The sequence below is a fragment of the Trichosurus vulpecula genome, chromosome 4 (genome assembly GCF_011100635.1).
Source record: "Trichosurus vulpecula isolate mTriVul1 chromosome 4, mTriVul1.pri, whole genome shotgun sequence".
Taxonomy (NCBI): domain Eukaryota; kingdom Metazoa; phylum Chordata; class Mammalia; order Diprotodontia; family Phalangeridae; genus Trichosurus; species Trichosurus vulpecula.
In genome coordinates this window covers 233,259,750-233,376,739 of record NC_050576.1, presented here as the reverse complement: position 1 = coordinate 233,376,739, position 116,990 = coordinate 233,259,750, and the positions used below count along the sequence as shown (strand labels likewise).

Genomic DNA, 116,990 nt, shown 5'->3' with positions numbered 1-116,990 from the left:
CTCCCATTTGCATCCTTCAATGTCCTCAGGATGACTTTGCAGGTTTGTTGGGTCTCTCGCCAGGTTTTCGTCAAACGTGTTTTTCTTCCCACTGTCTCTGAGGGCTTTAGGAGGTAGCAACCGACACTCCTCCTCTTGCAAGCTCTTGTTCCATGATATCTTGTAAACGCATTTAAATTCTAAATAATTATTGCCCTTGACTATGCTCTCTCCCTCTTTGGCAAGAAAGTCTGACGCTTGATGAGGTGACTTTTATGTTCCTCTCATCTTATTCTGACAATCAATTTTCATGGCTTAAACTTCTGTATAAAATTGTTATAATCCACATTGATGTCTTTTCTTCCATCCACTTCCATTTTTTGGCACCAAGAACTCATTTAAATAGTCAGCTTGGAACTGTTTTAAATGTATATCATATTTTTTCCCATTTTTTCTTTCTTTTTATTAACTTTGACCTTTGCTCAAACAAGTCAGCAATTGACTTTATACAAACAGCTGATTCAGAAATGAGGCTTACATTGATGAGTCATTTTCTATCTTAAAATGTAATCAATTTTATTTTTGGTGATATTATCTGGTGCTCACTGTGCCTTCTGATTCCTTTCCTGAAGAAAGGAAGTATTTCTATATGTGTATGTGTATGGATGTATATAGATAACATTGTATATGTGTGTACATATATACCATTTGTGTGTATATATACATATACATATCTATATATAGATGTATATATACATACATATGTGTCTATATATGTGTGTGTACAGACACACACAGAATATTAGGCAGCATAGAATGCTGCTCCTGGAGTCAAGAAGATTCATCTTCCTTAGTTCAAATCTGGATTCTAACTCTTACTAGCTGTGTGACCCTGGGTAAGTCACTTAACTCTGTTTGCTTCAATTTCTTCATCTGTAAAATGAGCTAGAGAAAGACAAAGGGAGTTTATTGGCACCCCAAGGCATCTAGCCACTTAAATGTGAGAATAAGATCATCCTAATTGGTAGACCTTTCAATAAGGAAGTGGTATTAGTGTCTCCTTTGCTATTCCCCATTACAAGCATTCTTTGGAGGTGGAATTAGCCTTTAGGTGATGGGAGCAGACTGCAGGAGATGAGATTATTCCTAAGGGGAGGAGCCCTCTCCTGGAGGCTAGTTGAGCACCTTACCCAAAAGGTTGAACAAGGTTAAAACAACATGGAGGTCACTCAGGCTGACTTTGTCCCAGTGGCAGAACTTTCCAATTTTTCCCCTCCAAACAACTTTAAAATAACACCTCAGATAAGACTTTGGAGCAGCAGAGCCAACAAAGCTTGAGATGAAGCATATTTTTTTGGCCTAAGGAAACTTATGAGGTCAGCAGAAGTCTGTGTTACTGGGGTGGATACCTGTCCAGAGTCCACATATGTGGCAGCAGTAAAGTAGCTGCAGCAGCAACAGCAGAAGGAACTTCAGAAGCTTCTCAGCCCAGAGACAATAAGGGGAGTGGACAACTGGCCAGAAAGAGATTACAGAGAACCATTTGCTGGCACTGAGTAGAGCTGATGTTGATTGGCAGTTCTATCGGCCATAAGCTGTCCTGGGTGGAAAGGAGCACTGGTGGTTGGTTACAGGGAGCAAGGACCCTGGTCACAGTTCCAAAGCAAAGAGAAAGGCTAGCCCTTGTGGCTACAGAGGACCAGGGGACCTCCTAAGTAAAGTCCAGAGCACAGACCAGGAGAGCACTGACCACAACTCTGCCAGGATCATAACACCTTGGAAGCACCCAAAACTTGTGGACCCCAGAACTAGCTCTAAAAACAGCAGCACAAAAAAGCCTGAAGCGTGGGATAGTGCCTTCACACCCCAATCCCAACTTTAACAAAAAGTTCAAAGTCAAGAAATAGGCTAGAAAAAAAATGAGTAAACAACAAAGAATTAAGTTGACTATAAAAAGCTACTATGGTGGCAGGAAGGATTGAGACATAATTATACTCAGAAGATAATAATGGGAAAATAGTGATTTAAAAAACCTCAAAGAAAAATGCTAATTCACGCCAAACTCAACAAGAATTCCTGGAAGAGTTAAACAGATAAGGGTGGTATACAAAAAAAAAATGGGAGAAGAAATGAGAGTGATGCAAACAAATTATAAAAGATAATTAACACCTGAGTAAAAAGCAAAAAAAAATATTGGAGCAAATAACACCTTAAACAACAGAATTGGCCAAATGGTTAAAAAAAAGGCATAAAAATCCACTGAAGAGAAGAATTTCTTAAGAAGTAGAATTGGACAAATGGAAAAAGAAATGCAAAATCTCAACAAAGAAAATAATTCATTAAACATTAGAACTGGGCAACTGGAAGCTAATAATTCCATAAGACATCAAGAAACAATAAAACAAAATCAAAAGAATGGGGGAAAAATAGGAGAAAAGGTGAAATATCTCATCAGAAAAACAACTGACCTGGAAGTTAGAACAATGAGAGATAATTTAAGAATTATTGGACTACCTGAAAGTCTAGACATTATATTTCAAAAAATTATAAGGGAAAGCTACCTGAGATCTTAGATCTAAAAAGTAAAATAGAAATTGAAAGAATCCACTCCTGAAAGAGATCCCTAAATGAAAACTCCCAGGAATATTATAGCCAAATTCTAGGGCTCCCAGTTCAAGGAGAAAATATTGAAAGTAGCTATAAAGAAACAATTCAGATATTATGGAGCCACAGTTAGGATCACACAAGATTTAGTGGCTTCCATGTTAAAGGAGCAGAGGGCTTGGAACATGATATTCCTGAAGGCAAAGGAGCTAGGATTACAACCAAGAATAACCTACCCAGAAAAACTGAGTATAATCTTTCAGGGGGGAAATGGATATTTAATTAAATAGAGGACTTTTAAGCATTTCTGATGAAAAGACCAGAGCTGCATAGAAAATTTGACATTCAAACAGAAGACTCAAAAGAAGCATAAAAAAGGTAAACAAGAAAGTAAACATTATGATGAGGTTAGGGAGCAATGTTTTTAGGGGTGCTCAAGATCCCAAAATACCAACACGCCAGGTCCTGCTTGAATGAATCTGACTCAAGCCTTCTCACAGCCAAAGAGAAACAAAGTTTATTACAGATTCTCCATAATGGGCTGTCTTAACAAATCTCACCATTTGTGATGCTCGTTTTCACAAGGAGGCCAGATTCCATCTGAGGTAGATGGAATCTGAGCACCTGCATGGAGGCAAGATGAAACTTATATACAGAAAGAGTGTGGGAGGGATCTAGGGTGGTCCTGGGGTGATGGGAGGAGGGGTTTAGGGAGAGTTTTGAGGAGGAGTCTAAGGAGGAGCTTGATGGGACTGGGGTGGTCAGACTCTAGGAACCAAAAGAATGGGATTAAGAGCAGGAAGTAGCTGAAGGCTACCTGGAGATAACAGACAACAGTTAGGGCTAGGCTAGTTTAAGGATAACATATTTAGACATAGATACTTTGATAGGACCAAGGGTGGAAACTAGCCAGACAATGGAGGGCTAGACTAGGTTAAGAGTAACCTAGCCTAGAGATTTGGGCCTAGCAATAATGAAAGGCTTATGGCCTCAGGCAAATGCCTCCTCTAGTGAGAAGAGTCAAGGGGAGTTCAAGGGGGGGTCCCACAGTCTAAACCCCATCAATAAGGAACTTGATAAAGTTAAACTATTTATATTCTTATATGGGAAGAAGATATATGTAACTCCTAAGAATTTTATCATTATTAGGGTAGTTAAAAGAAGTTTACATAGACAGAGGGCATGGGTGTGAGTCAATTATGTTGGAATGATGTCCAAAAAGAACATAGGCATAAGAAAGAGGGATGTACTAGGAGAAGGGGGCGGGGAGAGGCAGAACAGGGGAAATTTTCTCACATAAAAGAGGTATACAAGGAAGAACTTTTACAATGGAGAAGAAAATCTGAAGGGAGGCAATGCTTGAACCTCACTCTCATCAGAATTGGTTCTAAGAGGGCAGAATATATATACATACTCAGTAGGGTATAGAACTGTATCTTACCCAATAGAGAGATAGAAGGGGAAGGTGATAAGAGAAGGGGGTGGGGGAGATAATAAAATGAATGGTACATTAAAGGAGGCATTGGTTAGGAGCAATATACACCTTTGAGGAGGGACAGGATAAAAAGAGAGAGAGGAAGAAACAGAAGAAAATGGGATAAAGGGAAATACATAGTAATCATAGTTGTGAATGGGAAATGAGATGAGCTCTCCCATAAAGAGGAAGTAGATAGCAGACTGAATTAGAAACCAGAATCCAATAATATGCCATTTATAAGAGACACACACAGAGTTAAAATAAAGGACTGTAGTGTAATCTAATATGCTTCAGCTGAACTGATAAAAAAGGCAGAAGAAATCATAGTTTCAGACAAATCAAAAGCAAAAATAGTCCTAATTTAAAATGATAATCAGGGGAACTACATTTTGCTGAAAGGTACCATAGAGAATGAAGTAGTATCAAAAATGTCTACAGCAAAATTTTCTGATAAAGGCCTCATTTCTCAAATATATACTGAGTATAGAGCTAAGTCAAATTTATAAAAAAAAAATAAGAGCCATTCCCCAATTGATAAATGGTCAATAATTATAAACAAGCAGTTTTCAGAAAAAGGAAAAAAACAAAGCCATCTATAGTCATGTGAAAAAATGCTCTGTTACTATTGATTAGAAAAAAGCAAATTAAAACAACTCTGAGATGCCACCTCATACCTATTAGAAATGACAAACGTTGGCATAAATGAGAGAAAAATAGGTACACTAATGAATTGTTAGTGGAATTGCAAACTGGGTTTCTCATTTACTACCTGTATGACCTTAGGCAGGTCATTTTACTTCCATTTCTCTTAAGTGGGAAGACTGTACCTGAGGATTTCTAACATCTCTCCCAGTTCTCAATCTATGATTCTCAATGACCTTGCCCACCAGCACACAGATAGTTCTCGTCAGAGGCATAAGCTGAATCCAGGTCACCCTAATTCTAAAACTACTACATTCTGCCACTTCTCCAGTCATGTAACAAGTGATATTAGTAATAATAAGAACTGATAGGGATTTTATATGTATCATCCCATTTACTCATAGCCATCCTATCAGTGAAGGTACTACCAGTATTGTTGCCTTCACTTTACAAGTAGGGCACTTCAAAGCCTACACTTGTTTTGTTTTTATTTTGCCAGTCACACAAATATGAGAAAAGCAGGAATTTGGAACAAAGGATTGAAGTAGAAGGTGACTATGCCTTGCTCACCCGGCTTCTTTTTTTTTTTTTTAGTTTGCCTTCTCCTCCTTCATTTTCATGGTCCACTTAAAGGATCTGGGAGGGGGGAGAAGATTGAGGAAAACCACAGTGCTTCAGTCTCAGGCAAACTTTTGAGGGTTTTTTGGGAAGGCTGTGTCTGAAATGATCTGAGGATAAGCAGGTTGGCAAATTGTCAGGAATTAAAGGGAACTTTCTAACCCTAAGTCAGATAGCAGCTTGGAACAAATGCGTGGTCGCTGTTGGCAGGAGAAAGCACGTTCAAAGTAGGTTCAAATTTCATGTCTGAGGGCATTAATTATAAGCTAGCTGTTTGTCTTCCAAAAATGTTTGACTTCTGGAGACTAAGACTCAGAGCAGTGACAAGAGACAGATGTGTCTCCTTATGTAGAGAAAGAAACTGGGGACTTTTTCCTAGTCTGATGGCTGGTTGAATAAAGAGTTTCCCTTCCTCACTAAAGGCGCTGACCTTTCCTTTCCAGATTCTAAAGTAAAAGAGACGTCTCTTTTAGGGAAGCAGCATCTCAGCTGAGGCCCAGTAGGTGGCAGCAGCAAGAACAGCCAAGCAGAGACTTAGCACAAGCAGAAAGGATGCATAGTGAAGGGCAATGGGATGACGTCACCAGAAGATAGCCCTGGTCCTGCAGCATCAGATGTGTGTGCATTCCCTGTGCGTGTGTGACAGAAGTTGTAAATATTGACCTCTTTCTGATAGCCTGAGGTCAGCCAGGCCCATAAACCCTTAAACTGGAAGAGACAGAGGGAATGGACCTATCTTGTCATCACCAGAAATGGAAACTGAAGGAATACACAAGTGAGGAAGGAGGGACGGAAGCAGCAGGATGTAAATCAGGGCAGACTTTCTCTGTCTGCCCTGTCCTTGTCTACACTTCTCTAGATCTATGGGAAAGAAGTTAGCTGAAGCAAGAGGTTCCTTCCAGCAACAGGACCCCCAAAGTGTCCTGAGATGGCAGTTCACACCAGATCCTGACTCCACATCCCTTTCTGGGAAAGGGCCTTGTTGCAGAATTCCTGCGGCGTTACTGAGTCTTCACCTACTGGCCATCCTTGATGGATGCACGTCAACCATTGATCTCACACTGTATGCACTGCCTATGCTCCTTTGTCACTCACGGAGAAATTAAGTAAACTGAATTAGGCATTTCTGAAGAGGGATTTGTACTCTCTGAGTCTGGAAGAGACTGCTAAAGTACAGTTGAGCAGGAGATGGTTCATTGGACTTTTTTATTACTAGGATATATCCTTTTTATTGCTAAAAGTATGCCTGTCCATCAGTGTGGGCAGGAAGCATCGTTATACCATAGTCCCATGGCTAGGACTCCCCCAAATGAAACAAGTTCAAGGAAGAAATGAGATTTGCCAGAGAGCCAATTCTGATTGGGGAATGCCATAACGGTCCCCTCCCCCAGATCACAAGTCAGCATTGTCCTGCAGAGAAAGGTAGGCTTGGGGAAAAGGAGACGCAAACTTGAGTGAGCTGTATTCTGAGAGCTGTAAATACCTTGGCATTTCTCCAGTCATTCCACCAAGTCGGGTGGATCCTTATAACTGTCATGGTGAGGGAGAATACACTAGGTCCTCCTGCTTCCTCCTACTGGACAAGATCAGGATGGCAGCTATCAACGCCATCTGACAATTAAACATGTGACTGCCTACATGTGTCCTTCTCCATACATGTCCACTGGACATGTGTGTTCACTTTGCTATATATACAGTGCCCAAGTCACTCATTCTCTACATGTGTGCCCCCATCCATGACCCCAGTCATACATGTTCCTTACATGCGTGCTTTGGTCATACATATGTTTCCTATACATCCCCCTCCGTGAATATTCCCTAGACACATCCATGCTTCCCACTGATGGCATGTGTATTTGTCATCTAGGTCTATGGGGGAAACGTTCTATTGCTGCTTTTACTACTATGCTATGTCATTAAATGATTTTATTATGAATTATTCATCTTCTCTATCTAGTAAAAGTAGAAGCACCAGTGGATGTTGTTGAGCGTCCTTGAACAAGTCCTTCCCTCTGGAAAATGAAGGGATGGCTTCTGAAGTCCCCTCCATCTCGAGATCTCTGATCCTATGATTTGCCTATGTGCACCCCATAATAATTCAGTGCAAATTGTGTCCGATCACAGTCATAGGCTGTTAGAGTTGGCAGGGATTTTAGATCACCTGGTCCAATCTCTTGTTTTACAGATGAGGAAAGGGAAGCCCAAAGAATTGAGCTAATTTATCCTAAGTTCAAATGTTTGGTTTGTGGTAGTGAGAAAACCAGAATTGGGCCCTTCCTTCTCCTGGTCTAGCATTCTTTCCACTTTTCCACGTTGCCTCCCATATGGTTAGATGTATTCTGCAAAGATCTGGACTTCTTCAAAATCAAAAGCATTTCCCTTCAAAAGATATACATACAACCGATGTGACCCAAGCAGATTTGGACCTAGGCATCACATTCTACCTGCAAGGGCATTGGCCAAAAATGTCTAATTTGTCTTTACTGATAACCACTGCACTAGAGAATGGGTACATTAGTTCATAAGAAATGTACCACAGGACTGAAAATAAAATAAAATTGAACTTTTAAAAAAAGAAACACTTTAGAGGGAAGTTACTCACTTTTTGAAAGGAATAGGGGGAAAAGCTCCTCTGAGCAGAAATCACACTGTGGAAGAATTCTGTGCGGGAACATGTAACTGAAGCATTGTTTATTGACACTTTCAAAACGACTAAGTAACACGCCAACAATGGGCAAGTTAAACTCGGCACCCTATAGCACTGGCAGCAAGGTAGTGGAAAATGAAAGATGATTTCTCACAGACAGGAAATTATCCTGGAGTAAGAGAAATGGAATACGGGATCTTAGGACCAGTCTTTGTAACATTGTCATAAATGGAGGGAAGAGGCTCATGAAATCTCAAAGGTTGCAGTTACTTTGAGTTTTTCTAGGTAGTAAAGGGCCAGGCCAAAAGAGGAAATGCAAGATCTCCAGAAGCTCAGGTGGGCAGAAAAATGTGAGCAAAAGGAAGTAATGCATTTGCAGGAAAATGATCTCACTATTCCTAGAAGACTGTGGCTTCCAAGCTTTCAGGTATATGATTCTCAAGGGGGTAAAAAGGTCTAGAACATAAAATAATCTCTTTATTAAATATCAGTGCTGATCTTAACCCCAATGGTTTACCCATTTTTTGTCTAATATATTTTCTTGAAAGTAAAGCTGAGAACCAAACCTAGGAGGATTTAAAAAATTTAGCATTCAAACATCAAAGGCCAAAAGGATTATATGTTAAGTCTTATTTTATGATATAATAAAATGTAATAGGACACAGCATGACAGAGTGAATGGAGTACTGTCCTTGGAGTCCGGATGATCTGGATTCAAATGTAGTCTGACACAGCCCAGCTAGGCAAGTCCCTTGACCTCTCAGAGTCCCAGGCTACTTTTTAAAATTGTTAAAACAGGAGTTGATAATCTGCATTAGTGAGATTTTCCTAAATCTTTCTGGAAGTTCCCCGTGCCAATAAGATAATCATCTGGATAATAATAACGACAAGAACTGTGCCACAGTACACAGAATATTAAATATAAAAGACTATATTGGGTTCAGATCCTGCCTCTGAAACATGAAGACTCTGTGACCCTGAACACAACACTTAACTTCATTGGTAAAGGGAGTTTGTTTATCTTGGAGTTCCCTGCGATCAGTGAAATTACAGATAACGGCCCCTAGCCCTATTCCCTTATAAAATGATAAACATTTATTGTAGGGCATATAGCTCTTTCTTAGAATATGTTAATCCCCTTCAGTAAGGGGATTATATTTTTTTTCAAAATGAGATGTGTATAATGTTTTACAAATATAGCTCTACTGTCTTCAAAAAAGTCATTCAGATACATAGAGATAATACTTAGTAACTTTAAACAGTCAAATCCAGTAAATATCCAGGGTGGCAGGATTAACACCTTTAAGTCCCAGAGTTCTGTAAACTATTCTCGCAAGTGAAATGACTTCAGATATCCGCTGAGCATCTCCCTTTTTTGCTATGTTTATTTGCTGAAGAAATCAAAATGCCAAGTTAAACCCTAACCTGAGAGGAATGACTCATAACAAAGCTTTAGACCTTTTATTACATAATTGTTTATGAAAGGTGAATAGTAAAAAGCTTACACTTCAGGGTTCCCTCTAACAAGCAAAATGCTTATAAGGCCAAAATGTGGTGGGTTTTTTTTCCCTAGCAGTTCTAGAAACTGAGATTGGATTGGGAAAAGGAGTTATCCATCACCCTATCCATCATCAGAGCTTCTCTTGCTGGTCTAAGGGACATCACTTTTCACACATACTTGGTCCGTGCCTTTCTAACATTTCTACGGAATTTGCTGATGGTAATGCTCAGAAATCTTTTCTAGGATACTAGTGTAAACAAGCCCTGTTCCAAAGCCCATTGCAATGGGGCTCTCTCCTTCTTGTTGCTTGTGCTTCATTCCCAAAGAGAACCATGACTTCAAGAAGGTGATCCAGGACATGCAAGTGAATTGGATTTAAGTGAGGGAGGGCTGTGCAAAGTCATCAGCCTCACTCTCTCCTCCAGAGCTATTTGGGCTCAGTGGCAAGACAGAGAATGAATGAAGATGGCCCCGGATGCAGTGGGAGACCTTGGTTCTTTTAAGCTAAGTTCTTTCCTGGGTCTCAGTTTGACTGAGGCAAAGCCCATTTAGTGACCAAGGCTAGGTAAGAAATGAGGCAAAGAATAGCCTCTTTTACCTAGTTTAAAAAAAAAAAATTCACTCTGGGAGGGGAAGACACTCAGGGTTTCTGGCCAAAATAGAAGTAATTGCTATTTACACTCACTCTGAGCCATCGGGGCACAATAACGAAGCGAGGCTTGGGTTGGGACCTATTGTTGGCCAATCAATGAAACCAGAGTGATTTGACTTTAAGGCATGGTCCTTAAGGAAGAAATCTAGCCTATAAACCCAAAGATATGCCCTGCCCAGCATGAGGGAGGGGCAAGGCAGAGTTGTGAAGAGGCCAGAGCCTCAGTTCTCAACAAGTTCTCCTTTGGGGACTCTTTTAATCAGGAATATCCCCTTATGGGACTCGTCAAGCTCCAAGTCCTCTACAATCTAGCCTCTGGGGGGGCATTCCTGGCTTCCAGCTTTGAGAGAGAAGATGAACTAGGGCAATTCTACTTCACAGTGCTTGAAGGAAAAGACTCCAGAAACACATATCTCCAGATTGCTACTCTGGAGACTGGAGTCTTTCTGCATGCGTGAGATCTGGGATCCTCTCTTGGTTGAGCTGAGTTATCTCACTCCTAATGAGAGAGCTCCTTCACTCTGTATTGTCTGGTATATATTTCCCTATGTATACATTTCTCTGATTTGTTTTGCTATGATTTAAATAAATGGGCTTCTTCACTATTCTTAACACATCTATTGTCAAAAAGGAAGTCAAGCCTTGGATAGAGAGCTTGGGATTGTCTTTCCTCCAAAATAACAAAGTGATTAAAAGTCAGATAGAACTTGATCATCTCCTCTGGATGAACAATAGGAGAAGATCGAGATAATTCTAGCCCAATACCCGTTGGCCCCAACCTCCTGCTTCTCCTCCTGGCAAGAATGAAAGTCTCTCTTGTAGAAGGCTGAGGGGAGAAGGGGCTAGAGATGTCTCTTCTGCCTTCCTTTAAGCCACACAAGGAAAGGCTCTTTGCCACATTGGTGAGTCCCTCTCTACCTGCTTCTTTCTATCTGCAGTAGATTAATACAGCCCATTTCTAGAATATTTTTAATACCTTTCAGAAATCTCTTCCATTTCCACCAAAAAAGTATTTTGTGTGGGGTCTATAGGAGTCAGCAGGAAAAGGGTGACTTGCTGAACTCCTCCAATGATCCAAACCTTATTTTAACCAGGATTTTCAATCCTTCCACTACACCTTTTGTCAAAGCTGATGAGTAACAAATTTAAGTGTTTGTTTGCTCACTTTTCATTTTCTCCTGGCTCCATACTCTAGTGAAAGTGATAATGAGCCGTGAAAAAAAAATCCTAAAAAGCAAAAAGAGAGAAAAGCCAAGGACCAGGCAGTCTGCAAGTGGAGGGACAAAAGCTTGGGATTCTCAAGAATCCACCTTAAAGCACCGTGGAAGGTAATGTCATTACACCTGTAGCAGGCCATTTAGTGTTATAGTCAAGAAGACCTGAGTTCAGGCATCCTGCCTCCAGAACTTATTAGCTGTGTGACCCTAGCCAAAACCTCTCTGAGCCTCAGCTTCCCCATCTATAAAATGGGTTGTTCCAATAAGCTAATGGATGTAAAACACTTTGCAAACTTGAAAGCACCCCTATAAAAGTCAGTTCTTGATCCATGGAACCATCCTGGGTCTAAGCACTGGTCTGTTAGCTCTTTAGATTCAAAACCTCAGTAGTACGGGCAGTAGATGACTGTAATAAGGATCTGCAGGAGAGACAGAGACCGAGGGAGTGAACCCAGAAGATGGCTGAGCAAAGGTAGTGGTGCCAAGGGATGGGCTAGTGATGGGAGTTGGGAATAAGAATGTCTCCTCTTCCTGCTGGCTCAGTGCCTCAAGAAGCTAGAAAGAAGGAATGCCCCCCACCAGACAGAGCATCCATCTCAAGTTTTAGTTCTAAAAACTGGACCAATTTCTTTCCTTGCTCACGTTGTGAGTATTTCATCCCAGTAACTTTCACTTCTGGAACATCATCCTTTTCTTAAACATATTCCTAACATCTTTGTTAGGAGAAAAATCTGAATTTAGATATGATATCTCAGAGAGTTATCCTTCATAACTTCCTAGAGTCAGTCAGTCAACTAGCATTTATTAGGAAGGAAGGAAGGAACTGAGCATTTATTAAAAACCTACTCTGTGCCAGGCATTGTGCTAACACTTTGCAAATATTTCATTTGAGCCTCATGATGATGCTATGAGGTAGTTGCTATCATCCCCATTTTACAGATAGACTGAGGCTAAGTGACTTTGTCCTTGGTCACATAGGACAGGGGAAGAAGAGAATAAACTTTTCTATAGGACCAAATATGTGCCAGGCATCCACTTTGCAAATATTATCTTATTTGATCACAGATAGTAAGGATCTCAGGCTGAATTTCAACTCTGATCTTCCAGGCTCCAGGCCCTCTGCTATATCCATTGTGCTACCTAGCTGCCCCTATTACATACCTATTATGTGCTTAAGCACCTACTATGTGCTACAGACTGGGGAAGGTGTTTCTAAGATACTACAATTTCCTTCTAATGTGCTGTGATGTCACCGCTTCATAAATTTAATTTTACATTTTTAACTTCCAGAAGAAATGTAGACACTTCGTAGAAAGAAAAAAGACAAAAAAATACCTAAAGTTGAATGTCATGGGTGCTACCAGAAGGTGGCATTAGGTGGTGGCCATCTACATAACTCTCACATGTTTGTAGTACGACCGTGCGTCCCATCCCATCTAGCCATCCACCTTTTGCCCCTGCCTTGGGGACTTCATCCTTTGGGGCTCCTGCCTCTCTGCTCATCATCCCCCCAACTTCTCTTGAAGACACCCCCTTCTCTCCTCTGACACTGGCCTCTAATACTTCACACCTGGACTATTGCAATAGCTGCTGTTGGGGGGTGGAGGTGGGGGGGGGTGGAATCTCTCCTCCCTCTAGTCCTTGCTCCATTCTAAAGTGATTTTCCTAAAGCTCGGGTCTGACCATGTCACCACCACCCCAACTCAGGAAATTCCAGGGCTCTCTATGGCCTCCAGGATCAGACGCAAAATGCTCTGTTTGGCCTTCAAAGTCCTCCCTAACCTGCCCCTTCTTATTCTTACATTTTACTCCCTGATACCTTCTCTTCAATTCAGTGACACCAGCCTGCTGGCTATTCCTTACAGAAAACCTCCCATATCTTGGTTTGGGGCATTTTCTCTGGCTATCCCTCATTCCTGGAACGCTCCACACCTACTGACCTCCCTGGCTTACCTAGGTGCCTAGTAAATCCCACCTTCTACAGGAAGCCTTCCCCAGCTCCTCTCAATTCCAATGCCTTCCCTCTGTTAATTACCTCATATTTATCCTGTTTACAGCTTGTTTTGTATATATTTGTTTGTATGCTATCTCCTGCATTAGATTATAACCTCCTTGACAACACAGACTTGTGGGGGTTTTTTGGCCTCTTTTTGTATCACCAGCACTTGGCACAGTGCCTGGCACATTGTAGGTGCTTTTGTTGTCATTGTTCAGTTGTTTCAGTCATGACCCCTTTTGGGGTTTTCTTGGCAGAGATACTGGATACTATTTCCTTCTCCAGCTCATTTCATAGATAAGGAAACTGAGGCAGAGTTAAGTGACTTGCCCAGGGTCACACAGCTAGGAAATGTCTGAGGCCAGATTTGAAATCAAGAAGATGAATCTTCCTGACTTCAGGCCTGGCACACTATCCACTGTGCCACCTAGCTGCCCTGGGCATAAGAAGCCTCAGATAGTGCCCCTACCGCTTAGGAAGCAAAGCTCAAATTTAAAAGAAAGGAAAAAGGCCAACAAAGAAGGTCAAAAAAACAACAAAAAAGAATCTGACCGCAAACAGTTATTATGGTGGCAGGCAAGATCAAGCAATAAACTTGGAAGAGGACAACAAGGTTGAAACAGCTATGGGCAAAACCCCAAAGGAAAACAGGAAGTGGTCTCAAGACCAGAAAGAACTCATGGAAGAGCTCAAAAAGGAGTTTAAAAATCACATAACCGAGGTAAAAGAAAAATTGGGAAAATAAATGCAAGAGAACTACGAAAGCTGTCAACAGCTTAGAAAAAGAAAACAACTCCTTAAAAAGTAGAATTAGGCAAATGGAAAGTACAAAAGCTAATTGAGGAAAACAAAATTTTTTTTGGAGGGGGGAGGTGAGGCAATTGGGATTAAGTGACTTGCCCAAGGTCATACAGCTAGTAAGTGTCAAGTGTCTGAGGCAGGATTTGAACCCAGATCCTCCTGACTCCAAGGCCAGTGCTCTACTCACTACATCACCAAGCTGTCCTGAAAACAACATTTTAAAAGTTGGAATCAGGCAAGTGGACGCTAATGACTGTGAGACATCAAGAATCGATCAAACAAATTCAAAAGAACGAAAAAATGGAAGAAAAAATAAAATATCTCATGGGAAAAACAACTGACCTGGAAAATAAATCCAGGAGAGACAATATCAGAATCATTGGCCCACCTGAAAACCATAATCAAAAGGAGGACCTGGACAGCATCTTTCAAGAAATTATAAAGGAAAATTGCCCTGATATCCTGGAATCAGAAGGCAAAATATCATAGAAAGAACTACCAATCACTGCAGGAAAGAGATCCCAAGACAAAAACTCCAAGGAACATTACAGCCAAATTTCAGAAATATCAGGTCAAGGAAAAAATACTACATGTGGCCAGAAAGAAACAATTCAGATATCTGGGATCCACAATCAGTATTACACAGAACTTGGCAGCTGCAACATTAAAAGACTGGAGGTCATGGAACATGATATTCTGGAAAGCAAAGGAGCTAGGACTACAACCAAGAATTACTTACCTGGCAAAATTAAGCATAATACATAAAGGGAAAAAATGATTATTCAATGGAATAGATTTCAAGCTTTCATAAGGAGAAGAACAGAATTAAACTAAAATTTCAATCTCCAATATCAAGACCCAAGAGAAGCATAAACAGGTAAAAAGAGAAAAGAAAATATAAGGGATTTAATAGAACTAAACTGTTTACATCCCTTCTCGCTGTTTCTTTCATCATTACTTTTATCAAAAAGGCTCTCACCATTCCCATTTTTGTCTTCACCATTGTCATCAGTCATGTCCCCAACACTGTTGCAGGTAACATCATGGTTCTCATTGTCAATATTGCTGTCACGATTGTTGGAACTTCTGTCATCATCATCTTCATGATTGTCAGTATCCTTGCTGCCATCACCATAATGGATGTCACTATTAGTGTTATGACCCTTCTCATCTTGGCCATAACAATCAACAGCCCCTTTGGTGTTGTCATCATGGTTATCACCTTCACCATAATTGTCACTGCAGCTACTACCATTTTGATTATTCTTATCGTGGAATCGACGATTTTCTAGGATATCATCAGCATCCTTATATTGATTGTCATCACTGTCAGAGATGGTTTCATCATTGATTTCACCATCACTATCGTCACTGCCCTTGGCTTCACCTTCATCATCTTCAGCAGTCTGGGATGCAGATAGGAATGTGGAACGCACAAAGGAGTCTTTAACTTCTTCAAATTGTCCTTGGATAATTTGGGCTGGGAAAGGAAGCTCAAAGAATTCTTCATCAGAACTATCTTGATATTCACTGCTATTGGTGTCACTTGAACATGACACGGCCAGATCTTGGGCCAGAAGAAAGCTTCTTGATTTACTCTCTGTCTGCAGTTCTTCTTTCTCTCCCATTTCCAATGTGTGTTTGCTTCTTTCTACAGATTCTCCAGGTGTTAGCTTCAACATAGCTTCCAGGTTGAGAAAGTGGAGGCAACCACTATGTGTTCGTTTTTTTTTTTTTCCCAGGAACTGGACGTGGATGTACTGCTAGGAGGTTTCTTGGTCAGCAACACAGTTCTGGCTGGAACCTAGACTCTGAGCAGAGACCAACTGTTTACATCCCTACATGGAAAGATGATACTTCTAATTCTTAAAAAATGTATCAGTAAGACTACAACTGGAAGGAACATACATAGACAGAGGGTATGGGTATAAAGGAATGTGATAAAAAAATTTTAAGGGATAAGAAAGAGGAATACATTGGGTACAGAAGGAAGGGAGAGGTAGAATGGGGTAAATTATTTCATGTGAAGAGGCTTGAAAGAGTATTATAGTGGAGGAGAAGATGGGAGGTGGGGAAATGGGCATCGCTTGAACCTAACTCTCATTATTATTGGCTCAAAAGGGGAATAATACACACAATCAGTTGAAAATAGAAATCTATCTTACCCGACAGAGAAGGGGAAGAGATTCAGTAATGGGGGGTGGGATGGGGACTAACAGAAGAGAGGGCAGATCAGGGGAGGTGGTAGACAGAAGCAAAACACTGGTGAGGAGGGAAAGAGTGAAAGGAGAGAGAGGACAAACAGGAGAAAAATAGGATGGAGGGAAATACACAGTAATCATAACTGTGAATGTGAATGGGATGCACTCGCTCATAAAGTGGAAGTAGATAGCAGAGTGGATCAAAAAACATAATTCTATAATATGTTATTTACAAGAAGCAATGATGTTTACAAGAAACACACCTGAAGCAGAGAGACACACACACAGAGAGAAGGTAAGGGGCTGGTGCAGAATCTATTATACTTTAGCTGAAGTAAAAAATAAAAAGCAGGGGTAGCAATTCTGATCTCAGATAAAATAAAAGCAAAAATAGATCTAATTAAAAGAGATAAGGAAATTATATCTTGCTAAAAGGTACCATAGACAATGAAGCAATATTAATATTAAACATATATGCACCAAGTGGTATGGCATCCAAATTCTTAAAGGAGAAGTTAAATGAGTTATAGGAAGAAATAGACAGTAAAACTATACTAGTGGGAGCCCTCACCTGTCCCCTCAGAACTTGATAAATCCAACCAAAAATTAAACAAGAAAGAAACTAAGGAAGCAAATAGAATATTAGAAAAGTTAGATATGATAGACTTTGGAAAAAACTGAATGGGAACAGAAAGGAATATACCTTTTCTCAGCAGCACAAGCCACCTACACAAAAAAATTGACCATGCAATAAGGAATAAAAACCTCAAAATAAAATCAAATGTAGAAAGGCAGAAATATTCAATATATTCTTTTTGGATCATAATCCAATAAAAATTACATTTGACAAAGAGCAGTGGAAAGATAGATTAGATTAAAAATAGTATCACTAAAGAGAATGACAACAGTGAGACAACATACCGAAATTTATGGGATGCAGCCAAAGCAGTTCTTAGGGGAAAATTTATTTCTCTAAATTCTTACAACAACAAAATGGAAAAAGAACAGATCAATGAATTAGGCATGCAACTAAAAACAAACTAGAAGAAGAACAAATTAAAAATCTCCATCTGAGCACCAAATTGGAAATCCTGAAAAATCAAAAGTGAGATTAATAAAATTGAAAGTAAAAAAAAAAACTATTGAATAAATAAATAAATCTAAGAGCTGGTTTATGAAAAAACCAATAAGATAGATAAGCCATTGGTTAATTAGATTAAAAAAAAGAAAGAGGAAAACCAAATATCCAGTATCAAAAATGAAAAAGGTGAAACCACCACCAATGAAGAAGAAATTAAAGCAATCATTAGGAAATATTCACCCAATTATACATGCCAATAAATCTGACAATCTGAGCATAATTGATGAATATTTATTAAAATGTAAATTACCTAGATTAACAGGTCAGGAATATAGAATACCTAAATAACCCCATCTTAGAATAAGAAATTGAATAAACCAATAATGAACACCCTAAGAGAAGATCCCAGGGTCAGAAGGGTTCGCAAGTAAATGAATTTGTGACCTCTTGTCCCTTTCCTCTGGCATTTGTATCACCAACATCTCATTGAGAACCCTACAGATTCATTCTATGGGCTCTCCCTCTCCTTTGTGCTCTCTCATTCCTTTCTAGCTCAGCCAGACTATTCCTTGATCCTATCTTCCTCTTCCACTGTGTCCTCTGGAATTCCTTCTCTATTGTTCAATAACTGCCCTGCTTGCTATTACTGTTGATTTTCTGGCACCGATACTGCAGTGCTTGCCACTGTCCACTATTCTGGCCATTCCCTCTCATGTTCTCACAGGGCCAGAAGGAAGACTTGCTACACTCTTTGTCCTCACTCAAGGGCCTTTGGATTCTCAATGGGCCACCCTCACTCAACGACTTCTCCTTTAACATCCACACCTATTACATGGCTTAGTCCCAACCCTTGTTCTTCCCCTAATCAACTTCTATGACTTTCCTCCATCTCCCTCAATGACTTCAGCATCATACTTAGCCTTCCTTTCTACCCCAAAGGCCGCTGCCATCCCTCTCAGCAACTTCAGCAAACATACTGCTGGTCCATCGACTATCCTGGTCTCTCAGTTTCTCGGCCTCCATTCTGGGCAGCCTTTTCTTTGACCGGTGGGTGACTGATGTAATTGCTGTCACCCACCTCAACCTCTGAGGTGCTCCTGTTACACATTCCCAGGTATAGAGACAGCAATAAGTGATGGAGAAAGCCCCTCCATTTATCACTGCCATATCTCCATCCTGCCCATCACCCCTATTTGGGTAGATCTTTTCCCAACATAGAAGAGCTTGCTTAAGTGAAGTATATGCTTACCCTTTCTATTTACATGTCAGAATTTCTCTGAAGTAGATCATAGCTGCTTGTAACCTTTTAGCTGGCCCATTGAAAGTTAAACAGCCCACCTACCCCTCCCCTCCAGCTCCTTTGTAACTCTTACAAGTAACCTGCTTTAACAAAATGATAGCTTCTTCCTTGATCATCCTTATTTAGCACAGGCACTGGGCAAGCTGCACATCCTCCCCCCCCCCCCCAGGATAGCAGCCACCTCCCAAGGTTACTGAACATGTGGAATCCTTAGGCTAATTATGAAGAACTTTGCAGTTTAGGCAGCACTCCATTCCACCCCCCCCTTGCCCCATGCCTTCTGGACAAGAGCCACCTGAACCGTCCAAAAGACCAACCAGGAATTCAGAAGGATCGTCCATGAACTAGCTAAGTCATGTGTGTGCTGACCAACAAGTGAGGCCCATTCTTCAAGGCCAGGCTAAAGTGAAACTGCCTACATCAGAATTGGGGCTGGAGGAAGGATAGCTTAGTCTCAAACTGTCCTTTCCTGGAGGCCGCAGGCTCATGGATTCAGAAGGTCATCAGGGACCCTCTGATCCAACACCCTCATTCTACAGATACAGGCCCTGGCAGGTCCAGTGACACGGTCACAGACACACTGCTGATGGATGAAGAGCTCTCCGCTTGCCCTCCATAGATATGGCAGCTGGTGTGAAGATTCACCGTGCTCCTTTCCATCACCTTGGGACCAACCAGACGTCTTCAGCTTGAAATTGTAGGCTCCACTTTCTCTTTTTAGTGGTGCAATGGGAAGGCAATCAGGCTCTGTGGAGAGACTGCTGGATTTGGAGACAGAAGTCCTGGGTTCAAATTCCATCTCTGCCTGTAGGGACTACGTTTTTGCTTTCTTTATATCCCTGGCATTTAGCTCATTGCCTAACTCAGAGTAAGTAAAAAATGCTTGTTGACTGACTAGCCTTGGGTAAGTTACTTAACCTTCGTAAGACTAAGATTCCTCATCTATAAAAATTAAAGGGGTGGATTAGATGAATTCAAAGGTCCCTCTAGCTCTAAATATGGGATCATATGATAGATTTATAGAACATTTGGTGCTAAATGTTGAGGAGTGAACAAAAGAACCTGATCGCCTTGAATAAATACCTTGATCGGTATTTATTAAGTGCTTACTGTATGCTAAGCACTGTGGGAAAGAAGGTCTGGAGCCTCCGAGATTATTCCTTCAGTCTCAATTCCACAGGAGCTGATCCAAGCCTTTTCCCCTTCAACCCCTAACTTCACCATTGCCTGCCCAACAGATAGCTTCGCTTCCTAGTATCCTGGGAAGCCTGAAGTCACCTCAAAGGAGCTCCTTTATCTCCCCTCCTACAAGCCTCAGAATCACTCTGTGGTCACCAAAAAAATGAATTAATGAATGAGAACACATTCATTAAGTACCTACTATCTGCCAAGCATCGCATCTGAATTTGTAATTTCAAATACAAAACTGAGATTGTCTGTGCTTTCAAGGCATTTACCCTCCAGCGGGGAAGACAGCACATAGATGAAAGTAGAGGCCAGGAAGGGGTGTTTTGGTTTGGGAAGTCACAGGGCTGGTGAATGAAAGCACAGGAGAGCCTTTCCAGAAGATAAAAGAACAGAGAAGGCGGGAGAAGGACAACAGTCAGGGTGGAATATGAATTATATCTGGAGATTGCCAGGTAGAGTGGGCCCCGGGAGGCAGCAAGTGGCCTTGTGGACAGAGACCCAAGTTCATCGGCTGCCTAGGACACTTCACAGCTGCTGATCAAAGAGGCCAGGATCCACCACATGGTTATTACCAGGTACAGAATGTCTACATGGCTTCTAAGTGTGGCCAAGGTACTTCTGGGATACTTTGTCACAACGCTAAAGAACACCCTAAAAAATGAAAACTCTTCTCTCCATCTTCCCTATTCCTTCAAGTGGTTATCCGACCTCTCTTATCTGATTCTCAAAACAACCCTGGGAGGTAGGTGCTATTATGATCCCCATGTTACAGCTAAGGCAGCAAGGTTGCCTAGTGCACAGAGCACTGGGCTGGGAATCAGGAAGACTCCTCTTCCTGAGTTCAAATCCAGCCTCAGACTCTTACTAGCTGTGTGACCCTACACAAATCATTTAACCCTATTTGCCTCAGTTCCTCATCTGTCAAATGAGCTGGAGAAGGAAATGGCAAACCACTCCAGCTTGTCTGTCAGGAAAACCCCAATGGGGTCACGAAGAGGCAGACGTGACTGAACAACAATGACAAATTTTACAGTTGAAGAAACTGAGGCAGACGGAGGTTAAGTGACTTGTCCAAGTCACACAACTACTAAGTGTCTGAGGCTGGATTTGAACTCAGGACTTCCTGACTCAAGGCCCAATGTTCAATCCTTTGCACCACTGGCTGACTTTATTAAAGTCATATATACATAATCACCATTAAGTGACTTGAGCTCTCTGCAAGCCAAATGTTGCCACTGACAAGTGGGACTAGGAAAGACAATAAATGCGCTTTCAGAATAAAAACTGGCCAATGTAATTTGGGATCAGCAGGCCAGCTTATGTTTTGTTACACAGGATATCAAGCAGTTTTGGGGGTGGTTGCCCAAAGGCAGGAGGAAGACAAGATATGCTAATAATACACTCTTATAAATGAATATGCTAACACATAGGCCCTTATTTTCATGGATTAAAAGGATGAAAATCACTCACGAGTCATAATAATAAGCTCCTACTTCTATAGTCTCTTTAGGTTTCAAAGTACTTTATTCATAACGAATTTGAAGTAGGCCATGAAAGTACCAATACTCCCACTTTGCAGGAAGGAACTGAGGTTAAGTGAGATTAAGAACTACAGGTTCACACAGTTAGCTAGGTTTGGGGCCAGGATTTGAACCCAGATCTTGACTAATCCCAGAGTTCTTTTTACTCTGCCCTCCCTGGCTCTCTAAGAAGTGAAGAGCTTATACATAAATAGGCAAGTGATGGAGCCAAGATTTCTGGGACATCAACATGGAAGAGTAAAGTGTATGGAGATATTGATGTAAGATATTTGTTGGATGAGATTGGGCAAGCATCGATCACATGGTGGTGGCTGGTGACGGTTTAGTTTAGTTGGCACAGTGACAGTGAAAGCCTTTGGAAGCATCTGGAGAATCTGGCGAAACTATGTTCAAGACCTTCTCCAAGAGCTTCCAGCGTCTTGTATAACATCACTACAGAACTACAGATGGAAAGCTGATGAGTCCTATGGGTGTATATGTTTCAGGAGTAGTTCTTCAGCCTTACAAGTTTTTCCTCTCTATTTTCTTTTTTTTTTTAATTTAAATTTATTTATTTAACATATTTGGTTTTCAGCATTGATTTTCACAACAGTTTGAATTACAAATTTTCTCCCCATTTCTACCCTCCCCCCCACTCCAAGATGGCATATATTCTGGTTGCCCTGTTCCCCAGTCAGCCCTCCCCTCTATCACCCTCCTCCCCTCTCATCCCCTTTTCCCTTCCTTTCTTGTAGGGCAAGATAAATTTCTACACCCCATTGCCTGTGTATCTTATTTTTTAGTTGCATGCCAAAAACACTATTTTCTAATCTATATTCCATAATTATAATTCTATATACACTGTACCTACTGTTACACAGAAGCCAATGTCTTGTAGTAACAGGGAAGAAATCATTCATAAGTAGAACCTGAAAGTAAATCATCTAATTTAAGTCAATGGTTCAGTATTCATTAAAGCTAATAGTACTAACAAAAACTGACTTTCACTAGCACGTCTGAAATCTACCAGTCTTGAATTTGACAAAAGTCTAAAATCAATGCATGAGATTTTAAAATAAAAAATGATCACTTCTTATAATAGCATAACACTAGTTCATGAATTTTCTAGTTGATCTCTCCATATGGACATTAATTTGCTTCCCATCTTAACAAGCTTAATACAAAGGACACACAAATGCACTTACATAGATACACATATGAATGAATGAAAAAGCATTTAAGGCTACATAGTACTTTGCACCAGGTACCAAAGCTCTGGGGACACAAAAACAAAAAGCAAGGCAGATAAATGTATGCATGCGTGTGCGTGTGTGTGTGTGTATGAAAGGATGAATGGATGGCTACGCACATATACATGTATACACACATGTATATAAACATATATTGATGGATGGATGGATTAATGGATATACATACATATGTATATGTGTATAGAATATCCTTTCTTTCCCCTTATTGCTTCAAGTATAAAGTTGTCGTATCTCCCAGGGCCATTTACCTGGTCAAGGAGAAAGTAAGTCACTAGAGCATGACCTTAGGCTGACTGAGAAGCCAAAGAGAAGAAGACAAAGGTCAAATGCCAACAGCTCAGTCACCCAAGGACAGCTCTTTAAACCAGTCACTAATTTTAAGCAGGGCCCTTTGTTGCAAACTTTAGAACTCAATTATGAAATATCCATTTTTGTATGCATCTATCACAAAGGCCAACATATTCCATTTGAGAAACAACATATTTCAGAGCAGTATGTCATCAGAAGCAAATAACCAAATAGTTTATTTACTGCTTCAAATAAGAAACTATGAGCCCACCTTTACTTATGTCAACAACACACCATGAAGTGTTGAGGGGAGGACTCTCCCCGCTCTCCAGAGTAGCATCTTTGATGGAGGGTATATCAAGGGATAAGTAGGCACAAGGCAGCCTGGTACACACGACACAAATTTGGAGGGAACTGATATATGTCAAGAGAGCCAAGATCAGAGCAGACAAATGCCTGTTGAACTGGAGTTAAGTGCCTACTGGGGTCAAGGCACCATGCTAGGCAATACAAATAAGACAGAAGCTTGGAGACAACCTCCATTAAGCAATCAGATGAGATAATTATGGGATCATGGATTTAGCGGTACAAGGGAACTTAGAGGTCATCCAGCCCCATATTTTCATTTTGCAGCTGAGAAACCGAGATCCAGAGAGGATAAGCAGCAATTCTGATGCCAATCATCTAATTGTCATTATGCTGAAGATCATTATTGATCTTCAGCTGCTGTTGCTCCATTATGCTTGACTGTGACCCCATTTGGGGTTTTCTTGGCAGAGATGCTGGAGTGGTTTGCCATTTCCTTCTCCAGCTCATTTTACAGATGAGGAAACTAAGGTAAACAGGTTTAAGGGACTTGTCCAGGGTCACACAGCTAGTAAGTGTCTGAGGCTGGATTTGAACTCAAGTCTTCCTGACTACAGGCCTGGTGCCATTTAGCTGTCCATATAACTACATATAAAAAACAGGTTGACAGAGAATGGAATTTTCTCTTCATTGAATGATCTCTAAGAAACATCGTGGGTCCTAACCTTGTGAGACCTATTTCTATGCATAACTGTTGTCAACTTCCTCAAAGTGAGAGTGACAGAAACCTTGCAGTGAAACTTCCTGTTTGAACCCCTCTGTGTACTCGTGATCAGAGGAAGTTCTCAGACAGCTTAAAACCCTTCAGGCCACTTGGACAATGTGTGAGGGGAGGGAGGTGACTGTGATAAGGTATGAAAAATTGTCTATTCCCAATCCCCACAAAATCAGAGAACCTTAGAGGTAGAGAGGACTTCAGAGACCTTCTGGTTCACTCTATATTGAACAAGACTCTTCTCTAGCTCAGTTGTTTCAATCGCGTCTGACCCATTTGGGGTTTTCTTGCCAAAGATAGAGGAGTGGTTTACCATTTCCTCCTCAGCTCATTTACAGATGAGGAAACTGAGGCAAACAGGGTTAAGTGACTTACTTGTTCAGGGTCACACAGTTAATAAGTGTCTGAGGCCTTCCTTCTTCTCTAGACTATATGCAAAACAAGCAGTTATCTGAAGACATCTACTGAAGCGGAACCAAAGCCCTCTTCAAGCAATTTGTTCCACTTTGGGATGGCTCTAATTGTTAGAAAGGGTTTCCCCACTTTGAGGCTTAATCTGTAGCTCCTAGCCATTGCTTGTCATCCTGCTCTCTAGAGCCACACTGGACAAACTTAATTCCTCTTTGGAGCAATAGCTCTTCTTTACTTGGAGACCACTATCGTCTCCCCCATCAATCTTCCCCAGATAAAAATGTTGAGCAAGTTCTTTAAACAGACCCTCAGATGGTATGAACTCAAGGCCATCGATCATCCTGGTCATAAGAGAAGGATCTTTGGGCCCTCTCCAACTCATCAATGTTCTTCCCTAAAACATGGCCCCCCAAATTGAACCAAATGCTCTGGGAGTGCCCTAACTAGGGCAAAGAATAGTGGTATTGTCACCTCTCTCTTTCTGGACTCTGTGCCTACTAGTGCAGCTCAAGACAACACCAGACTTTTGGCCACCATATTACACTCACCGTGTACTCACAGTGAGCATGGTGTTCACCAAAAAACCCAGATCTTTTTTTTTCCCCCAAACTGCTATCTAGCTACACCTTTCCTACCTTATATTTGTGCGTTCTATTTTAAGTCTATGTATAAGAGTCTGTGTTTACCCCTATTAGGTTTTTCCAAAACTTCCTATAAAATTTCATCTTATTAGATTTGGCCTAATACGTCACCTGGAAATTTGATAAGTAAATCTAAGCCTTAAACCAAGTCATTGACAAAAAGGTCGACTAGTAGGGGGCAAAGTTGAGACCCCTCCATCCCCATGCCCAAACTGACATCAAAGCATTATGGGAACAATAAACCCTATGTGAACCCACCGAAATGAACCGTTATCTAGCCCACGGCTCTCCATCTTCTTCACAAGAACATGTTCAGTTAGATTCTTTGATAAAATCTAACTTGACTGTATCTACACCGTTCTGTAGATGGGCCAGTCTAGTAGCCCTGTCAAAAAAAGCATATTACTTTAGCCTGGCCTTGTTGAGCTGTAGCAGCTCTCTTTATGATTCTAGACAATCGCTCATCATCATTTTAGTCATATGTTCCAGGATTTTCCTAAGACTCAAAGTTAGCCTCACCGGCCTACAATTTGCCCACTCTGTCTCTTCCCTTTATTGAAAAATGAACACATTTGCTCTTTGCCATCCATGGTGTTGTATATACTTCTTCTATTAGCCCTGATTTTTCAAGATCAATGACAGTGACTCAGTAACCACATCCTCAAGAGTTTTCCGTAACTGATGATGTAGTTCAAACAGATTGGGTGAAAACTGAACATGGGCTGCTCTCGTGTACAAAAATATTTATAGTGGCTCTATGATGGTAAGGAATTAGAAATTGAGGGAATGCCCATCAATTAAGGGATGGCTAAACAAATTGTGGTATATGAAAGTTAATGGAATACTCTACAGGCAGAGTTCAGAAATACCTGGAAAGACTTACATAAACTGATGCAAAGTGAAGCGAGAAGAACCAGGAGAACACTGTACACAGTAACAGCAACATTGTGCCACAATCAACTATGATTGACTCACTTGGCTCTTCTCAGCAAATACAAGCATCCAAGACAATTCCAAAAGACTAATGGAAAATGTTCTCCACAGTCAGAGAAAGAGCTGATGGAGTCTGAATGCAGATCGAAGCATAATATTTTCACTTTTTTTCATAGCTTTTTCCTTTTGTTCTATTTCTTCTTTCACATGACTAATATGGAAATGTTTTACATGATTACACATATCTAACCTAAGAAGGGAAAGAATTTGGAACTCAAAATTTTATAAAAAGTGAATGTTAAAAATTGTCTTTACATGTAATTGGGAAAATTCAAATACAATTTAAAAGAAGGAAAAAAAAATAACTGTCCCTGGTAGCCTTGAGATACGGGACAAAAAAAAAATGACAAGAAGGAGGAGAGAGAGCTTGAAGAAAATGAAACTCTAACACATAGTTGAGCAGTCCTTCTGTTCCTAACACCTTTTCTTTTTTTTTTTTGTTTTGTTTTTTTCCTAACACCTTTTCTTACAGGTGAAAAGGGAATAGATTCCAAGTCCTTCAATTTTTAGGGGGCTCCCACCCCCAATAAAATTACTTTGCACTTGCTTTGTGTGGATTATGGATTATGTATTTACTTGTCTGAGTAGCTGTTGTCTACCTTCTCTGTACCCTCCCCCTCCCCTTCTCTAAAAAAGCTCTTTGAAGTCGAGATTGTCACATTCGGGCCTTTTTATGCTTTAACAGCTAACATAGCACCTATTCAATGTTAGATGCCTCAAGAGCTGAGTTCAATTGCATTTGGCTAACCCAAAAAGGAAAAGTCTGCCCTATCTTTAATCATTCCACTTTTGCCTGGTATCATGCTTTACACATAGTAGATGCTCAATAAATATTTGCTAAACAGAGATGAAGAAATTGCCTTATTTACTGGAGCAAACACTGCCTACTTTTATGCTTTGTTGTTCGGCTGTTTCAGTCATTTCTGTCTCTTTGTGCCCCCATTTGGTGTTTTCTTGGCAAAGATACTGCAGTGGTTTGCCATTTCCTTCTCCAGCTCATTTTACAGATGAGATCACTGAGGCAGACAGGGTTAGGGGATTTGTCCAGGGTCACACAGCTACTAGTAAGTGTCTGAGGTTGGATTTGAATTTAGGTCTTTCTTACCCCAGGCCCAGCAATCTATCTACTGTGACACCTAGCTGCTTAGGAAACCCAAAACATCAATCTAAGATATCCTCTGAATAAGTTAACAATCACAGAATGCTTTAAGATCCCTGATACAGTTTAAAAAGAAATAAATATGGGCCTGAGCTTAGAGGCCTGTATACCCAAAAACTGTTCCTTTTTATAGATACCCTGAGAATCAGCCCCAAATTCTATTATGGAATATAATTATCAATTCTCCTGATTTGTTTTTGTGATCAGGCCTGATCAACTGAAATATTACATATGACTTCACAAATCTCCATGGGGTGGAGTCTCCAGTAGGGAAGCAGGCCCAAAGAAAAGAATACCATGACCCAACAATGAGAATTCTTCATCACAACTTTGACTATTCCAGTATGGGATAACATAAATACTGGGCTAATAAGGGAATCCTGAGTGGCTCATTGAAGAGGCTCCATTTCTGCAGACAGTTGGGAGTGCAGTGGAAGGAAGTCTGGCTTTGGGGTCCAGAGACCCAAGCTCAACTGACAGCTTGGTCATTTCCTGGAGGACTCTGGCCTTCAATCTCCTCCTCAGTAAAATTAAGGACTTGGAGATGACCTCTAAGGTCCCTCCCAGCTCCAAATCTGATTCTGTGAAGGGCTGGTTTCAAATGTTTCACATATCAGTGAATCTTTTACACAATTTCCTGGAAGCCATTGGGTTTCTTGTGTCTCTGTGCATTTTACACATTCATTGCTTCTGCTCTAAGTACTTTATTTCACAAGCAGTATGGGAGTCAAGAGTCCACCCTAGTTTTGGGAATTAATTCTACAGGGCCCTTTAGACGAAATTAGATTTGGGAATTCTACAGGGGCCTGGAATCCATCATCTTAAATATGGTAATCCAAAAACTCCTTGTTAGAAATGAGTTACTCTCATGGACTGTTCTTTGCAATTAGGTTTCCCACTACTTTGTTTCATAGCTATTCCCAGTTGCCTGAAAATCTTTACTCCTTGATACACCTGCTAGGAGGAGCGTGTAAGCTGGAGAACAAACGTCAATTCCTGAATGGAGATTTTAGGTGAGCCCACAGATGGCCTGTCACTAATGGCACCAGAAGCAGTATGGACCGAGAAAGAAAGGAGTCCAGATGACCTGGGTTCAGGCCCTGCCTCTGATACATGCTAGTTATGTGAAGCTAGGAAAGTCACTTGACCTACCTCTCTGTGTCCTCAGGTCCTCTGACTATAAATTATAGAGGAAGTACAGGTCTGCATCAGGGAAAAGAGTTTCCACATGAGGGGCTCCTTGTATCATTTAAAGTATAAGCCAATCAATCCCAACAAGTATTTTAGTGCCTACTATGGGCTAGATGTTGTCCTAATCACTTGAAATACAAAGAAAGAACAAAAGCTGCCTCTGCCCTCAAGAAGCTCACTTTCTGGTGGGGGAAGCTATCTCTCTCTCTGCCTGTCTATTTACCTAGCCTCTATCCCCTATCTCCTGCTGCCATATACCCACCTCTCTCCTCCTCCCTCTCAAAATACAGAGTAAATGCAAGGTAGCCATAAGAGAGAAAGGCAGTAGCAGCTGAGAGGGCCCCCCAAACTCAACAGGCAGACATCATATTATCATCCCCCTCGGACGTATGAGGCACTGCACTGGTGTCTGAGGGGGTATTTGAACTCAGGTTTTCCTGACTCCAAGCATTAGCCAATTTGATGTCATTCTATACTTAGTGATGGTTTAATGGGTCTTATCTCTAACTGTGGAATGAAAGGCTTTGTCCTGAATGACTACAGCTGAAATGGATTCCAGAGGCTAGGGAGTCCAAGACCTCATCTGTATCCCAGGGAAGATCAATGACCTGCCTAAAGGCCTACAGGTAATATCAGAGGCAGGCTTTGAACCCTGGCCCTCTCCCTCTCCCTCTAAAACCACTGCCCTTCCTGACATGCCATTCTGATTCCTGACATTCGCTTAGAAAAAAAAAACAAAAATGAAAGGTCCAACTCTTCTGAAACACTCCAGACAGCGTTTGGTATTTCACAGTGGAAAGCTAGGCCTGGAAGCCCAAGGTCATTTCTACACAAGGCTCTTTGAGATCTTGTGCTCAAGTCCATGTGGAGAGCAAGAAGCCCCCATCACCATGAGATTCAAGCTGTGATTTGCTCCAAGAACTGCCTGGATGCTCATGTGGACCAATGTTTATATGATGCCTCTTGGCAAGATGATGTCTAATGACAGGGTGGGGCTTCTTCGGTAATATGTGGTTATTTGGATCCTGACTGTTTGGTCTTCACCCTAGAGAAATTTTAGTAAACAACTCCTTGGCCATCTATTGTTTTCTCCTCTTCAACTCAGATAAATGGTATGATGATGCTTTACTTAATGAGTTTCCAGGATGAAATTCCTTTAGAACAAAGTTCCTGTTTCTAAAAATCTTTTTTTAGAAAAGGAATTTTTCTAAATCATTCACAGTAGTTCTATACATCTATGGGAGAACATGAAAAAGATGTGTGTCCTTATCCAATTATGGCTAACTAGCGATGGCCTTACCCAAGGGCTGGGGGCTTTGAAATGTCTCCAGTCTCCCTCTTTCAACCCTCTTTTCCCTTCTGTGACCTGAACTCCAGGTGCCCAATGTCTTCCTATCTTCTTCATCCAAAAGATACGATCAGATATCAGTCATTAATAATAATAATTAGCATTTACATAGTACTTGGAGTTTTGCAAAGTGTTTTCCATGTTGTCTCACAACATCCCAGTGAGGGGGGTGATATTATCAACCCCACTGTACATATGAAGGACACCAGTAGTGTCTGAGACAGCATCTGAACTCGAGTTTTCCTGACTCCATGTCTTACCCAGTCTACACTTAGTAATGACTTAATGGGTCTCACGTGGAATGAAAGGCTTTGTCCCCAGTAACAGGAACTTCCCCGAAGACTCTACTCCCCTCTCAGCCTGGGCACCACTTTAACCCTGAGCCACAGCCCTCAAACCTTGAGTGCCTCCCCCTCCCTTCTGCCTCTGGCCTGATAGCCCAGAGAGGAATATGGAATATTTGATATTATTTGAGTTAGCAAATAATCATATTTTCAAATGAGATTGGTAAAGTGCTTAGCACAGGAGTTGGCAAACAGCATTTAATAACTGCTTGTTCCCTTCTCAAGTCCCTTTCTTTCTATAACTTTTCCCCCTCGCCCCATCCCAAGTCAGATGTCTTGGGAAAAGACTGTGCTTTCTACAGTATTCCTCTCTCCAGTAATTAAGTCTTTGATAAAGAATGATGTTATTGGACTTCACCTCTTTCCTTAAAAATGATACTATATTACCGTACTATGTTAGGTATCACATATAGATGACCCCAAAAGTCCTGATCCTTGCCGTTCTCTAGAAATCCGATCTTTGTCAGAAATCCAACTCTTGGACCCATCTAGAAATACGAGGTTGTGTGGGAGCAGCTCTGAAGCCTCTTTCATCTCTACGTCAATCATGAAGAGGCAGCTGGGGGGTCCAGTGGACAGAGCTCTGAGCTTCAATCAGGAGTCCAAATCCTGCCCAACAGGTTTATGAGCTGGATGACCCTGGGCAAGTCCCTGAATCTCTTGAGCTCTCAGTTTTTCCATGTGTACAAAAGGAAAGGTGGAGGCTGGATTTGGTGACTTCCAAGCTCCCGTTCAGTTCTAAACCTATAATCCTATAACTGAAGCATGTCAGGTTCTTCAACAACATCCCCCCATTCAAGTCTGTATTCACCTGGAGCTGGGGAAGGCAGGGCCATGGAGAGAGGAGGAGAATCTCTCAGGCCTGGGTCCAGCACCACTCACTGGGAAGGCTGAAGCATGAAACACCTTGGGAGGGAAAGAGTAGAAGAGAAAAATGATACAGGGAGAGGGGGAGGAAGGACAGAGGAAAGAGGGAAAGAAGAGAGGGGGGAGAGAAGAGGGGGAGGGAAGGGAGGCAGAGAGGAGACAGGAGAAGGGGAGAGAGGAAAGAAAAGAAGGAGAGAAGTTTGAGAAGGGGGGAGAAAAGCTAGAGAGAGGAGAGGAAAGAAGAGAAAGAAGAGGGAGAAAGGAAAGGTTTGAGAGGAGGGGAAGGACGAAAGAGGGGAGGGTAGGAAAGAAAAGAGAGGAGGGAGAGGGAGGGGAGAAAACAGGAGAGGGGATAGGGAGAGCAGGGAAGAGAAGAGGAAGAGAAGGGAGAAGATGAGAAAGGGGAGGGGAGCGGGAGAGGATAGGATGGGAGGGGAGGAGGGTAAGGAGAGAAGATGGGAAAAGGGAGGGGGAGAAGAAAAGACTGGAAAGGGGAGGGTGAGAGGAAGGACAGGTGAGGGAGAGGGGAGAGGAGTGGAGTGGGGAGAGAAGATGGGAAAGGGGAGGGGGAGAAGAAAAGACTGGAAAGGGGAGGGTGAGAGGAGGGAGAAGATGGGAAAGGGGAGGGGGAGAGGAGAGGGGTGGGGAGAAGAGATCCGGGACAGGGGAGGGGGAGAGGAGAAGAGGAGGAGGAAGAAGACAGGAAAGGCGAGGGGGAGAGGAGAGGGAAGGGGGAGCGGGAGAGAAGAGGGGAGAAGAAGGGAAGGGGGAGGGGGAGAGAAGAGGGGAGAAGAAGGGAAAGGGGAGGAGAAGATGGGAAAAGGGAGGGGGAGAGGAGGGAGAAGATGGGAACGGGGAAGGGTAGAGGAGAGGAAGGGGGAGAAGAGAGCCCCGACACCGGCGGGGTAGAGGTGGGGGAAGGGAGAGAAGGGGGTGGAGGAGCACCGAAAGTGAGAATGCAGAGGGAGGGAGGAGCGCGGAATCCCAGAGCTGAGGGAAAACCCGGCCGAGAGTACAGAAAGTGAAAGAGGCGGCAGCCGGAGAGCCCGGGGAAGACTCCCGACCCCCTCCTCCCCTCCCCCGCCCTTCTCTTTCCCGCGCCGCTCCCGCCAGCCGCCCTGCCCTCCCCTCCTGGGCCGGCCCCGCCCTTGGCTTCCCCTTCTTCGCTCCCTCCTTCCCGCCCCTCCGCCTCCGTTGGCGTCGCTGATTCGCCCGACGCCCGGGCCCGGTTGCCCAATGAGCGCGCGGCTCTGGCGCGGGGGGCGTGGCCTCGGCGCCGGGGCCCCTCAGATCGAGGCTGCCTCCCCCTCTCCGCCGGCAGGCAGCAGCAGCAGGAGCGGCAGCGGCGGCGGCGGCGGCGGCGGCAGCGGCATCAGCGGCGGCAGCGGGAGCCCCAGCCGGCGCAGCCGCAGCCGCACACACGGTTGGCCGCCGTTGCCGCGGCCCGGCCCCGCACGGGTTCTCTCAGCCGGAGCTGCAGGCGGAGGCGGGCGGCGGCGGCGAGGGCGGCAGCTGAAGCGGCCCTGGGAGGGGCGGCGCGGGGGTTGGGGCGGATCCCGCGGGGCTCGGGCGGGGAAACAGGCGCCGGCCCGGCCATGGCGGACAACGAGAAACTGGACAACCAACGGCTCAAGAATTTCAAGAACAAAGGCCGCGACCTGGAGGTGAGCGCGGCGCCGCCGGGCCCCAGGGGCGGGCGGCAGCGCGGGCCGGCGTGAGGGGAGCCTGGGGCGGGCGTGTGAGAGCGTGAGTGTGAGGTGAGTGTGCGAGTGTGAGTGCGCGTGCGCACCGCGGGCACCGGCCGCCCGGGCCCGGGCCGGGTCGGGGCCGCTCGGGCCGGGCCGGCGGCGAATGGCGCGGGGGGGCGGACCCGCTCGTGACGCCTCCGCTAACGCGCCTGGAAGCCGGGGCCTACGCCGCCGCCGCCGCCGCCGGAGGAGGCCCGGCCTAGGCCCCCTGCCCCGCCCCGAGCTGGCCGGCTGCAGCCGTCGTTGCCCGGCGCGAGGCAGCCGAGGGCGCCTCGTGGAGCGTGGGGCCGCAGCCGGGCCTCGGCCTCTCTGCCCCAGCCTTTCAGGCCCCTGCTCGCAACCCCCCGAGGGGCCGGAGCGGAGCTGTCAGCTGCCGGGCCCGCTCGTGAGAGCCGGGAGCGGAGCACGCCTCGGCCCGTACCAGGCCGCTCACGTACAACAGGTCCCGCTGAACTTGGGGCCGGGGCTCTGGAGGCCCTGCAGCGGCTTCGTGAGGCTCGCACGTTGTGGCTCCTGGAAGGAGCATGCTCGGCCTTCTCCCTTTAAAGAGGGGCCTCGGCCCCAGAGTCCGCCCGACTAACGACCTGTAGCTTTGCTTGGACCTCCCAGGGCTCTCCAGTTCTCCGTAGACCACCTCCTAGCGGGCCGGAGAGTGAGGGCCCAGGGAATCTGGTGCGGAGGTCGGCAGAAGCTTAATAAGAATCTTAAGTGTTTTTTAAAGGTCATTGGAAGAGGGAAAAATTCTTCCATTTAGGCCCCTTTTATTGTGACAAGTCATGATAGAGTAGATGCTCAATCTCCCTAACCAGAGTGTCTTAACACTATTCGAGTTATACATTACACAAATTTGAGAAACTCAAAATGACTTAAAGACATCTGGTAAGTGTGATTTTCCTGTATTGTAGATGGGAACTAGATATTTTTCTCTTCTTTTCATGAGACCACATGAAGTGATGCACCTGATGCCACCAAGCACCGTACTGTATCAAATTGACCTTTCATACAAAGTAGCTGTGACTTAGTCACTGAAGACCAGTAATAGACAGTGGATGGCAATCAAGGCCTTAGGGATGTCAGTATATATAGTCCAAGCAGGGATACTTGTCTCCCCACCCCAGTATTCATGCTTAGATGTATTTTGTGTACCACATATTACAAGTCTGTCCAATAAAGTCTTGACAGGTACCACAATAGTTTTTTTTTAAATAAAGTATAATTTATGGTTCTTCTAAGAAAAAACTTTGGGAAGTTATTTTTTTAAGGTTAAGTGACTGTTCTTATTAGTGGAAAAGCTACCCTGATCCCTCCATCACCTGTATTCCAGGAACTTAGAGAAGACATGTGTGGTATAGGAGGCATATAACTGAAATTTTTTCACCATTTCATTAGTAATGTGCAGTGAATGAAATCAAGGATCCTAAAGTGTTATTCTCATCTCTGAAGTTTGTGTGTTACACCTTGGCAAACTGCTTAGCCTGTAGTATTTTCATCTGTATGTGAGGTTGGAGGAACCTGACCCCTGCTTCTTGAATGCTGGGGAAGATAATGGGTTAATGTTAGGAGGATACCTTGTAATCCTCAGTGACATTTCATCACTTTCAAAATTCATCATTGGGGTTTGGGAGGACCCCCAGCCCCTAAGTGTGTAGTAAGATTCACAGTAGACTGCTTGGCTTCATTGTTTTTCTCTGTTACGTTACCTAAGTTACATTGAAGCCCTGGAAATGGACCAAAAAATACTTATTTTCCAATTATTAAAAGTTGAAGGACATTTTAAGTGCGACCTAACGATTTGTCTGAGATCATAGTTTTCAGTTTGAGTTACCGAGTAGTATCTATTGAGCTCCCCCGTCTCTTACCTTGGATTCCTAACACTCCTTCCTCTCTCCTTGTTCCCCCATTCAAAATAATTTCCAGGGAACTTCGGGTGACAGAAACAGAAAACAGGGCAACAAAGGAAGTGCAGGGTGTCCAGGCTTCTAGAACAATTTTCCTAGGAAAACATAGTTTAAACTGAAAGCTTACCTGATTTATGCTTTTAACGTATGGTAGAATTTTCTTGTAGGAATTCATTTAAAATGGGTTTTTTTATGTTTTTTTACTTAAGTAGTTCTGGAAATAGTAAAATTCGGATAAACTGAAAAACAAATAAATATGAAGCATGATAAAGTGGGGAAAGTGTTGATTCCACAAGATCTAGGTTGTAATCTAGCCTCTGATGCTCACTGGCTATGTCACCATGGGCAAGTCACTTCATCTTTCTGGGTCTTAGTTTCTTCATTTGTAAAAAGGGGATATCTCTAGTACTCACCTCACAAGGTTGTTGTAAGGCTTAAATGAGATCATGGATGTCAAGTATTTGCAGAATTTAAAGGGTTATATATGTATTGCTTATTCTCAAGCCTTAAATATGATTTGAAACTGATTGGGTTTCTTTTACAAAAGGCACAGCCTAAAATAACAACTTGCTCTAAATATAAAATAACAATGTAATATTTTCTATGATCTTCTAAAAATACTAGTGTTAAATTTTAAGTGTTTGCCCCCTAATTATGGCCATGACCACATAACATGAAAACACCTAGATAGGTTTGTTTTTTTTTTTAAGCTAAGGTGTCATGAATATTTGGAATCATCTGTGCACAAATCATGAAAAGGACCTAGAGCTTTTTAAACTGAGTTGATCAGATGTTTCATTGTATAGGCACAGTCTGGGTGGGTGTGACCTGTCACTAAATTCTGTTTAGAGTAATTGTTAAGCGGTTAGATCTTGTTAAATTTTAGAGACTAACATCTTTGTCACAAATCTTCAAACATATGGTCAGTACTTAAAATAGTTACTATATGTGATTATTTTTCATACAATAGATCAAGCATGTAACCACATAAAATATTTATACATCTTTAGTTAGAAAGTATGTCATCTGAGTATTGCTAATGTTTAATTCTAGTTGATAAAAAATATAGTTGAGAATTAACTTTCTGTTCTTCCCATGAATTAATCTTTTACTTTACCTGTAATTCATGTTAATACATGAGTTTCAGAACATAGTTACACTTATGAAACTTAGAAACTTAGAAACATGAAAATGTTACGCATTTTCCTTAAATTTTTAGAAACTAGTTTTTATGTGTACTAATCTCTTTTAATAAGTGCTCCAAAGTAGTGAGAAAAGGGGTATAGTGATAATTATAGGCTAAATGGTAAAATACTAAAACAACTTTCAGCCTTTTCTTTTTTAAAGCATTACTCACTGACATGGGCCTTAGTCTTAGTCATTTATTAAAAGTGAGAAAAGGTATAAGGTTACTGGGAACAATATTTTCATCTTGAAGAAAGGTTGGTGTATATTGTTTGTGCTTTCTACACACGAGGATATACAATTAGTTCACAATGCACATTTGCAGTTAAATATCACATAGTAGGGTAAAGACTGAACCTGTGATTTCAGTGATGCAGGGGGAACTAAGCCAATGCAAATCAGTACTTTCTGCAACTTTTTTGAAAGTTGGCCTGAGTCCTGGTGATTAGTGACTAAGTGACTAGTAGACAGCCGTGGGGCCAGTAGGTTTCAGAGGGGGGACTGAAAGCCCAAGCTTCTTCTGTTTATGGTTTTTCCACTAAGTGTTCATCCCTCCCTTTATTTCTGTGGTTCCAGTCAGATGAACTTGCCCTTTTTGTGATGATAATCTCTCCCGTCTTTAACAGGTTTTAACTTAGGTGGTAGCACATAGATGGGACTTGTGTCTACTTCCTGTAGGACTCAGGTGAAACCATCTAAGGAAGAGAGAGAGAATGCAGCTTCCTCTATTTATATGTGTAATATTTAGTGTTACTTGACCACACATGCATTTGTTTTGTTTCCAGACAATGTGTAAGCTTCTCTAGCATAAGCTCTAGTTTAATCTCCACACTACCTATTAAGTAAGATACTATGCATGTAAATGCAATGAACATTCTCTGCTAATATGTCTTAGGGATACTTTGTTTCATGTGAATTCCTGCTTTCTCTTTCTTCATCATTCACTTTTAGGACAAAATTAAGTCTCATGTCAGTTAGCCATCCTCTTGTGTCTTCATTTTGTTATACTTTGACTATCATTATAAGTGAATCCTTAAATTTTTGTTACTAAGCAGCCCAAAGCTATGTGAGCCTAATCTGGCCATCATTGTAATGAGGAAACAATCATTCTCTACCTCACTTTGCAGAATAGTAATTGACCAGTTAGTTACCTACTGATAGTTCTTAAACTTTGAAGCATTCCTTTTCTAGTTCCCTAAAGGAAGTTTTACTTAGATTTATTTGGCTTAATATTTGTACAGTGGAAATGTGTTATTATGTGCTCTTTGCCCATGTTCTTAAATCTTATGAGGGAGTTTTATCTATTTTACCCCAGGCTGACTTTGTTTGTGAGGGCTTCCTCACACTTGTAAGATGCTACTGCTCCAAGAAGTCAGCCACTGTGGCAGAGTTGCATTTTTATTTGTTCTTTTCATTGGGATCAGAAATGTAAATTTGGGTTTCACCTCTCCTCTTCATGTATTTTGTATGGGGAGGGGAAGGTTACAATTACAGTAGCTAGTGGTTTTAGAAACACAGTGGAAGCTTATAATGCTGGGGTTGAAAAATAGGATTAACACTTGTTAGAGTTTTGTAATACAGTCTGTAGTTGTATTTTCAAGGACGTTATTTTTATAACCTTACCTGAGATAATCATTGAATGTATATGACTATTAATAAAAGTGGACACTACACTATACTTAGAAAGTCACTGTAGCTATAGTATTTTTTGTGCTCACATTTCTGTTGAGAGAAGGGAATAAGCATTTATATAGCACTTACTCTGTGCCAGGCACTGTGATAAGCACTTTTCAAATAATACCTCATTTGATTCTCACCACAGTTCTGTGAGGTAGGTGCTGCTATTTTCAGTTAGGAAAACTGAGACAAAGTTTAAGTGACTTGCCCAGGATCACCAAGCTGATCACTTGATTCTGTGTCTGGCTTTCTAGCCACTGTACCATCTAACTGCCTTTAAATATATTGAATTTCAATTAAAAAAAAAAGCTTTAAATATATTGGATTTCATTCTCATTTTAAAAAAAGAAAGAAAGCTTTCAGGGTTCTCAGGTAGATGCAGTTCCTATATGTCCTTTCCTAAATTGCCCCCAACCCAAAAGTCTCCAGGTTAAAATTTCTAGAACCAAAGATTAAATTTGTTTTAATAGGTTATACTTTGCTTCAGTACTTTATAATTTCAAAACATGAGGATGATCTCAGATAATTTGAGTCAATATTGACTATCTGAGTTAGTGAAACCCTCATTTTTTTTTTTCAATCAAGCCCATTTGGTAGGCCCTTATCACTTTTCCCCTTGACTAGTGTAACAGCTGCCTGATCCAGGCTTTCCCCTCACGAGTCTATCCTCCATGTAGCTGCCAAATTAATATTCATAATATACACTAGTGTCTTTCTCTTCCCTCTGAAATAAAACTCTTGGCTTTTAAAGCCTTTTACATTTTGGCTCTAACATCCCTTCCCAGGCTGGTTGTTCATTTCTGTCCTTCGCGTACTGTAGCCAAACTGACCCACTTGATGTTTCACCAAGACAGAGGGGCATTTCCTGCTTCCATACCTTTTGCACAGGCTGTTTCCCAGTGCCTGGCATTCACTCCCTTCTCACCATTACCATTTAGAGTCCCTATCCTTTTTCAAAGCTTTGCTCAGGCCACCTCCTTCTAAAAGCTTGCACTGATCTTTCCAGCTCTTGGTGACCTTGCATTTTGTATCCATTTCGTATTGGCTATTTGGGTATGTGTTTTTTTTTTCTCTCAATGGATTGTAAGCTATTTGAGGGCCAAGATTGGTATCCCTAGTACCTTGCATGTGAAAAATAGATTTAGAGATGGGTGGGGTCCTTTAGGTCATGGGGTCTAACCCTCTCTTTTTATAGATGAGGAAACTAAGGCACATAGAGGGGAGATGACTTATCTAGGGTAACAGTAATTGGCAGAGCTAGGATTTGAATCCAGCTCCTCAGACTCTGAATCCAGCCTTTTCACTGGGCCACAATAGGTAGTTCATGAATACATGTCAGGTGTTTAATGACTAGACTAGTTTAATAATAGCCTCCTCCTTATCTAATCTCTCCCCTTCTCCATTCTGTCCTTCATTCACCAAGCTAATAGTCCTAAAGCACAAGTCTGCCTCTAACTTGAACCAGTCAGGATTATCGTACCCACCTTTTCTCAGTCCTCATCCCCCTCCCCTCTCCTGACCTTTGGCACCTTTGATCACTCTCCCTCTCCTAGTTCTCCTATTCGACTATTCCTTCCCAAATCTTCATATAGGTCATGCCCACCAGCCCTGGGCCCTCTTCTCATCCACTCCCATGGAGCCCATTGTCATCCCTGGGCAAATAGATGGTTTATCCAACCCTAGCCTCTCCTGACTAGACAGTCTCCCATCTCCAGCTGCCCCTTGGAACTCTGGAATTGTGGGTCCAGTAGACATCGTCAGCTTAACATGCTGGAATTGTGGGTCCAGTAGACATCGTCGGCTTAACATGTCTAAAACTGAAGCCTCCCTGCCACCACCCCCACCCCCCCCCCCACCCCCCCCCACCCCCCCCGCCCTGCCATCCCTCTTCCTGTCAGAGCTCACCCAGAATTGAACCATGACTGCTTTCCCCCTTCCATCTAATTTGTTGCCAGGTCCTGCTTTTCTCCTTTACTAGTATCTCATGTGCTGCCTTCTCTCCTTTGACTCTTAGATCCTGCTGTAGGCTCTCATCACCTCATGCCTAGAGTACTGCAGTAATCTTTTAATTGGTCTCCCTGCCTCCCAGGTCTCTATTCTCCAGTTCATCCTCCATTTAGCTATCAGAGTGATCGATATTCCTAAAACTCAGATGTGACCGGGTCACCTCCTTCTTCAGTGAACTCCTGAAGCTCACTATTATCTCCAGGAGCAAATATAAAATCCTCTATTGTGCTTGTAAAGCCCTTCCTTTCTAATCTTCTTACCTTTGCTTTTCTCCTCACACTCTGCATTCCAGTGACAGGGTCTTCTTGTTGTCCTTTGTGGAAGTCACTCCAGCATGCTGTCATCCAGCTCCGCATTTTCACCCGCCGACCCCTGTGTCCGGAACGCTCTCTTCCCTCGGCTCCACCTCCTGGTTTCCTGGCCTACTTCTGCAAGAAGCCTTTCCTCATCTCCCCTAGTGCTAGCACTTTCCTTCTTGATTTCCTCCACCTAAGGACTGGAATTTGTATTCCTAGCACCTGACTCAGAGCCTTATACATCATAAGCACTTAGTAAATGGTCATTGTATTGAGTTGAATGGGTTGCCTTTTCAGTAAACATTCAAAGATACAGAGTATGAGGACAGAATGCTACTTCAAAGCATTCTGAGGCTTAATCACTACCTTTTTAAAGGTGAGAGCTTTTCTTATCCACTATCCAACGGTCTGTGGGATGGTAGCTGACTGTATCCTAATTAATTCGGATGGTGTCTCATGCACAATGAGTATGTTGGTGGGATTGAATTAAACAGCTTCTAAGTTATTCCAGGTAGTGACATATTTTCCCTTTTTCTTCCTCTGCCTGAATTAAAAAATAAAAGCATTAAGTGTTTACTATGTGCCAGGCACTATGCTAAATGCTGGGGATACAGATAGAAATAGAAACCACCCCTGCCCTCAAGGAGCTTCTCTTCATAGCATACCTAGGGGAATGATGGCTAAAGAAGGCCTTTTGATCTGAGCAGTCTCAGGGCTGGTGAATAGCACCAACTAGGTCAATCTTTTGACATGCTCATTCTGAAAGCAGTGGTGGTGGTATTTTGATTGCTGTTCCCAGAGCAAGAGGAGGTGCCCACAGGGCAGTCCAGCAGAAAGATGGCCAGGGAGAAGCTAAGCCAAGTGTCAAGAGCAGGCTGGGTAGAATTGGGGTCTCACTTCTCAGGACAGCTTAGCTCCAGGGGTGGAGTTCCAAAGTAGGGCATTATGACAGCAGCGGTGGTAGGAGAGTGTGGCAAGAGGGGAGAAGGATATTTATTAATAATCATAGCTAGTATTTACATAGCACTTAAAGGTTTGAAATGCACTTTACAAATGTATCTCTTTTGATTCTCATAACCTGGGAGGGAGGTACATTATTATCCCCATTTTACAGAAGAGGAAATTGAGGCAAACAGTTTAAATGACTTGTCCAGTATCACAAAGCCAATAAGTGTCTGAGGCTGGATTTGAACTCAGGTCTTCCTGACTCCAGGTTCAGTGCTCTGTCCACTGTGCCACCCAGATGCCAAGGTGAAGCCTAGAGTTTCAGAGCTAAGTGCCTTAACTCCTACTAGGCTGGAGCATAAAACTTGAATAATATTCTAGTCCCAGTCCTACCCCCAAAATAGCAACTGTAGTCCTACATAAATATAAAAATTTCCATTATAGGAGTGCTTGCTGTGGGTTCACTAGTATTGTAGTGGAATGACATTAGGTTTGGAATCAGTACCTAGGTTCACATCCTAACTCTCCTGCTTCTTTGTTTATTTAAGCCAGTCACTTAACTCCTCTGGACCTCCATATCCTCAAATGTAAAACTAGACTGGCCCTAAGGTCTAATCTACCATCTTTTCAGTATCATCTCATCACTGATTCTTCTTCAAGCTCTGGTGGCCACCTGGCCACACCCTCCCTTCATTTCCCTCAGCTCGAGGTATAGGGCTGTCAGCAGTCCCAGATACATCCAGCCCTGTGGGATTGGGAGCTGGGGCTGGCTGCCCGGCTCAGAGTTGCTGAAATGCTAAACTTGAAGAGAAAGGCAGTCATAAATCTAAACTTTTAAATTACCTGCAGATAATCTTTGATTTTCTTCTAGTTAACTTTTGCTACTGGTTGTTGTAGCTTTGGGTAAGTTATTGTTATTTGAGATGCTCATCTCCATAGCCATTGTAGATCAGTAAACCTTCCTCGCCAATTCTCTCTACCCCCACACTCCCTCCATTCCAATTTGGAATCCCTGCTGGCCCATTTAGTGACCTCAGTCATGTCATTTGACCGAGATACTAATGGATATAATCATATTTGCCCCATCTACCCTACAGGAGTTTTGTGGAGCTACAGGGACGATGATGTGTGTGAAAATCTTTGTTGTTTAAGCAGTGTGCTGATCATGCCTGCTGCTTTCTGCCCTTGGCCCCAGTGATGCTTTTTTCCTTCTTGATAATAATCTTACAATCTAGTTAGCAAAACAAAGAAAACATAAATGAAACTGCTAGAAAAAATTCACTGGGCTGCTTAACCTCATATACAAAAATAAACAGCTTGCCTATCCACCAACTGTTACCCTCATGGCCAATTTTGTGCATTTGCAACAAAAGAGGATTTGCCTTAAGTTAGGGATATGTTTTGTGACCATGAGAACAGTTAGGAAGGAACTTGTTAATATGTAAAAATGCAGTAGTACGTTATAGAGTAAATCAGTGCTAGTGAAGGAAGTTATCAATGTAATGGAGTTAATCAGGGAAAGCTAGTATTAGAAAACACTGTGTTCTTTATGCTGTGTACCAAGGAAGAGAAGGGGTTCATAGATCACACTTTCATTCAGACATGCCTGGACATGCTTTCATCTCATTCAGCTTTCTTCCAACTAGTAGTGGATCGGTCACTAACCATTTATTAAGCATTTACTGTGTGCTAGGCATTAAATGTTAAAGCACTGGCCCTACAAAGAAAAGCAAAAACATTGTCCCGGCTTTCAAGCAGCCCGTGTTCTAATGGGGGAGACAAACAAGCGAAGAACCATGTAATTAGTGTGATAATATTTGTGAAACACTTAGCAAAGTGCCTAGTGCATAGTAGACATTATATAAATGTTTATTCCTTTCCCTTTCCTTCCCTAATCAAGATATACACAGAGTAGATGGAAGGGAGGGAGCATTGGGGAAGGCCACTTGAAGAAGGTGGGATTTGAGCAGAAGGTTTCCTGAAGAAATCAGGAAGGTGAGGTAAAGAGGGAGATCATTAGTCATGAGGAATAACCAGTGAGAGTGAAGATGGAGTGTTCTTTGGGAAGATCTGCAAGAAGGTGGATTGTAGAGTATGTGGAAGAGAGCAAAGTGTTAGCAGATAGGAAGGTGGGAAGGACCCAGTGAGATTTTATATAGAGAGTATTTTATGTTTGATCCTGGAGATATTAGGGAGCCATTAATTTATTGTTTATTGATTAAAGAAAGTCATTTTGGCAACTGACTGGAGGATGGACTTTGGGAGAATCTTATGGTAGGGAGACTAACCAGAAGGTTATTTCAGTATTCCAGGTATGAGATGACATGGGCCTACACCAGAGTGCTGAAAGTTTTAGATGTCTGTAAAATATGGGATGGATTTTAATTGAGTAGTAGAGCTATTTAAGAGAATGTTTGGAACTGGTGAGTGGATTATCTTCAGAGTGGGAAATATCCAATATGTGCTTAATAAATGTTTATTGATTGATTGAGTCAGTGACTGGCTTCTTCTACCCCAGCTCCCCTTCTTCTTCCACATCAGTCACAAGTAGAACATATATATGATATAAAGTAGGTGCTAAGAACTTTGTTACCAGCATTTCCCAGATAGTCAAAGAATGGTAAATGTTGGGAGGCTCTGAATAAGGAAGATGACAAAGAAAACATTGCCAGAGCTCAGTATCCAGAAAACTGCCTGGTACCTATTGGTCTGGTGGAAATTAACCACATCAAAGTATTATATCAGAAAGTAAGTATATAGAGTGTTAGTGTTGGTGACTTCATTTGATTGGAAACTTAGGGATTCTTCTATCTTGTATGAGAGGCAGCTGGGTGGCATCTTGGACAGAGCACTGGATCTAGAATTGTTCTTTGTTCTCAAAGAAGACCATGACATCAGGAAGGTGATTTAAGTGAGAGAGGGCTGTGCAAAGTCACCAGCCTCACTTTCTCCTCCAGAGCCTTCTGGGTCCCATAGCAAGATCAGGATGATTGGAGATGGCCCAGGATGCAGTGGGAGACCTTGGCCTTTTTAAGCTAAGGTCTTTCCCAGGTCTCAGTTTGACTGAGACAACATCCATTCAGTGATTAAGGTAAGAAATAAGGCAAAGAATAGCCTCTTTTATCTACTCCAAAAAAAAAAATCAATCTAGGAGGGGAAGACCCTTAGGGTTTCTGGCCAGATCCAAAACAGTTGCTTTTTATTTTCATTCTGAGCCATCTGGGCCCAAATAATGACCAGGTGGGACTTGGGCTTGGGCTTGGGCTTGGGCTAAGACCTATTGTTGGCCAACCAATGAGAACCAGAGTGATTTGGGTTTAAGGCATGGTGCTTAAGAAAGAAATCTAGTCTGTAAATCCCATGCTATCTTAAGGGATTCTGGTCAAAATTTATATTCCTTTGGGCAGAGAGCCCACAGGTAAGGGCATTATACCCTATATGGACCAGAATCTAGAAGTAAGAAGACCTGAATTCAAATCCTGTCCCAAACACTTATTAGATGAGGGTGATATTTTACACTTACCTCCAAGAGTTGTCTTAAGGCTCAAATGAGATAGTATTTATAAAGTACTTTACCGATCTTAAAGCAATACATGTGTATATACATATATGTATATAATACATAAAAACTTAGACATATACATTTTATAAATAAATTATGCTTTGTAGCATTCTTGTTCCGGAGTTAAACTGGCTGTCCTCTAATAGTGGTCCTTTTAATATGATCAAGAACATTTTAGAACTTTAAAGTTTTAAGGGGAATCTGTTGAGATCTGGTAGGGAGACTCTTTATAAAGGCCTCTTAGTCCATCCCCCCATCCCTCTTTTGTGGAAGATTTGAGTCTTGCCCAAGGCCACCCAGGGAAGTAGAAGGCAGAGCTGGGATGTGAGCACATATTGTATGTGAGCAAGCAGGCTTTGTCTTCCAATCCTAGCACAGTTCACTGTATCAGGCTGGTGATAATGGCTTGGGGCTGTGGGGGGTGCTGGTTAAGTCAATAACATGATTAGTTCACTATGAGACATAGTAAATTTAGGGGGAGTATTTTGAGCTCAACTCAAGTCTTTCCTGACTCCAAGCTCAGTTCCCTGTCCATCTCTGCCATACTGCCTTGATAACTACTTAAATTCAGAGTTCAAATTTGAATTGTGTATTCTAATGTTTTAGAAACACAAGTTGAAGTTAAGAAAATTATCTTCAAAAACTGTATAAAAATGTTTGCATTTTAGACTTCTGTAGTGGGATGGTTTTGAAAATAAACCTTTATAAGTAAAGGGAAAATAGCTTACTTAAAGAACTATAACTATATAGCAAAAGATGTGTTTTTAAAGATCTTAATATGAAGATGCTGGCCTGCCTTGGTAAAGGGAGCTCCCTCTCTGGGAATTCCCTATACTTGTGAAATCATAGGTCTAATTTCTTTCCCATAATAGGAAATTATTTTTACTGGGTTTCCTTTTTCCTGAAGCAGTGGTATTGTATTGTATATGAAAAAATAAAAACTTGATAATAACTTTGTAGATGAGGGGGTAGAGGATCACTTTTTTTGTTAATCATATATACAGTGAAATAGAACTATGGATTTTATATCATCTTCTTTCATCTCGACAGTTAAAACAGCCTCATGGCCACCCAACCTTCCTTGTGCTTCAGTAAATGACCCAGTAGTCAGCTCTCATCTAAGACTGTCTATCAAAGTTATTCAATAAGCATTTAGTCAAGTTCTATTTGCCTGGCACTCTGCTAAGCACTGGGGAGACCCAGAAAGGAAAAACCGTGGTCTCTGCCCTCAAGGAGCTCATATTGCAGTGGGAGAGACAACATGAAAACAACTGTAAGCTCTGTACCAAATACATAGAAGATAATGTCAGAAAGAAGGTTCTAGCTGTGGGACTTTTTAGGAAAGGCCTCCTACATGAGGTGGGATTTGAATTGAGTCTTGAAGGAAGCCCAGAGGCAGAAGTGAGGTGAGAGAAAGTTCTAGGCATTGGAATAGCCTTCAAAAAGGCCTGTATAGTTGGGAGATAGAGGAAGAGCAAAAAGTGAAGATTTGTGAGTTGGTAGAGTAAATGGAGGGGAATATAGTAAGAAGATTGGAAAGATAGAAAGGATTTTAAAAGCCAGAGGATTTTTTCTTTGATCCAAGAGGTGTAGTAGGGGAGCCACTGGAAGAAGGGGAGCAGGGGGCGGGGAGGGGATCAGATCTGCACTTTAGAAAAATCATTGTTAACTGAGCAGATGGATTGGAATGGTGAGAAGATAGGCTGTGGCAGTAGTTCAGATGTGAGGTGATGATGGTCTGCATATACACCGAGATGGTGGTATGTGAGTGGAATGAAGGGGGTGAATACAAGATAGGTTTCAAGGTAGGAATGACAAAACTTGGTTGCATTTAACATGTAGAAGGCATTCCCTATTTTGCTTGTCATTAAAATAGCTGCTGGAATTCACCCACTCTATTAAGTCTTTTTGAACAAATTAGGAGAAAACTAGTGACTTCTGCCACCCTATACCTTTCTTATTCTTTCCACCCAGTGTATTTATCCCCTTTCCTAGAATGAACACATACATTATTTCAGTGTTCCCATTCTTTGCTGGTATAAGGTCTAATTTTTTAACATCAGAAAGATTCGTGGATTCTCCCCCCTTATACTCTCCCTACATGATGATAGTAAATTGTTGGTATCCATTGTTTGAGAAAATATGTGACTGTAAAAACCTATTATGAACTTAGTGATACTTATAAATGTATTTATATTAATGACATTTACCTATATATATTTGCAAGATATTAATTGTCCAGTTTACTGAGGGTATGTTTGTTTCTTATAATGAAGTCACAATACAGATCAAGATAAACATTTCAGCGTTTAATGTACATAGGGATTGTTAGACCCCTTGCAATAACTTTGTGGTCCCCCAGCTCTTAAACCTGCAGTTTATTTAATGCTGCTTCATTTGTTTAAAAGTTGCACTTAATGTATTGTAATATTCCTAGTTTTCAGACTTTTATCTTCTGTAAAGTTAACCTGTGCTAGTCAGGTCACATGACCACCAGAAAAAATACTATTTGGTTTTGCAGATTCACTGACTGTAAAATAATTGTTCGGAACTCAGTGTCATCAGTCTCTTGGCACAGCATCATTAAAGGATTTGGGAGTTGAATGGAGCCTCAGCAGCCATCTAGTCCAACTCATATGTAACAGGGCTCCCTACTGTAACCAGCCTGACAAATGGTTGGCCAGTCCCTGACGGAAAACCTCCAACAAAGAGGAACCCATCGTTTCTTTCACTATCCCATTCTAGGTGTGGACAGCACTAACTGTTAAGTTGTTTTCCCTGACATTAGTTTAAGCCTGAATTATCTTCTCTTGAACTCTATTCATTGCTTTGGATGCAGCAGAGAAAGGCGAACCCTGACTGAAGAGAACAAGTAACCCCTCCTACATGTACTGGCCCTTTAAATACTTGGTGACAGCTGTCATGTCCCTCCTGAATCTTCTCTAGGATAAACATGCCCAGTTTCTCCAATCACTCATATGACATAGCCTCAAGGCCCTTCATTGCCTTCCTGTAGACACTATAGTTTAATCATTGTCTTTTTTAAACCATGGTGCCCAGAACTAAACACATTGCTCCAGGTGAGGTCTTTCAAATAGAACTATAAGACTATCACCTCCCTCTTCCTAGAATGCAAATTCCTGTTAATATTGCCCCAAAGGGCATTAACTTTTTTAGTTGTCGTGGCATACTGCTGAATCATTGAGAACACAATCTGTTGAACCCTCAGTCTTTTTCAGAGCTGCTATCTAACCATGCCTCTTCTACCTTACACTGGCAAAATTGATTCTTTTATAACCAAGTATAAGACTTTATATTTATCATTATTAATCTCGTCTTATTCAATTCATTCCAGTGCTGCAGAGATTGTTAAGGTCCTTTTTGGTCCTAACTCAGTTAACCATTATGCACCATCCTGAGCCATATTGGGTCACCTGCAGATTTGACGAGCCTTTCTATGAGCCTTTATCCCAGTTACTGATAAAAATATTAAATAGCACAGGGCCAAGTACAGATCCTTAGGGTACTCCTAGTGGAGACCTCATGCCATGTTGGCATTCAACTGTTAATACAGCCTTATCAAAAGAGTTTTATATTGAAAATAGCCAAGCTAGGTACTACAGAAACTAGCAGGTACAGCATAAAAGGAAGAATGTGTGGGCCTACTAATCCACAGGGGAATATATTTATATAGAAGGGCGATAATAATACTTATGGCCTCAAATGTGCAGAATATGGGCATTAAGAAAGAGGAGTTAGTGCAAGGAGAAATTCAACTCTGAGTCTTGGATTGTGCCTGGAAGTATATGGGGATGGCAGAAGAAGCTGAAAGCAAGTGTTCACTTCTTGGTTACTTAGCTTATAATTTTGTTCTTCAGAAGGTAGAAGAAGAAGAAGGCCATCGCTATTCTAGACCTGATCCTGAACAATGAGGAGAGGAAGTAGAAATGGGAACCTTGGGAAGAAGTTGACCAAGTCATCTTAGAGTTTGTGGTAATTGAGAACAGGAACACCATAGAGTAGAATAGAATGGAATAGAATAGAAAATAGAATAAAAGAAGGAAAAAAGATAATCTTTGAAGAAAACAGTTGAATTCAACTCATTTTTCATTTGATATTCTTTACCGAAATGACTCTTCTTTTAGACTATAGAACATGAATAGCCGATAGTGAGTTGATATCCAAGATAAGAAGGTGAATGTAAGAGACTACTTCAAGTCACTATGCCTAGAAATCTGGATCCAAGATACTGAAAATTTGTGGAGGTGATTGCAATGATGAAGCATGGGAGGGGTACAGTAAGAGTAAAAGTGAGTAAATGTTCTTCAAAAAGGAAAGAAAAGGAGACTTCAAACTATAGAACTCTGACTGCTGTTGGAGTTTTAGAATGAATTACTAATGGCATGGCTTATTTGGCAGCATTTAGAAAGGGAAGCATAGATTGCTGTGAAGCAAGGACTAGTCACACTGGGCTAACATTCTCTTTTTTGACATAATTACCAAACTAATAGATCACTGTTAACAAGTTTATCTACATTTCAGCAATATTTGACAAAATCTTCCTTTTAGGCAAAATGGAAAGATGTGGGTTGTGTGAAAGCAGTTAGAAAGAGTTGGACCTTGCTGAATGTGTTTAACTTTCAGGGGTCCATGAACTTGGAACTTTCAATATTTTAATAACTATAAACACAGTTGGATTTTTGTTGAGGGGAGGGGTGTGATCCTGTGTATTTTATGCATTTAAAAACATGTGAGACAGGGTCTGTAGTACTCCCAAACTGACAGCCCAAGGGGTCCAGGACACACAAAAAGGTCATTACCACAAGATTCTGTCGTTGGCCCTATTTTGCTCACCTTTTACAATTAGTACCTAAAAGGCATGGATACGTAAATGTCCATTTTAATTATAGATGGAATGCTTATCACATTTCAAATGAAATGGGATCAACAATCATTAGAAATCAACAATTTAAAAGGGAAGGAGAGAGACCACTAATCATAACTAGCATCTCCTAGTCAAGCACCATGATTCAAGTATACTCTTCTATGTAGGTATAGGGGTCAGAGGAGTCCAGGGTGGTTTTGGTGTTGTTGAGTATATTTTAACTCAGAGGTAGCTCAGTGTATGTCAGGGTGAAGGATAGCTAACATATAGATAGCCTAAAAAATGTGCTCCAACTATTAAAATGAAATATAAAGTTCTAGCCTTCCTTTTTTAAGTTTGAGAAAATTTCACTAAATTTTTTTGACACAACGCACATCTGAACAAAGCACATAAAATCCCTGAAAAATAGTTTACTGATTGTTAACAAAGAGAAATGTGTCTCTTAACTTTGATGACATGGTAGAAAGTCCTAGACTTGTGCAGTTGACCTTTTTCATAACTTAAACATTTCATGTGAAAGTGACCTGAAGGTTTTTAGCAGCCTACAAGCCCAGTGTAAGTTAAGTATGATATGGCAGCCCAAGAGCCAAAACTTCTGGGTCCAGAATTAGATAGATTATAGTGCCACTGTATTTTGCCTGGCTCAAACACATTTGGAATATTGTATTCCGTTCTAGAAACCACATTTGAAGAAAGACATTGATGAACTGAAGTGCATCAAGAGGAAGGTGATCAAGATAATTAGGGGACCTGAAACCATGAAAGTATTAAGCGAGTTTATTCTTGAAAAGGGAAACTTAGAGGGCACTTGATGGCTGTCTCTTGGAAAAGAGATTAGACCTTTTTGCTTGGGCCCTGAGCTTGAAGAAACATTTGCAAGTTACAGAGAGGCAAATTTTGGCTTGATCTAAAAAAAAGCCGCCTAACAATTACAGCCATTTCAAAGTGGACTGGACTGCTTTGGGAGGCAATAAATTCCTCATTATTAGAGGCCTTCAAGAAGAGACCAGATGGCTGCCTTTTGAGGAAAGTTGTAGAAGAGATTCCTCTTGAGTCTGCGATATACTGTATCTGAAGCCTGGTATGGACTGAAAGACGAGACTCTTGATAACTCCTGTAGTTGAGAAAACCTCACTGGTTCTCCAGGACTGACCTTTCTTGCCTCACTCAACAAACGGTTATTAGATGCTTACTCTGTGCCAGGCGCTGTGCCTGGGATGCAAAGACAAAAAGATGGAACAATCCCTACTCAAGGAACCAGGAGCCTGGTGAGGAGAGACAACATGGACATAGCTGAATTTATAGGATCATAGACCTCAGAGGCTGTCTCATCAACCCCCTTATTTTACCAGTGAGGAAACTGGGGCCTGATAAGGTCACATAGGGAGTAAGGTTCTGACCCAGGTCAGTCAATGAGAGTTTATGAAGTGTCTATTATGTGCCGGTCACTGTACTAAGCTTTGGGAATACAAAAATAACCAAAAGACAATCCCTGCCCTCAAGGAGCTTATCACAGATTTACATATACACGACATAAGAAAATGCAGAATATACACTGGAGCATAAGTGGAAGTTGGGATCAGGAAAGGTTTCATGTTGAAGGTGGTGCTTGAGTTGTTTGCTTCTTGAAAGACGTGAGAGATTTTGTGAGGTGGAGTTGAAGAGGGGGTGCATTCCAGGCATGAGATGGCCTCAGGAGGAGGAGGCCAGAGTTAAAATGCTGTGTTTGAGGAACACGGGGAAGGCTGATTAAGCAGAACTGTAGAAGAGAAGAAGAGTGAGGTATAGTAAGGATGGAAAGACAGGTTGGAACCAGGTTGGGAAAGGCTTTAAAAACCAAACTGAGTTTATACTTGATCCTGGAGGCAATGAGAAGCCACTAGGTAGGGGAGGGATATGGTCAGATGTGTGCTTGAGGAGAAGCCTTTTGGCACTTGTTTGGTTGGATTGGAGTGGGGGAAGACTTGAAGCAAGGAGCAGCCAGGCAATTCTAAAGTCAAGGTTAGAGGCGAAGAGCACTTCAACTTTTAGTCAGTGGCTAAGTTAGTAGAGAGGAATCACATGTGAGTGATGTGGTGAGGAAAGGAATTGCAACATTTGGCAGCTGATTGGAGATGTGAGGTGAGGGATAATTGCACTTTCCAAGCCTGGGATATGAGAATAATGATAATGTTTTTGACAGAAACAGGAAAGTTTTGTAGAGGGGTGGGTTGGAGAGGGACAAAAATAATGACAGCAGTCTGTCTCTTTTAAACATGCCCTCTATTACCTGACACCTTCTTTTTTGCTGCAGTTTTATATGCCTAGAAAGTTAACATGCCCTGTGTAACCTCACTTATCAGTGCCCCTTGGCATCACAAATGGCATCACAAATAGGAAACAAGTCAGATACATCTCTGTCAGACTCGGACTCTCCCTGTATAATCCCTTGTGTTTGTGAGCATCACTGAGCTGCCGCCTTTTATGGGATAGGACCTGTATGTTCCTGCACTGGACTAGGAGCCCTTGTCATAATCCAGGTGCCGGGTGATAGGCGCAGCTCTCTGAGTCATTGATCACTTTTCTCCTCCAACTCTTTCTGAAGAGGTCTCATCTGAGGGCCAGCCATCATTTGCTGTGAGTCAGAGACATTTGCCTGTGTCTTTGTCTCTCTAGCGGCTGAGATACAGACATCTTTAGTCTGAACCCCTGTTCCTGTGCCCTCTCTCTTTATGCTTCTAAGCGTCTCAGGTTAAGCCACAAGCCTTATGTTGCTTTTCATCATTACTCACCCATCTGCCTCTTCTGTGAAAACCTCTTAAGTTCCAAAAACCAGTGCAAGAGCCTGGGACAGTGACCATATTTATAAAACTACTCCTGGTCCCAGATCAATGTTAGTGGTGCTCCTTGACTGTCGGAGAATGCCCTGCTTATAAGCAGTAGTCTTCAGTTCCATTCCATAAACATTAAGGTCTTGCCATTTGTGGCACTAATGAATGTGTGAGGCTCTAGAGGTAGACAAAAACCAAGATGGCACCTGCCCCCAAAAAGAGGCTCACCTTCTCCTAGGGCAGAATCACCTCTACACAAATAGAGCCTGAGAGCAGTGAAATTTCGAAGGAGGCTGAGCTCTAAGGACTCAGAAAGGTGGTGCTAATAGGAAGTAAGTGCATTTCACCACACCGGCCCAACGACAGGGCCGTACACGGGTCCTATCCTAGCCACTGGGGCTACAAGTACAAAGAATGAAACCCATCTCTCCTCACCTTCTAAAGGGAGAGGCGAGTTCCTATACAGATATACAGCATAGATATAAAGAGGATCGATAGGGAGGGAAGGCACAGGCAGGTGAGATCAGAAAAGACTTCATGTATAAGATGGTGCTTGAGGAAGAGAGGGATTCTCTGAGACAGGAAAGGAAGGAGATAGGGATAGAGAGAAGGCCAGTTTGGCTGGATTATCCCCTGGAGCGAGTAAGGGGAGATAGGGCCGGGTCCCAGGACCTTCAGAGCTAACCAGCAGTTTGTCTTTGACCCCACTGGGAATAGCAAGTCACAGGATCAGACACGTCAAGTATTTTGCAAACCTTAAAGTACTGTCATTATTAGTGTTCTCAGCAATGGCTGAGAGAGAATGGGACAGAGAAACAATTTTCCACCCCCTTGTTTTGACAGTTAAGAACAGAGAACATAAAATATTTACAAATATGATATGCTGGCATCCTTTTTTGTTGTTCAGTCATGTCTATCTCTTTGTGATCCCATCTGGGCTTTGTAGGCAAAGATGCTGGCATGGTTGGCCATCTCCTTCTCCATCTCATTTTACAGAGGAGGAAACTGAAGCAAACACTGAAGTGACTTGCCAGGGGTCACGTAGCTAGTAAATGTCTAGGACTGGATTTGAATTCAGGAAGACGAATCTTCCTAACTTCAGCGTAGTGCACTATATGCACTATGGTGCCGCCTCACCACCCCACTTAGCATTTTTTAAATCCTTTAAGTGGGGAACTTTTTTTATGATTTATAGCTGGAAAAAATGTGCTCCAAGAGCTCATGACTTAATCCTGATCACAACTGTTAATACCAATTCCGTTTGCGTCCTCTGCTCCTTTCTCAGGGAGGTGGCCTTTCTCCTTGCCAAGGCTTGTGCCCCAATCCCCAGCCCCTCCTGACTTCTCCAGGAGTAGATCCCTTCATTCAGACACCCTAGGTGGTGCTGTGCTGGGTAGAATACTGGATCTGGAGTCCTGAAGACTGGTGTCCAGACTCTCCCTCAGCATTTCTTTAACTATGACACTGCAGGCAAGTCACTTAGCTTCCTTCATCCTCAGTTTCCTTCTCTGTACCATCAGGATAGTACCGGTATCTACCGCAAAGGTGAGAAAACATATGTTAAGTGCTTTGCAGACCTTGCTAGCTGTTACTATTTTCTTCCTGTCTTCACCTTCCCTTCTGCCTCTTCAATCCCTGTGTTTCTAGGCCCTTCTCTCCAGAATATTCTTCACTCAGCTACCAACACATTTTCTCTAAAACTCAGGTCCCTTTGGCTCTAGAATAAAATAAAATGCAGATTATTCAGCTTGACCTTGAAAGTCCTTAAAAAATCTGGCTTTACCTTCATTTGTTTTTTGGTGCTTTTATGCCCTGCTATACAAATGGTTAATTTTTATAAATGTGCTGTGTGTGATAGAAGAATATATAAACTACTTTTAGTAATCACCGAAGATCTAGCTGTAGACTTTCTAAAACACTTTCTAGGTTTTTAACCTCTTTCTTATTTATCTTTTTGTTAAGATTTATCTAGTTCTGTGTGACCATTTTACTACATTTTCTAATATATTTCTTGGTGGCAGCGTTACATGGGATAAAGTTTGGTTTGAATCCTCTCATATTTATGAACCGTGTAAACATGAGCAAATTTCCTTACATATAAGCAGGGGATAATAATTTCTGTTGCACTGATCTTAGCGTTGTGATGGGGCTCAATTAAATAAGATAATGTATGTGAAGTACTTTAGAGACTTAGAGCGCTACATACATTTTAGATGTTATTTCCCCCTTATTCCTCAGTTATTTTCTGTTCTCACATTACCTTCTGTCAGACTGAATTTTCTGGATGTTGTACCTGCCCTGTAGCTCCTTGAGAGCAGGGACAGTGTTGTTTTTCATAGTCAAACTCCTAGGAAGGTTGTCTAGACTAAATGCCTCCTACTCATTTTTAAGCCCCCTTGCAATCTGACTTCTGATCCCCAAATTTATCTGTTTGTTGTCTTTCTGGCATCATAGCAACAGCTGAAATAGAGCGCTTTAAAGTTTGCAGCATGCTTCACAGAGGTTGCTGGCTAAGCTTCACAACCGTCCTGTGAGGTCGTAGGTCATGTCCCCCTTGACCTGTCATCACCCAGCTAATATCAGTGTCCGAGGAGGAGTTTAAACCCAGATCTTCCCTCCTCCAAGTACACACCATGGTATACTGCCTGTCATTTTAAAAGATTATCTTTAAATATTCTTGGGATGACTTGCCCTTAAATTGGGTTTCATACATTGCACTACTCATTTTCCTTTCCAGGGTTCTTCTCCTTTTTTGTGAGTTAAAATAGCCAGTGTTTATATAGCTCTTTATGGTTTGCAAAATGTAGAAACTGCGACTGAGAAAAGTTAAATGATTTACCAGGGTTACCCAGCTAGGAAGAAAGTGTCTGAGGTGGGAATTGAATTTAGGTATTCTGACTCCAGGTCAGTGCTCCTACCAGCTACCTCACCCAGCTGGTCTCCTCGCCACTTGGCCGAGAGATCAGATGTTGCTGTCTTGTTCTTTTGGCTTTCCCCTTGGGGCACTCGCTTATTAAACCGTAAGAAATGGGGGCAGTCCACATCTCCCTTCCTTATATACTCTTCTCATTTTTTTTAGCATTGCTTGTTTACATAGTATAAGTTACAACTATTAAATGAAGTGTCTTCATTTTTACACTGTTTTTTAATTTGGAATTGGTTTTCCCTTTTGCTTTAATTGGTCAGGGATCTGGCTACACACAGACAGTTGATTCAAAAACGACCAGTTTCCTGTCAATATCTGTAGTTGGGTTGTTGTTTTTTTTTGTGGTGATCAAATGCTTACCAAGTGGGGACACTCTTCTCAAAGTGTTTATAACGTGAGGTCTTTGAGTGGGCAGCAAACCATTGCCCTAAAACTGTGTTTTCACCATTTTCCCTCATGCCCATCTTTGCCTTGTTGTTAACCAAACATGAGTATATTGGTGTTGCCTTCATTTGGAGGTCATGTGGTATATATTGGTCAGGGTTTGGGATTTACAGTTGGAGGTTCTAGTTCCACAAACAAGCCTCATTCATGAGGTGACACCCAGAGAAGTCGGTGATAATAAAAACCTCTTAGTGTTGATGATAGCACCTCAGGTCACTAGCCAAGCTGGAGCAAATCATTCTAGACTGGCAGACCTGGGGCAGCATTGTGCCACCACCAGGGACAGTCCAAGATCCCGAAGAGAGGTGTGCCAGAAATGATTGGGAGACTGGGAGCTGGAGGACCTGAGTTCAGATTCTGGCAAATCACCTTCTCTCAGTGTTGTCATTTGTTAAATGAGGCAAATGACCTCCAGTGTCCCTTTTGCCCTGAAATTGGTTTTCACTGCATGAACTTCCTCTGTAACCCCAATTCACTTTCCCTTCACTTTATGTCTTTTATCTTTTTTTCCCCCAGAGAAGGGAAGAACCTTGCTCAGACTCTGGAAAAGTAGGAGAGCATGTGGAATCTTATTTCTCTTATATAAAAGTCCTCTTTAATGTAGTAAGGCCCCAGTCTTGTGGGACTGTGGGATATTACCACCAAATACTTAAAGCCAACACTAAGTATTCTATCTTCCAGATCACTGTTAATTTATACCTTTTTTTCATAAGCTATGCTTCAGACTATCCTCTATTCATAGTAACAGTAAATTAATGTTCTTTTACTAAAGAAAATAAAGGACCTTTGTTAGAAATACTTATGAAAAGTTGGTTTCCGTAATAGTTGATTTATATGTATCAAAAGTTATATTTATTTAGGGGAAATTCTTCAGTCTTATTTTGTATAAAGGAGAAACATTAATAGAATCTTTTTTACTGAACACTTCTATTGTCAATGATGGACAGATTTTACATATATTGAGTAATGCTTTAATATTATGACATCTGGATAGAGAACCAGCCTTGGAGTAAGAAAGCATTGGATTCACAGCCTCCCTCTGACACCTCCTGGCTGTGTGACTTTGGACAAGTCACTGAGCTTCTCAGTGCCCCAGGGAACTTTCTCTTAAGAGTGACAGAGCCTGATTCTCATTTTTCATTGATAGAGAGATTTTAATAATCGCAAGTTCCTCGACTGGGTCCAAAAAGAATACCAAAGCTACAGTAGACCTCCTCCCCTGCCCTGGGCTTTTGGCTGTGCTTGTGAAGCCCATGCTTTGGGGAGACAATCCAGCCTCTTTTCAGTTATGGCTCCTCGTTAGGACAGCATACCAGGGTTGACAGAAGCAAGTGCATTCTCCCTGTCGCCTGTGTCCACACTAAGGAAATCACCACAGACCTTTGAAGTAGGGCTTTAAAAGTTCTGGCACTTGGTCATGGGTGATTTTGCATGGACTCAGTTACAAGAGACTTGAATCCATGACACAACCAACATTTTTATTGATGGCTTTAAAAATTGTCAACTCTCTCTGTCAGAAGAACAGTAAAGGTCACTTGAACCTTGGGGAAAGAAACATTGCAAAATATTCTGAACCCAGAACATTTCCTGGTAACGATCTTTTGTCGAAACAATACAAGCAGAGTTAAGAGGTTCTAGTCATAATTATGGGGTTGTTTTTTTTCTTCTTTTTAACAGACTATGAGACGACAACGAAATGAAGTTGTTGTAGAGTTAAGGAAGGTGAGTGAATAAAATTATGCCTCCAGATCCATTCGACTGACTGAAATGAATGAACGAATGAAGACTTAATGTGTGTTGTGCTAAGTGTGCAGGGGATACAGTTAACAGAGTCAGACAGTCCCTGCTTTCAGGCAGTTTCCATTCTAAGAAAAGTTTCCTGGTCCTTAAGGTGTAGCAGTTTAACAAATATTGCTTCAATAAGGTTGTAGACATTTTTTACGTAATGATTATAACACCATTACATATCTCTAAGTTTATTAACTTTTAATGAGAGGCAGGCTGAACATGGTTATAGTGGATAGAGTGCCAGCCTCAGAGCCAGCAAGACTTGGATTCAGTTCCTGCCACTGACGTATGCCAGACAAATCTCTTCCCTCTTCTGCCCCAGGCAGCCCTCTCAATGCTCTGCCTCAGCAACGCCTGTCCCTAAACCATTTTGGATTGTCATGAAATGTGGTAGTGTGTAAAAGTCACAGAGGAAGGGCATTGAATTGGTTGCTTATAGGCCTAAGACTTAGGCATGCGAGGAAGATACATTACTGGTGACTTTCTTTTTAAAGTTTGTGTCATCATCGAGTCGTTTATGTATGTATGTCCTGAATTAAATGATAGCTATCAAAATGACCTTTAATTGCTTCTTAGAAAAGAAGGTGTATCTTAATGTGTTACGGTTCAGTACTGAACAGTACACTTTCTAGTCTAACTTTTAGCCATCTCTGCATGAGATACGTGAAATAAACACCAGTTAATGATCCTGGAGAGTGAATTGGGAATAAAGAGCTGGCCTTAAGAGTCGAGAAGACCTGGTTCAGAGCCTGTTTCTGCCACATGCCGGGCATGTGACCCCAGACAGATCACAGCAGCTCTCAGTTCTGGGCAATGCTGCAGAGAAGATGCCTTCCTTTATTGCTACAGCGAGCTTCCTAATCTAGCAATTCCCTGTGTCAGTAAAAGCATCGCTCCAGTCCCTATCCCTGTATTTGTCCTGCCTGGTTCACTAATTTAAGAACATCTTTCCTATTTTAAATATGAAACACAAGCATATTTTTTTAAACTCTTGGTTGGTTTCATGGTGGTTTTTTTTTTATTTGATTACTTTGGGGTTCAAATTAGTTTGATTTGTCATAGTTTCTGTTTTGTCTTTTATGAATTTTCTTTTACAAGGAATTTAATGTCTTAGTTAATGTGGGCATAAATTTTTATATATTCTGACCCAAAAAGTGTTGGATTTTAAACAAAATTATTCTACTCCCCCCCTTTATGTTTTGTTTTGGTTTTGTTTGTTAGAACAAGAGAGATGAACATCTCTTAAAAAGAAGAAATGTACCACATGAAGATATTTGTGAAGATTCTGACATAGATGGTGATTACAGAGTGGTAAGTTTCCTTATGTGTAAGGCTGCAGATAAAAAGAACTACACAATTTCAAATGACTTTTTACTTAATACTTTGTGATTTTTGTTTTCTAGCAAAATACCTCCTTAGAAGCAATTGTGCAAGTAAGTTTTTTTTCTCTAGTCACTTTTTTTCCTGAATAAATGCTGTTACTACATTATAAACCATTTATTATTTTATCATAGAATGCTTCAAGTGATAACCAAGGAATCCAGTTAAGTGCTGTTCAGGCTGCTAGGTAAGTTTTACATTGGTCGCCTTTGTAGCTTATATTTATAAGAGTTATTAACCTTTTGTAAATTCACAGTACATAGTTTAGTCAGATGAGAAGTTTCAGGTGAGGTCACTCAACAAATATTTGTTGAGTAATTTTTATAATTAATAGAGTTAAAGTTGGTAGCATTCCTCCTGCACTTGTGTTTTAATGTGATATGTGCACAAAATAAAAACTTTTAAAGAAGGTTAACTGTATAAGACCATAGCCCAAAAAGAAAAAAAAAGATTGTAGAAAACTTTGTTTTTCACTAAATTTCCATTGTGTTTAATCGTTTACAACCCCTGATAACTATTAGTGTAACTAAAAGCTTTCCCTGTCTCACCACTCTCCTCAAACTGATCAAGCAGTATCTCAAGGCTACAGGCCCACAAAGCCATCTGCACAGATTTGACCAGTCATTCCATTGCTCCAGATCTTTGACTGCTCCTTCTTGCCAATAGAATCAGATATAAACTCTTTAGTTTGGAATTTAAAGGCCTTTCAAACGCAAAAGGTGGTATCTGGGAACAGCAAGGAGACCAGTGTGGCTAGAATGTGGTACACATAAGGAATGTTGCCAAACTTGGAAGATGGTTGTCCTCAGCCCTCTTCTGTCCCCTTTTCCTTCCCTTCTTCCAGTTGCCAGAGACTGTCTAGCTGTTTCTGGTTGTGTCCCTAGTGCTTAGCACCTAAACCTAAATGCTTTTTTCCTTTATGATCAGACTGAATGGTGTGATGTAGGTAGAGTAGGAAGACAGAAAATGAATGAAGATTGAAATAATCAGTGAAGATTTCTTACAATAGAGACATCGTGTATCTGACCTTGGAGGATGGTGAGGATCTGGACAGATGCAGAAGGGCGTTCTAGGCACGAGAATTAATGTTGCCATATTAATGAGGCAGTTTCACTAGGCTAGATGGAGGATGCATGTTAATAACATATTTGAGCACCCCAAAAGCCAGACAGATTAATCTCAGCAATGCTATAGCAAATGGAGAGGCAGAGGTTTTTAATCAGGAAAGTTGCATAATGAAAATGTGATTTTTTTTTTTTTGAGACAGTTTGCCCTTGGAATTTTAAAAACTTTTATAGAAGTGATTGTTAATTTTCTAAAATAACCTGTTTGAGTAAACTATGAGAAGATTTATACCATATATTTATACATATTCCTTATAATTCCACCAGATGTCATTAACATTAAATCTAACGAGTTTTTCTTTGTCTTTTCATAGAAAGCTTTTGTCCAGTGATCGCAATCCACCAATTGATGACTTAATAAAATCTGGAATATTACCTATTTTAGTCCATTGTCTTGAAAGAGACGACAAGTAAGTGCTTGTAAAATTTTGATTGTACTCTAAACAGGAAGAAAACTCAGATAAAAAAAGTATATAATATTGGGTACTGATTTAAATGAAGGCACAAAGTCTTCTTTGTTTTTATTAAATGGTAAATTCAATGAAATAAGTTCATGTGTACTATTATTAATCACTCTTTTAGTCTGTTTTCAGAAGGGAGCATATATGGTGAATACGATAATTGTCATAATTGTGAACTGCTTATTTGGGGAAGAGATCTGTAATAGTCACAGCCTTGACTTCAAGCTGCAAAACTGGCACCTTCCCTTCTTTGGTTTTAGTCGTGGAAACACTTTCTTGCAGATCCACCAATTCTACTGTGTTAATAGTAGAAATAAAGGAGAAAAGATAGAAATAAGTGTAGTAGAAAAATATCAGACTTGTTAACCACAAAGAATAGTTGTTTTTAGCATGGGCCATTGGGGTGCCAAATCTTGGAGCAATCTGGAGATAGAACTGTTGAGAAGAATAAGAAATTATTTACAGAGAATTGAATCTGGATTGGGTTTAGTCCAATAATAAAAAATTCAAACTGGTAAAACTTTTGTTTCTTATAGTCCTTCTTTACAGTTTGAAGCTGCATGGGCTTTGACAAACATTGCTTCTGGAACCTCTGAACAAACACAGGCTGTAGTTCAGTCCAGTAAGTCGATTATTATTTGACAGTTGCATGCCTTGTTATTTTTAAAAGTCAATGTAAAAAAAAAAAGCTAAAGAAGTAATTATTTTCCTTCAAGAGTAAACCTGTGCTTCAAGAAAAGAACTTCACACAAATATCTCAAGGTAGTTGATGCAAACTAAAGCATAAGCATATTTTAAATTTGTCACTCTTGAGAGAAGGCTTTGATTTGATTGGAAGAAAAATCTTAGTTTGCATTTTGTTACATTTCTTTACTAATTTTGAGGTAATCTCAATAAAAACAATTTTTAAAAGTCCTTGTATATGCTTCTAACAGCTGCCCCTTCCAAGAAAAGACAGTTGATTAGAATCGTGTCCTAAATAATAGTCCATAGACACTAAGCTAGGGCCCTTCCTTTGAATGTTGAGGATTATGGTTTTCTAATTTCCTTTTTTTATGAATGCTCAACTCCCAGCAGTGGGCCTTTTGCCGGGGCCTCCTGTCAGTGCTTGCTAAACTGGACTGTGCAGCTTTTTTCTCTCTGATTCTGCAATTCAGAGGAGTTCTATAGGGAGTAGATCTGTGATTTCATTGGTATGAGAAGTCCCAGAAGAGCATCTTCTCTGCACTTTACCTCTACCATCAAGAGAATAGGAAAGAAGACATAATTTCATGCCAGCCAGGTGGTACAGTGGATAGAGCACTGGAGTCAGGAAGACTTGAATTCAGATACTAGCTGTCTGACCCTGGACAAGTTGTTTAACCTTTGCCTCTGTTTTCTCATCTGTAAAATGAGGATAATACCACCTACCGCCTTGTGAGGATCAAATGATGTGAAATATGTCTTTGTACATAAAAAGCAGGTGCTATGTAAATGTTAGTTATTAATATTACTGTTAATCTTCTGTGGCTGACATACTAGCCGTGTGACCCTAGGAAAGTCCCTTATGTCTCTCAGACTAAAAGAATTCTCTTTGAATGTGGGAATACTTTATCTGGCTCAAAAACGGATTGATTTTTCTTAGGTGCTAGATTAAGTAGATATGAACATACACCGGTATTTAAGAGAACTGGGTCTGTTTTATAAAATCTCTTAATAATGTGAATTTCAAGTATTCCGCTCAGTATTTAATAAACTTTAGTGAGACTCTCAAGAGTGGCAATGGAGGAACAAGACTCAGATGTTCAATAGTCACTCACCTCTACGCCTTTGGAGAGTGACAATACTAAGATGAGGTGTACGTGAAATCATTCAGGCTAACCTCATAACCGGGCAGGGGCCTGTGGCTTTCAGTATGTTGTAGAGTGTGGAAGCTCTTCACTGACACAGCTTGTTAGCTCCTACGAATGCTGAGAAGCTAAGTCACCTTACAAGTCAGTAGGAGAGCAGTCATTTCAAAGTAATTTCAGATCTTCTAACTCCTGCTTCTACCCCTAATTCTGATCAAATGGGATAATATTTGTAAAGCTTTTAGCAAAGTGCCTGGCACATACATAGTAGGTGCTTAATGAATGTTTGTTCCTTTCTTTTTCCTGCCATTCCTTTCCCAGGCTAGCCCTCTATCTACCATCCCTTACTGCTTTTCATATGACAGATTTACAGAAAAAAAAAAGTAACTTTTAGAAAGGATCTTTTTTGATTGCCTGAAGAAAGTTTGGAGTTCCACAAAACTCACATAAATCTACACATTGCTTTCAAAAGATAGCTTTTTAATTTTTTTAATGCATTCTATTTTTCACATGTTCACTTTTCTCCTCATCTCTTTCTCTCTGGTATCCCTCTCCCCAAAAAGTTAAGTAAAATTATTGACTATAACTATATATAGCATACAACAACAACAGGCCCATAGTATATTACAGGATACATTACATTCTTCATTTGTAGACCACCACCGACCTGCCAACATCGGTAGTTGGTAGCACATAAAATCCTTGTCCTTATATACCTGGAACTTAGCACAGCGCTTGGCATGTAGTCAGTACTTCTGCAGTAGTAGATAAGATCAATCAACAAACCATGCTAACTCTCCTGAAGGGCTCTATTGCTTTTTGTGAATGGACACTTGCCCACAGTTGAAGCGTAGCCGTGTACATAGAATGGAATTAAAGTATTGAAGCAGATTCCAGAAGCCGCATGTGAAGGTTCACCTTGTTGTTTTATAATCAGGCCTAATAATTCAGTTTTTTTTTTAACAGCAAGTACTACACACATTACTTTCTGAAGTGCTAGGAGAGACACAAGATAAATATGATATGGTCCTTCCCCTCAAGGAACTTTTATCCTAATAGAGGAATTTATAGTCTAGTACATATGTAAAGTGATTTTACTTTAACTTTAGGTGGTTTAAAATTTTTGCTATTCCATTTCCTTCTTTACGCAAACATATACAAAATGTTTTCAGGGTTGAATAATCTGGTAATTTTCACAATAAAATTTGTCACAGAATAGAAACGTTTCCAGTTCTATACTAAATAAAATTAATTTTATTTTCTAGGGATTGAGGTTCTAGGAGAAGAAAGAGATTATTGGGCTGGGATGCAGAAACCACTCGTATCTTCAGTTCTCACTGTTTTTTTTTTTCTCTCCTAGATGCTGTGCCACTTTTTCTGAGGCTTCTCCATTCACCTCATCAAAATGTTTGTGAGCAAGCTGTCTGGGCATTGGGAAATATCATAGGTCTGTATCAAACTTTTTATTAACAACCAAAAAGCTATCAATATAAAGTTTTAATATAAGTAAAATTGAATACTATTAGACAAGTGAAAAGGAAGAGAAAATGGCATTCTGCTGATTTGTCACACAGAGGAAAGTTCGCATATCTTAATATCACCAAAAATAGCTTTTGGGTTAACTTATGAAAATTGATTTGAAATAGCTGGTGGATGCAAATAAGATGAAAATTATTTAAAATATTATCCATGTACTTATATATACAACTAAGTGTGTGCATAATCCAGATCCCTTCTCCATTTGTCCCTTATTCGTTGTGACTAATTAATTGTTCATTAGTTCTTGTCATAGAGAATGTGTAAGAACAGAGGATGTAAAACTGAGTCACTTAAAGAGTTTTTTCCTCATTAGCAGTTCTGTTAAAAGATTAAATGAGCTCTTTAGATCTCAGCTATATGTAACTGACATTTTTTCCACAAGTAAGCAAACAGGAATTTCTTAGTTCCTCTATGACACTTTCAGCGTCTACTAAGGCAGCATGTTGTAGTTCTGCCCTTGACTGGCTCTCTGATTTTGGGCAAGTTACTTGCTCTATATGGTTTTCGTAAACAGAGTGGCTTGGGTTTAGTTCCATTCCTGATATCCCTTCCAAATACCTAGAGGACTTAGGTAATTTTAGAATCTGATCCTAAGTCTATTTCTGTCAACATGTCGACTGTCTGCTTTCTGAGGACCAGCTGAGGTGAGTGCAGAGAGGCCCATTTCCAGGAGGCCATCCATTTGGGGGTAAATTCTTTGGCTGTGGCAGTGGCAGGAGAGGAACAGAGTTTTAAATCTGTCTATAATCCTATGGCGTTTGTACTCTAAATGAAAGATCCCTGGACATTGGTTAAGGATTGGAAGAACTGAATCCTCTCAATCTTAGTGTTATTCTGGAAACAAAACCAGACCACAGAAGAAAGTCGAAGCTAGGTGGAAGGCTACAAAAGGGACCCAGCATGCATGTCTCTCTCTCTGCTTTCTATTGTGATAAAGTAAGTTGCTTCCCAAGTCTTTTGGAGTTGGGACTATATTGGTTGACAGTTCATAGTCTTTCTTTTGTGAGACAGTAAAAGTTACACAGGATCACCCAGCTTGTGTGTATTCAGGGTATTCATGCCTTTTTGGCTCCAGGACCAGCCCCTTGCATGCTGTGGTGCCCCCTAGCTGCTTCAGAGGCAGCGAGAAACATCATTTAAGGGATATTTGGGAGTCTTTTATTAAGTGCTGATAAATTTTTGCAAAAAAGAAAATGTGCCTTATGCCCCCTCCATTCTCCATTTTTTTCTTTTCTTTTACCTCTAATTTGGTTAAAAAGTCCCCCTTGAGTTCTTTCAGGAATGCTTTTTCGGCTGGAGACAAATTCACATTCCCTTTTGAGGTTTCAGATGTGGGTAGTGTCTATGCTGTCCTCTTCTGAATTGGTTTTTTGATCTTCCCTGTCTCTATAACAGGAATCAACGGTCTTTGGCTTTTTTAGTATGCTTTTTCATGGCATGCACCTCCCCCCCCCCCTCTAAAGTGGATCTCTGCTTCTGGGGCTTAGGGGGCTCTGTCTCAAGCTTCTTGTGTTGGGAACTGCGGGCCTGCTCACTGGCTTTGTGTGCTATGGCCTCTGGTTTCGTGAGGTGGGGGGGGGGGGGGTCTGGCTGCTAGAAGTCTCCTCTTCCCCAGGACTGCTCTAGCACAGGTGGTCTCAGCTGTTGTCTATGCTGGTATCTGCCACTTCCCCTGGCTGTGCAAAGGCACATCTGGAGTCCTGGTGTTGATGTTTGCTAGCTCCACCCTCCTGGGACTCAGTAACTCTCGTTTTTCTGCTGAGGTGGGGCCTGCTGGGACACCTCTCTTCCTTCACTCGTCTGTCCTTCCGCCACCACAAGAAGAGCCTACTGAAGCCCTACTTCTGGCTCCTCTGTTTCTCCCGTGGGAGTATTGGTCTGGGTTTGTTCAAGGGAGGGATGAGAGCTGATTTACCTGGCCATCATGGCTCCCAGAAGTTCAAGAAGGCGAGTTTTGAACCTTTAGGCTGTGGGCTGGAGGCCCCTGGGGTAGCTGCTCCCATGGCCACAGGCTCTGCGCTGGTGTCTCCTGTAGTTGGGACAAATTCCTGTCCTGGGGTGAGAGGCCTGGGGCTCGATCGCCACCGTAGCAAGTACCTCTGCCCTGGGCCTGCTCCTTTTCCATGTTTTGCTTGCCCAGCGCTCTCCCAGACCAGTGCACTTGTTGGGTCCTTCTGCTGTTTGCGGTTGGTGTGGTCTGTTGCCATTCTGCGTGCCTGGAGCTCTTGCCCCTCTCAGTCTACTAGTGGCTTCTAACACACTCAAATCTGCTCAGATTCACTTTTTTAGACATCTGAAAGAATTTGTGAGAGAGCTTCAGTAGTTCTCTCCTTTCACAGAGCCATCTTGGCTCTGCCTCCTCACAAATAAAAATCTGTCCCCTCCATTCTCCATCACAGAGAAAAAAAAGGTTTAGAAATTGTACAAATTTGTACAAAGTACACAGCCCACTTGTTCTAACTACTTTACCCTGTATTTTGCTACTTGGGGGCTTCACTGCCAAGGCAAGGGTATTTTATTTTCAAACATGGTTCTAGAGAGAGAATGTGAACTTTTAGAGGCAGGAGTTGTTTCATTTTGGTCTTTGTATATTGCATTGCTCAGCCCAGTGCCTGGCACATAGGTGCCTAATAAATGCTTCTTGATTAAAAAAAAAATGGAGGATGGCCAAAGCCTTGTGAGCTCCCTAGAAGCCTCACATCTCTGTACGTAGTTAGAATAACTTCTTCAAGAAAAGAATTGAGAAGCATGCATGTAGTGAGTCCTGAGTAAGATTTTTTTGGGGAAAATGAAATCAATTCTTTTTCAAGGACAGGAAATGACTCATTGCCGATGAACTGAATCATTCCTGAGTCAGCTGTTGGTGTGCAGGGCGACTACCAATTAGTTAGAGAAAAAAAATAGAAACAAGGTGGTACAGCCAATGAAGAAGTATCTCTGGAGTTAGAGGTCTAGGCTCAGAACTCACCTCATATGCCAGACTGACTGTTCTGGGACGTTGGGACATTGCTTGCTGTGTAAAATCTGAAACAAAGTGTTTGATGGAGATGGGCTTCAATGTCCCTAGCAGCTTTAGATCTGTGATCCTAGATGAGAGACTAAAAGTGGGAAAAAGATAGAAAAGAGAAATGGAAGAAAGGCTATCAGCATTGGTTATAACATTTGGTACAGTCAAGTCAAAACTTGATCGTCTGGCCAAATGAAGAAGAGAATAGCCAAGAGACATACTGTGGGTGGTGGAATATTTTGAATATTATTGCCTCATTAAACAAGGAGCAGTGGAGGAAAAAGCTATTTTAATGAAGGCTGGGTGAGATACTTAACTAAGCAAAAATCAACTTATTAATTATTTGTAGCATTTTTCTCTGAAAACATTTGCATTCCTAATTCTCCCTCTCTTACCTATTGAGAAGGCAAGCAGTATTATATCCGTTATACGTACAAAATCATGCAAAACATTTCCATATTAGCCATTGCGCGAAAAATAAAGTGAAAAAAATTATGTTTCAGTTTGCACTCGGAGTTCTTCAGTTTTCTCTCTGGACATGGAAAGTATTTTTCTTTTTTCTTTTCTTTTTTTTTTTTTTTGAGGGGGGGAAGGAAGGGCAATTGGGGTTAAGTGACTTGTCCAAGGTCACACTGCTAGTACATGTGTCAAGTGCCTGAGGCCACATTTGAACTCAGGTCCTCCTGACTCCAGGGCCGGTGCTCTACTCACTGCGCCACCTAGCAGCCCCTGTTGGAAAGTATTTTTCGTCATGAGTCTTTCAGAATTGTCTTGGATCGTTGTATTGATCAGAACAGCTAAGTCATTCACAGTTGATCTTGTATAATGTCGCTGCTGCTGTGTACCACATTTTTCTGTTTCTGCTCACTTCGCATCATTTCATAGAAGTCTTCCCAGGTTGTTCTGAAACCATCCTGCTCGTCATTTTTTACAGCAAAATAGTATTCCATCATAATCATATACCACAGCTTGTTCAACCATTCCCCAATTGATGGGCATCTCCCCAGTTTGCCATTCTTTGCAACCACAGAAAGAGGTGCTATAAATATTGTTGTACAAATTGGTCCTTTTCTTTTTTCTTTGATCTCTTTGGGATACAGACCTAGTAGTGGTATTGCTGGGTCTAAACACAGTTTTAGAACCATTTAGGCATAGTTCCATATTGTTCTCCAGAGTGACCACACCAGTTCACAACTCCACCAAAAGTGCATTAGTGCCCCAGTTTTTCCACATCCCATCTGACATTTATCATTTTCCTTTTCTGTCATTTAACCAATCTGATAGGTGTGAAGTGGGATCTCAAAGAGTTCTTTTTATTTGCATTTCTCTAGTCAGTGGTGACTTAGAGCACTTTTTTCATATGACTAGAGATAACTTTGATTTCTTCTTCTGAAAACTGCCTGTTCATATCCTTTGACCATTTATCAATTGGGGAATGACTTGTATTCTTATAAACTTGACTCATTTTTCTGTATTTGAGAAGCCTTTATCAGAGAAACTTGCTGTAAACATTTGGACTCTTCATGTCTGAGTGTCTTTGTTTCTTCTGTAAGTAGAAATGTCACTAAAGTAAACAAAGATTGGGAAAAAAAATGACTGCCCTAGTTCAGGTATATACAAAGAAGAGAAAGACCATGCTGGAAAGAACTGGTGATCATTCCTTAAAGGTATCTGAAAAAGAAAAGAATACTGAAGAGAGGTGGAGAACATCTCAGATCTTACCCATGTGTCAAAACTTGACAGATGTCTTCTTTCCCTACTTAAGTACAATTTTCTAAGAATAATCTATCCACGTATGGAGAGGAACCTTGCTGAGGCCTTAGAAGGGATCTCCTAATAGGCTTTCACAGGTGATACTCCACAGGAGACCTCATCTCTGCCATCACATTGTCTAACAGTGCAGAAAATTTAAGATAACACAATGTTGTGTTTATTATTTTTTGGCAAGAAAAAGAGTAGATTTAGAAGCAGAAGCAGTTAAATGCCCTCATTTTACAGGTGAGGAAACTGAGACCCAAAGCATCTGTGTGATGTGCCCAAGGTCACACAGGGAGGGTGAACTCAGGTCTTTCTGACTCCCAAGTATTGCGTACAATCCACTGAGCCAACAAAATGTCATTTTTAATAGACTTCTAGAGAATGAGGTAACTTCTGGTATAACAAAATTATCACTTTGTTTGACCCTCTGATCCTTAGTATCAAGTGAGAAATAAAATAGAAAGGCATGCTTGCTAAAGATGTTTGCCAGCATCACAAAAGAGAGCTGGTTCTTAATAGATGGTGAGGTCTTTGAGAAGAATCCTGTTGTGAGTGACATTGTGTACTGATTATATCAATTTCTGTAACATTGCAGAACCCCACACAAGATCCATAATCAGTCACAAATTTAGCCCAGACTGTGCAAGCAGGAAAAAACCAAGTAAAAGAAGAATGTTTTCTGACACTGCAAATAAACAATTAGTTAGACCCACAATTGAAGGAGAGGAAAGCAGAAATTGCTTTTTGGAAAGTCCAGAGGTTTTTTTTCAATGATTCCAAGCTTCTCCTTGAAACAAAGGCACATCTTTTTAATTACAGTATTCTTCCAGTGTCTCATAAATCTGAGTCACAGAATATACTCCTGGCTCCAAAGAATAAAAGTTGAGGAGTCTCCCAAAGGAATAGGGGAATGAATGGCCACAATGCTTTCTGAGCAAGGAATCACAAAGAAGTTTAAAAGATGTCATCTGGAGGAAGATGAGTTTGTAAGAGCAAGAGAACCAGTGTTCTGGTTCCATTGTTATCCTGTTATATCAAGAGATCTATTAGAAAGTCCTGAGAGGATTGAGGAGCTTTGGGGTGATCTTGGACCAATGTGGCGCTGGACTAGGCAAGTCTCAGCGTGTCACTGGAGGGAATACTCACATCAGAGAGGCTCATCAGTTCACTGGAATAGTGAGATGGACTTAAAAATAATTGTTCTTTTGTGTCATTTCTCACAAATTGCTGTGACAGGTCTTTTCTGTGTTGTTTCAAAACACTTTGTGACTCCTGACTCATCTAAGTTTGTCTGCTTTTACTATTAACCAGATATAAAAAATAGAAAGTATGTTTTCTTAAGTTTATGTGGGGATGATTGTGCTATGTAATTGTAACCTCAGATATAGTGAGGAGAACACAGGATTGTTAAGGTGCTCAGATTAGCCTCCCAGCTGGGATCTTGGACAGGTAACTCGGCCTTTTGGAGCCTCATTGTCCTTGTCTGTAAAATAAGGAAGTTTGAGTAGATTATATTAAAAGTCACACTCATCTCTAAAAATGCTCCTTTCCACCTTTGTCCCTGCCCATAATCCCACTACTGGCCATACACTCCAGGGAAATCAAAGACAGAGACGGTCCAGTATATACCTCAGTAGTCATAGTAGCACTCTTTATGATAGCAGAGAACAGAGAATAGGGTGTTTGCCCATCTGCTTGGAAATGGCTAGAAAAAATTATTGTTATTGTGCAGTGAGAAATGATAACTGAAGACTACAAAGAAATACGGAAAGAATTAGAAAACTCTCACATTGAGTGAAATGAGTAGAACTAAGAGTACTCTGTACCACAATGACAGCAGCGTAAATAGAAAGATCATAGAAAGGAAGTTGAACTCTTAGTTAATTGAAAACATATTGAAAAGCCAAAAGAAGAGACCATGTAATGTGCCTCACCCCGTTGCAAAGAGGTGAGGAGCCATTAAGGCCAGATACCTTAGGTATTGGCTGATTATGATCACTGTCACTTTGCCAGATGTTTTGCTTCTCTGTTTTTCATTGTCACAAGGAAAGGTTCAGTCTGGAGGTGGAGTGAAGTGACTGACGTACTACAGCCCTAGAGGTGTCTATGTCAAGCTTTTTTTGTTGGAGTTGGCTATAGATGGAACATTTAGTGCACTTGAGGTGTATGTTCGAACTGGAATCTGACTCAGGCCTACGCCAGAGACCAAGGAACAATGTGTAGAGAATTGAGGGCTCTGGGGTAGCTCAGAAATGTCTCCTGTTCTTCACCCCAACGCCAAGCCTCTGTTTGTACCAGACATGCTACCAGAAAGAGGAAGTATCTTTAGCTTCTCAGGGTTCCTTTTTGGCCTGTGGAGTGGGAATAACTCTGGCCCCATAGCACCTTTGTTGTAGCTTATTTCCAGTGAAACTATAGCCACCCCATCACCCATTGTCCCCTAACTTATTCCCATTCCATACTTCCCTTCCCCAAGCTCCCCTGAGCCTAATCATGACCTTGCTGCTATGCAGGCCCTGTTGGGAAAATGTCATACACACTTACATGCACACCATTACCCACTCCTTCTTCTACATGCTTATATCTCTTGAAGACACTTCCATCCTTCCAATCTCCTAGGCTCGTAACCTCAGTGTCATCCTTTACCTTTCACTTTCACTCACCCCACCCATCCAAGCAGTTGTCAAATCTTGTTATTTCTGTCTTCTCAACATCTCTCCTATAGCCCATTCTCTTCTCCAATGAATCCAGTACCCTACTCAGGCCTTCGTCATTTCTTAGGATTATTATATCAATACGCTACCCAATTGGTCACCTGGCTCAGGTCTCTTCCATCTCCAGTCCATCCACTGCACACTTACCGAAATGATTTTCCTAAAGCATAAATTTAATTATGTTGTCACCTAATGGAAAACTCCTAGAGGCCCCCTGTTGATTCTAGGGTTAAATAGAAATCTCTTGCTGGGCTTTTAAAGCCCCAAAATGTTCTCCAGCCCTAGAATATATTTCTTCCCTTCCTGCACTCTAGGGTCCAGCCAAAACAACTAAAAGAGCCAGACGTGAAAAGGAATTAAGGTTTGATGCCATCCATCCATATAGAAAACTTTAAGCTAAGTTGATAAAAGGATTCTTGTTTTCTACATTGTAGCTGTCTAGTGGAAGAGAAACCGTGACTCCTATTGAAGAGCTGTTGTGTGTGTTATTATGAGCTATTGTCTCATTCCTCAGTTGTGTATCTTTACATAAAAAGCACCTTTGCAAAAGAGCACTTCATCTACTTGGCTATGCTGATCAAATTAACTGAATTCACTGATTACTAATAAACTATTATTTACAAGCCTGCCCTGAATGTCACTCAGAATAATGGGAGGAATTATTTTCTAATAATGAAGCATATTCAGTCACATTTCCCTCACTAAAAGTATTACTAAAACCATTATTAGATTATTTTATAATAATGGTTTTTTGTCCTTAATAAAGTATATTTAAATTCCATCTTTATACCTTCACATTCACATTTGTGTAACATCTATGTATGTAATATGTAGATATAGATAAGATAATTTATGCAGACAGCTATATGTTGCATGCATAGAGTGCTAGGCCTGGAATCAAGGAGACAAATTCAAATCCAGCCTCAGACACTGACTTTGTGACCCTGGCCAAGTCACTTAACCTCTCTTTGCCCCAGTATCCTTATCTGTAGAATGAGGATGATGATAGTACCTGCCTCTCAAGGTTGTTGTGATACGAGATAATATGAATACGAAGTATGAAATGAGATAATTATAAAGCAATTTAGCACAGAGTCTGTTACATAGTAAGTATTATATAAATGTTAGGTATTACTATGTAATCTTTAAATAAATATATATTTGAGGTGCATACTCAGTTTTTTACTGATGAGAATTCACCATCAAAAAATTTGGAAATCACTGATTTGTTCTTTCCTTAAGGGTTACTTTACAGCAAAGTATAATGCCTTGTATACCCAGAGTTCCTTAAATCATCTGTGGTATCCAGTTAAAGTTATAGAACCCCTAAAGCATATGGTCTATCTACAGCATTTCTCTGTGTTCAGATCCAATGTTATCTCAGTACTTACTTTACTAATGAATGCTCATTGGCTGACGTACTGCAAATGTTGAAGCATCTTTTGTTTTTGCTGGAAGAGCATATCTTGAACAGGCACTGAAATTAGGCCCAAAATTTAAAGGAAGGAATATAGCAGTCTGGATCGCGTTTAGGAAAATGTACAGCCCTTCCAACAATTATAAGATTGTGCTATTACTGAAACCTCCATCATCATAGCACCAGTATTCATCCAGTGATACAATGTGACTTCCTTTCATGCAACAAGATGCCACCACATCTGAAGAACATTTGTGGATGATGCAGAGTGTGATGGAGAGACACACAGTAGACATAAGTAGGCCAACAACAGGGCCCTAATGATATATTGCATGCAAGCAATGGTGTAAAGTACTCAGGAAATGTATGATCATAAAAGGAGGTGAGTCATGGACAGGGAATAACAAATGGACCGGTCACTTAATGGTTCTTGTTACCTGTGAAGGGGAAGACCTTCACTTCATTGGGATTCACCTCTGCGAAGGATTTATAGAAGGACTTGGACAAGAACTGCTCCGATGAGAAGTCATAGATGGATTTTGATCTTTGCTGTTGAAGGGAGTACCTTCATCATTGAAACAGCTGGAATAGACTGAAATTGAAAACAATGGCATCCATAGCCAGAGTCACCTGGAATGTAAACAAAAAATACAGAGTAAACTTTGAAATTAAGGCATTCTTTATAAATGGTATACACAATCTGTTCAATAACTGGAGATTCTGGTACAAATTCATGATTGAAATGTTTTAAGATTATTGTGAGACGTTTGCTAGAGATTAATAGTTTGTAATGTTAGGTCACTAAAGTCCATGAAATGTTTGAGATACTTTGTCTTTAGCAGGATTTTAGCATATGTTCTCCACTTTTCATGAATTCCTTTACTATGCTAATGAAAGTCGCTCAATGATAAAGGAAAAGAAGCTGGTACTTATTCTTGTTCGAAGTAAAATGTATATTTTTTGATATTTTGATGAAAAAGATTTCACAAACAGAATTGTTGGATATCTGGGGAAGCGCAGTCTTCACATAGATCAGTGTCTTGTGTTGCTTTCTTTTTACTCTAAGAAATAATCCTATTTCTGTTTTTCTATCATTACCTGATATTATTGTATCAGGGGAGGCTAAGAAATCTCAAGGAGTGATGTGAGCGAAACTTACTTTGTGAATTGTTCTTTATAGAAATTTTGTTAATCTATTGGAAAAAATTGATCTCGCAGGTGATGGGCCCCAGTGTAGAGACTATGTCATAAGTCTGGGGGTTGTGAAGCCTTTGCTGTCCTTCATCAGTCCATCTATCCCCATCACGTTCTTGCGGAATGTTACTTGGGTTATGGTCAACTTATGTCGCCACAAAGACCCACCACCGCCCATGGAAACCATTCAGGAGGTAAATATTTTCCTCCCCTTTTTAAAAATAAGCTAGAAATAGTTGAATACCTATTCATTTACAATTTTTATTTCTCTCCTCAGATTCTCCCAGCCCTCTGTGTTTTAATTCATCACACAGATGTAAATGTGAGTAAAAATTTTACTGTCTCTGTCCAGGACTGTTCAGATCACACACAGGCCTGTTAGTGGTCCCAAAAACATTTTTTACAAAGCAAAGCTTCTAGTGTGTACATTGTCCATTTTGTCAATTCCCAGATAAGTGGGGAGTATTATTAAGCATTTACCCCAGTTCTACCTACCTTACTTCATCATTAATTTGATGAAGAGATAGAGAAGTTCAACTCAGGGTGGCCCAGTGCCTGTAACATGGCTCAAGGTAGTGATGTCTTGGCCAAAACCAAAATACTTTACATTGGATCTGAATGTAAGTGTTTCTTTTTTTTCTTAAGTCTGGCTTATGTAAAATCTGAACAAGGTGATATTTCATGTTTCTTCTTAGTATGTGAATATGTTTTCTTTCAAAGATAGGTCTTTTTAAGGCATTAGCCCTTAAAATATCCAGGGTGTCCACATTTTATCTTTGAATACTGTGGTTTAAAAATTATTTGACGGTTTATAAATTTTGAATGTCTCCTTGATAGGAATATGTAGAAATTTCACTTTTTTTTCCTCTCACATTACATTTATTGGTTTTAAAGATTCAATTTAACTCAAACATTTAGTAACTAGCTTTTTTATGAGCAAGGCATTGAATTGTGTACTAAGGAAACAGAGAAATAAACTGTCCTCTGGAATCTTGAAATAAAATTTTGTTCAGAGATATATCAAGAATGGGATGTGTAGGCCCTCATCATATACACAAACTCTGGCACAAAGATTAACCTTATCTTTTTAGCAGTTAAATTGCATAAACATTTGCTATATAAAAATGTCAGTTGCTCATTAAGCCTACTTTTATTCTCCTGAAATGATTACCCAGTTAATGTTTGATGACCCAAACTAATGGAATTAAGCTGTAGTATAGCTCCTTTAAAAAGAGACCATTCTACCCTTATTCGCTCACCAAGTGACAAGTGAAGAGAAGACTCTTGAGTGTGCAGTGGAAATAGTCCTTAAGCAGCAGCTAGAAAGAAGCAGGAGGGGTGAGGGGAGCAGAGCTTAAGCGGCCAGGGCGTCAGAGGAGTAGAGGTAACCTGGGCTCTCCATAGGTGTGAGGCATCTGTGCACCTGCGGGGGAGGTAAGAGCATCTGTCTCCCCAAGAACACTGGATCCTGGGATAGATTGAGGGGGTTATGTAGTCACAGATGAGGAGACTGAGGGCCCAAGAAGTTATGGATGTGGCCAAAGTCATAGAAGTAACAAGTGACAGTCCTGTTTACATGGACTGTCAGTTTTTAAAAAAATCATTACTTTATATCCTTCCATAGAATATGGAATGTAATATTAGAATTAGGCTGCATCAAGAAATTAAATAATCAAAGACAGACTATTTTTAACATCTTAGGACATTCAGGACATAAAAAGATTGATAGGACACACACCTTGTTTTAGACAGAAAGCTGTGATACAAGGGCCAGTATGATAAGTTCAATTAGAGGGCTGTAGAAACTTGAGAATGAGAGGATGAGCATCATGTGGAAGTAGCACCTACATTGGGCCATCCGAAGTGGGAGGAGTAATATGAGCAAAAACCTGAAAATGGGAGAGTGCACATGAGGACAAGACAACCAGTTTTGGTCCAGTTGGTTCAAAGGACCAGTGAGATACTGGGGAGAAAGGTAAGTTTGAGCCACGTTGTAGAGGGCCTTTTCAGAATCCAGGAGTTACTACTTTCGTAGATTGTGATGGACCATTGAAGAAGTATTCATAAAAAAGTAGTGTGGTCAGAGTAGTTTTTAGAATTGAGCCTGTGATTGGGGTAGTAGAGGAAGCTCCCAGTTAGGAAATTCTGTCTGCCAATATATATTGGTGCCTGCTCTGCCACTTGGAGCCTTGGAGAATTTTCTGGGACAGACTTGCTCTGCCTGGGTCATTCATCTAATAATCACAACAGTGAGTCAGAAGCAGAGCTTGAACCCAGGTTTTCTTGGCTCCAAGGCCAGAATCTATCCACAACACTACCCTGCCTCCTGCCTCTGTCTTATCATAGGAGCAGCAATGTGGAAAAAATGAATTGCAGTGTGTCAGACTGGTGGCAGGAAGACTAGTCAGAAATCTGAGTGACAATGCCTAAACAAAAATAGATAAGAGAAGATGATTCATGAGAGCCCGAAAAGATAGAATGGATAGTGGTTGGTAGCTCGTCAGCTATGGGGTCCAAAGAAAAGACCCAAAATACAGAGGAAAAGTGGAATATGGATTTGGGAGTGAGTGAGGTTGCCTGAGGAGAAGAGAACTTTAAAGAAACGGGGAACATAAGGCAGACACTGTGTGATAAGCCAAAGGAGAAGAGACCACAAGCATTGTCAGATGTCACAGAGAGTTAGAACCTAGTATTTTGATAAAGAGGAAAATGGAAATTAGTAGAGATGAACTTGGCTTCTCTGGCTTTTTCATGCTGTATTTTTTAAAAAGTAAATCTCTGCTTCTTTGAGTTTGATATCTACAGAAATCTTCAATCCTAAGTACTTAAAAGGCTGAAATTTGAAAACTTCACATCTTATTTAGTGATATGCAGAGATGTATGCCGTGCTCCTCTTTCCTTATTTCCATTTTTTTTTTTGAGATAATAGGGACCAATTTAACATTTCTAGCTCAGCCTGAGCATACATTGAAGAAATCAAACAGAAAAAAGTTAACTAAAATTTTAACTACTTAGTATTTACGTGTTATTTGGCTCAGCAAAGTCGTTTGCCCTCTGTGAACTATTTGGGGCATATGTTGATGTGAGGTGAGAAGATCCCGGTCATTTATTTGCAGGTTGAAATGGATATGTATGCATCAATACAGTCCTGCGTGGATTCTTGACACAAGCATGCTCATGGATGTTAATTTTTGACGCCAATATCTTTTTCCTTTTGTTAAATACTTTTAACTTTGGAAATTTTTCAGAGGAATAATATCAAGTAACTTCCCTCTTTTTGACTTCTTCTTTTTTTTTTTTCATTTAACTCAGTTTTTTCCTGGGCTGTCTTTTGTTAATAAATCTCCTTGAATTAGAATGAAGATTCTTTGTAGATTATGGTTGTGTCTATGAAATTATAGCATTTTTCTCAAACATTAATTCAGCTTTTTAGCCGTAGTATCTATTTGTGAGTTACTAAGACCACAGATGACTTGCAAATAATACTTTAAATCAAAAAATGCAGAATATTTATCATGATTCATTTCTAGAGTGAGACTATTTAAAAGGGACCTATGATTGGTGTGGAAGAACTGTCCATTTATAGCCCTCCCAGGTTGATGGATCCTCATGTTGCCTTGATCTATAGCCTGGAAGATGTTCATTGCTGTGCAGGGGAGGGCTCCTTCGGAAGGAAAGCCTTCTTAACAGTGGATATCAGCTCTTTAAAGTGTGCAGATCAGATTGACCATGTAGACATGCATTTTTTCTTTGCTCAAACCATGACTGTACCTCTGATGGCCATGGCCACTGCCATTGTTAGTATTCTTTACATCCATTTACCCAGACTTCTGCCCCTCAGCATTGAGAAGGGAATGTGAATTTATACAGCCCCTCCTATGTGCCAGGCATCGTGCTGAGCGCTTTGGAATTGGTGGGGAGCATTGACGCTTCTTACCCCCTGCTCAGTGCTTTGTGATCTTTGGGAAGCACAATGACGCATGACTTCATGGTGTTTATTATAAAGGTGAAGATGAGGGAAAGATTCCCAGCGACTCATAAAGATAAGAAGAATGAAATGAGTAGAGGAGTCACCTCTGTGGGGACAGGAGCTGTAAATAAACAAGTCTGGAGACACCTCGGGGACATGACAGGATTCTTCTCAGTACTTGACAGTCTGTGCTCCTTACCAGACCTTACTAGATGCCTTTATGAGATGTCCAAAAAAGTCCCCTCCTCCTTTGCATCTTCTCTTCTGGAAAAGTCTCCAAGTCAGTAGAGCTAGGCTGGCCTTCCCTGGCCTCAGGAAGCCTTTCCAGGGGGGTCGGTCATGCCAGAGATAGTGCTGCCCTGCTGGCACTCATGTAGCTGGAGTCACCACTGCTCCAATATGGCTTTAGAAGAGAAAGAAGTAAGAAGGACCGTTCGTGGGGGTTACCAGAAAAGGGAAATAAAGGGAGGCTTGTTTTTGGCCTGTGTGGCACTCCCAGGTAATTGATGTGTCTGATGTTTTTGTTGTTGTAGATACTGGTAGACACTGTCTGGGCCCTCTCTTACCTGACTGATGCTGGCAATGAGCAGATCCAGATGGTCATTGACTCGGGCATCGTCCCTCATTTAGTCCCTCTGCTCAGCCACCAGGAGGTGAAGGTGCAGGTGAGTCTGTTGTCAGTAAGGACCTGAGTATGGGGTGCCTTGGGCTAATGATGAGGGATGGGGGTGTGGTTTTGTTGGATCACGCAGCATCTTGTTGTCGGCACCCCAATCCCAGCTCCAGATGAGCTCCTTCTTACCTGATAGCCCAAAGCTCAGGGCTTCTTGCTCCCTGTTGCGCTGGTCATTCTCTTGTCCCCTGCTGCTTGTTTTATGCATAGGTGAGCTCACCTGTTGACAAGAATGAGGGAAGACCATGTGCTGCTGGATGGTAGCCCCCAAGCCTCCCTTTACCCTCCCATTCATTTTTGAGCTGCTGTGTCCAGGAGTATAAGAGGGTATTCATCTTTGCCCTCCTTCCATAGGGAGTTTGGGGGAGGCTGGGGTTCCCCAGTCCCTCGGTTCTTAAGTGCCTGCTAGGAATGCCCAGGGGGCAACAGTCCTTGCTCATTCTAAATGGGGGGTGGGATGAGTTAAGGGGAATGAAGTTTGTGTGCTGGCACATGCCCCACTCGGTATGGAGAAGTTGGGACAAGAGGGAGTCGGACTGGGTCAAGAAGGGCTTCCCCTCATCCTATTGGGAAGTGAGAGGTTCTAGGAAGGGGAGGTGAGCAAGGCGGTTCATCTTAGGCATCTGGAATGGCCAGTGCAAAGACAGAGATAGGCTAAGGAGCATCATGTATATTAGGAACAAAGAGCCAGAGTTTGGCTGGTGGGGTGGCATGGGCCGGGAAGTGTTGTGGCAACCAGTTTGTGAAGGGATTTCAAGGTTAAACAGAGGAGTTGGTATTTTATGCTGGGGACACCAGGAAGCTGCTGGAGTTCATTGGGCATATCTGCTCTTAATGGCAGCAATGTGTGGAGGGTGGCCTAGAGAGGGGAAGAGATGGTGGCAGTAACAAGGCTGAGCAGTGGGAAGGGCCTGAATTGGACTGGTGTAGGGGGAAGAGAGAGGAGTTGGAGGCAAGAACTGGGAGCTCTATGATCCAGGTGTTATTATGAGGTGAGAGATTAGAAAACTTACATTCACCTTGGAAAAAAAAGTACCCAGTGATGCTGGGAAAAGCTTAAGTGATTTGTGACTGCTAGTTAGTGCTTAGTAATCAGTTGATTAATCGATGAGAATGAAATGTTATTTGAACAAAGACGTGGCATCATGGCATCCAGTTGACATCTGCTCTCAGAGTTGGAGTGTGTTTGGGGATTTGGGGACAGGTTGTTTTTTTTATCCAAATGTAAACAGGAAAAGATTGACTTAAAACAATAAACAGGGAGGACAGAAGTGGAACTGTTTGCAGAGCCTAGTTCATACACCTCTACTTTTTAAGATGAGAGTTAGGGAGACCTAAAGAATTCCCTTCATGTATGTTAACCAGTTGAATGAGTGTTGTGTACCGATTAACTGGATTCCCTAGTTAACTAGGGGTTCCCTGAAGTATTCTGCATCAGTCTGAAAGAATTTATGAATGCAAAACAAGACTTGAAGAGGCATTCTGGAAATCAGTTGAATTGATTCTCTGGTGCCTTTTATATGTACTGTGTGCTGAATAAAAGCTAGGAGGATCAAATTTTAGAAATACATTTCAGAAAAATTTTTGATGACAGGTTTTGAAATATTTTAAATAAGAAATTAGAGAACAGAACACCTTCTCTAAACATTTTGGTTAGTCATGTGAACCAGGAAAACTTGAGACAAGTAAAGATTGAGATTCTCTGTCATGCTAATAGATACTTGTAACATGAAGTATATTGAACTAGAAAGTGAAGAAAAAGTGAGAAACTTGATTCCCAGCTGGTAGAATCTTCCCCTCTAGCTGACTTTGCCTATTCTATTACATTTTGTGTGTACCTACTTTTTTACACGTTGAACTGTGCACTCCTTGAGGGCAGGGATGGTGTTTTTCTTTGTGTCCCCTCCTCTGCACGCACACACAACCTCCTGGCACGTCACAGGCAAATAATAAATGCTTGTCGATTGATTTCTGACAATCTTGTCCATCCTTCCTAGACATAGGATAACATTTGGAATCTTTCCATGTTTATAGTCAGTTCACTTTACCTTTGAATGCTGTTCACCTTTGATCGTGTTTACTCGCATGAGAGTTCAAGGAGTGATTGTGTCTTTCAGACGGCTGCACTCCGAGCTGTCGGCAACATTGTCACCGGTACCGATGAGCAGACGCAGGTTGTGCTGAACTGTGATGCTCTGTCACACTTCCCTGCACTTCTGACACATCCCAAAGAAAAAATCAATAAGGTGGGTACATATGGAGTGCCTCAGGGCTCTGCCCTTGGGGACGGGGGGTAGTGTTCAGAACAAAGCTTACCTGGCTCCTTTTCTTCTCTCAGACTATTTGCTGTCAACTCCCTTCACTTCCATTTCACAGGTATTTGTCTTCTGAGGTCTGTGAAACTGGAGCAGTTAGGTTATTATGACAGAATAAACTAGAAGTCAGTTGTCAGACTGAATGACAGCTATTTGGGGTAATAAGGTCTTTTTTGGTTTCCTCCTTTAAAAGAAAGCTGCCAAGTTATCTGAGGCTGCTGAGCTTTAGGGAAGAGTTGCTGAAGATGTCTTCTTAGTAAAGAGATGTTTAAGTTTATTTTCCTCAAATACAAATTGAATTTGGGCATCTTACTCATTTTCCAATGTAGGTACTTCATAAAGGTGTTACAGGTGATTCAGACCTTAATATCCTAGGAAGCAAATTGTAAAATCAGTCTGTGACTGTCAGAAGTGTTTGAGTGTATGGAACCTTGGCCTTAATGGTTTCCTGATTCTGACTTGTTTGGCAGAAGATCGTGCTGATCTTTATTTTACAGGTCCATGAATTGCTTCAGTTTGGGAATAAAAACTTCCTGTTCACTAAAAAAGACTTGCAAATTCAGCCTGATTGCTGTAAGACCCTGTCTAAGTTCATTATCCTCAGAACCATACAGAGAACGGTCATTCTTCCCTTTGGTCTAAATTTACTCTTCAGATGCTATATATTAGTAACTCCATCCTACCGTGGATTGTCAAGGACCAGATAATTGATGGCTTTTCTCTGCCCTTTTTCCTCTAAAGGTGACCTTTGAGTTAAGTCTAAAAGGATAACATAAAGATTTGTTAAAGAATTAGCCATGTAGCTGTGAATTCTCAATGGGGTTGAGAAATAAATCATTGCATCAAGATAGTTTTGCCTTAGTATAGGTATCTACTGTTTAATTTTGTTTTTAATTGGAAATGTGTTCTCAGAGTGGGACTTGAAAAGCTCCTCATAGGTTTGCAAATTCTCTCTAATGAGAAATTCAGGTTAATTTAAGTTGTTTAGGTTTCAGATTAAGGTAAAATATGGTGTCTCATGGCGTGGGTTTTTGGAGTTTTTTTAAAGGATAATTCGCCACATAAATACATAAAAGCAGTTGTAAAGTGATTTTTAAAAACTAGCTCTCTTGGAAATGATGAAACAGAGATAACTGGGTGCATTTGAATGGCGTGTGATTTGATCATTATTAAATTTATTATAAAATTAAGTAAATATTAAAATTGGTTTGGGGGGGGGTGGTGTATGTATGTGTGTGCATGGATGTAAGTGTAAAGGCTAAGGAAAGGGAGCCCTGACTGACAATGCAGATATCGGAGTGCATCTGAGGCTGTTGTAAAAATACATGAGTGTTTATTACAGCTTTGCCAATGATTATAACTCAGGAACAGCTCACTTACCTGCCTGGCACCCTACAGTCTCTAACAGGTTCATAAATGTGGACCTGTGATCTGATCCATAAGAGCTAAATATTCATTGATTAGTATGAATCATTTATTTTTGGCATAAAATGTTCTTCCCCCCTCTCACCCCCTACGCCCATCAGTTAAATGAATAGACAAATATACTTTTTTTTTTCCCTTCAGGAGTCTATAAATTCTAGTAATTTGCTGCACAGGTATCTCCCCTCTGCTTTTACTATAAGAGCAGTGGTTTTAAGGGGGAGGGGGAGTTAAAAATGGTTTTTAGTATTTTTAGTGAAAAATATAAAGCTTGTGGTAGGACTGATAAAAAGAATTCTCACTTTGATCACAAACAGGAACAAAATAGCCAATCCTGGTCCTGGTTCTTGAAGAGAGATAACAAGACCTTTTAAAATAAACTCGTTCTTTGTCTATCAGCCAGGACTTGGAGGCATAATGGCACCAAATGCTTGTTGACTAATAGCTAGAGTTATCTAGAAAAAGCATGTTAAGTTTTGTTCCTGTAAAATCAAAACTGATTGCATTAAGTCATTTAAAAATTCTCACACATATTCACTACAATTCTTGTGTGATTTTAGTTTGTTTTTATTTTTGCTCTGAATCTTTTGTTTTGGGTTTTTTATGGGCCAGTTTTGAAAGGACCTGTCTAAATTTTAAGCAATTGTGAAGCCATCTCAGATACTATTACACATTGTTGAGAATAGGAGTATGTTATCGGAGTTATTTTGACAGCATTGTAAAGGTTTTTAATTTTTTAAATAATTAAATATTTTAAAATTAATCCTATCGATTATTGAAGTGATTTTTTTTTCTAGGAGGCGGTATGGTTTCTCTCAAATATCACTGCGGGAAATCAGCAACAGGTTCAGGCAGTGATTGATGCCAGTCTTGTGCCCATGATCATACACCTCTTAGACAAGGTAAGGGAGCATTCTTGGGGGGCACAGTCCTGTCTTCGTAGTATTCACTGATTGCCAACAGCCTTATGATCATGATCCGTACGTGTTTTAGACAAGGCAACATTCTGTGGGGTGATGGTTGAGTCCATCCTCATGTTTAGTAACTGAATTGGTTTGAGTTTATATACTATGAAACTGATAATGTAGTAATAGTAAATCAAATTTGGTAGACTTTATTACACGTTACCTTATAAATAAATCTTTCTTTAATATAGAAAACATTTTCCCTTTATGTATAATTCTTGCATCGATTTTAATTCTTAGAGGCTTGGTAAAGAACATTTTACTATAAGGGGGCATTTAATTATAAACATGAGAAGCATTTATCAAGCACCTATTGTGTGCATGGCAGTGATGATGCAGGCACAAAAGCTTAACAGGCTTGTTCGTCCTCAAGGACCATGCATGACTCTTGGAATATTGAAGTTATCAAATTTCTTCTGAGCTTCATTGACTCATATAGGCATTTTTGTCCTATTTTAAAAATAAAACATTCTTCTGTGATGCTGAATTTTCTGAGCGTGATACTTTTCCTCTCTCTTTGTATGTATTGTTCAGGCTGTGGTGGCCACAGGAACATACGTGACACTATGACATGACGATTTTCCCACTAGTGAAAGTCTTTCGCCCTTTGACCCCATCCTGTGTAAAGCTCTGTGATGTTTACTGTCCTTCTTCAGTGCCACAGTTGGTGAAGCCATCAGTTTTGATGGCTGGATGGACCTAGAGAGGGAAACCAGTTATCCCTGCTCCTCATTAGGTCACTGGACTTTTCATTAGACAGTCATCATTCCTTGAAGCAGACATGAGCTTAGCATACCCTCTAGGGCTGACTTGTTTTGAAAAGTCTCAGAGTGCCTTCTGCTTTTTCCAGGGTGATTTTGGAACTCAGAAAGAAGCTGCTTGGGCCATAAGTAACTTAACAATCAGTGGAAGGAAAGACCAGGTAAGACTACCTATTATTGCGCCTCTGTTGGGGAAGACTTGGGAGAGCCCCGGGGTGAGAGGCACACATGCCTTAGAGAAGAGAAAGGAGATGTTCCTGAGTATTTGTACCCGTCCTCCTTTGGGTCTTTTCAGTCTTTCCAGCAAGAGAAACTTCAGCTTGTTGCCTCTAACAGGCCAGGCTCCAGGCTTTATTTAAGTTTTCCTAAACAGTTGTTAAAAGAAGTTTCTTTATCAGGCAACATTTCCTTCTGGCCATTTTTTCTGTCAGAATTTCATTTTTGTTGTGTTGGTGATATTTATTACCAGTAATTTGACTTGTTTTTATCTTATGGAGTATAATACTTGACCCTGACTGATGTTCTATGCAGAACTTTACCAGCTTTCCATGAAAAGAAGAGAATGTATTTAATTGCTATATAATTGGGCCTTCATTTAATTCTCATGGTAATGCTTTGTATGCTTTTTTTTTAAAAATGTACAGTTAAGCAGCAAAAAAAAAAAAAAAAAAAAAAAACCATAGCACATAGACTGTTTCTTACAGTGTTGGCCTTATCACAATGCATAGCCAGCTGCCTGTCCACCAGTAGGAGAAGGAGGTCAAAAAGCCAGTCCTGGTCTTGGCAGTCATTTAAAGTCTGGTGATTTGCAGTGCTGCTTTTTCATTATGTTGTTATGGTCATTGTGTAGATTTGGTCCTGCTTGCTCGGAGCTCCATTTGTTCAAGGAAGACTTCCCAATTTACTTTGAATTCCTCCCCTTCCTATTTTCTGTGATGCAACAACTCTCACATTCCACTGTTTGTTCATTCAATGCCTAATTAATGTGCAGCTATTTTGTTTCCAGTTTTTTACTACTGTAAAAGGCTCCTGTGAATATTTTAGAATTTTATTTCCATCTTTCCCTTGGTGTACTTTTTTAAACCATTTATCAAATTTCCACAGGAATCCTTGTGTCCTCCAGTTGTGTTAATTTAGTTTTCATTGTAATATCTTCAAAGAGATTAATAGGAACCATGATGTGTTTTATTAAAATTTAGATCACTGAGTATTCTGATTTGTTAATCCAACTAGATATTAGTGTGCATTGAATTTTGTAAGCTTAAAAATCAGACATGTTTTAGCATAAAGTCACGGTGTTACGTACGTAGGCCTTGTTGTGCAATGGAAAGAGTCAGAGGCCCTGGGTTCTGTCATGGTTCTGCTGCTGCCAGGGAGAGCGTGCTAACTTCATTGAACCTTATGGGGCCTCGGTTATCTTCATCTGTAAAGTGTGAAGCCCCTCCAGCACTAAGCCTCTAATCCCTCATTTCCTATGTTCATTGTGTTCTCTCTCCTTAGGTGGCCTACCTTATCCAGCAGAATGTTATCCCGCCCTTCTGCAACTTGCTGACTGTGAAAGATGCCCAGGTTGTGCAGGTGGTACTTGATGGGCTCAGTAATATATTAAAAATGGCTGAAGATGAGGCTGAAACCATAGCCAACCTAATAGAAGAATGTGGAGGTGAGCACAGTGTTTTGGCAAATATTTTACTAAGTAAAATTTTCAACATTTTTCAGTTTATTGCCTTGAGAAATATCTAAATAACTTAATGCCGTATCTTCACTTCTCATATGTGTGCCCTGCCACTTTAAATATTAAATAATAAAGTAATTTTATAGATGGCTTCTGTTTTATAAGGTAATATATAAGATTTCAGTTACAAAACTGAAATTACTTTAAAGATAATTACATGTTGGAAAGCATGGACTAATCCTATATTCTCAGAATGGATATTACAAGTAAATTAGTGGTCTTTTGGTAGAAATATATGTGTTTTTGCTTTCTTTGTCCAAATGATGAATGATTAATAGGCCGATTAGCATTTGAAGGAAAATACCTCCTTTTCTTTGATTCAGTTTTCAAGTAACATAGTTATACTGTGTAGAACTGTGGCCAGGATGCTATTTTGTGGGGACCTTTCTCTGAGTTAAACACAAGATTTCAAAGTAGATCTAATTAATTACTTTGATAGTCATTACTTTGGAATATTAGTGTTTCTTTCACTTAATAAAATTGTTTTTTGCAGGCCTTGAAAAGATTGAACAGCTTCAAAATCACGAAAACGAAGACATCTACAAGCTGGCCTATGAGATCATTGATCAGTTCTTCTCATCAGATGATGTATTAACTTTAAATTTAACTTAGTTCTGTTACTTTTGAAGAGGAAAGCTATAAGTGGGGATTTTGAGGGGCATTTTTTTGTGTGTGTAGTTGGAACAAAATACCAAAACAGAATATCAGCTAAATAAGATCATTTTTATTCTGAAATTACCCTTAGCAGGCAAATATTCTAACTTTTTTTTTAAATTGAAATATTTTAACTTCTTACAAATCCTTTCAAAAATATTAATTGTAAATGAATGGTATAAACACTTGACAAAGTGAAAAATGAGGCACTCATTTCAGATGTTTTCCTTATGGCTCTAGTCTTGTAATCTTCATACACAAAAATTTGCAAAGTTTTAAAGCATCAGGTGGTTTGTGCTACAGTCATTTCATCTGTAATTAAGAGTAACCATTTTGCCAAAATTATATTCGAGTCCGTGACAGTCTTCCTTCAAAAATAATTCAGATACCAGAATCAATATTGATAGCTATCATATTGCCAAATATTATTATTCAGTAGTTGAAATAGTTAACTATATATCTAAATGTCAGGAGGTAGTTTGGCATATTAGATTAAGAGTTAGCGTCAGCGTTAGGAAGAGGTGGGTTCAAGTCTGGCTTCTGATGCAGATGATTTGTGACCTTGGCCAAGTTACTAAGTGGCTGACACACCAAAGACCACAGGTTGCACAACAGTTGGGGCTTGGCATTAGTACAGGAAGGTTTTCTCACTTGGGACTCCATTCCCTACGCCAAGAAAATCACTGATCTGGACAAAAAAATCCCTTTATGACCTTTACACACAAAGTTCTAATTAGAAGAAAACTCAATGAGTAAGATTACCTCAGAACTATAAAAGGCTATAGATCTGACCTCTAACCATTGTCCTTCCAAAGTATCAAGAGTAGAGCATAACGCATTCAATATAGAGCATACGGTCTTCAAAAATATTGAGAAATTTTATGAGGCAAATAAGAGAAATAAAATACCAAAAGCAAAGCCATGTTATTTATGAACACAAACATGGAAATCCTAAATAAAATATTATCATAATTTTGGCTAAGTAGTCTTCCTCCCTGGAAGGACTGTTAAGAGGAGTAAATATATCAATGCAATTCATCACATTAGCAGAAAAAATATTAAGAACACTATTATATCGACAGAATGTGAAGTAACTTTTAGAAAGTTTTATAATTTAAAGATAATATTGACTTAAAAATAGAAATTTTGATCAGAGGAATAGATTCCAAAAATAGATTCAAACTAATATTTGATTTATAATATAAACTACAACAATAGTGGGGAAAAAACATTTATTATATGTTGTGACAACTGGATCATAGATCAGGGTTCAACAGACTAATTCTACCAGGCCCTGTTGTTACAATGCCCATTGAACTAAGAAAGGTTTTTACATTTTCAAATAAAGTTTTACTGTATTTTAAAATGTAAAAAACATTCTTAGCTCATGGCTATTTGACAACCACTGATCTAGATTATCTGCATTCTTTGAGATTTTTTAAAATGTCATAGGTTATTTTTAAAGGGGAATCATTTTGATGTAAAATCTTCTGAAACTATATAACATTTGCTTTTAACCTTTTTTTCCTTTTTCTCCTCCCTGCCTCCCCCACCCTTTCCAGATTGATGAAGACCCTAGCCTTATTCCAGAGGCAATACAAGGGGGAACATTTGGTTTCAATTCCTCTGCCAATGTACCGACGGAAGGGTTCCAGTTTTAGAAAGATGTTGTGGAAGTGTTGGGTACAATGCAGCACTGATATATATACATATATATATATAAAAAAAAAAGGTTTGATCCATCAAGCTTGGCTCATGGGATCTGCTGCTGCATTAAATCGGGGAAAGAGAACGTGAAGATTTCATTTGGAATCACAGAAAGCCCAAATGAAGTCAAGATGGCGAGTGGGTGCGAGTGAGAGTGAGTGGCAAATGTAATGAAAAACTTCACACGAATGCTTATTTAGGTCGTTCAAAGGAAAAGGGCTCAGGTCACTGCGTTCTGGGCCTGAGAAGGAACATGGACTAGAGCTAGAGCAACGGGGGGGGTGCAAAACCACCATCTTCCAGCCTTGTAAGCATTAATGAGAACAGGGTGCCCGTCCAAGCCCGAGGAGAGAGAGCCCCGGTCTTGCTGTGACTTCAGCCCTGTGTGAGTGGAAGACATTGAGCAGGCTCTGGCCTCCGTGGTGGGGAGCCCGGCTCATCTTTCAGATCCAGGGCTCCTCCCTCGGGGAGCAGACCCCGGTTATGGAGGGGCGCGTGTGCGAGAGTGTGGTTGTGGTGCTGTATGGGGATGCGTGCGAGCTTGATTCGCCTTCAGGGGCTGGGGACAAACCTGGGAATCATCAGGGGGAGACCCTAAGTGTTGGCGTACACTGGACATGGAAATAAAAGACCGGTTTAGCAGCAGACTTTGGTTTACTTCTGCAGCCTGGGTTTCCTTTCCCTTTCTCTTGGACCTTTTTTTTTTTTTCCTTTCCTTTCTGTTTGTTCTTTTTCTTTTTCTTTTCATTCTTTTTCCCCCTAATTACTTTATCTAGTATGGCTTTATTAGTTGCTTGTCAAGTCAGATAACTTTTCAGGAAGGAGTCCCTGTGCATTTGCACCAGATGAATGTTTGATGTTATGAAAAGCTTTCCATATCATCAGAACTAATTTGTGTAGACTTTTGCATGAAAAATCAAAATTTCCCTCCAAATAGACTGTGTTGCAGTACACAAGTTGCCATAATAGTAAGAAACAGTAAAATGTGCTTTCTAAAGCCATCCTTTTCATTTTCAAAGATAACATGAAGCTCTTTGCATGTGGTAATAATCTACAGCCTAGTTCAGTTCTAGATTTTGTTGAGTCCTGTAAAGAAGAAAAAGAAAAAAGTTTTCAGTTGTGGTAGAATCCCGTGCTGTGTTTAAATGTTACTTGCTTTCAAACTTTGTTTTCTATGAAAATGATATGGAAACTTCTAAAATGGAATTTGGTGCATATGTACTGCCGAATAAAGACCGATGACGAGGTGTGAATAGATGTACAAATCAAGTAATGGTTTGAACACCTTTAATAATATGCCTAATCTGTTCAATTGTTTTAGAATCTTTTTATCTTAGATGTAGGCAGCCATGAACAATCTATTTTGAGCCACTTTAGGGAGAAAACTTTGTATTTCTAAAACTTGCATAAAAGTCATGCAAGTGGTTTTTATAAATTGGAATAATACCTCAGTTTTGAGGTTCTGCACACTAAATTAAATGTGACACAAATAAATTTGTACAAAAAGGAGAACTCTTTATAAGGTGGCTCATTGTAGGAAACCCTGTGCCTTCCCCTTCGAGCACACGTGTTGCATGAACAGCGGTTTGCTATAAGAAACATACCAGATTAGCCACCATTAGCATCGCTATCTACTTTGTGTTTAAAAATCAACTGGTAATTCTGAAACACTGTAGAATGGATAAAGATTATTTTGTGATCATAACTCTTTGTTGGACTAGAGTATTTTTGCAGCATTCCTTGTCATCAGAACATGGTTAAAGTTGAAAACTAGAAGCAGCAGAAAACTAGCTTGTAAAATTTATCCAAGTAGAGTGCAGGCTAGGCTGTCTTGGGGAAATAAACATTAAAACTTAAAGCAATGTTTTACACGGGGTGTGGTATGTGTGTGTGTGTGAGCGTGCGCGGGGGAGGGACATTTCTCTTAATAGAACATGACAACGTAACCATTCAGCTTATTAAGGTTCTCTCACCTTCTTACCTCTTAGGCCTTTGACCTGCCTCAAAACCAAAAGAATATAGATTGACTTTTGAGCACCTTAGTTGTACAATTTCAATTCCTCATGATGTGACAATATTATTAGCCATTGAATTTGCACATGAAAACCTATGTACTCTCTCCCCTTTCAAATAACCCTTCCCTTGAGAATGATCTTAAGAATGGCTTCAACTCTATTTAGAACCGTACCTTGACAGCATTGGTAGATGTCTGTCGCTGGAATGATGGGTTTTGTACAAAAATAGAATTTTCACATGAGATTTAGTAATGGATGTTTACATAGAAATGGGCTAAATGCCTTAAATAATTTCATCAAGCCATAAGCCCCCCCCCCTTTTTTTTTTTTTCATTTTTTTCCTTCCCTTGGCAAATACAACTTAAAGATAAAACTAGAAAGCTTATAGCTTAAATTTTGTTACTGAAGCACACAATATCTCATTAAATATAAGGGCTATTTCATACTCTGGACATATTTCCCCTTAAGCCCATGGCTTTGAACCCTTTTCCCCCCACTCCTGATAGATCAGTGCGTTTTCTTTCAAGTTTATTTTCTCTCAACATTTTAATAGTTAGCTGATGATGTATTTAAACACAGCTATACACTTAACTCTTAGCCAATAGTCCAGGAAGTTGGCTCACCCAAAATAGGATTTCATTATTTCTCAGTGAAGGAAAAATGGATAAGCAAAAACTAAGAAGTTCTTAATTTTCTTCTCTCCCTTCATCCTCATCCCCAGTAAAAATGATAAATTGGAGTCATATGCATAGTCCTAGATTACGATTTACCTTCTTGGGGTGGGGTGGGGGGACCAACAAGGAGGGGTTGGAGAGGTCAAAGAAATGACTGGTTTCTAGCTAAATTTTTAAGAGATTGCAACTTACTCATCCTTGGGTATCATGTTAGAATGAGTGCTTTTCACCCAGCTCAGGAGGAAACCAGGGATTGAAGACTCTTTTCCATTTGTTAAATGTAGGTTTAGGCTAAGGGAAACTGGTTACTACCACTTGGGTTTTCCTTAATCTAGAGAAAGTACAGTTGTGAGTCCAGTTCACATCTTAGTTATAGACATGAACTTGCTTTAAAACACTAATGTAGGTAGGCTATGTCTCCTGATCTCTCCTTAGCCTGCCCTTCCTGCTGTCTTCCCCATGGGGGCAGGGGTGGGAAGAGGGAGCCTTTTGCGGGAGGTGAGAGGGGCAGGAGACAGAAGAGAGATGAGACACTTTGATTATAAAGTGTCTGAGAAAGGCATCCATTTTAGCCTGGAAAAATCTGAGTTTGTGGATGAAGAAATTAGAAGTGACCCCTAATTAATGGCAGAATTGGGTCTAGACTGCTGACTAGGATCATGCTATCCCAGGTGACTTCAGAAATGTCTCCTGATTTTTCTTGTCCTTTAAAATATGAAAGACTTTGTGCTAACCTCAACTTAACAGAAATGTATTTATTTTTGGTATGTTAATATAAGGGATGCTTTTACTTCCCTTTTATGGCACCATTTTTGGAAGGGTGTTAACAATAGATTCCTTGAACTACAATCTCATTTAGTATCTCCCTTTTGGTAATGGAAGACAATCTAAATGATGGTAAGGCCAAGACTCCAAACTAGCATTCTTATACAAGTAAAAGGAATGTTCATTCTGAATTGTCATGGTTTGGGCCCTGGTGAGAGCTGATGCTTCATTTGCTCAGCTTAAGAATGGAGCTGTGGCCTGTCCTCTATATAGGAGGTAGAGAATTTGGGCAAGACCACAATGGCCAAGTATATTTGGGGCCCGGGGCAGCCAACCTTGCTTTTTAAAGAGGATTTTTAATCTGCCCTGAACCCATATCGATCAGGAAAATTCCTGGAAAGGTAGATTGGTTTCTACCCTTAGCAAACCACGGTGATGACACATGATCCCCAACCAAGCCAATAATACCTAGACACTGGATTACCCTACTCCCTATAGAAGTAATGACCTTAAGAATTTCATTGAAAAACTTAAAATGTGAGGGATCTGTTTTTCTCTTAAGAACAATAAAATTCTTGAAATGTGACCCCACTGGTAATGCGTGTGTTATTTTTTAGTATTTTTTACTCATTTTAAATATAGTACAGAAAGCTGTTGCTACCCTGTAGAGATAGCATCTCTGTTACAGGAACACCTTCCAATGGAATAACAAGGTCCAGTGGCCTCTGCCCCAATGTCCCAAGCACCATCAAGGAAGCTAGAGGTGGACAGACAAATTTAGGTTTTGTCTTTGCCAAGATTTTCAAAGCACAGGGTGATTTCCAGGCTACTGAATTCCAGGGCTCTTCAGAGTGCTTCTTCCTATGTGAGTAGGGGTATCCCAGATCCTTTGTTAATTTTTTTTAAAATGGTTTTGAGTATGAGATTTAGACACTAAGAAATGTCACAGTCCCACAAGTTACAATTGAGGTTTTTGCTGATGTCATGATGAGATAATGGGTTCAAACCAGCATGTCTGCATGAGGTCATTTGGTTTGCTTGAGGGAACACAAAAAGTGGAGGCTGGGATGGTCAGCATGATTTGTAGAAACTACTTAGCTCCTCATTCCCCCCTTCTGGTTTCACTGGTTGCCTTACTAACTCTTGGAACAAAAATAATGGATCTTGTTTGGGGTGCTCTGCAAGCTCCCCATTTTTTGTGACTCCAGACTTTTCCCAGGGATCTTGCCCCTTCTAACTTAAGTGAGTTGTGCCCTGCAGTCCTGGCCTCCATCTCCTTTGCTTCCTGGGCTCTTTTTCTTCTGTACTTTTCAGTATGCTCTCATCACCTGGGGTTTTTCAAAAAAAGGACCACCCTGAATTCCCCTCCCCCACCAGTGCTTCTTGGTTTCCCTATGACTTTCCTCAGTCTCTACATTTTTCAAGTGAACGATTTATAGTTGCTACTTGACTTTGAGCTCCAGGCTGATAACTGGTACCTAGTGCTTTGAGGTTTGTGAAAGCCCCTCTATCCTTAGCTCATTTGAACTTCAAACAGCCAATGAAGGTATTGCAAGCATTAATTAGCCCTTTTTACAGATGGGGAAACTGAGACAGGGAAGCTGGGACTTCGCTCTTGAAAACAGCCAATAAGTGGCAAGGAATTTGAACCCAGGTTTTCCTGTCTCCAAAGCCAGCACCAGTTACCGTCCTTGCAGCCTCTTGAGAACTAGATTCAAATCCCAGCCCACCTATAGACTAATGTGGCCATTTCTCTAAGCCTCAGTTTCTTCATCTGTAGAATGGGGTTCTGGCACTGTGTCCCACACAGGGCTATATTGAAAGGCTTAAGTCAATGTCACCTACTCCTCTGAACCAGTCCCCACTAGACTTTGCCTTTCCAGCAGCTTGAGGAAAGTTGTCCCATGTCTAGTTGCTTTTGACACCTCATACCACCATGGCTTCTGTGGTCTACCAACCTACCTGTCCCAACAATTTTTTGATATTTCGGATTCTGCCTTCATGCATTTTAAATATTCCCTGGGGATTTCTACAGTTCCCACCCCCACCCCTTCCCAATTCTAGATCCATTCTGCAGTGGACTCTGAAAACCAGTTATCATTGGCGATGACTGCTAGGTGGTGGCCTCCATGTCTCGTGATCCAGATGTCTCTTTACTCTCAAGTCATCCTCAATGTTTCCATCCTCTTATTGCTAAAAATTTAGTGCAGTTGAACATTTAAAACTTCAAAGGAACTCTCTACTTACATTATAGACAAGGCAATAGCCCCACACTTGGGATGACAAAGGTGGTTTCTCATGCTTGTTACTCACTACACTACAAAATTCTCTTCCTTTGTAATGTACCCCAGGTCACCAAACAGGCGAATTCACAGCTAGGCTCCTAAGTTCTCTTGGGATTGCCTCCCTGACTTTTGTTCCTCTTGCAAACTTAACCTGCTATTGGGGTTCTGAACACTCGTCATATCACAGAATCTGCCTGCAATCCTCCAGTGGCTCCCAATGGATCCAAGTGTCATGTTTAACTAGACTTTGAGGACCTCCAGCTTAACCTAAATTTCTGTCATGGTACTAACTTTAACTGCAGACAATCTGTGTGGCCCTAGTGACTACTTTAACTCTTGTTCCAAAGAAAATCCTAAGCAGCCTTAGGTAGTGCCCCTGAACATTAAAGTTGACTAATTGTCATAGACGGGCAATTGAAGCTTGGGGCCCCGGCTCCAAATCTAGTGGTGTGCTGTACTCAGCTGCCTCGTGACCGCTTGCCCACCTGGGGGTGGGGGGAGTAGAAAGGGTTCTTTTCCTGTGTGTCCTGAAGACATCTGAAACTCACATGTCCAGAATAGAATTGATCCTCTCTCCACCATTTATGGATTTCTTCAGGGACACTCCCCTCTCACCAGTTATCAAGTCGTGTCTGTTTAACCTTATGCCATCTTTCCAGGCCAGTTCCTTTTCATCAAACACCACTCAGGTTCTCATTGCCTACATTCTTTGGTTTGAACAACTGTGTGAGCTACACTGGTCACCCTTCTGGGATCTCTCACCTATAACCCAATCTCCATGTCATAGTTATTCCTCTGCTCAGAAGCCTTTAGTGGTCCCTTAAAAACTAGGAGAAGGCACTCCACCACTTGGCATTTACTGTCCTCTGCAGTCTGGCTCCCCACTGCCTTAACAGCCCTCTTCACACCGCTCCCTTGCACACTGCCTGCCTTCCTGTCCTTCCCCCTTGTCTTCAAGGTTCAGTTCAGGTGCCGCAGCTTCCATGAAGCCTGCCCTTAGTTGTTCTCCATCCCTGTAGGTTCCTCTCCTTAAATTATCTGTTCATTTTATTCAGTGTGTGGAAGTCCCCTGAGGACAGATGGTCTCATTTTTGTCCTCAGATCCTCACTGACTAACAGAGCACCTCGCACCTAACATCTGTTTCATTGAATTGCCTTGTGGAATGTATTTTAAGGCACATTTGAAGATTTGGATCTGGATGTGGTTCAGTGGAAAGTGGGCTGAATTTGTATCTGAAGACCTGGATTCAAATCCTGGCTTGTATTTAATATGACTGATAAATCTCTAGGCAGTGGTTTCTTTATCTGCAAAAGGAGTCTCCAAGATTCCTTCCAGCTCCACTGATATGATCTCAGACTACTTTCAAATAGTTCACAGTGAGGCTATAGAAAACTAGACTTGTTTCAACTCGAATAAATAGAGCCCATACTTGTAGACTACAGGCCTGTCACGAGAGGCTCCCAACAACTACAAGGAGGGCTCTAGAAGCATTTTTATCCCCATTTTCCCAATGAGGAAACTAAGAAAGAGGTTAAGAAATACATAGCCAGGATCACACAACATTAGGTATCTGAAGCAGCATTTCAATCTGGCCCTTTCAGACTGTAAGTCCACGCCCAGAAGTCTCAAAATATACCTCCTCTAGGCCCAAGGACTTGAACCAGATTAAAATGTAATTGGGAAATGTTTAACAAAAGAATGGCATAACTACATTTTGAACCTAAATCACTATGTGTAGGGATTAGTGACCCCATTTCTCTCTGAGATGGACACCGCTGCATTATACCGCTCTGTCTCAGGAGTGGTCTTGATGTCATATCGCTTCACTGAAATAGTGACAGGTCAGAACAAAAGGGACCATGATGGTCTCAGACAAACTCCTTGGCACCATCTTGTGACACCACCCTGTCTTCATTGCCCTTCCCTCCATTCTACGTGTCTGACGCTACAGACGTTGATCTCTTTGGGGGTGCCTTAACCCAGACTGACCCACCTGCAGCTCTTACACCTCTTCCCAAAGCCCTTTCCCAGTCCTCCACTGGGTGGTCATGATATGTTTGTATTTACAGCACACAGCCTAGTCTTATTCCTTGACATGTCATGTCTGTTTACCCATTTTTAAATTCCCCGCTAGATGGTAAGCTCCTTGAGGGCAAAGACTACCTCAAACCAAAATTGTAAATCCCAAGCAGCAAAAACGGGGTGCCATGTAGTATTCAATAAAGCGATGATAATGATGAGGTTGTAAATACTTCCTGCAACCGTTCATCTGTCATCTAGAAATTAGTCACTGGCCCCCATACGTCTCATAATTCTTCATCACGAACATAGGGTAAGCTTTTTTCCTTCGCAGTCAAACATACATTTCCCAGGGACACCCTCTCTTTTTGTATCCGTCCATCCACATATCCATTCAATAAACAAGTTGCCTACTGTCCCAGGTGCTAGTGACCGTACACAGTTGAAGTAAGTCATGTACAGTACTACATTTAGTCATCTGGGTCAAAATACTAGCAAACGTCAGGATAGTTTGATGAAAATGGTGGGGAAATAAATATATGAAAGGCGATCTCCAAGGAAAGGCACTCCCCTCAGCTGGGAGGACCAGGAGAGATCCCTTAAAAAGGTAAGATTTGAGCTGAGTCGTGAAGGAAGCTTGGAGGTGGAACTGCGGAAGGATTCTAGGCACAGGCAATGTGAGAAATATAAGAAGGGCCCACTTTGTCAAGGACTTGAAGAGTCAAATACAGTAAGGAGATTTTATATTGAATCCTGGAGGTAATAGGGAGCCACTGGAATTGATAGCATAAGGGAGTAACATGATCCTATCTTCTCTTGAGGAAGATCATTTTGGCAGCTGAATAGAGGATATGCTTGTGTGGGGAGACACCTGAGGAGAGGAAACCAATGCACACCAAAGTGTGGTGGCCATAGGAGTCCAGAGAAGATGATACAGAAGATGATGATAATAGCTAGCATTGATACAGCACTTTAACGTCGCCAAAGTGCATACTTTATTTTATCTTCACAACAATCCTGTGAGCTAGGTGCTATCATTAATCCCATTGCACAGAAGAGGAAAGGTCAAGTAACTTTCCCAAAGTCACACAGCTCATAAGTGTCTGAGGTCAACTTTGAACTCATATCTTCCTGACTCAGGTCTAGTGTTCTGTCTGGTAAACCACCAAGATGTTATGAAGGTAGAAGATTTGGCCACGTGGAGTGAGTGCCATTGAGGAGTCAAGAATGAGCCTGAGGTTGCAAGCCTGGAAGATGGGGAGGATGATGGTTCCCTTGATAGTGAAAGTGGCATTTGTTAAAAGGGAAGGCTCGGGAAGAAAGATTATGAGTTCTATTTTCTGATGTGTTTCTCTAGAGATGTCTATGGGACATGCAGTTCAAGATGTTCAATAGGCAGTTGGTGGTAAATGTCAAGAGAGGGGTTAGGGCTTGATAAATAGATCAGATAGAAATGGTAACTGAACCCATGAAAATGGATGAGATCACCAGGTGAGAAGAAAAGAAAGCCCAGGACAGAGCCTTGGGAGCTACTCCCAGTTAGTGTATGTGGCCTGGAGGAAGATCCAGCAAAGGATACAGAGAAAGAAGCATCAAAGAGAAGGAGAATCAGGAAAGTGAAGGGTCCAAAAGCCTAGAGAGGAGAGAATGGCAAGGAGAAGAGGGTGGCCAATAGTGTCCAAGCATCAGAGGGGTCAAGGTGGAGGACTGAGAGAAGAGCGTTAGACTTGGCCTTTCATGTACAGCCCTCATCCGCTTTACCTTGCATATGGAAAGGTTCATTTTATTTGGCGTCTGTCATGTTGAGAATTTTTAAAAATTTAAGATGCTTGAAACAGGAAAAAATAAGAGAATTCAAACAAAAATTTAAGTTCATTTATCCTTTGCCCACCTGCAATGCTAACAGCACTCAACCAAGCTGTCTCCTTTTAGAAAGTGGATAAGACCTGGGTTTAAGCCCCACCTCAGATGCTTACTAGCTGTATAACCCTGAACAAGGCATTCAATATCTCTGAGCCTCAATTTTCTCATCTGTAAAGTGGGGGTGATAATAGCCCCTACCTCTATGTCCCAAATCTACTGTTTTCTCTACCCAATAATGCACCATATCCTACAAATACATCTAAATACCCACCTGTGTCTGGCCTCTCTCTGAACCTTTCTAGCCAAATAAAAGAGGCATTCATTTTCATAAGGATTATGTTTCACACTTGTAAATTGCATGCCCATATTCTACATACTAGCCACCACCTGTAAGGAAACACATGGCTTGTTTGGCCCTGAGCTCAGGGCCTTTGTTCACAGCCTCTCCTTGAATGGGTCAATCAGTTTTGTCAAAATCAAAGAAAGCTATAAAGCACCATTCAATATTAACAGAAATGTGGGCAGACTTGGAGAGAAGCTTATTAAACACACACACACACACACACACACACACACACACACACATACACACCAAAACTAAAGGCTATTTGTATTTATTGTTGATGGGGTGCTTGGGTGCTTGTGCTTGGACCCTAATTCTAACATTTTTCCTTAGCCTCTGCTTGGGTGCCTGTGCCTGGACCCCAATTCCAAAACCACATCCAGTTCTAAAATCACACCTCTCCCTAGCTTCAAAGCATTGGCCCTAGCAGTTTCTCTCCAGTTCAAGGGCAGCATGCCCTAGCAAAACACTTATCTCTCCTCCTGATACTGCAGCCAGCTGCACCTATAGAATTTACTAGTTTGGATTCCCTGTGTACGTGCTAATTCGCTGTGTACTGGGCCATAATGATATTTACTACTTACTGACCTTACTGATATGTATCCTAGACATAGTCAAATGTATACTCTCTTACATTCATCTTGTCTAACAAGACATTTGATGGAAGCCACCTGGATATTTCCAGTCAGCCCTGACCATTAGTTCACTTAGTGATGTTTCAGTCAAAACCACACCTCCAGGTCGCCCCCCACCTTGGGCTATTTCCCAGTGAACTCTGGGTGAGATACATGCGCAGTTGATACAAAAAGTACATGTTCCTTTAAGAACTGACCACCCCTTAACCACTCCCTAATCCTACCCCAAAACACCTAATTGACATGTTTATCCCCAAAACTCATACATAAACTTTCCTGTGCCCCTGTAAGGTTGCAGGTTCCCTAAGAACTCTTGCCCACTGTAAAGCATAATAAATCTTTGCCACCTTGACTTAAAGAATGCTAGAGATTATGAATTCATTCCAGATGGCCCCGACCCATTCCAGTACTCGGGTCCTTGAGGGGCACTCCCCCTCAATGACCCATCTGGGAACTCCAATCTTGGGGTTCCTGGACCTCGGCTCCCTCAACCCTCAACACTTCTGGTGCCTGAACGTGGAGCCCAGTCTGAGGTCTCAAGCCTTCTTCAACTCAAAGTAAGCCGCCCCCTTCCCGTGCCCTGTAGATGGGTTTTCTCCCCTCAAACACCCCAGGTACTGCTTGCAGGGATGGTTGGTTTGAGCCTTTAACAGGCTTGGGTTCGGCCTTCAACAGGCCTTGACATAATTTCCCCTTTTGACAACTTGTTATGGGGAACACATTGCCTCTCTCTCGCTCCCCTTTCAGGACACTGATCATGGCTGGGCTATGCTTACAGGCACTAAAGGTACCCCTTTTTATTTTAAGGCTTACAGGCAAAGAGACGGCACATTTCCCCTACAGCTGGGGATCTGCCCCAGGTCATCTTAAAGTATGGTCTCCAAAACCCCAATAAAGCACAGTACCTGTCCTCTGTTACATTCCAGAGGGCCAAGCAAATGTCTGATTTGTGCAGGGGATTCCTAACAGTCCTCTCTGAGCTTTTGAATTCTGTCTTGTCATTTTCTGTGTCTGTTCTGTGTTTGTGTTTTTGTGTAAAGTGAGTGTGTAATCTGACTCTTCTTGGCATGCAGCTCTTTCTTTCCCCCTCTCCCCTCCCTCTCTGACTGCAGCAGCATCCGGGGGTGGGAGGGAGGGAGAGAGAGGGAGAGGGAGAGGGAGAGTGAGAGGGAGAGAGAGAGAGAGAGAGAGAGAGAGGGAGGGAGGGAGGGAGGGGAGAGAGAGAGAGAGAGAGAGAGAGAGAGAGAGAGAGAGAGAGAGAGAGAGAGAGAGAGAAATATTTTGTTTAGGTTATGATGGAAAAGGCAAGTTGAAAAGGGTAAGAGAAGTGTCAGATCAGAACTAGAAAGAAATAAGGTGTGTGCAGTTTTAAAGGGGCTCTAATCTAAGTCTACCAGAAAGTAAGTAAAAGGCAAGAAAGTTTAAGCATGTAAGAAAGAGGAGCATGTGTAGAAAGTTTAAGGAAGGTATAATCTATTTGCATAAACAGTGTGAATAGAGGTTTTGAGAGTAAAAGGTCTGGAAACTTTTGGGAAGTTGTTGGGAAAGAATCAATTCTCTTTCTTTCTCCCTCCATTCCAATTCTGGCCAAATTTGGAATGTGAAGAGAGATAAGAATGAAAGCTGGAATCTTTTTCCCTCAGATTTAAGTGAAATTTGTCACTCCTAATTTGATGTTTAAGATGAGTCAGGATTTATTATACTATTTGGCAGTAAGGCAAATTGAGAAAATGCGTAGATCTGAAAAAGAGACACTTTGAACTCCCCAGTACAAGGAGAAGGGACTAGGCACCACTGCATCATTTCCAGAGTCCCACTCACATTGACTGGCAAGTTCAAAGTTCTCACTTTCTTTTTTTTGTCCTTTTTAAAAAATCATTATTTATTTAATATTTTTAGTTTTCAGCATTAATTTTCACAAGAGTTTGAATTACAAATTTTCTCCCCATTTCCACCCTCCCTCCCACACCAAGATGGCATATATTCTGATTGCCCCATTCCTCAGTCAGCCCTCCCTTCTGTCACCCCACTCCCCCTATCCCCTTTTCCCTTACTTTCTTGTAGGGCAAGATAGATTTTTATGGCCCGTTGCCTGTATATCTTATTTCCTAACTGCATACAAAAACTTTTTTTTTGAACATCTTCTTTTAAAACTTTGAGTTCCAAATTCTCTCCCCTCTTCCCTCCCTCCCCATCCTCCCTAAGAAGGCAAGCAATTCAACATACACCACATGTGTATCATTATGCAAAACCCTTCCACAACACTAATGTTGTGAAAGACTAACTATATTTTGCTCCTTCCTATCCTATCCCCCTTTATTCAATTTTCTCCCTTGACCCTGTCCCTTTTCAAAAGTGTTTGCTTTTGATTACCTCCTCCCCCAATCTTCCCTCCCTTCTATCATCCCCCCTTTTTATCTCCTTCCTCCTTCTTTCCTGCAGGGTAAGATACCCAATTGAGTGTGTATGTTATTCCCTCCTCAGGTCAAATCCGATGAGAGCAAGATTCACTCATTCCCCCTCACCTGCCCCCTCTTCCCTCCCAGCAGAACTGATTTTTCTTGCCACTTTTATATGAGATAATTTACCCCATTCTATCTCTCTCTTTCTTCCTCTCTCAATATATTCCTCTCTCATCCCTTAATTTGATTTGATTTTTTTTAGATATCATCCCTTCATATTCAACTCACCTTGTGCCCTCTGTATGTATGTGTGTGTGTGTGTGTGTGTGTGTGTGTGTGTGCGTATATATATATATATATATATATATATATATATATATATCCTTCAGATACCCTAATACTGAGGTCTCATGAATTATACACATCATCTTTCCATGTAGGAATGTAAACAAAACAGTTCAACTTTAGTTAAGTCCCTTATGATTTCTCTTTCTTGTTTACCTCTTCATGCTTCCCTTGATTCTTGTATTTGAAAGTCAAATTTTCTATTCAGCTCTGGTCTTTTCACTGAGAAAGCTTGAAAGTCCTCTATTTTATTGAAAATCCATATTTTTCCTTGGAGCATGATACTCAGTTTTGCTGAGTAGGTGATTCTTGGTTTTCATCCTAACTCTATTGACCTCTGGAATATCATATTCCAAGCCCTTTGTTCCCTTAATGTAGATGCTGCTAGATCTTATGTTATTCTGATTGTGTTTCCACAATACTGAAATTGTTTCTTTCTGGCTGCTTGCAGTATTTTCTTCTTGATCTGGGAGCTCTGGAATTTGGCAACAACATTCCTAGGAGTTTTCTTTTGGGGATTTTTTTCGGGAGGACGATCGGTGGATTCTTTCAATTTCTATTTTACCCTCTGGCTGTAGAATATCAGGGCAGTTCTCCTTGATAATTTCTTGAAAGATGATTATCGAGGCTCTTTTTTTGATCATGACTTTCAGGTAGTCCAATAATTTTTAAATTATCTCTCCTGGATCTATTTTCCAGGTCAGTGGTCTTTCAATGAGATATTTCACATTGTCTTCCACTTTTTCATTCCTTTGGTTCTGTTTGATAATATCTTGATTTCTCATAAAGTCACTAGCTTCCACTTGCTCCAGTCTAATTTTCAAGGTAGTATTTTCTTCAGCAGTCTTTTGGACCTCCTTTTCCATTTGGCTAATTCTGCCTTTCAAGGCATTCTTCTCCTCATTGGCTTTTTGGAGCTCTTTGGCCATTTGAGTTAGTCTATTTTTTAAGTTGTTGTTTACTTCAGTATTTTTTGGGGGTCTCCTTTAGCAAGTCATTGACTTGTTTTTCATGGTTTTCTCACATCACTCTCATTTCTCTTCCCAATTTTTCCTCTACTTCTCTAACTTGCTTTTCCAAATCCTTTTTGAGCCCTTCCATGGCCTGAGCCCAGTTCATATTTTTCTTGGAGGCTTTTGATGTAGGCTCTTTGACTTTGTTGACTTCTTCTGGCTGTATGTTTTGGTGTTCTTTGTCACCAAAGAAAGATTCCAAAGTCTGAGTTTGAATCTGAGTCCGTTTTCTCTGCCTGGCCATGTTCCCAGCCAACTACTTGACCCCTGAGTTTTTCATTGGGGTATGACTGCTTGTAGAGTAGAGAGTACTTTGTTCCAAGCTTGTGGGGATGTGCTGTTGTTTTCAGAGCTATTTCTATACAGCCACCTCTGCCACACCAGCACTCTTCGTCCCCCAAGAACCACCAACCCAGACTGGACTCAGATCTCAAGGAGGCTCTGCACTCCTGCTCTGATCTGCCACTTAATTCCTCCCACCAGGTGGACCTGGAGCCAGAAGCAACTGCAGCTGTAGTTCTGTAGCTGCACCACCCCCGCTGCACCCGGGGTGGTGGCCGAACTTCGAACTCCTTTCACTCTGTCCCCTGTAGCTTTTCCTACTAACCTTCTCTATTGTCTTTGGTGTTTGTGGGTTGAGAAGTCTGGTAATTGCCATGGCTCACTGATTCACAGTGCTAGGGCCTGTTCCACCCAGCTCCTGGTCTGGTTGGTCTGGGCGCAGCCCATGCTGGGCTCTACTGGGCTCCGCTTCCAGCTCCGTGCATAATAGACCTTATCCAGCAACCATCCAGGCTGTCCTGGGCTGGAGCCCTGCTTCCCTCTGCTATTTTGTTGGTCCTGCAGTTCTAGAATTTGTTCAGAGCCATTTTTTATCGGTGTTTGGAGGGTCCTGGGGGAAAGCCCTAGGCAAGTCCCTGCTTTCCAGTCACCATCTTGTCTCCACCCCACCCCTCGAAAGTTCTCACTTTCAAAAGAAGTTTTTAAGGAGTGAACACAGAAGCGAAGTTTAGTTGAGCAAAAGTTAGAACCATTAAAATATTTCACCCTGTCTTACTATCTCTGACTGAGCCAGGGCTGCGATAAAAGCTAGAGCAGGTAAAGCCTTTTAGCAGATTCTATTAACTCCTCTCATCCCAGATCAGATAAGGGAAGAGAGTGCTTAAGAATGGTAGGGAATTTGAGTTATCCTCCCCCCACCTGGGAAAAGAGGAGAGGCATAGCAGCTATATCAGGGACTCCACTGGCCACAGCCCTGGACCCCTGGGCACCCTGAAGCCCATGCCTCTAGGCAAGTAGAGGAACCTCTCCTCTCAAGCCTCCAAGTCCTTGCTCCTACACCACTGGAACCTGGAGTTTTTGCTCCAAGTTCCCCAAAGCTGAGCAACCCCTATTAGGAAGCTCAAGGGTTCCTCAGGGACCCTCCTCCTTATCCACCAAATCCCCCTCCTCCATGGCTCTTTGGACCTTTAGTTCAGGTGCTGAACTCTACAGCCTCCCAGCACTCCCTGGTCCTTAGTCCCTCTCTTCCCCTTCCCAAATCCCTGACTTGACCACCCCTGAGTCCTCAACCAGGCTCTGCAACTGTGGGGAGAGAAGAAAAGCTTCTATGCTTGGTAAGCCAGATCTTCTATCAATAATTTTTATATGTAATGATTTGGAAATGCAATTAATGTCATCTGAAGGTTACTGCTTGTGTTATTATTGTATTTCTAAACTGTAGTAAAATTCTCCTATATTGTCAAAATGGAGGGACCATTGTGAGCCAGAAATGGTTTTAGACAAAGCAATTTTTAATCTGAATTTTGTTGAAACTTAAAGATGGAGAAAAACTGTGTAAAACCAGTTATGATTCTTTATCAGCCTTGCTAACCCTGTCTTATAAAGTTTTATAACTGCCATTTAGAAAACCAGGTATTTCTACCTTTACCTGTAGTTAAAGAGAAGGTTACAGCTAAAACAATTTGGCTATCACTTATGAAACTTGTAGGATTGTTAACTAAGTTATTTGGGGTCACTGTTTTGACGCTAAAACCTAAAACTGTTAATCAATTACTGTATGTAGAAAGAAGGGGATGGTGTAAAGCCTTATCGGGTTGGTACTGTCCATTCAGAACAGTCCTCCTGTTTGCATGGAGGTCAGCAGGCAGGGGTCCATGTCAATTCTCCTTATTTTTCAAATTGCCAGGGCCCCTGTAAACCATCTGTATGGACAAGGTCATCAGCCCCGGGAAAAGAACTTGTTTGATTTATGAAGGTCCTAAACAATGAATTTAGCTTGCTGGGAAGTTGCAAGTTTATGGATGATAGAAAGGATTCTAATGACTCAAAAATATTTTTGTATATCCTTAGAGTATATTTTATTTAGGACTAATCCCTCTTTTAATCTGCCGTCTAGAAGACCTCAGGGGAGGAGCCAAGATGGCTACATGAAAACAGCATCTTACTGGAGCTCTCTTACAAGTTCTGTCAGATTCCTCTAAAAAAAAGTGAATCTGAGCAGATTTGAGAGAGTTAGAAGCCACTAGCAGTCTGAGTGGGGCAAATTTCCAAGCCAGGAGAGGCCAAAAGGTTGACAAGAGTGATCTGTAGGCAGGGAGAGTGCTCGGCATGTGGAGCTGCACCAGACAGCACCAAAGCAGAAGCAGCTGCAGAAACCAGCCAGTGAGCCACGCTGGGAGAAAGCTGGGCACCCGAAGCCAGCAGAGCTCCCCAGGCCTCCCAACACAAGATGGTAGTCTGTCGAAGCATCGAAAGGCAGCAGCTCATGGCCTCTGGCCATAAGACATCTACTCCTGAGGCTTCCAGCCCAAAGGTTTGAAATGCACCTCCTTGAACTTCCAGGAGACAAAATGGCCAGGTAAACAGCTCTAATCCCTCCCTCTCCCCCCTCGACCCAGAGAATTCCTCGAGAAAAATGCTGGAATAGAGGAGACAGAAGTGGGGCTTCAGTGTCCAAGCAGTGGGAGTTCCTGAGTCCCAGAGGGGCAGAGCCAGCAGGGGTCAACACCAGGAGCCCAGATGTACCTTTGCACAGCCAGGGGAAGTGGCAGACACCAGCACAGACAACAAACAGCTGAGACCATTGCTGAAGAGCAACAGTGCTAGAGAGCAGCCCCAGGGGAAAAGGAGACTTCAGGCAGCCAGACCCCTTCCCCACACCTCAAGAAACTGAAGGCTATAATACATGAAGCCAGTAAATAGACTCACAATCCCCGGAACAAGAAACCTGGGACAGAGATTCCAGAGCCCCAAAAGCAGAAATCCACTGTAAAGCCAGGAAAAAGCTAACCAACACGAAGAAGAACAAGAAAAAACCGAGGACCATTGATTCTTTTTAAGGAAACAGGCATGATCAAAATATCAATACGGAAGAGGATAGCATTGACACTATACCCACATCTGATACCTCAAAAGGGAATGTGAACTGGTCTCAAGCCCAAAAAGCATTCCTGGAAGAGCTAAAGGAGAATTTTAGAAACCAAATTAGGGAGGTAGAAGAAAAAATGGAAAAAAAACCCACTGATGAAATCAAGTCTTCAAGAAATAAGATTGGCGAAATGGCTACAGAGATTCAGAATCTAAATAGAGAAAATGATACCATGAAAGGTAAAATCAACCAATTGGAAAAGGAGACTCAAAAGCAAAATGAAGACAGCAGCTCATTAAAAATTAGAATTGAGCAAGTGGAAGCTAATGACTCTATGAGGCATCAAGAAGTAGTCAAACAAAACGTAAAGAATGAAAAAAAAATAGAAGAAAATGTGAAATATCTGATTAGAAAAACAACTGACCTGGAAAATAGATCCAGGAGAGACAATCTAAGAATTATTGGTCTACCAGAAATCCATGATGAAAAAAAGAACCTTGACAGTATCTTCGAGGAAATTATCAAAGATAACTGCTCAGAGGTCCTAGAACCAGAGGGTAAAATAGTCATCGAAAGAATCCACCAATCACCCCCTGAAAGAGACCTCAAATTGAAAACTCCAAGAAGTATTATAGCCAAATTTCACAATTACAAAGTCAAGGAGAAAATACTGCAAGCAGCCAAAAAGAAACAATTCAAATATCATGGAACTATAGTCAGGATCATGCCGGATCTCTCAGTTTCTACATCAAATGACAGGAGAAATTGGAATATGATATTCTGAAGGGCAAAAGAGCTGGGACTACAACCAAGGATCAACTACCCAGCAAAACTGAACATAATTTTTCAGGCAAGGGGATGGACATTCAACGAAAAAAGGAATTCCAGACCTTCCTGATGAAAAAGGCCAGAACTCAATAGAAAATTCGATCTTCAAACACAAAACTCAAGAGAAACATAAAAAAGGTAAACAGGGGGAAAACCCCCACAAACCTTATTAATCAATAAGGGCAAATTATTTACATCTTTATATAGGATTATATCATCTTATGTAGGCAGGGATAGTGCTATATATACATGTATGTATATATATATGTGTATATATATATATATATATATATATATGTCAATCTTGAGAATAGTACAATTATGACAATCGAAAGGGATACACACAGACTGGGGATGTCTGTATAAAATAACTGATGTAAGAATAAAAAACAATTAAGAGATGTAAAGGGAGGGTTCTGGGAGAAGAGGTAAGGAGGTAGTAGAAAAGGGTAAATTACATCAAATGAAAAGACACAAAAACACGTTTTAGTAGAAGGAAAGAAGGGAGGGAGAAGAGCAGTATTTGAGCTTTACTCTCATCTGATTTGGTTCAAGAAGGGAATAACATACCCTGATAAATATAGAAATCTAACTTGTCCTACAGGCAGCAGGAGGGGAAAGGGGGAAAGGTGGAAAAAAAGGGAGGTGGGTGGTCAGAATGGAGGGAAAAAGTAGCAAGTGGAAAATGGTAAGATAAGGGAGGGGAATCAAGAGGGAGGGTAAACTGAGGAAGTCGGTGGTCAAAAGCAAAACTTTGTTGAGGAGTGGAAGGTGAAAAGGAGAAATAAAAGCATAAATGGGGGAAACAGGATGGAGAAAAAGACACAGATAGTAATCATAACTGTGAATGTGAATGGGATGAACTCTCCCATAAAACGGAAGTGGATAGCAGAATGGATTAAAAATCATAATCCTACAATATGCTGTTTACAAGAAACACATTTGAAACAAGGGGATACACACAGGGTAATGGTAAAAGGCTGGAGTAAAATATATTGTGCTTCAGCTAAAGTAAAAAAAGCAGGAGTAGCAATCCTAATCTCAGACAAAGCAAAAGTAAAGATAGATCTAATTTAAAAAGACAAGGAAGGACACTACATCCTGCTAAAAGGCACCATAAACAATGAAGCAATATCATTGTTTAACATATATGCACCAATTGGTATGGCATGCAGATTCCTAGAGAAGAGGTTAAGGGAGTTACAGGAAGAAATAGACAGCAAAACTATAATAATTGGAGACCTCAACTTCCCCCTCTCTGAACTTGATCAATCTAACCTCAAAATAAACAAGAAAGAATTTAAGGAGGTGAACAGAATTTTAGAAAAGGTAGGTATGATAGACCTCTGGAGAAAACTGAATGGGGATAAAAAGGAATATACTTTTTTCTCAGCGGTAGATGGCACATATTCAAAAATTGACCTCACAATCCAGTGCAGAAAGGCAGAAGTAGTCAAAGCATCCTTTTCAGATCACAATGCAATAAAAATTATTTGTAATAAAGAACCATGGAAAAATAAGCTAAAAATTATTTGGAAACTAAATGAGTGGGCCAAAGAACAAATCATAGAAACAATTAATAACGTCATTCAAGAGAATGACAATAATAAGACAACATACCAAAACTTATGGGATGCAGCAAAAGCAGTTCTTAGGGGAAGTTTTATATTCTCTAAATGCTTACATGAATAAAATAGAGAAAAAGAAGATCAATGAATTGGGCATGCAACTGAAAAAGTTAGAAAAAAGACAAATTGAAAATCCCCAATTAAATACCAAATTAGAAATACTAAAAATCACATTCTTCCTTTTTCCTCCATCTTGGAGTCTGAGAGGCCTGGTGGAAACAGGACTTCTGGAACAGCAAAACGTCTGGAAGACTGTGGTCCAAGGCCATTTTTGCCGGCTACAAACGAGGCCTACAAAACCAGAGGGAACATACAGCTCTTCTGAAAATTGAAGGAGTCTATGCTTGGGATGAAACTGAATTCTATTTGGGCAAGAGATGTGCTTATGTATACAAAGCCAAAAAAAACACAGTGACTCCTGGTGGGAAACCAAACAGAACAAGAATTATCTGGGGAAAAGTTACTCGGGCTTATGGAAATAGTGGAATGGTTCGGGCCAAATTCAGAAGCAATCTTCCTGCCAAGGCCATTGGACACAGGATCCGAGTGATGATCTATCCCTCAAGAATCTAGAATATGAAAACCGATAAAATAAAATTACACATTTTTTGCAAAGGTTAAAAAAAAAAGAAATACTAAAAATCAAAGGAGAGATTAATAAAATTGAAATCAAGAAAACCATTGAATTAATTAATAAAACAAAGATCTGGTTTTATGAAAAAACCAATAAAATTGATAAACCTTCAGCCAATTTGATTAAAAAAAAGAAAATCAAATTACCAGTATCAAAATGAAAAGGGTGAATTCACTTCCAATGAAGAGGAAATTAAAACAATAATTGGGAATTATTTTGCCCAATTGTATGCCCATAAATTTGACCACCTTAGGGGTATGGATGAATATCTACAAAAAATATAAATTGCCCAGGTTAACAGAAGAAGAAGTAAAATTCCTAAATAACCCCATCTCAGAAAAAGAAATTGAGCAAGCCATCAATGAACTCCCCAGGAAAAAATCTCCAGGGCCAGATGGTTTTACATGTGAATTTTATCAAACATTTAAAGAACAATTAATTCCTATGCTTTATAGATTATTTGGGAAAATAGGTGGAGTCCCACTAAATTCTAATGACAAAAATATGGTACTAATACCCAAACCAGGAAGAGTCAAAACAGAGAAAGAAAATTATAGAACAATTTCCCTAATGAATATTGATGCAAAAATTTTAAATAAAATATTAGCAAAAAGATTGCAGCAACTTATCATGAGAATAATACACTGCAACCAGGTAGGATTTACTCCAGGAATACAAGGCTGGTTCAATATTAGGAAAACTATCAGCATAATTGATCATATTAACAACAAAATTATCAGAAACCATAAGATCATCTCAATAGATGCAGCAAAAGCCTTTGGCAAAATACAACACCCATTGCTATTGAAAACACTAGAAAGCATAGGAATAAATGGAGCATTATTTGTAATGGGGATAAGCTAGATGCATTCCCAATAAAATTATGGGTGAAACAAGGATGTCCGTTATCACCCCTACTATTCAGTTTGGTACTAGAAATGTTAGCTGTAGCAATAAGAGAAGAAAAATAAATTGAAGGAATTAGAATAGGCAAAGAAGAAACTAAATTATCACTTTTTGCAGATGATATGATGATTTACTTAGAGAATCCTAGAGAATCAAGTACAAAACTACTTGAAATAATAAACAATTTAGCAAAGTTGCAGGATATAAAATAAACCCACCTAAATCCTCGGCATTCCTATACATTACTAACAAAGCCCAACAGCAAGAGATAGAGAAATTCCATTCAAAGTTACAGTAGACACTATAAAATATTTGGGAGTCTATCTGCCAAGACAAACCCAGGGCTTATATGAACATAATTATGAAACACTTTTCATGAGAATAAAGTCAGATCTAAATAAATGGAAAAATATCAGTTGCTCATGGTTAGGCTGAGCTGATACAATAAAAATGACAATTTTACCTAAATTAATTCATCTATTCAGTGCCATACCAATCAAACTACCAAAAAATTATTTTACAGAGCTGGATAAAATAATAACAAAATTCATCTGGATGAACAAGAGGTCTGGCATATCTAGGGAATTAATGAAAAGAAATGCTAGGGAAGGTGGCCTAGCCATACCAGATATTAAACTGGTATATATAAAGCAGCAGTCATCAAAACTACCTGGTACCGGCTAAGAAACAGAGTGGTGGATCAGTGGAATAGGATAGGTACACAAGATGCAGTAGTCAACTACTATAGCAATCTACTCTTTGATAAACCCAAAGAATCCAGCTTCTGTGCTAAGAATTCACTATTTCACAAAAACTGCTGGGAAAAATTGGAAAATGGTAGGGCAGAAACTGGGCATAGACCAATATCTTACACCACATACCAAAAGTTCATAATTTAGGAATAAAGGCTGATACTATAAGCAATTTGGGAGAGCAAGGAATAATTTACCTATAAGATTTATGGAAAAGCAAAGAATTCATGACACAACAAGAGATAGAGAGCATTACAAAATGCAAAATAGATAATTTTGATTATGTTAAATTTTTTTTTTTTTTTACTGGAAAACTTTTTATTGTAGGTGGAGTGGGATAGCTGGACACAGTTTAGATGATTCCAATTTTGTTGGCAACATCTAAAGCATCGTAGTCTGGAGCAAGTCGGACATAGGCCTTCTTCTCTCCATCAGGCCGGATCAGTGTGTTGACCTTGGCCACATCGATGTCATACAGCTTCTTTACCGCCTGCTTTATCTGATGCTTGTTGGCTTTGACGTTCACAATGAAGACTAGGGTGTTGTTGTCCTCAATCTTCTTCATAGCAGACTCAGTGGTCACGGGGAACTTAATGATGGCATAGTGATCCAGCTTGTTTCTCCGAGGGGCACTTTTCCGAGGGTATTTGGGCTGCCTTCGAAGTCTTAGTGTCTTGGGTCGCCGAAAGGTGGGGGATGTTCGGATCTTCTTCTTTTTGTGGCTGTGGACACCCTTCAACACCGCCTTCTTGGCCTTCAAGGCCTTGGACTTGGCCTCTGTCTTGGGGGGGACAACGGCTTCCTTCTTCGCCTTCGGCGCCATCTTGGGGGAAAGGGTCCGATTATGTTAAATTGAAATGTTTTTGTACAAAAAAAAAAGCCAATGCAACAAAGATTAGGAGGGAATCAGAAAATTGGGAGAAAATCTTTACAATTCATCTCTAAAATATACAGGGAACTGAGCCAAATTTATAGGAATACAAGTCATTCCCCAATTGAGAAATGGTCAAAGGATATGAACAGGCAAATTTTCAGAGGAAAAAAATAGAGATATCTATAGGATATGAAAAAATGCTCGAAATCACTACTGATTAGAGAGATGTAAATCAGAACAACTCTTAGGCACCACATCTCTCCTGTCAGATTGGCTAAAATGACAAAACAGGAAAATGATAAATGCTGGAGAGGATATGGGAAAATTGGAACATTGTTACATTGCTGGTGGAGTTGTGAACTGATCCAGCTATTCTGCAGAGCAATTTGGAACTGTGCCCAAAGGGCTATAAAAGTGTTCATACCCTTTGACCTGGCAATACCACTTCTAGGGTTTTATCCCAAAGAGATCACACAAGTGGGAAAAGGACCTATATGTATAAAAATATTTATAGCAGCTCTTTTTGTAGCAGCAAAGAATTGGAAATCAAGGGGTTGCCCATCAATTGGGGAATGGCTGAATAAGTTGTGGTATATGAGGGTAATGGAATGCTATTGTGCTATAAGAAATGGGGAAGATACGGACTTCATAATGACCTGGAAAAACCTACACGACATAATGCTGAGCAAGTGGGGCAGAACCAGGAGAACAGTATATACAACCACAGATATATTGGTTCTGTGATGACTAACACTGATAGACTTTGCTCTTCTCAGCAATACAAGGTGCAAAGACAACTCCAAAGGACTCATGATGGAGAAAGCTATCTACATCCAGAGAAAGAACTATGGAGTCTAAATGCAGATTGAGGCACACTTTATGCTTCCCTTTCCCACCCCCCTTTTTTTTCCTCTCTCTCTTTTTTTTTTTTTTGGTTTTGTTTCTTCTTTCTCATGATTCATTCCATTGGTCATAATTCTTCTTTACAACTTGACTATTGTGTAAATAAGTTCAATGTGACGTTATACGTAGAAGATATATCAGATTCCATGCCATCTTGGGGAGGGTGGGTGAGGTGGGGAAGAAAATCTGGAATTCAAAATTATGTGGAACTGAGTGTTGTAAACTAAAAATAAAAAATCTTAATTATTAAAAAAATCTGCCTTCTAATTCTGGTTCTGCTCAGGTGATGTCTTTTGATTCATGCATAATTTGAATTTAAGTGAGGTAGAGTTGCACAAAATGGTCAGCCTCCCTCTCTCTTCCAGAGTCTTCAAAGTCCAGTGGCAAGACAAAAGTCAAAACAACTGGTGATGGCTTGGAATGCAATGGATGACCTTGGCATCTTCAATGTCTAACCAAGCTCTAAGCACTCCACAGCACCTACTTCCACTGCCTTCATAGACCATTAGAACAACTTGTTCACATCTACTTATTCCACCTGGGAAGTCTTCACATGCCTGAGATAGATACCACCCCCTCCACTCACTGACAGGTCTGAGGTCCATCAGTTACCCTCAACCTGGTTTAGCCCATCTGCCCAAACGGTTTTACCTCAGTATGGTCGATGTGCATGCTACAGCTTCTTGGAGCTACAGCTGAGAGTTGGGTACCAGATGGACACCAAAGGTGTACTGAAACAACAGCCCTGAAAAAAGTTCAGCAACACTCACATCAGAGGCGCTAATCTTCCCTTAACACCCCAACAAATCTATATCACAGGTAGATATTCATACAAACAAAAAGGAGGTGAGAGGAAGGATTGCCACTTGAGCCTCACTCTTATCTGAACTGGTCAAAAGAAAGAATACACACACACACACACACACACACCAGAGTTGAGTACAAAAATTGATTTCACTCAACAGGAAATAGGAAGGAAAGTTGAGAAAGGGGCAGGGGAATTAGAAGAAAGGTATATTAAGGAGAGGATTAGCCCTTAGCAAAACAAACTCTAAGGATGTACAAAATATTAACTCTTTTTGAGGAGGCAAAGGATGGGAATCTGAGGGAATACTCATGAACTGGGGAGAGGATGAACAAGTTATAATATATAAAACAAGACTTCTGGAAGACCAATGATGAAACATTTCAACCCACTCATGACCAATGTGGAAATGTGTTTTGATTGAGTATACATAGTAGTAATGGGTTTTGTTTTTCTCTTGTTCTCAAGGGGCCGGAATGATAAAGAGGGATTTGGGGTAGGAAGGTGAGAAGAATACTGGCTGATTAAAATGAAATATTTTTAAGAATAAACAAAATTGTTTGTCTTTACAATGTTATTGCCCAAACTGTTTTCCTTGTTTTTTTTTTTACTTCATTCTTCATCAGTTCACATAAGTCTTCCCAAGTTTCACTGAAATCATTCCTTTCATCATTTCTTATAGCACACTAGTATTGTATTACATTCATACACCATGATTTATTTAGCCATTCCCTAATTGATGGGTACCCTTTGAGTTTCCAGGGTTGTTTGTTTTTTTACTTCAAAAAGAGCTGTTTAAAATATTTCTGTACATATATGTTTTTAAACTCTTTCTTTGATTTCTTTGAGGCCTACTAGTGGTATCAAGGATATGCAGAGTTTAGCAATTTGAGGGGCATAGCTCCAAAAAGCTTTCTAGGATGGCTGACCCAATTCACAGCTCCAACAAAAGTACATTAATATGCCTGTTTTCCTACAGCCCCTCCAATATTCTTTATTTTTCATCATTCTCTGTTTTAGAAAATGTCATTCTCTATTTTTTGGCAACTTTCCTAGTCTGATGGGTGCGAGGTATAGCCTCAGAGTTGTTTTAATTTGCATTTCTCTAATTACTAGCGATTTGGAGCCTTTTTCCTTATGGATGTTGAGAGAGTGGATTTCTACCTCTTCATCTCCTTTGGCTATTTGTCATCTGGAGATCCCATTCCCTTCTCAGCTCCTAGCAGCCTAGCTCCTGACGCCACAACTCAATAAAAACTTCTCTCTGCAAAGTTAACAGATAATTTCCTAACTGTGAAAGTCAAATGCCTTTTCTCAGTTCTTTTCCTTCTTGACTTTCCTGCAGTTTTCTAGTTCTACAAAGCACTCCACCCCTCCTGGATGCTCTATTTTTGCTTGGTTTCCATGATGCCACCCTCTCCTGATTCCTCTCCTTAGTGCTTGACAGTTCCTTCTCTCTCTCCTTTATTGGCTCATCACCAATCTCCCTATGAGTCTAACTCTTGTGTCTCTGTCTCTCATTTCTTCTCTCCCTCAGTTATCTGAAGGGGAAGGAGAAGAGACAAAAGGTCTATATGTGTACAACAAGTTAGATGCTATAAATGGTATTTATAACACAGAAAGAATAGCCGTATAAAGGCTCAGGAATTCACAGAAGGTGAAATCCAAGAAAGGAACCAAAAATAGAACCCTTAGCCTCAGATCTTCACACACAAATGCACAAAGTCTGGCAAACAAGAAAGGCAAAGGAGATAAAGATCTCAAGGCAAGGAGATGGAGACTTCATGGGATGCCAACCCTCAGTGGGATCTACAGTTACTTGAACATCTCTTGGGTAGTCATGGGAATTCTTCTCATCCTCATTTTTACCTAACTTGTCATCCCATGATGGCATATCCAAGGAAGAGCATCCAAAGAAGTGTTCATTTGATAGGCCCCTTCACTTTGCCTTTGTGGTGTAGATTCTGAGATGAATTGTTGAAACTGGTCTGTTTTATTGCTTTGTTAAGAAATTCAAAGCACCATCACGTGATAATCAGTGTCATCTCTGTCATAGTCAAAATAATGATCTGCTCCTTTCTGGTTCCGTGGGAATTTTCAAAATTTCCATATTTTTACCCCCTAGGTTATAATGAAAATTCTTTGAGTTCTGATCTTTGTTTTTAACATGCCTTTTGCATCATGTGTTTATGATAGTGATGGACTGCTCCTGCCACAAATTGAGCTGAGAGATTACATTATGCCAGCAAGCTTGTCACTTGGAACTCAGCTATGTGATCTCGAGCTTTTGGCAATATGAAAAAAATACATTTGGGAGCAAAAAACCATAAATAATATCAGGCTTTATTGTCTAATTCTTTGCTTGTTTGCTTACTTTTTTATAAAAGATCTTCCTTTTTAAATGAGGAAATTAGTTTTAACCTAATTTCCAATACTCCTTTCCTCACTGAAGCTGTCGCTCAAATAAATTATTTTAAATCAGAGGTCCCAGATTGGATTTTCTCACAAAGGTCTTTTCTCTTTCTAATTTTATTTTCACTTTGAACAATTTAGCAATACCTAGTGAGTAGAATGGCATTAAAGTATCATTTAAATTTTTGAAAGCCCAATTTACCTTTTATTTTTACTGCTTATGAGAAATATGTTGAGTCAATCAATATGTTGTACTCTTGTGTGCAAGGGACCAGGGCCACCCAATTGGGGAAAGGGGACAGGGAGCTTACCTGCAAGTGGGAGATACAATATATACAAAGATTAGATATAAAGCAGATTGAGGAGAGAAGAGACTATTAACTGAGGGATCAGTTTATATATGTATATGTACGTATGTACATATACACATGTATGACAAATATACATATATCTATGTCTACCCACATTCAATTCTTATGGAGGTTGATGATGAGTTTATAAAGACATGAGCAAAGAAAATGCCGGACATTTCGGAGAGTAATAAGGAAAGGGTGACATCGTGGAAGCCAAGGGAGAAGAGGGTATCCAGGAGGGGTGCTCTATAGGGTGAGAAAGCTGCGGGAAGGTCAACATCTACATACAGATATAGAAATAGAGATGGAGATAGAGATAAAGACAGAGATTGAGATGGAGACATACAGGGTGTCCTGAAAATCTAAGCTATTAAAGCTTAAAACTACGCTGAACATACTGGATCATCCTGTATATGGTATGTATGTATGTGTACGTGTGTGCAGATATACACATATAATATATTTATGATGTATTATTTATAGCATATGTGTAAAATACATACAATAAGATACGTATGGGGGTGACAAGTGTGATAAGGACCAATCAGGGAAATAATAAAAGGATTGCCCCATACCAGAGAGGGTCCAGTTTGGGTTAGGTAACAAATCTGTAGTGAACCAAAGATGTTCGGCGACACATAAGCTGCCTTGGGAAAGGGTGATGGGAGTATTCCAAGACTGGGAGGTGGCGAGGCAGGAGCAGAGAAAGAAGTGGGACAAAGAGGCGAGGGATTCAAAGGTATAAGGAGAATGGGCTGCAGCTGAGCTGGTTAATAGGTGAACCATAGGATCAAGTCTGTGAAGGAGGGAAAAGTGTGTTGAGTGGGAGAGGTTGGTCTTCTGGAATAAGTGCATTTCTCTCACCTGTGGATTTTGATAAGCTATGGCTCTTGCTAGAAAGGCCCTGTAGTAACCTGAGGTGGGATGTCACTAGCAAACAGGAGTATCTATCTGGAGGACCACACTGTTGACGAGAATATTGCTTTCACTTTGACTTTGTCCGAGACATCCTCCATGAGCCCACACCTTTGTCAAGCATCGGTTCCCTGTTTCGTGCTTTGGTTGATAGTTGAACTTTCTAGTTGTCTGTCCAATAATATCATGGGCTAATCGTACTTATCTTCCATGTGCAGCCTAGGGTTTTTTTGGCTCTTGGTTCATCTTGGCCCCTGCCTCCTCCGCAGCTTGGGGCCATTTGGAGAGGTGACAGCAAAGCTCAGGCAACCAACCCTGTTGTTTGTCAAACTGGTAACCTCAGGAGGATTGGGCAATCAGCATCGCCAGGTATTGCTTTTACTCGTTTCATGTTCTACCTTGGGGGCAGAAGCTGTCTTATTTCATCAATGAATCT

General features: G+C 40.8%; 3 protein-coding genes and 1 non-coding gene across 4 annotated transcripts; 3 read left to right on the top strand and 1 right to left on the bottom strand.

The window, feature by feature from the left end:
• The first annotated feature begins 32,537 nt into the window (after window positions 1-32,537).
• On the top strand, window positions 32,538-89,683 carry KPNA4 (karyopherin subunit alpha 4). The gene is made up of 17 exons (XM_036755009.1): window positions 32,538-32,682; window positions 57,079-57,123; window positions 58,411-58,500; window positions 58,593-58,622; window positions 58,704-58,756; window positions 60,008-60,103; window positions 60,691-60,776; window positions 63,344-63,430; window positions 73,637-73,806; window positions 73,890-73,934; window positions 78,116-78,247; window positions 80,373-80,501; window positions 82,790-82,894; window positions 83,808-83,879; window positions 85,219-85,381; window positions 85,947-86,041; window positions 87,670-89,683. Exons 1-17 carry the CDS (start codon window positions 32,614-32,616, stop codon window positions 87,766-87,768), a joined length of 1,566 nt encoding a protein of 521 aa, XP_036610904.1. The 5' UTR covers window positions 32,538-32,613; the 3' UTR covers window positions 87,769-89,683.
• Window positions 81,681-82,010, top strand: LOC118849362. The gene has a single exon (XR_005010408.1).
• Window positions 88,298-108,573, top strand: LOC118847041 (60S ribosomal protein L35a-like). Its single transcript, XM_036755669.1, has 2 exons — window positions 88,298-88,420; window positions 108,223-108,573. The coding sequence occupies exons 1-2, from the start codon at window positions 88,298-88,300 to the stop codon at window positions 108,571-108,573; spliced, it is 474 nt and encodes a 157-aa protein (XP_036611564.1).
• Window positions 108,574-110,644: 2,071 nt separating this feature from the next.
• Window positions 110,645-111,125, bottom strand: LOC118849015 (60S ribosomal protein L23a-like). The gene has a single exon (XM_036758086.1). It carries the CDS (start codon window positions 111,113-111,115, stop codon window positions 110,645-110,647), a length of 471 nt encoding a protein of 156 aa, XP_036613981.1. The 5' UTR covers window positions 111,116-111,125.
• Between the last annotated feature and the right edge of the window lie 5,865 nt (window positions 111,126-116,990).

Excerpts from the sequence above, each read along its gene's own strand:
- KPNA4 (XM_036755009.1), top strand. The coding sequence starts at position 32,614 with ATGGCGGACAACGAGAAACTGGACAACCAACGGCTCAAGAATTTCAAG. Across the intron at positions 60,777-63,343 it reads ACAGGCTGTAGTTCAGTCCA|ATGCTGTGCCACTTTTTCTG; the intron begins GTAAGTCGATTA and ends TTTCTCTCCTAG. Across the intron at positions 73,807-73,889 it reads CCATGGAAACCATTCAGGAG|ATTCTCCCAGCCCTCTGTGT; the intron begins GTAAATATTTTC and ends TTCTCTCCTCAG.
- LOC118847041 (XM_036755669.1), top strand. The coding sequence starts at position 88,298 with ATGGAGGGGCGCGTGTGCGAGAGTGTGGTTGTGGTGCTGTATGGGGAT. Across the intron at positions 88,421-108,222 it reads GGGAGACCCTAAGTGTTGGC|GACTTCTGGAACAGCAAAAC; the intron begins GTACACTGGACA and ends TGGTGGAAACAG.
- LOC118849015 (XM_036758086.1), bottom strand. The coding sequence starts at position 111,115 with ATGGCGCCGAAGGCGAAGAAGGAAGCCGTTGTCCCCCCCAAGACAGAG.